The 142,408-nt window shown below is 44.1% G+C and overlaps 8 protein-coding genes across 15 annotated transcripts in view; 2 read left to right on the top strand and 6 right to left on the bottom strand.

Annotated features, from left to right (window-relative positions):
- Window positions 1-9,264, bottom strand: part of LOC149321198 (tektin-like protein 1) — a 16,463-nt gene extending 7,199 nt beyond the window's left edge. The window contains exons 1-4 of one of the 2 annotated variants that reach the window (XM_089492658.1): window positions 9,052-9,264; window positions 4,988-5,890; window positions 3,953-4,057; window positions 1,818-2,016 (exon numbers count right to left, since the gene is read on the bottom strand). In XM_089492658.1, the coding sequence (XP_089348784.1) occupies window positions 1,818-2,016; window positions 3,953-4,057; window positions 4,988-5,542 (859 nt within the window). In that variant the 5' untranslated portion in view covers window positions 5,543-5,890; window positions 9,052-9,264. The remainder of the gene's footprint in view (window positions 1-1,817; window positions 2,017-3,952; window positions 4,058-4,987; window positions 5,891-9,051) is intronic. The other variant, XM_089492733.1, reaches the window with a different exon arrangement.
- Window positions 9,265-12,156: 2,892 nt separating this feature from the next.
- Window positions 12,157-31,337, bottom strand: LOC149321197 (1-acyl-sn-glycerol-3-phosphate acyltransferase alpha-like). The gene is made up of 6 exons (XM_089517238.1): window positions 31,153-31,337; window positions 26,952-27,085; window positions 24,623-24,798; window positions 16,547-16,642; window positions 13,675-13,747; window positions 12,157-12,482 (listed from the first exon to the last, which is right to left on the bottom strand). Exons 1-6 carry the CDS (start codon window positions 31,335-31,337, stop codon window positions 12,292-12,294), a joined length of 855 nt encoding a protein of 284 aa, XP_089373364.1. The 3' UTR covers window positions 12,157-12,291.
- Window positions 31,338-34,007: 2,670 nt separating this feature from the next.
- LOC149321196 (uncharacterized) lies at window positions 34,008-51,098 on the bottom strand. Of its 3 annotated transcripts, none has more exons than XM_089516645.1 (5): window positions 49,525-51,098; window positions 45,544-45,775; window positions 44,511-44,585; window positions 42,638-42,871; window positions 34,008-40,251 (listed from the first exon to the last, which is right to left on the bottom strand). In XM_089516645.1, exons 2-5 carry the CDS (start codon window positions 45,575-45,577, stop codon window positions 38,345-38,347), a joined length of 2,250 nt encoding a protein of 749 aa, XP_089372771.1. In that variant the 5' UTR covers window positions 45,578-45,775; window positions 49,525-51,098; the 3' UTR covers window positions 34,008-38,344. The 3 variants fall into 3 exon arrangements, with proteins under 3 accessions (XP_089372771.1, XP_089372779.1, XP_089372788.1); XM_089516653.1 differs by having other exon boundaries at window positions 45,544-45,769; XM_089516662.1 differs by lacking the exons at window positions 44,511-44,585; window positions 45,544-45,775; window positions 49,525-51,098 and having other exon boundaries at window positions 42,595-42,728.
- A 4,582-nt stretch (window positions 51,099-55,680) lies between these two features.
- On the bottom strand, window positions 55,681-68,493 carry LOC149321195 (uncharacterized). Of its 4 annotated transcripts, none has more exons than XM_089516796.1 (5): window positions 68,187-68,206; window positions 65,303-65,362; window positions 64,428-64,557; window positions 62,272-62,379; window positions 55,681-61,438 (listed from the first exon to the last, which is right to left on the bottom strand). In XM_089516796.1, exons 3-5 carry the CDS (start codon window positions 64,516-64,518, stop codon window positions 59,907-59,909), a joined length of 1,731 nt encoding a protein of 576 aa, XP_089372922.1. In that variant the 5' UTR covers window positions 64,519-64,557; window positions 65,303-65,362; window positions 68,187-68,206; the 3' UTR covers window positions 55,681-59,906. The 4 variants fall into 4 exon arrangements, with proteins under 4 accessions (XP_089372922.1, XP_089372951.1, XP_089372940.1 ...); XM_089516825.1 differs by having other exon boundaries at window positions 55,681-61,435; XM_089516814.1 differs by having other exon boundaries at window positions 62,272-62,376.
- A 159-nt stretch (window positions 68,494-68,652) lies between these two features.
- On the top strand, window positions 68,653-83,160 carry LOC149321194 (uncharacterized). The gene is made up of 4 exons (XM_089516631.1): window positions 68,653-68,897; window positions 73,363-73,439; window positions 74,868-74,942; window positions 79,932-83,160. The coding sequence occupies exons 2-4, from the start codon at window positions 73,406-73,408 to the stop codon at window positions 82,214-82,216; spliced, it is 2,394 nt and encodes a 797-aa protein (XP_089372757.1). The 5' UTR covers window positions 68,653-68,897; window positions 73,363-73,405; the 3' UTR covers window positions 82,217-83,160.
- Window positions 83,161-87,094: 3,934 nt separating this feature from the next.
- On the bottom strand, window positions 87,095-111,498 carry LOC149321193 (SH3 domain-binding protein 5-like). Its single transcript, XM_089517066.1, has 7 exons — window positions 111,441-111,498; window positions 104,268-104,907; window positions 102,046-102,108; window positions 101,065-101,193; window positions 99,122-99,283; window positions 98,543-98,716; window positions 87,095-94,185 (listed from the first exon to the last, which is right to left on the bottom strand). Exons 2-7 carry the CDS (start codon window positions 104,472-104,474, stop codon window positions 93,784-93,786), a joined length of 1,137 nt encoding a protein of 378 aa, XP_089373192.1. The 5' UTR covers window positions 104,475-104,907; window positions 111,441-111,498; the 3' UTR covers window positions 87,095-93,783.
- A 5,298-nt stretch (window positions 111,499-116,796) lies between these two features.
- On the bottom strand, window positions 116,797-124,784 carry LOC149321192 (uncharacterized). Of its 2 annotated transcripts, none has more exons than XM_089517176.1 (2): window positions 124,574-124,784; window positions 116,797-119,454 (listed from the first exon to the last, which is right to left on the bottom strand). In XM_089517176.1, exon 2 carries the CDS (start codon window positions 119,445-119,447, stop codon window positions 118,428-118,430), a length of 1,020 nt encoding a protein of 339 aa, XP_089373302.1. In that variant the 5' UTR covers window positions 119,448-119,454; window positions 124,574-124,784; the 3' UTR covers window positions 116,797-118,427. The 2 variants fall into 2 exon arrangements, with proteins under 2 accessions (XP_089373302.1, XP_089373294.1); XM_089517168.1 differs by having other exon boundaries at window positions 116,798-119,457.
- Window positions 124,785-135,452: 10,668 nt separating this feature from the next.
- On the top strand, window positions 135,453-139,035 carry LOC149321191 (uncharacterized). The gene is made up of 2 exons (XM_089517191.1): window positions 135,453-136,472; window positions 139,005-139,035. The coding sequence occupies exon 1, from the start codon at window positions 135,453-135,455 to the stop codon at window positions 136,416-136,418; it is 966 nt and encodes a 321-aa protein (XP_089373317.1). The 3' UTR covers window positions 136,419-136,472; window positions 139,005-139,035.
- Window positions 139,036-142,408: the final 3,373 nt, after the last annotated feature.

The following is a 142,408-nucleotide window of genomic DNA, read 5'->3' as shown; positions in this document are numbered from 1 at the left end:
ATTTGACCAAACAAAATGCATAAAATACATGCTGTAAGCTTTCAAAGCTCAACTGACTTCTTAATCAGGCAAAGGTGTTTCTTATTATGTTACTAATGGACTTTAAACTACACCAGTTTGTAGTAGTGATTTGAGTGGTGTAGTGGTTTCAGTGTTGGACTACAACCCTTGAGATCAGAGTTTAATTCCCAGCTCAGCCATGAAACCCACTGGGTGACCTTGGGCAAGTCATATACTCTCAACCTCAGAGGATGGCAATGGCAAAACTCCTCTGAACAAACCTTGCCAAGACAACCCCATTATAGGGTTGTGTTAGGGTTGTCATTACGTTGGAAACAATTTGAAGGCACATAACAACAATGGACTTTAAGTGTTACTTCCTAGAGTTTATTCTTTAGAGCCTGCATGGCCAAGGAGGAGGAATGACCTTTGCCTACAGTACCATCCCTCCGTACCATCTTAACAGAGAACAAATATAACAGGATCTTGAAAAAAAATGCAGGCATATGATTGCAATATCATCCTTTTATTCTTTCTCCTGTTTAATTGTTAGCACCTTTGCCTGGTGATGAGCTTTGAAAACTTGCATCATGTATTTTGTGTTTTTTGGTTGGCCAATAAAGGTATCATTCTTTTGTGGATTTGGGGTGTTATTGTTCTTTGCTGTATGGCCAACATGGTTACCCCTGGATATGCAGTACTTTCAAAAAGTCTTGTGGCACTTAAGATTTGGTGCAAGCGTTTCTGCTTTCCAGCTCTCTTGAAATGCTACGTAAGTTTCCCCACAGGAATAAACAGAAAGAAGAGATAGCAAAAGACATAGAAAATGCTGAGGCCTTGCCTTGTGGAAAAATGTATTCACACAGAAGCACATCAAGCTGCTTGGTGCATTAGGCTGGGATACCTATTTGCTATCATTACTGCTTGCTGGTATGTATACTGTGGACCCTTGATATCTGCTGGGGTTTGGTTCCAGGAATACCAAAAAGGGCTGATTTTACTAGCTGACTGTTTGAAGAAGATAGTTTAGAGAGGCAATGATATTTGTAATTTCTAAATAGGAAGTAAGGGCCCTTTCACATTATGTAGTAATAGCACTATGATTCCACTTTAACTTTCAAGTTCCATGATGACATTCTATGAAATCCTGGGGTTTATAATTTGATGAGGTGCTAGAAATCTCTGACGGAGAATTTTAAATACCCCTTCCTAAACTATTTTGGATGTATCATGAAGAACACATGACCCATTAGAAAATATAATATAAATGATAAGGTGGAGAGCAGTAGGAAAAGAAGAAGACTGCATTACAGTTGGATCTATTCTGCCTAGGAGCCCACAGCCTTGGGTTTGCAAGACCTTAGCAGAGCTGTTAATAACAGGGTGACTTAGAGGTCTCTTGTAAAACTGTCAAAAGTAAAAGTCAACCTGCAGTTAATAAAAACTGCAGATCACAGGATTCCATAGGATGGAACAAATTATGGGAAAGTAGAATCAATTGACTATAACTGTGTATTATTAAAGGGCCCTTCTCACCTTTGCCTTGCATAACAGGGCTAAGAAATCTCTGGCCCTCTAGCTATTCCAGCATGGGCCATGGCAAGGAGATTATGGAAACTGTACTGAAAAATATCAAGAAAGCCTAAGGTTCCTTGCTTCTGCTATACTGGATGTTTCACCACCAATTGGGTTTCAGTTTCTGATGAAATAATCAGATGCGGCATTTCTTAAATTCTTATGGATTTGCTGTTTCCAGTGTGCTTCTTTTCTATTGTGATAAGGCTCATAGAGATGTGGGCAAGATGTTATTTTCTTACCCGGAGTGAAGGGTCCAACAGGATCAGGAATGGGTGTCTCGTTTCGCTCCACCCAAGGGGAGGAAGGTCGGCTCAGTGAAAGCCAGGAATCTCGCCCTGCCCCTAAGATGACCATGCGCAAAGGCTGTGGAATGAGGTCCAGCACACGACCACGTTCACTACACAGGGTGTTCAGGGTTTGCCTGCATGTGCCCAGTGCCTGCAGCAAGGAGGACAGTTATGAGGGAGAAGCCAACACAGACAGAAATTTGTTTTCACCTTCCACATTCTGTCTCCCTTGGACCTTATCACATGGGAGGGAAGTGCCCAAATCCCTTGGATAAATGGGATTTAAATGTGGGAATATCCCACAAAAGCAGGATTGTTTTCAGATGACGTCGAGCTAATTTCAGATTTTCCAGAAAGTAAAAAGCAGCCCATATTGCCCACTTTCTGCACAGGTGAATGTCAAGTTAATGCTCAATTAGTCCAATGTGTCTGAAAACAATCCTGCTTTTGTGGGATATTCCTGGGATCTAAACCCCATTTATCCACAGGATTTGGGCACTTTGCCTCCTGTGATAAGGTCGCTACTAGTAAATATAAGCCTTGGATCTGAAACAATCCACTAGGCTGCACCAGAAGGAGATTGGAGACAGAGAGGTTCCCTTCGTTGGATCAGCCAATTCTCCAACTACCATTTGGTTCCTCTCTCTGCTCCTAGAGTGGCCTCCTGCACTAGTGACCATGGCCTTCTCATAGTCATTATCAGGTTTTTGTTCATTCCCACATTACCTAGCTATACTCAGCTTCTCACTCCTTCCCTAGTCCCCCTACCTCTTGCCCTCTTTGTCCTCCTCATCATTCCTAATTCTTAATTATCCTGACTCTATCTGCCTTATCCTTCCTTCCTCATCCCTTTAATTATCTGCCATCCTCTTCTTCATGCTTGTCTTCTTCATAATCTCAGTTCTGCTTGTCTCTTTGCCTCACAGAAATGGGTTATCCTGAGCAGGATAACCCATTTGTATGAGCGCATGGATAACCACTCAAAGAACTACATTTACAGGCTTGCAACCTGTCCTTATGTATAAACTCATTCTTTCTCCTTTACCCATCTCCAAAGAAAACCTTGAAACTGTGGAGATTATCGCACCCGGAAATTAGGCTGGGATAGACAGGGGATTGAAAAGTCAAAACCGGGTGTTATCTCACGCAGCTGCAGCCGGGAGAGTGCAACCCGTATGCACCCTGGACCCCAGCCACACTTATCCAGATGCTTTTCAAAAACGGGAGCTTGCCATTTTTAAAAAGCTGCTGGATAAGCACAGTTGGGGTCTGGCTGTATATGGTTGCACTCACCTGGTCGCGGTTCCATGCAATAACACCCGGGTTTGACTTTTCACGCCTGCATCTATCCTGGTGGGATTTCTGGGTGCAATAATCTTCTATCACTCAAATGTTAGATTCTTAGCATTTGAAAGGTCCTCATACATTGTCCTCCAATATTTTGCAATAGATACATTATTATGTCTGTAACTATAATTGCTTTTGGGATCAGGGAAGATTCCATAATATTTTTTAAAAAAAACATGCAGGCAAAGGTGGGCAATAGTGGGAGTAACTTGTTAAAAACAGAATTTGGGAAACTTCATTTTACTCTGGAAAATGTTTATTTGATTTGTGTTAAAACCAGTGCTTGCAAAAAATCTGAAAACTGGGCTAGGAAATGTTTCATTTTTTTTATTTCAGTGCATAGCTTGGAAAACTTAAGTTCTAATCAAATTTTTTTCATTAGTTAAAAAGACTTATGTGAATGGTATTCTCTGAGCATGAGAGATTTGAGCATGAGTTAATGAAGCATGAGATATCCTGATTATTATATCAGTAAGCCCCATCCCTAGTGACATAATCAGGGGACCATCCCTACCTCTTACGTTTGGACCCTGAAATTTCAGGGCCTAGGATTATCCAGATATAGCAACCCTACTCAGTCTAGCTTTGTCACTTGAGGCCCAGGTGGTCTCTGTGGCCCATTCGGCCTTTTACCAGATTGTATAGTTTCATGTGATGATGGATGGATGTGGTGATGATGGCCTGTATGGATGCTGGGGAGGGGTTTTATCCATGTCTTCAACCTCTGCCTTATTTCCTACCTTAAGATGATCTCCCAACATTGCCATCGTTCCTTCCAGCTTGGCTTTCAATTTCCGGAACTCCACCTTCTCCCATTTCATCAAGCCATCCACCTTGTCAAGTATCTACACAATGGGAAAGGGAGCAAATGTTGAGTGGAGCTTATGTAAGCAAAACTGTTGCTGTCTGATTTCTAGATGTTGGAATAGTTGAAGGAAATAGGAGAGCATATACCTCTAATAATTTACATACAAATCCTTATACATATGTCTATGCTTCCAGTATGATTTCTATCTTTTCCACCAGATTTACTTCTGAAAAAGTCAGGTACATCCCTCCTCCCCTGGAAACATCCTGTTCTAAAAATGGGACGCAAGCCCCACAGTTTTATCCTACAACTGTTCCCATTCTCTGGACAGATAAGGGATTATTATGGTTTGAAGGCTTTTTGTGTCTGGCCTATGGAATTTGTTATGTTAGCAAATCATATTGAGAAGGGACCAAGCTTGTTTTCTGCTGCTCCAGAGAACAGGACCCAAAACAATGGATGCAAGCTCCAGGAAAAAAGATTCCACCTCAACATTAGGAAGAACTTCCTGACAGTAAGGGCTGTTCAACAGTGGAACACACTCCCTCAGAGTGTGGTGCAGTCTCTCTCCTTGGAGGTCTTTAACCAGAGGCTGGATTGTCATCACACTTTTTCAACCGCTTTTAAAATGTCCCATTTTCTCTTTCATCTTCCACTTTCCCCCTTTATCCTCACCGTATTTCAACTACTGCAAACTGAGTTCAAAGTGCAAAAGTAGTTTGCATCCAACTAAGGAAATGGAAACAGAAAAGGAAAGGAAAGGAGGGACAGAATCTTGCCCTTCCCAGTAGGCTCAAGCAAAAGCTAACTGCTGCAGCCTCTCCTAACTTGTGTGTTCTTCCCTATTAATAACTTTTACTAGATTGACCACATTCTGAAGCATACTTAGCCACATGTGTCCCAACTCATACCTGAGGGTATGACTGGCTTGTTAGCAAAGAGTGAAATGGGATGAAGCAGGACTCACCTTCTCTGGTTCCGGCCGGTGTTCCCGGATTGCTTGGCTTTGTTTGTTGGTGACAAGGCTCTGACGAACTTTATCCAGCATTTGGTCAAGCTGCTCTCTTAGACGCACCAGCGCTTTGAATTGCTCATTGATCTCAATGAGGGCCTGACGCAGACGGCTCACCACCAGCCGTGTGTCCCTGACATATTGGGCCACAAATTCATTGTTCTTCATGGTGCTGAAGTCTCGGCAGCAGGGCAAGGCTATTTTGGAGATCCAAGGGGGAGGTTTAGTTTTGCTTTTCCACAGGGTCACTCCTGGCCCTTCAGGGGGCTTCGTCTTCACCTCTCCAGTTGCCAGGACATCTAACTTGAACTTCCAGGCATCTTTCCTAACCTTGCGTTCATATGGTGTCTCTTCAGCCTGGCCGGGAGGTGGGATTGGACACCAAAGTTCGAGTGCTTCCTTCCCGCAGCGCTTCGTCAGATTGTTTGTCTCTCGCACTGTTGTGAGAGTGTTCTTGTGCCATTTCTCAGCACCTACCTTACCCACCAGCAGGTGAGCAGGAGGACTCATGGCTTTGACTGGGCTGCTGCTACAGGAGGAGAGCAAATATCACACCACAGCCCTGCTGTTAGTTTATGGTACTGAATTCCTCTACAGTGCAAGAAGGTGACTGAAGCAGGGCAAGCAAATGGTGAATTCCAAGCTGGGCAGGAATTGGAGGGAAACTGTGATAAAGGACAGAGAGACTTGAGAGGGGAGGCTAGGAAGACTGTGCTCCTTAGATATGCTGAAACAGACCCTTTGACTTGTTAAAATGCAGTGCCCCCATGGTTGGAATTTCAGTATGAGCTACAAATTTCTGTTCTAGGTCAATGCTCCTCGAAGTGGTGGCTCATGGACCGATGTCAGCCTGTGAGCCTTCAGTTGCCAATCCACAGTAAGATTCCAAGAAAAAAAGAAAAAGCAGTTGGCTAAATGGGCAGAAATATAGTGCTGGGGCCAGGTACATTAGAAAGAAAAATTGCCAGTGTTGATATCAGCACTGTTCTAGAACACCTAACACTTGTCAGTCTCTGTAAGCGACTTCAGTTGAAGAAATGCTTAACTGTGCCAAATATCAACATTTGCAAAAGCTAATGTGAGATTTGAGTCTTTGGCTTTCTTGTGAGCATGTGAATATGAGCCAAGAATTGCATTTCAATTTTTTTGGTATCAAAATCAGTTAAAGCAAAATTCAGTGGCTGTAGAAACATCAGCTTTGCAGATACTGAACTTCAGACTTAAACATGTCACATGTTGAAGAAGAAATGTTTGCATTCTGAATTTTGGCAGACTGCAGTCCAAAGTTTACCACCTTGTGCATCCCATGAAAATTGCCAAGGACCTTCCATCACTGCCCCTGCCTGCCATGCACTCATACCCTCCAACTGTCCCAATTTGGCAGGGATAATCCAGATTAATCCTCTGTTGTCTCACTTTTTAAGCTTCTTTAAAATGTCTCAATTTTTCTCTCCTCCTCCCATTACTCCCTTTGTCTTTAGCTTTCATCACTTGATGCAGATTAATGCGGACAAAGATGGTGGAATAACAACAACAACAACAACAAAAGCAGGTTATTTAGTTTACAGCTCTTATTGCCAGTAATTAAACCATAGACATTTAAATTTTTAGAATGTGAAAAACCACTAAGCAAAGTTTGGAAACCAGCAAATGATGGTGATGTGGAGAAAGGAGTGTGGTTTCCAGGGCTGCCCAAAATGACATACAGTGGACCCTTGTTATATGCTGGGGTTTGGTTCCAAGATCCCCCGTGGATAACAAAATCCGTGTATGCTCAAGTCTCATTAAATATAACGACATAGCAAAATGGTCTCCCTTATAAAAAATGGAAAATCAAGGTTTGATATTTGAAATTTATACTTTTTTTAAACCATTTTCAAACTGTGGATGCTTGAATCCGTGTATAAAAAAATCCGTGTATAAGAAGGGCCGACTGTATTTGGCCCCAAAGTGAAGTTCCTACAAAGGTTGCTAAATTGAAAACTGGAGAGGGCTCCTGTAGTTTTAATGGTTGTGTGAAAAAGGAGAATTCAGCAGGTGTTACCTGTCACACCAGATAAGAAGCAACAATACTGAAATTTCTTTCCTTGCACAACCATAAAAGATATAGGAGCCCTCCCCAGTTTTCATTCCGTCACACTTACTTCCCATGCATATCTTAGCCCAACTATCTTGCAGGATTGTTGTCAGGATGAGATGGAGAGGGAAATACTATATGTTGCACTGAGCTCCTTGGAAGAAGGAGGAGAAGGAGACAGGCAAGGCTAGCAACACCAGACTGTGGTCAAGGTGGCAAAAGTTATTAGTGAGGAAAAACACACAAGCTAGGAAAGACTGCAGCAGTTAGCTTTTGCTTGAGCCTACTGGGAAAGGAAAGATTTTGATTCTCCTTTCCTTTCCCAGCTGCTGAGTTGAGTGCAAACTACTTTTTGCACTTAGAACTCAGTTTGCAGGAGCTGAAGTGAGCGAAGGACAAAAGGGGAAAGTGGGAGGAGGAGAGAGAAACTGGGACATTTTAAAATTAGCTGAAAAAGTAGGACGGCAGATTAATAGGAACTGTCCCTTCCAAATAGGATGTTGGAAGGTATGATAACCAGTAACAATAAAAATCCCCAAATACACAAAGGCCTGCAGCATATATGCTTTCTAAGAGAGAATATGCAAAATGTTCTGTTAGACTGGACCACAGAGTCTCTCTGGTTTTGACATAAGGCTTCATGGTGGAGCAACCCAGGTTCAAAACACACTGCAGAGATAATCCAGTTTGAAACTGCTTTAACTGCCCTGGCTCAGTGCTAGGGAGTCCTGGGGATTGTAGTTTATTGTGGCACCAGAGCTCTCTGACAGAGAAGGTTAAATATCTCACAAAACTAGAGTTCTCAGAATTCCCTAGCATTGAGCCAGCACTCTTAAAATGGTCTGAAAGTGGATTATTTCTGCAGTGTGTTTTGGACCCCAGTCTCCTCTGTGGCCTAGGAGGAGGAATTCCAGAATAAGTAAAGAGTTAATGGAGATTTCTAAACAAAAGTGAAGAAGGAACCCGATGGATGGGGCTGCTGCTTAGGCTGGACCCACACACTGAAGAAGGTTTGACACCATTTTAACCACCATGGCTCAATGCTGTGGAATTCTGGGAATTGTAGTTTTGTGAGACATTTAGCCTCCTCTCTCAGATCCCCAGAATTCTGTAGCATTGAGCCATGGTGGTTAAAGTGGTGTCAAACAGGATTATTTCAGTAGTGCAGATCCAGCCTCAGACAGGGGGGCACTGCTGAAGATATGATGCAGTATCCTTTCGTCTGATCCTGAAGGAGGTCAATGGAATAAAAGGGCAAGGGGTGGAGGAGACAGTGGAGGCGGAGGAATAAGGGCGTTATTCAGACTTTTTTAGCACAACAATGAGAATAATCATTGCATTCAAGTTTTGTTGTTCACACTATATATATTTTTTTATCAGAACCCCATCTCGGCAAGTTCTATGGCTCACACATGTCAGCAATGCATAGAGTCGATGATACAGATGTACTCGAAACAGGTTCAAAGCCTGCAGAGTTTTATCCTTGTTTATCCTGGGTCTATTCGCATTGATTGTTCACAAATGATGTGAATCACTTAGGAAAACTCCAGGGAGGAAATTGAAATCGATTATCCTGAGTTAAGTGGGTTTTTTGGAACTTAACTGGATGTTTTCAAAATGCATGCAAACAACAAAGTGCCCAAACACACTGCAGAAATAATCCAGTCTGAGGCTGCTTTTAACTGTCTTGGCTCAATGCTGGGAACAGTGGGAACTGTAGTTTTGTGAGACATTTAGCTTTTTCTGTCAGAGATCTCCAGTGCCACAAGAAACTACAATTTTCACAATCCCTAGCACTGAGTCAGGGTAGTTAAGGCGGTGTCAAACTAGATTATTTCTGCAGTGCGGAATGGATCAAAGGTTCAACCCAGATTTCTAGCAGGATTATATTCACCGTCTGAATATGGCCAAGGTTAGACAGGCCTGCCAGAGCCACGCTTACCTGGGTCCAACAAGGCTGAGATCTCTAGGTCCAGGTTAAGGGCACCAGCCTCAGGGGTCCAGGCCTCCGGGGAGGGTGTGCGAGGCAGGTGTCTCTGGCCTCACCGTCGGGTCATGGGTTCCCTCTCCAAAGTGGACCGCTTTCCAGCACAGACAGGCCAAGCCGCCCCTGGTCGCTTCAGCAGTGTCTGTTGCCGCAGCAACAGATGCTTGCCTCACAATGCTGCCTTCCCAAGATGCTGCTCCCACAAGGCCAAGAAATGGCTGCAGGCCTTGCTCCAGCCCTGAACAAAGGCAAATAAGCGGCATTTCCAAGAAAGAAGCTCTTTAGGGCACACTTGTTTAAGAAGTTCATTTGTTTTATTACATTTTACATCCTGCCATTCTTTTTTTATGAATGACTTAGCATCATCATCATATCGCATCCGATCAAATAATATTTTACTATATTTATACATCCTTAACCCCCCACCTCCAAATAACAATCCATATACAGTGGACCCTTGTTATCCGCTGGGGTTTGTTTCCAGAACCCCCGTGAATAATGAAATCCGTGGATGCTCAAGTCCCATTAAATACAAAGATATAGCAAAATGGTGTCCCTTATATAAAATGACAAAATCAAGGTTTTATACTTGGAATTTATACTTGAATCCATGGATAAAAAAAATCTGTGGATAAAGAGGCCTGGCTGTAATACATTCTTGCTGGCATCCTCTCCAAAAATGTAGCTAAATTATAACTGTTTCTTCTGTCTTGAAATGTTTTGCACCACATTCCCCCTCTTCGAAGTAACGTTAGTTCCTCTCTTCCACGAAACTGACCATGTGACATTACAGTCAGCCCTTCTTATACACGGATTTTTTATACACGGATTCAAGCTTACACGGTTTGAAAATGTTCAAAAAAAGTATAAATTTCAAATATCAAACCTTGATTTTCCATTTTTTATAAGGGACACCATTTTGCTATGTCATTATATTTAATGGGACTTGAGCATACACGGATTTTGTTATACACCGGGGATCTCGTAACAAAACCTCAGTGTATAACAAGGGTCCACTGTATTTTACTTCCGTTCTTTACTTCAAGGAGTGTGGGACAGGGGCACAATTTCTCACTGGATTCAGAGACTGCTATTTCTGTGAAGAAGTGAAACCGGGGAGAAACTTTGCTCTGCAGTTTGAACAACCTGGGCCCCTTTCACATTTGACAATTATAATGCTTGTTGTTGTGTGCTTTGAAGTCATTTCTGATTTATGGTGACCCTACAATGGGGTTTTCTTGACAAGATTTGTTCAGAAGGGGGTTTGAGGCTGAGACAGTGTGACTTGCCTAAGGTCACCCACTGTGTTTCCATGACTGAGCCGGGATTCAAACGCTGATCTGTGTGAACATCCCTAAATTGCAAATAGATGAAATATAGCATCATAACTGGAAAGCTAGCATGGTGTAATGTTGAAATATGACTCTGATTTCAACATTACACCATGCTGTCTCTCCAGTTATAATGCTATATTACATCTATTTGCTATGGCAATATCCTTTGGAATCCTGGGATTACAATTTAGGGATTTTCATACAGAATACTCCTGCAGAGAGTTCTAGGGCTTCACCAAACTACAAATCCTGGGATTCAAGACCCAACTGAATGAGGCACAGAAACCACAAAGAAGATGAATAATGCTTTGTAGAATAGTGTTGTGTAGTGTGAGGGCTCCTGTACTAGCTCCTCTCTGTGGAGTTTATCAGACAAGGGAAATTGGAAGTATAATCCAATGGCAATCCATATGCAATCATGGGGTTTAACGTTATAGCGTGACAGACTACCACATGCAATTTTGGGCAATGGGAAGTCCGAACACAATCATGGGGTTTCATGTTATTGCGTAAGAGGTGATCACACACAATTTTGGGCAATGGCAAGCTATTTTCGGGCAAAGGGAAATTAGTTCGAACGCAATTCAAAGTCACATAAATTTGCTGAACTAGCAAATTCACGTGAATGCGTTCTGGCCCCACTTTCTTTTCATTCAAAATTAAGAGAAATTCCTCCCATGTGATAAACTCCTGTGTAACCATAAAGTGTGGGTGTCCCTCAGCCTTCTACCACTGGGCAAAGTGAAGCAGCCAGATCAGGCAACATTTTGACATTTTCAGCGTCAAGAATGGGTAGCAAACTGATTTCATCTACCAGCAAAGAATGCCTGTTTGATATTTTGTTTGTTTGTTTTATGTGCCCAAATATTTTGACTGGCCTTCTGTATGAAGGAGCTTGTACTGGATGTATGGTGAGTGCCAGTTGCTGTTGTGTCATCACAATTTTAGGCCCCTGATCTCAGAGACAGCTTTTCTTATCTGGCAGCCTAAGAGCTTATTATACCAGAACAGAAAGCCAAAACTGAGCCAGACAGCAAATTTCTCTATGCCTTACCGAATGAAATTGTAGTGCTTCAGTTCTCTTTCTGCAGGAGATGGTTGTCAAAATGAGTCTTTTGTCTAGATGGAAAAAATTATTTGACAAAAGACACTCTTTAATTACTATCTCCTGTGAGAAGAGAACTGAAGCATGGCAAAAGACGCTACTCTCCAGGTCTGTTTTGGCTTTCCTTTTTAGTGCGATAAGACTCTGAGCTGTTAAAGGCAAGTAGATAAATTATGAAGTCACTGCAAGGCCCAATGTAGTGAAATTAAGGTCAGCTTTTTTATTTCATTTGCCAACCCATTTGCCAAATTAGAATTTCATTTGCAAAGTGAATTTTCTTTGCCATATTTTATTTATACTGTATTTGGTAACAGGCAACTGCTAGGTACTCTTTGGTTCTCCAGTTTTATCTAATTGTAAATGAAAGGAACATGGAAGGAGCAGGGGAAGCCACACACGCTTCTCTCAGACTCAGTTTCACGTGACCATTGAGCATCCTCCAACAAATTAGAGGATAGCTCTTTAAAAAGAATCTGTGGTGCAATTGCCAAATCAAGTGACTGGTTGCAAAAAAGAAAAAGAAAAAAAGCATCTCCTTCTCCACCCACTGAGGCTTGGTGGCCATAAAGTGCAACACACCACATACACACACACACACACACACACACACACACAGACTCCATAACTGTATAGTCGAATAACTGAAGGCTTGCAGAGCTTCTGAAGTGGAGGGATCCTTTTGAATATTGTGAGAAATACAGTCTTCTACACTATGCCCAGTAAGGGAAACACATTGTGCAGGAGGAGGACTATCTACTAAGAATCCTGGCCACTGGTGCCTTGGCAGGCATCTTCTTTGGTGCTGCAAGATTGCTTTCCAGGACTTCCTGGTAGCTCATGGAAGGTGGAAAGCATGGTCTCCCGTACACGCTCTGTTAGTTCAGGTACATCAGTTGGACTCAACCCTTCTGTCTTCACTGGCGGAAGAATCTTGATCGTCACTTCCCCTTGGAGGAAAGGGAAAAACAAATAAAGGAAATACTCTGAAGAGTCTAACCAATGAGCTATTGAACTTCATAGTTTAATAGCCAAAACATTTGGAAAAGAATTCATTTGCTTAACATATAGCCCCCTCCCACTGTCATTAGAAAGGGTTTGTCTATTCCACACACATCCTGCTACCAGGGTTACCTAATAGAGTTACTATTGATACTTGGTACTGGAGAGTTTGATCACTAGTTTTGGCAAAGAAATTGATGTTGCACTAACACATTAGTGACACAGAGCGGGGATTAACAAATAACACTTCAGAACAACATTATTTTATATTATTACTTTTAAAAGGATATTTTGAAGTATTGGCCATCCTTTTTTCCTGTTTTTTAGGTTTTTTAAAAGTTGAAAAAAGTAATTAAAATAAAACATAATGAATAAAATACTGACCATTGTGTTATAAATTTTCCAGTTAATGACTAACACTAATGCATTTGGATTTTTAAAAACAACATTCTGCACTCTGTTCCTGCCTCACTCACATGTTCAACTATCTTATCCCTCTGCTTTGGCTCTGCATTCTCCCCATCTTGGCTCTGATATCAAAAAGGAACCAACTCACAGTAGGTAAAAAAAAAAAAAAACCAGGAGGGGCAAGAATATGGACATTCCTTGTAGAAGCAACAACATGGTAAGCAAATGCAGGAAAGTGGTTTAAAATATATATATTCACTTCTGAATATCTAGTCCCAGACTCATACGGTAAGGCTACAGAAGTTCATAGCAGCTTCAAAACATGAGGAAAATTGAAGGAGCTGGGCTTGTTCAGCTTGGTAAAGAAAAGACTGAAGGATAACATGATCACACTCTTTAAATACCTCAAGGGCTGCCACAAAGAGGCAGCTGCAAGCCTGTATTCTCTGCTGCCCAGAGGATAGGACCAGGTCTTATTTTTTGAAGCTGCAGGAGAATAGATTTCAACTGAATATTTGAAGGGATCCCTTGACAGTAAGAGCAGTTTGGCAAAGAACCAATTGCCTGAAGAGGTGGTCATTTCCTCCTTTGGATATCTTAAAAAGGACAGCTGGACAGCTACCCACTGGGGATGCTTTTTCTGGAAATCCTGCAAAGATGGCCCATTGGTCCCTTCCAACTCTATGATTCTATGATTCCCATCCCATTCCTTTCCCACTCCAGTTAAGCTACCTGTTGAGAATTTTTTCAACTTTGTGTTGAAGAACGGCAAGTAGGAAGACATAACCACTGGAATTATTGGCACCTGCATGAAAATAACAATGACAACAAAATTACACTGGACAGCAACCAGGAGTGAATACATAACAATCACTAATATGTGTTAAGGAGAATTGTTATTGCAAGACCAGTGAGTGGGAAGGTTACTTTTTTGGACTATCATTCCCAGTCACCCAATTAGGTGTAGAGTGGGATGTGTAGTCCAAAAAATAACTTTGGCAAGATATGCTACAATCTCTTTCTTGGCTAAAGTACAACTAGGTAGTTATTCATATGAACCACCTAAATGGGAAAAGGCAGGTCAAATGGAACATGTAGCAACTCACCTTTAGAAAGACGCTGTTTCTAAGGTGTGTGAAAGAGATGTTGTTGTTATTGTTGATATGATATGCTGTCAAGTTGGCTAATGTTGACCTTATGGATGAGACACCTCAAAAAGACCCTGTTATTAACATCCCTGTTCAATCTTGAAACCTCAGGTTCATGGTTTCCTTATTGACTCAGTCCACCTATAGTGGATTGAATCAATCCTCTTTTCCTTCTACCTTCCACTTTACTGCACATTTTCCAATGAGTCACATCATCTCATGATATGTCTAAAATACACTAACCTAAGTTTCGTCATTTTGGCTTCTGGTGAAAATTCAGGCTCAATTTTTTCTTGGGGCTATTAATTTGTCATTTGTCCATGATGTTCATGAAACTTTCTTCCAGAACCACATTTCAGATGAGTCTATTTCCTTTCTGTCAGCTTTCCTAAGAGTTCATCTTATACTGTATATCCACAGAAATCAGAAATACAACGCCATGGTTGATCCTGACCTTGGTATTTAATTATATAGTTTTACACTTTGGAATCTTATCTAGTTCCTTCATAACAACCTTCAGTATCCTTGCTCTTAAAAATTTCCTTCTGATTTCTCAAATTTTCTGGAAGTCTCTTGTTCTTCCTTTTTTATTGTCTTCATTTGCTTCGTAATGAGTATTATAACAACACTCTTTGCCCCTATGTACAAGCTGCTGAACAGTTGCATTCAGGATTCTGACCCTATTCCTGTCACCTTTTACTTTTGCTTCTCATACGCCTATAACTCTATGAAGAATTTCACCAGTCATCCATTGAGACTTTTATTTCCTTTTGGCTAAAAATAGAATATTTTTGCCTTCTTCCTTGATCATGGTCAGATCTACACTAGTAAAATAAGTCATCCTCACCTTGTTTCTTGTGTTGTTGGAACACATGACGTTCTTCCATTTTCAAGGCAAAAGCACTTCTTTTAGATGTTAATGTGATTAAAACCACTCCTCTATACTCTACAGTTTTAGGGGGAAATTTTATACTTGTGTGATGCATGAATCAGGATTGGGGTGGAATGGAGAGGTGAGGTGGAGGGCATGATGGGTGGGAAGTTACCTAGCACTGAAAATGGTGTAGTGTTAACAATTTTTTAAAAAACTTCAGTGTATGTATTCAAAACTCAGATATTCAAAAGGATCCCTTCATTTCAAAAGCCCTGCAAACATTCAGTTATTCAAATATGCAGTTATGGAGGGTGTGTGTGTATGTGTGTGACATTTTATGGCCACAAAGGCTCAATGGGTGGAGGAGACGCTCACCTCATTTGGTGACAATGACTGCTAACAAGCGTCTCCTTTCTCAAACCACTGAGCTGCACTTGGCCCCATGTCTTTGATGTTTGGGAACAGTAGTAGAACTCCAATTGGGATGTCACCCAGTGTGGTCTGCACCTCCTTTGTGACAACCCTGGATCCGACCCATGTATCTTTTTTCCAGTTCACAGTTCTTTTGATCCATGGTTGATTAGGTTAATAGTGCAATTTTTCCAGCAAAAAAAGGGGGGGGGCTTTCTGGAAAGAAAATCCTTTAAAAGACAAGTTGTCGGCGCTAAACAACAACAAACCCCATTTTGTGCACAGAGTTCCAGCATATGCATGCAAGATTTCCTTCTCCACTACCCCAGCTTTGATGTGTTATACTTCTAAATAAACATTTGGGTTCTCACAAGCCTTCTGTGTATGGAAGATACCCTTTTTAGGATTTCATCTCTCCCAATCCCCTAAAAACTGATTCAGTCTTTGAATTCAGCCCTACTCTTAAAAATGGGCTTGGCTGGAGTAAAAACACCCTTCAGAGATTTATTTTGTTTTGTGGTATTTGGGGAGAGATGAACTTTTAAAGAGGGTATCTTTTGAGAGGCTAAGGAATGCTTTTCAATACAAGTTGATGAGAAATATCTAAGGAGAGAGGAGAAAAAATTGCTAGTGATGTTTCAGCTGGTGATTGAGCTACCCAGGTCCAATGGGTGTGTGTTTCAGATGGCATAATTGTTCTCATGGGCATTCTGCTAAGGAAACTGGAACGCAGCCACTGGACTGCTGTGCAGGGGCAGCAGCAACACTCCCACCCCCCAGTTACACAGATCATAGTGCAAAGTCCTTAGAATGTTATCTCTAAACATCACTGACTATTCCTCACATTATCATGTTTTGTGAGGTCCAACCTTTGAAAAGTTACTTTGGGGACTATATGTCCTTGAAGCACCTACTTGTCCAGTGGGTTCTTGGAGCTGTAATCTGAAAGGTAACTTTTTTAATTGGTCTGTGGGATGAATGGTACCATAGAAGATGGGTAAGGCAGAGAAATGTTTGGCTCAACATCTCTAAACTATGCCTGCCTCTTGGGTATGGATAGTACTGTTTTGGTTATACAAGGACAGGTGCTTGGAGAATGTGATGGCTATCTATGTACCTACTTACACAAACAAATGAAAGGTATGGAAATTTGAAAATCGAATGTTCTTACCTGGGTTTTCACAGCGAGATGGAAGGCCCCACTTTTGAAGGGCAGTATGGTGGAACTGTAACTTCTAGTCCCTTCAGGGAATATCCAGATTCGCAGCTGGATGGGAGAGGAAAGAGACAAAATGGAACAATGTTTGCACATTGCATCTGAAGAAGTAGACCTAAGTCTAGGAAAGTTCATGCTGCCAATTTTTTTTCTTTCAGTTAGTCTCAAAGGTGCTACCAGATCTCTCCACATACTGATTCTACAGAATAACACGGCTATATCTTTGAATGTTTGCATATTACTTTCTTATTTCTTCAGCTGGAAGCAGAATACAAAAAAAGTTTTGTCCTCTAGCTGCTCCCTGACACGATTTCTCCCAGTTTGTTTTCACCAGTTCTGAGAAAACCAGTGCTTCCCCCACTCTGTAGTTGTATACCTGCATTTATGAATGTTTACAGAGTTAAAGGACAATAAGGGACTACTCCAGACAAGGCCTATGTGCTAGGAGGTTGCAGTATTTATTGCTGTCCTTCAGGACAGCAGCGGGGGGGGGGGGCGGGGGGGGCGGTTAAAAATAAAACATTCAAATGCTGTTTCTGTTGACCTATTTTGTTCAGGAACACAGCCAGATCTTCTGAACCATCTGAACAACATCCACCCTAACATCCAATTCACTAAGGAAAAAGGAAAGGAAGGAACACTGCCATTCTTGGATGGCCTAGTCATCCGCAAACCGAACCAACTTTTGGGTCACACAGTATACAGAAAATCTACACATACAAACCAATACCTGCACAAGAACTCCAACCATCACCCAGAACAAAAAAGAAGCACAATCAAAAAACTGGTAGATCGGGCAAAACACATCTGCGAACCCCATTTATTGGAAGATGAATTGAAACACCTGGACCGGGCTCTACAGGCAAATGGTTATTCCAGCTCAGACATCAGAAGAGCTGCTAGACCCAGAAAAACCCAGAGGAGTGAAGACAACCACCCAAAAGGAAGGCATTTCTACCATACATCAAAGGAGTCACAGACAGAATAGGCAAAGTGGTGATGAAGCACAACTTCCAAATGGATTACAAACCGACCAAGAAAATCCAGCAAATGCTGTGCTCAGCGAAGGACAGGAGAGACCCTCTCACAGCCGCAAGAATTTACCGTATACCATGCAGCTGCGGACAAGTCTACATGGGGACCAACAAATGCAGTGTCCACACATGAATCAAGGAACATGAGAAACTGCAGACTGGGTCAGCCAGAAAAATCAGCAGTAGCAGAACACATTATAAACCATCCTGGGCACAAAATGTTGTTTGAAAACACTGAAATTCTGGACCATGCCAACAACTATCAGGTCAGAATGGGAAGCCATTGGAATCCACAAACACTTGGACTTCAACAGGAAAGAGGAAACCCTTAAAGTAAATAAAGGTGCGGTACAGACTGCCATAAAGCGGTGTACTCGCGCCAATACTAGGGTTAGGGAGTGTGCACGAACTGCACGCTCCCTAACCCTAATATGTTTGGACGGTGCCACCATTATGCAGCACCATCCACATGGGGCACGTGACGACAACACACCCGTGCTGCATCCAAATGGAGCGGCATGTGTGTGATGTCTCCGCGCTGCCCCAGACCGCTTACGGTGACCTGGCTGCGGTGCAGGAAGGAGCTCCTTTTCATTGTGTGCATCGTTCCCGTGGCAACCAAATGGCCGTGGGAACAATGCCGAGGAGAAAGGGGCAAGGCAGCCCCTTTCTCCCATGGCTGTGGCTCCTGGGGTGTCCAGGGGCATGAAGCGCCAAGGACACCCCTTTTCCGGACCACAGAGAAGCAGCGGATTGGGGCTGTGGGGTTGCATGTGAGGCTGCCCCAGCCCCAACCTGGAGCGAAAAGGGGTGGGTTCAGGCCACCCCTTTGAGGTGGTCTGTACCACACCAAAGTTTGGCTAACAGTCCTAAAGAACACCAAAACCAGGTCTTAACAAATGCAGATGAGAAACCACTCAGGGTAGGGGGGGGGGGCTTTCCCAGCAGACAATGATCACCAATTAGCAGACACTAATCCTCTTTTGCATATCCTCCTACCCAGAGGTCAGCCATCAACAACAGAACAATACCCAGAACCCCCCCCCCCCCCCAAAAAAAATGACTCACAAGAGTTGGAAGAGACCACAAGGACCATCCAGTCCAACCCCCTGCTATGCAGGAATGCACAAAGCACTCCTGACAGATGGCCATCCAGCCTCTTTTTTAAAAGCAACCTCCAAGGCGACATCTCCTGTATGTTCTTCAATCAGGACAGTCTTCTCTGCAATATCCAAGAAATCCTCATGCTCCCTAACATGCTGCAGAGTGGATAAATGGGCCTTCTCTTCCAACAGAAAAAATACAAAACAGAAAAAAATGGAATAGCTATAAAATGTCTTTTAATTTTGAACAGCAGGAACCTTCTTGTTGAAAGCACCCTCTGTCTCTGTGAGGCAAGCCATATTTCCTTGGCATTGGCCGCTAACCAGATATCTATGTTCAGCTGGAAAGAAGTGCAATCAAATTCCAATAAGGCTGAAACACCTTCCCTAGAACAGGCAGTGCCCCACTTCACTGTGAGATTATTCCTCTTATTTTGTTAGGTTAATCAGACAGCAAATGTATGCCTTCCTATCAGATGCTGAAGGCAAGCCATCTGCTAACTCAACAACCTTTACCTTTGAGGTTATTTGCTCAACTTGTTAGACAGGTTGGTTTGCTCTCTTTCTTTCGATAAATGTAAGGGTGTAACCTCAGCCCCTTCCAAAAATATATAAAAGTTGTGATGGTTCTGTTGGCCACAAACATCCTCAGATTGGTGCAAGATCTGAAAGGTTCCCAACTAGGGTTGCTAGGTCAGGATTACCTCCGACCTGAAGATTTCTGGGCCAAAAACTAGGGATGGTTCCTTGGTGATGTCATTAAGCATTACGCAGCAACCATTGTTTCTCACAGCTTATCATTAAAATACAACCATACACATTCACAACTAGTGTAGCCAGGTTTTCAAAACTGCAATCAGGAACAGTTGGAATTCATGCAGGTTGACCATCAGGAAGCAGTTATTCACAAGTGACATACCTAAATACCAAATGAATGTATTCTTTTAAGTTACCTTAGCCATGTGTTTCTCTGTAGAATTAACATATTATCTAACTTCATAAATGACATGATGCACACATTTCTGTCTTCCTGGGCCCATACCCCGAAACACAGAAATTTTGCAATCCCATTCAGTCTGCATAAAATGGAATCTTCCAACACTCATTATAAAAGACACCTGTCATGCCTTATTAGGGACAAGCTTTCCAACCCTCAATTAAGGGATATCTTTTATAATAAAGATCACTGGCACAATTAAGCAGGGCATATTTTCCTGTTTGGAAGTTCTGGCTAAAGTTATTGTTCCCAGTCCCAGATCAAGATGATTATTCTATCTCGCTTGCATTGGGAGTCTAGATAAGGAACATTTATTTAATAATAAATAGAAGAGAAATGACATACAAATTATGCTAAATCAAGACTGACATTTAGAAAGTGCAATCAAGGAACATTTGCAAATTGCAGAGAGCCAAATTGCTCAGATGGAGCAAAGAGATTAAAAAACAACATCAGAGCACAGTAGGAAAGATAGATAGACAGACAAACATAGGAGTTTATCAGACGCGAGTTTTTGGCGATTTTTCCTGCCTATCGCGCAATGTTAGTGTCACCAACGTTGCGCAATAACGTGAAAGTGCAATGTTCTTCCAGACGCCATTCATTTCTATGGGAACCCGTTGCGCAACGCTCTGGTAGTTTAAGCATCATTCCTCCCCTTTTTGGGCATTGCAGGCAAAAGTGGAAGCCAGGCCATGGTCTCCCGTTATCTTGCGAAATGTGTTGCAAAATGGTTTGGTGTAGTAGGCAGCAGCGCAACGCAACGCTAAAGTTACTGATTGCAAAGTTCCCATGATGCTGGGCTGCTTTTTGACCCCATTCCCTTCCAGTGGCCTTCCTTTTTCAGGACAACCCCTTGGAGGGGGGGTTGCCTTGTCTTGCATGTAAGGAAACCCTTGGGGTCATCCATCCCTGCCCCATTCCTCTGTCCTGCATGGACACCTGGGGGGCTGCACATGCAAGGGGCCCCTAGGGGTCATCCATCCCTGCCCCATTCCTCGGTCCTGCATGGACACCTAGGAGGCTGCAAATGAAAGGGGCCCCTAAGGGTCATCCATCCCAGCCCCATTCCTCAGTCCTGCATGGACACATAGGAGGCTGTAAATGAAAGGGGCCACTAGGGGTCATCCATCCCAGCCCCATTCCTTGGTCCTGCATGGACACCTAGGAGGCGGCAAATGAAAGGCTCCCCTAGGGGTCATCCATCCCAGCCCCATTCCTCCATCCTGCATGGACACCAAGTAGGCTGTAAATGAAAGGTGCCCCTAGGGGTCATCCATCCCAGCCCCATTCCTCCATCCTGCAAGGACACCTAGGAGGCGGCAAATGAAAGGGGCCCCTAGGGGTCATCTATCCCAGCCCCATTCCTCCGTCCTGCATAGACACCTGGGGGGTTGCAAATGAAAGGCTCCCCTAGAGGTCATCCATCCCAGCCCCATTCTTCTGTCCTGCATGAACACCTAGGAGGCGGCAAATGAAAGGTGCCCCTAGGGGTCATCCATCCCAGCCCCATTCCTCGGTCCTGCATGGACACCTAGGAGGCTGTAAATGAAAGGGGCCCCTAGGGGTCATCCATTCCAGCCCCATTCCACTACCCTGCATGAACACCTAGGAGGCTGCAAATGTCAGGGACCCCAAAGGGTCATCCATTCCAGCCCCATTCCTCTGCCCTGCATGAACACTTGGGAGGCTGCAAATGTAAGGGGCCCCTAAGGGTCATCCATTCCAGCCCCATTCCTCTGCCCTGCATTAACACCTAGGAGGCTGCAAATGTAAGGGGCCCCTAAGGGTCAGCCATTCCAGCCCCATTCCACTACCCTGCATGAACACCTAGGAGGCTGCAAATGTCAGGGACCCCAAAGGGTCATCCAAAGAGCGGCAGCGCTGAGAGAAAAAGGGAACCTCCAAGCTGCAAGGTTATTTATTTGAAAAAATAACTAAAAATCAAGACAGGGGTGTATATATTTAATAATAAAAATAATGAAAAAATAACTAAAAATCAAGACAGAGGTGTATATATTTAATAATAAAAATAATGCATCCTGTATCCCCCACTCATTGCCACCCCAGAATGCCTCTTGCACATATAATAATAATAATAATAATAATAATAATAAATTCATCACCGTAAATGCCAGAAAAGGATGCGATTGTCATGCATTCTTTTATGACTTTTAAAAGCAATTCAGAGCTGTTCATTAATTCCTTGCAAAAGCATGTATCGTTTTGCCAATTGCCTAATTGACAAAAGCAACAAATGTAACATTCGATTGTAACATTCGCATTTGAGCATGGATTCTCCAATGAAAAAAGTGCCCTTTTATTGTTCCCTTTCACTTTTATTTGCTGACTTCCAGCAAAGGGATACTGTTGCAAAGGGCAAATACACACACACACACACACACACACATTCCTCAGGAAAAAACAAAACAAAACATGCGCTCATTTTGCCAAAAATAGTTTATTTAGAAAGGGAGGAAAGTGCCTGATGGGAGCTCTGTTCATGCCCTGCCTTTGACCTGACCTGAACTGCCCCCTTTCCTCCTGCTTACACTTTGCCATTGCCTTCCACTGAGGCTGAGACAGAGTGACCTGTCAGTTCCAACTGACCCATGGAATCAGTTGGGAATAAAATGGAAATGCAGCGCAGGCATTCTGATTGTAGCACCCGCATATAACACAAACAATAATAATAATAACAATAACAATAATAATGGTGCTTACGTTCCAGGAGTAAGAAGAAAGCAAGCACTCCAAAAATCATGTGCATAAATTGTCAAAAGAGGCTGCTCCTGCTGCATCCATTTCCCTACATCCCCAGCTTCTCTCCACAGCCCTATTTCCCTGGGCAATCCTTCTCCTCCTCTTCCTTTCTTCCGACCCTCACCTCCCTCTGAGCTGCCCAGGGTCCTTCATCCTCCTCCTCCTGCTCCATTATAGGATGCCCTCCGTGGCTCCCTTCTTCCCACGGCTCCTTCCTCCTCCTCCTCCTCCTCCTCCTCCATCACTTTTTCCACTCCCCCCCCCCCCCCACCAAAAGCCACCCTGGTTTCCCCTTTTGCCTTCTGTCACCCTTTGCATCCAGATTCCCCTTTTTCCTTCGGCTCTTTCCTTCTCCCCCTCCCCTCCGCTAAATAGGACCCTAAAGATGGGGGGGGACCCCCTCGCTCCCCCGGAAGCACAAAGGTCATGATGCCACCAAAGCCTCCAAAGGGCATGAGCAAGGATTTTGATGCGAAATGCTCGACAGAAATGGAAGGCGCTGGTGTAGTAGACAGTTCCGCTAAGCATGGTTTCGCATCACGCAAATCACAACTTTCGCGCAATTGTAGCTCTAACATAACGTTACGGGGGAATGACGGAAAAGCAAGCAATGTGGTAAGACATCGCGCAAAACAGTCATTTCGCAACGTTCTTTACACTTCCTTACCGCAATTGCAGGGTCCAAAACTTGAGTCTGATAAACTCCATAGACACATGGCTGGGAGAAAGCTCTCCTGGCTAGAGGTTTTCACATCGCCCTTATCTGTCACCTGAAGTTGGCCACACAAAAACTGGAGAATTTTAGCCCTGGCCTCTTAAGCTGCCCTGAAGATTCAGGGCAAGTTTCTGAAATCTGGCAACCTATGGCTTCATTCACACTACATAATAAACAGATTTTTGCATTGGATTGTTTCGAATCGATGGAGTGATTTGACACCAAATAGATGTTCAGACTGTGGTTTTTATCACTGAACCTGCTCGTTTCAGTTTAACCCACTTCATGTTTACATTAATAATAATAATAATTTGTTTTATTTATATACCGCTATTCCAAAGATCATAGCGGTGAACAGCAAGTAAGCTAATTAGCAAGTAAGCTAATTAACAACTGGACTGATACAAAATGGATTCTCTATGTGCCACTTTACAGGGATGATCACATCACAAGGGACCGAATCCAATTGACAATGTGTTCGCACTTGCATGGAACCAAATCATTTTTTAAAATGCGGCAAATGCCTCAGATTCAAAAGAACCAGTTTAATTGGGTTTAGCGCTGGTCCCCTTGCAAATTGCATCAGAGAAATTCGGCGCTAGTGTGCACAAGGGCACTTTAGAGCAGTTTAAACCAGTTTATTATGTACTGTGAATGAGGCCTATATTACAGCTGGATGTGAACACATGCATACAGCCAGTACCCAATGTCAGAGCTGAGTTTTAGGCAATTGGAAGAAATAAATCAATGCCAAGAAACAAACCAGTTAGGGAGACCTTGTTGGTTAGGCAAGGCCCTGTCTGGTGAGCAGGGTTTGATTATTTGCAGTTTTGGTTAATATATTCTCTCTAGGAATCTCTTAAGTCTTCCAGCACAATTCTGCCAGAAGTTGACCATAGAGTTGTGGTGGAGAACCTAGAAGTTCTTAGAGAAAACACTTCTCTAAGTCATTTGTAAGTCCTCCAACATGATTCTATGATCAACTTCTGGCAGATGTTGACCACAGAGTTGCACTGGAGGACTTGGAGATTCCTAGAGAGTTGTTCCCTTGGGTAAAAAGAATAGTGGTTTTTTATTTTGTGGTTTTTCCACATTCACAGGGGTCCTCCACCTCTAACCCCAGTGAATGTGGAGGGACCACTGTACATCACAAAGCTACAAATCTCATAATTCCATAGGATGGAGGCATGGCAGTTAAAGTGGAATCACAGTAGAATCTGGTGTCTCACAGTACCTAATTACAACACTTCTATACTATTCAGTGACACAGTTATAGTGATACCATTATAGTACTATTTAATCCACTTTCAATCTGCTATATTATCAGATCAAGGTTAAACCTAAATGCAGCAAGACAGAAAGCCCAATTGATATTGGTGTTTTCATGATAGGTACATGCTGTTTCATCTGCTTACTCACATTGTCCCGAACGATGCTGTCCGCGGCTGCTGACATGACCTTGATGGTTGCATCTTTCTTTTTGCGGTCAATGAAAATAAAGCCACTTAGCCAGGAGACAATGCCAACAGTGAAATAGTATAAGATCTCCTTCTTGACAAGTAAGGTGCACCGGTCTGGCAAGATCTGAAACATCCCTGGAACAGATAGAAGGGAGATGGTCAAAACCAAGCTTAATTGCACCCTTCTCTCACCCTTCCCTACAGGCCCTTGAGAAACATGCAATTACTGATGGTAGTTAGATTTGGGTGGGAGACCTGGATTCAAATCCTTGCTTAGCTGCATGAAGCTACCGGGGTAATTCTGGACCAGTCACACACATAAACTCAGCTAGAATTATGGTAAAGATACAATGTCTTGAGATTCATAGAAGAATAGGGTGAGAAAGATAGACAAATAGACACACATATCTTTTTGGAATAAAACTCCTAGAATCAGGTCAGACCATACTGGTTATGGAGCTCAAGACAGTAACTATTCTGAGCTCTACATATTTATGTAAGTCTCATTTTTCTCACAACTAGTTGTCTTCATATGCATTGTGTTGTGTGGTTCAGTTTTGCAAGTAACCTCCCAAGATGTAAAGATTTTAAAGAACCGTTGCAGGACCAGCCGTAGACATTCATGACCTTGTAGCCCCATGGCTCTTTTAAACCACAGCTACTTAGCAACACCACCACCACTCATCATTGGTCTTGGTCTTTCCTTTCACTTTTTGGTTCCAATTTTTGCAAAGGATTTCTTAGCAGAAACAGAGTGCCTTTCCACAGCTCCTCTTCACTCAGCCAGCTAGGTTCCCTATATCATTATGGAAGAGGAACGCAGAGCAAGGCAGATAGATGAGTCGTGCTCCTCAGTACCTACACCTCTATAAAAGTAAAATCCAGCACTACATTTGGCCTTTCATATGCATGGGATTTTTTTATCCACAGATTCAAGCATCCAAGGATTGAAAATATTCCAAAAAAAATAAATTTCATAAAGCAAATCTTGATTTTGCCATTTTATCTAAGAGATACCATTTTACTATCCCATTGTATTGAATGGGACTTGAACATGCATAGATTTTGGTATCCATGGGAGGTACTGGAACCAAGCCCTAGCATATGCCAAGAGCCCACTGTACTTGGTTATTACCAGTGGCATCCTGGGGGGGGGGGGGGGTGGAATGCACTGAGTGACACCCAGCTGGGCCCTACTCCAACCTTCTCCACCACAATGGCTCTCTCAGACAAGGAAGCCAAGACACTGGAGAAGAAGGGGCAAGGGAATGCCCATGTGCCTCTCCTGCCTTCTCCATTACCATAGCTCTTGCATGCCCTTTCTGAGTCCTCCCACTGTTTGACTTGCGTAGCTGCCCACCCAGCCCCCAGCTAGATTTTTCAATTATAAATTATTTTGTAAATAATTCAAATAAGGACATAGGCAGATAGGCCCCAGATAACTGTAGCTAAAACCTGTGCCTGCTTTTTTGGGCGTACATGCAAATGATTATAGACTGGATGCATATGGAGGTTACAAATGCCCTGCCAAAGTTTATTGCTATTGTTTTTAATGGGTTTTTCGGGCTATGTGGCCATGTTCTAGAAGAGTTTCTTCCTGACATTTCGCCAGCATCTGGCTGTCATCTTCAGAGATGCTATTGCTATTGTTCATGAACTGCATATTGTTTACTGTTTGGTACTTGTGCATTTAAATTGTGATATTTGGTAGTGCCTTTGGACACAACAAAATAAATTATTGATCTAAAAACTGTAACCCCTTAAAAAAACATAACTGTACTCTTTTGCTACTATTAAACATTATGCCAGGGGAAAGGGAAGGGGAAAGAGGGGAAACAAAAGATAAATTTAAAGGAGAATCATGAATCCTTGTTTTTATGTATTCTTTTTTTCTTCAATGTATACTGTATATATAATAATAAAGATTAATTTCAATATAAAAAACCCATTATGCCAGTAGTACATGTTTGACCTTAGCCACCCACCAGTGGTAATCTCAAGTTGTTCTTTTTGTAAGCTGATTTGTTCACAGCAATTTTGATTTCATTAACGTATCCCATGCTCAAATGAAAGTGTAGTTAGAGCTTTTCAAAAATTCATTTTTGGACTAAAGTTCTCAAAATCCCTCAGCCACACCAGATTGACCACTGCCATGCTCGGGACTCTGGGAAATATAATTGAAACAACAACTTTTTCAAGCTTTTGGCTTGGTCCTAGCACAACCCCCTTCTGGACCCTTCCAGTTTATCAATGAAAAAGATCAAAGCTTGATCATTTAGCCAACATACCAAGGAAGTCCACATTGCTCTGATGATTGGCAACGATGACATAGGGCCCTTTCAGGTTTAAGTATGTAGCATCCTGCACATTGATCTTAATGCCAATGATGTATTTCAAAGGCAGCATGGCGAAGCGAACAATTCTGAAAAAGGGAGTGAGGACAATGTGAAGTTTTCTTTTTAAAAAAGGGAGTCCATAGGTGCATTTTTATCAAGATCAAGAAGCTGCAGATCAGAAGGAAAGATTTCTATGGGAATCTCTACATAGGGCTACTTTTTAAAACATGTTGAGGAACTTCAGCTGACCCAGTATACTGTGGTAGAGGTTCAGGTCTCAGGACATAGGGCCTGCTAGATCAAGGTTCATGGAATGGCTACATTTCTTTGGGTTTCCAGCCAAGGAAATAAATCTATTGGCATATGACACTGAATGTGTCTTGATTTGATATTTTTTCCCATAAAATGTGCCTAGGTGTCTGGGTACCCATCTCTGCCCAACTGATGCTAGAGTGCACTGGTTTAGAGCAAATAAGTTTCTATGTCAGCTGAATTTCCCATGGAGGGGATTTAGAAGGATGCTGGTGGGCGCATGCACTTTGACATCTCCTGTCAGTTACAGCAAGGCAGTGACCCAGTGTTGCAATGTAAAACCTCCCCTTTGGCAGGTTGGATGTCTCCCTGGCCCAAGATTACCCAGTAATTATAGTTTTTTGTATGTTTTTCAGGCTATTAGGCCGTGTTCTAGAAGAGTTTATTCCTGATGTTTTGCAAGTAGCTGTGGCTGGCATCTTCAGAGAATGCTAGCATGGAAGAGAGTGGAGTATATATACTGTTGGTTGAGAGGAAATGATTTGCATGTTAATATGTGTATTATTCTGTTGTTGAATGGCAAGGCCTCAGCGTGTCTATTTACTTGATGATCCATTGTCTGCTGGGAACCCCTGCCCCCCCTCACCCTGGATGGCTTCCATTTGCACTTGCTGGGTCTTGGTTTTGGTGTTTTTCAGAACTGGTAGCTAAACTTGGGCGGGTTACAGACCACCTCTTTGGGGCGGGCTGCACCTGTCCCTTTCCCCGCTGTATCGGGGCCTCAGTGTTCAGAGCGGCAGCCGCTGAGGCCCCGATCCGCCGCTTTTCGGGCTGCGGGGAAGCAGCAAAAGGCCCCTTCCCCGCAGCCTGAAAAGGGGTGTCCCTGGGGCTTCAAGCCCCAAGGACACCCCGCGGCGGCGGGGAGGAGGAGAAAGGGGCTGCTTGGCCCCTTTCTCCTTTGGTCTGCTGGGCGCAGCCGTGTGAAGGCTGCGCCCAGCAGACCAAACCAGGAAGGAGCTCCGAAACGGAGCTCCTTCCTGCTCCGCGGAAAGGGCGCATTATGCGCCCTGGCGCGGAGCAAGGACATCACGTCCACGCCGCCCCGTATAGAGGCGGCACCGTCATGACGTCCTCATGGCAGCGGCCGTGCGGAACGGCTGCTGCCATTTTGTGTGCGCAGAGCGCGCACTAGGGTTAGGGGATTCAGAAACACCGCCCCTTTCTAACCCTAGTACGCGCTCTGCGCGTACTTTCGTGCCCGTCTGTAACGGGCCTTTGTTTACTTTAAGGGTTTTGGTTTTCCTGTTGAAGTTGTCCAGGTGTTTATGGATTTCAATGGCTTCCCTGTGCATTCTGACCTGATAGTTGTTGGCATGGTCCAGAATTTAAGTGTTTTTAAACAGCATTTTATGCTTGGGATGGTTTATAACATGTTCTGCTCCTGCTGATTTTTTTGGCTTACCCAGTCTGCAGCGTCTCTCATGTTCCTTGATTTGTGTTTGAACACTATGTTTTCTGGTCCCTGTGACGACTTCTCTGCAGCTGCACAGTAGGTGGTAAACTCCTATGGCCGTGAATGGGTCTCTCCCACCCTTCACTGAGTGCAGCATTTGTTGGATTTTCTTGTTTGATTCTCTTCCATGCCAGTGTTCTCTGAAGATGCCAACCACAGCTGCTGGCAAAATGTCAGAAATAAACTCCTCTAGAACATGGCCTCATAGCCCGAAAAACCCACCAAAAACTATGGATGCCGGTCATGAAAGCCTTCGGCTTCACATTATCTGGTTACTTTCATAATTCTTCCCAAATCCTGGAGGCATCCCATGGTCTGAACAGAAGGGCTCATCCTGAAATGGCAGGTTAAGTCCTTCTCCTGCTGACACCATAAACCATTGTGACCATCTAGGAGTATAACCTGTTGTTGTATGCCTTCAAGTTGTTTCCAACTTATGGCAGCCCTAAGGAGATGTTATCACAGGGTTCTCTTGGCAAGATTTGTTCAGTTTGTCTTTGCCTTCCTCTGAGGCTAAGAAAGTGTGATTTGCCCAAGGTAACCTAGTGAGTTTCCATGGCTGAGCTGAAATTCAAAATGTGGTCTTTGTGGTCATAGTCCAATGCTCAAACCTCAACACCATGTCGGCTCTCATTCATCAGCCCTACCATTAGGTAAAATGAAGCAAACACCTCAAGTGGCTGATGCCAAAGGGAGGAAGCAAAAGAAAGACATCAGAAGCCAAAGCTATGTCTGTCAAATGTTCTGTCATGTACCCCTTTACTAGTTTACTACTCTCAGGGGAAGGGAAGGCCATATTTTCCTATGTCTCCAGGTGTTAGAATCCTGAAGTATTCTACCAGATGTATTAATGCTGTGGATGCTGGGGGATGGGTTGCGCTTAGCATAGCTTGTAGAGATGGTGATATGTAGTGCTAGGCTGGACCAGGTGTGAGTTATCTAGTGTCCTTGAGAAGCTGGCTTGCAGAGACTTGGAATGTAGTTTCGTTTCTGTGGGAAGAGCAGCTCAGGGAAAAGGGATGGAGGATGGGAACTAGTGATAGGAAGGAGGGGTCCTGCTGCGCGGGCTTTTGCTGGGGGTGTAGTACTTTGGCTTAGGGGGAATTTATGCACTGCTTTGGTTGGGAGGGGTCAGTCTCAGTTTAGAAGCTGAGTGATGAGGAATGGCTGATTCTGGAACCTTCAATAAAGTTCTGTTGTTTCATTAAACAAGCTGACTGGTTGATTGTCCAGGATTCTGGTCCCACACTCTGACACCAGGATAGCTCCTGTTGTTAACCACCATTGAGTTGACTTTGACTCATGGCAACCCCATGCAAGAAGACACCTCCAAACCCACCCACCCACCCTTCCCACACCAGCCATCTTATACTGCTCTGTTAGGTCCAATAGGCTCTTGGCCATGGCATCTTTGACTGAGTCTATCTCTCTCATATGTGATCTTCCTTTCTTTCTACTGCCCTCCACCTTTCCTGGTATTATTGTCTTTTCTAGTGAGTCATGCCTTCTCATGATGTTTCCCAACTAAGACAGTCTCACTTTAGTCACCCTGACTTGCAGGGAGAGTTCAGGCTTGATCAGCTCTGGGACCCATTTGTTTGTCTCTTTGGTTGTCAGTGGTATCCTCAGCACTTTTCTCCAGCATCACTTCTTAAATGACTTGATTCTCCATCTGTCAGCCTTCTTCAGTGCCTAGCTCTCACATTCTTACATAGTGATGGGAAATACAATGGCTTGGATGATCCTAACTTTAGTTTTCAGTTTTATGTCTTTGCACTTTAGAAACTTGTCTAGTTTTTTTTCATAGCTGCCTTCCCCATTCTTAGTCTTCTTCTGATTTCTTGACTGCAGTCTGTTCTGATCAGTATGTAGAGATCTTTTGAGACTCACTGAAAGAAAGAAGTTGGCAGTATGAGCTTTTGTAGACTTAAGTCTACTTCCTCAAATGCATTTCCCCAAATTCTGTAGACTTCAGTCTACGAAAACTCCTGCTGCCAACTTCTTTCTTTCAAGTGAGTCTCAAAGGTGCTACAAGATCTCTCTACATACAGATTCTGCAGACTAACACGGCTATGTCTTTGAATTGTGTTCTGATCAATGATTGATTCAAGGTACTGGAACTCTTTAACTATTTTGATTTCTTCTTCACCTAGACTGAATTTAGGTAAATTTTCTGTGGTCATTATTTATGTTTTCTTAATGTTTTAAGCCTGCCTTAGCACTTTCCTCTTTGACTTTCTTTAGTAATTGTTCAACTGTAAATCTATTTGACTTTTGAACATGCATTGTGGGCATAATCTCTTACTTTGCCTCAGGCAGCAAAAATTGTTTTTTCTATAGTATCTAGCACCATCATTAAAAACAGTTTAGTGCTAATACTTTACTTACCTCATGTTTGCCACGTTTCGTCCCCGGAGCGCTAGAACAGGAACCAGGACAATAGACCAGAGAAACATCCAACCATTTATATAATGAATCCTGAAGTAATATCTGAAGATGTTGCTGTAACGATAGAGGAGGAAGGCAGCAAAGAAGAAAAGGATAAAGTTAATTAGGACTAGAGATTGAGCCATGATCCTTCCTGAAGACGGGTTGCTAGTTCACACACAGCCTGCTTCTGCTTGGCTCTAAAGCTTCCTTCTGCTTTGCTTGAACATGAAGACTGCAGTAATGTGGGTGTGAAATGTACAGCATAGACTGGGAAAAAATACATGGCCAGGCAAGTATATCCTGACATGGGAGAATGCTAATTGGTTTTAATTGCCAGCCTGCTGGGGATGGGTGTGGAAGACATTGGGAAGAGTGTGGATACGAAGCAGAAGCACTGCGTTGAGTAAGAAGCTCATGAAAATGTTGCCCATAGCCATTTTACTGATTTATGGCTTCATCTGCTTTACAGAAATAATCCAGGTTGACACCACTTTAACTGCCATGGCTCATTACTGTGGAATTCCAGGAATTTTAGTTTGCTCTGGCATTAGAGCTCTCCAACAGAGAAGGCTAAATGTCTCACAAAACTACCTTTCCCAGAATTCCATAGCATTGAGACATGGCAGTTAAAGCGATGTCAAACTGGATTATTTCTGCAGTGTGGATACAGCCCATGTCTTGTACTTCTCTTCCATGTTTCCCTTGTGAAGGAGTTTGAGGGACTCGGCACTAGACCTTGGACACGTGAGTTTTCTGGAAGACAGCTCCCAGAATCCCTGGCCAGGGAATTTGTGGAGCTGTGCGCATTTTGTAAAATTACACATCTAAGTTATTCTCAACACAAAAGGACCTAAGTCTTCCTTTGCAGGTAACAGAGCAGACCCAGATTTGCTTAGCTTCATCAAGTTTCTTCATTGGATGAGGTCCTACATGGCAAAGTGTAGCCTAAAGTTTCCAAAAGTCCACCTTATGCCTGTATATGTCTTTTTTTGTTGTTGCTAATATTCTCTTCCACCCTCACAAAATCCAAAGCACCCCCCCCCCGGACTCTATTAGAGGGGGATGGTTGTTGAGAGATTATTATTGGCAAGAAAGGCCTGCTAGAGCCTTCATTCCAGTCACAGCAGAAGTGCCCATTTTAGGATGAGGAGTTTAAAAGATCCGACAGGAAGAGAGCAAAAGGTTCAGCCTGGACCGTTTCTTTTCCCTTTACAGTAGAAGGGGAAAACATCAATATGGAGATGCAATATCACTTCCTTCCCTTCTATCATAGGATCTAGCCTTGGTATGTAAGATGCAATGTTCAGGATGTCACATGGACTTGCCCACACTCTGAGGTCATTGCAGGAGGATCTGATTCGTGTTCTGCCTTGAAGAAACTGGGGCACAGCACACAAGTGCCTTGTCACTGACACCCACATTGTGAAACTCCTTGCCCTCTGAGATTTAAAGCTTCTTTGAGCAAATTTTGTTTGATCAAGACGGAGAATAGCAGATCACATGCAGTTCACCACAGCCATTTTTGAAAACCCCTTCAGGTCCCCCATGTAGAAATTTTGTTTGTTTTTGTTCACCATCTTCTAGGAGGAAGGCATTTTTTTAGTTTGTAAAAAATAAACATCCTGAAGGTGGGGAACATAGTCCTCCAAGATCCTGCAGGGGACCAATGTTGCGCCTTTCCAACCCCAGGTCAGATGACAATTTATCTGATGCTCTCTGAACTGATTAGACTTACAGGCCATGCTTTCGAGCTTCCAAGCATGGCATGTCCAACCATAAGCAGACAGAAGTACTTGCCTCAGGCAGTAAATGTTACAAAGTGGCCACAATGTGTTGCAGGAAAGAACTGCCCCCCACATGGTCTCTGTGGCCTCTAATCTACCTTGTTGCCTTCAGATGCAATGCAGAGTGCTTGTCCCATCACCTGTGTTGAAGAAGGTTGAAGAAACGTCAGGAATAAACTCTTCTAGAACATGGCCACATAGCCTGAAAAACCCACAAAAAACTATGGATGCCGGCCATGAAAGCCTTCAACTTCACAAAGTTTCAACTGTCTATCATACATGGGAGAGGGTGCCCTTTTGTTATTTGACTCAGGCAGCAAAATGTCTTGGTCCAGCCCCTGCTCCCAAAAGTATTTGACTGACCACTCTGAGAAATGGGATGCTGGACTAAATGTCATTTGATTTCATCCAGCAGGGACATCCAGTAAAACAGACATCACAGTCACTAAGATCAGTTCTGACAAATCTGATGGTGACATCTTGTGCTTTCTATCGACCAGCTCCATGGCTTACTTGACAATTAGTTAAGTTGGTAGCAGGGCACACCTGAATACATGTACACAATATATATACATAACTGCATGGGAGTCATGTCATGGTCACTTATATTTATATGGTGGTCATTCTTTTTCATGCTCCAAGAAATGATACAAGTCTTCTCACTCCATATGACAAACATAGAGGAAAAAATCCTGCAGTTAACTTGCTGAGATACAGATGATAGTTTGACTAGGAAGTGGAGGTAAGGAAAAGTGAAGAGAAAGGACTTTTTATCCAGCTATGCGTTTCTCTGCAAATCACAGAATATGGCCGCTCTCAAAAATGACTGAGAAGCTAGGATTTTTAAAAAAAATACATTTTTAGTCTGCACATATTCCAGCATTTGCACAGAGTTTAATGTGAATGAGGTAGTAGGGGAATTAATTGTGTTTTTTTTATCATCCTAACAACAAACATGTTTAAAAAAAGAGAACGAGGAAAGACAACAAAGGGAAATGGTTTAATTCCCCCTCCTTTTGTCCTTTGACATCAACATTTAAGCATGCTATAATGCATTTTCCATTTCCTAAAAGTTATTTTCAAGATTCTTCCTCTTTTCTTTTTATTTTCACAGTTAAGAAATTTCACTCCCCTCAGTCGCTCAATAATAATAATAATAATAATGCCAGCTTTACACTTGGTAAAAAAACCTCCAACAATACAATGACAAGAAGAAATTTTTAAAAGGCTACCGTGTGCGTATATGTGAAAAGCTCATCAACATTTTGGTTATCTGAAATGAATACATATGTATGATTATCATGATGAACTCTTTCAAAGTTTGAACTTGGAAGCCTTTCCCACCGAAAATCTTAACACATGATTCCACTCAAAACACAAGATATAACTTCAAAATACATCTTCTCGAGGAAGTAAAGGGCAGAGGTGCTTCAAAACAAGGCACAAATTGCTAGCTGCACACACATCACAAGACATTTGTCTCTGGCTCTCAGCAGTAGCCAGCCAAAACCCATCCATTTTCTTCTCAGTTTCTCCACATATGACATTCAGAGGTTTCCCAAGAAACATCTAGACCATTTTCCTCTCTGCAAATGCACTATAATAAAAGAGCACCAAGATAATGATGATGGTGGTAGTGGTGGCAACAGCAGCAAACTGGGACTGGGGGTGGGGGGGACACAAACAGCCTCAGCCAGTAATTTTATTTTTGTTGTGTGCCTCAAGTCATTTTCAGCTTACAACAACCCTAAGGTGACCCAATCATAGAGTTTTCTTGGCAAGTTTTTTCAGAGGGAGTTTGTCATTGCCATCCTCTAAGGCTGAGAGAGCGTGACTTGCCCACCCAGTGAGTTTCCATGGTCGAGCCAGGATTCGAACCCTGGTCTTCCAGTGACCTAGTCCAGCGCTCAAACCATTACACTACACTGGCCCTCAAAAGCTACAAATTAGAAGATGCAAAGTCCATCTAAGAGGAAGCCTGACTGGTGTTACATAACCCCCGACAGATCACAGATGGAAAATGGGACACATGTGGTTGTGTGGTATCAGTGTGGTCGACATGGCGAAAGGTATTAATGAGGAAGAACAGAGAAGCTAGGAAGGCTATAGCAGATGGCTTTCGCTTGAACCTACTGGGAAGGATAGGATTCTTCCTTTTCTCTCCCTCTGACTGTGTTGCGTGGAATCCAGTTTTTTGAAATCAGTTTGTACCAAAGGAAGTAAGCTGAGGAGAAAGGGGGGAGGTGGGAGGAGGAGAGAGACACTGGGACATATTAAAGACAATTTTAAAAGTAAGATGACAGAATTAATTGGAACAGCTGGGGAGGTATAGTATTGGAATACTAATTAATACAGTCATCCCACCATATCCACGGATTCAACTATCCATGGCTTGAAAATATTTTTCATATAATCATAGAATCGTAGAGTTGGAAGAGACTGCAAGGGCCATCCAGTCCAACCCCATTCTGCCATGCAGGAACTCTCAATCAAAGCATTTCCAACAGCCAAAACATTTCCTTATTCTAACTCTGGCCTAAAACTGGTTGCACAGATAGAGAAGTTTAAAATATACAGTCATCTCTTCACATTTTCGGTTTTGATTTTTGCAGATTTGATTGTTTGCGGTTTTGATTAATATGTTTTCTCTAGGAATTTCTAGGTCCTCCAGTGTAACTCTGCCAGAAGTTGACCCTAGAACTGTGCCAGAAAACCTAGAGGTTCCTAGGCATTTGTAGGTCCTCCAGCATGATTCTATGATCAATCTCTGGCAGATGTTGGGCACAGAGTTGCACTGGAGCACCTGGGGATTCCTAGAGAGGTGTTCTCTTAGGTAAAAAGAACAGTATTTTTTTTTTTTTGCAGTTTTTCCACATTCACAGGGGTCCTTTACCCCTAACCCCAGCAAATGTGGAGGGACCACTGTACAGCATTTTTGTGGAAAGTTTAGCGGTTGTGTGCTATTATTTGGACTGGTATGAATGAAGCACTCTTTTCTGCCATTGATCTCTCTCCATCATAAAGCTTTTAGCCTGTAACTGTGCCCCTACAGAAAATCTCAAGAGCTCAGAAAAATTACATTTTGGACTATATCCCAAAAGCAGTCCAAAAAGAGTTGTGCTTCTAGTTCAAAAAGTGATCTTCCCAAGTTCTGTTGCATATTGTGTTAGTTTCATGGATACAATGCCAAGGCCCATAGGAAAGATCAACTGGCCCTGACATGGTGGCACAGGTGGCAGCACAATGGGACACACACACCCCCCCCAAAAAAAAATTCTATTAACTTCTGACTGTAGATATTCTCTAACCAAAGAAGCACTAGAAGGTAGGAGGGACATTAGAGTGGAAATGTCACAAAGATTATGAAAGATTATGAAAGAAAGAGTTGCTTGACGTTTCGATCCTATGAATGTTTACTTAGAAGTCAAACCCATTAACCTCATGTGGGCTTTGTATCTAAGTAAATATGCTTAAATCAGGCTGGGTGAATTTTAAAAAAGAAGAGAGATGAAGAGATGGAGGGAGCAAATGGAAGGAGTTAAGGTTGGAACAGAGTAAATAGGAGAACAAAGTTGTCAGGATGGAAGCATCACTTCTTTAACCAGTTTCAAAACTGAGTTGAAGACCATCCTGATCAGAGAAGTGTTCCCAGGCATTGCGTGACTATTATTTGTTATTTGATGTTTTTAATTTGTTGCCTGCTTTACTTTCATGTACTGTATTGTTATGTATTATTTATATGTATTATGCTATTATTTCTTAGATTGTATGCCATGGGCAGGTTTACTCTTATCTATTTTATTGTTTGTATGTACAGCTCTGTGTAAATCTACAGAGCTATATAAATAAAGCATAATAATAATAATAAGCAAGTACATTCTCATCCTTTGACTGTTGTCCTGTAATGCCAGAAGGTGCTTGATAGATCCCATCCTCTTATTCCAGATTAAGAGTCATCTGGAAGAATCATCTCAGGTGAAGCCTGTTAGAATCACCACTTTGGACTGAGAGGTATAACTTGAATACACATCGGCTGCTTTTTAACATGTTTCTATGCAACACTCCCCTTTTTGGGTCAGAACACCTCACAAAAAAGTTTACGGTCACCTTGACCACAAATGAGGGATGAAAATAACTGTGGGTAGCTCATCTAGAAGCCAATCTTGGAAATGAGAGGACTGAGACAATCAAGATAAGAGTTTGGTGACAAAAGAACAGGACTGAAGGATCTGAATCCCTCCAGATGTTACACTGCAAATGCAATCAGCATAGCTAGTGGGGAGGGATCATGGGAGGTGCAGCACTTCAATAACTTTCCGAGGGACCTACAGTCCATCATTTCACTGAGACCTCCTTGCACATACAGGTAATGCCCTCCAGATGTGTCAGATTGCAATGTTCATAATCCTAACACATCCATGTTGACTAGGGACCAAGGATGTTGCAATCTAACACATCTTGAGGGCTACAGGCTAGGGAAGGCTAATGTAACTCAACCCTCAGGTTCCAATTACAGACCTTGCCCCCATGTGGCTGTCTGTGGTATCAAGGTGATTCTATATAGGGTTGCCATATTCCAGTCCCTCCTATCTGGACATTTAATCTGCATATAATGCAAATTATTAGAATTATGCATATTATTAATTTGCATTCTGATTATGCAAATTCAGTACATTAATCACTGCACTTTTTCTACAATTGCGTTTCAAACTTAGTACCAATACCTTTTATCTCCCTAGCTGGTGTGAAGAGAGGGAGGATTCAAAGTAGCTCCAGAGAGTAAAGAGAATCCCATTACTTACTCAAAGCTGCTTGGAAGTGAAATTCCACCATGCTGCTTAGCCCTAGGCTCAACTCACTGACACAATCACCACACAAGGCCATCTCTGTCAGGGGAAGCAGGGAGGGAATGGAGGAATAAGATGGCAATGCTATGCCTGTGGAGTAGCAACCAGAGCCTGCAGAGCAGGATGAGGATCCCACCAGTGCCAGTCTTCTTGCACAGTTTCCTGCTTCATCACCACTGCTATATTTTAACCTACCCATTGGCCTGGGACATTATTTTAGTCCCTTCAATGTGGGATTTTTTAGGTTTTCTGGGACACATGGCAACCCTAATTTCTACCACATGTGAAGTAGCCATCAACAAGAAGGAAGCATGCTTGGTGCTCACCAAATTAATGTTTCACATAAATTCTGCATAAGTGGCTGAGGCAAATCACAACCAAGGACACAGAGGAAGCACATGGTGGGGCACATTTTCTAGGAAACTAGAATGACAAAGGGAAATCAAAATGAATTTAGGGAGGGCAGTGAAATTAAAATAAAAAAGGGGCACCAGACAGGACATAGAGAGTAGAAAGACACTAGTTTATTAGAGAAGAAGCCTGGACCCCACTTGGAGCAGAAGGGAAAACTGGATGGGAAAAGCCACGTGATGAAAATGGCAGGGACCAGGGAAGGTCCAAAGAAGGGATGGGTAGGGGAGATGGAGAGGAGGGGAAAGAAGGCAAAGCTGGGAGAGGACTGGGTGAGGTAAAAGAGGCTGAGAAGGCAGAGGCAGGCAGGGAGGTGGCAAGTTTGGCAGTGTGGGTGGCAAGCAATGTGGCAGGGGCTGCCCCAGAGCCAACAGAGGCCTTGTCATTGCCATGGGTGCGCTGGTGGCGGTTGAGGTGGGAGCTGCGGCTGAAGCACTTGCCACAGATACTGCACTTATAGGGCTTCTCCCCTGTGTGAGTACGCTGGTGGATGGTGAGCTCTGAGCGTTGGATGAAGGCCTTGCCACACTCCCCACAGGCATAGGGTTTCTCACCCAAGTGAGTGCGCTGGTGGGTCAGAAGGTTGGAGCTGACACTAAAGCACTTCCCACAGGTGTCACAGCGATAGGGCTTCTCCCCAGTGTGCATGCGCCGGTGGATTGTCAAGTCTGACTTCTGGATGAAGGCCTTACCACAGTCTGAGCAGGAAAAAGGCTTCTCCCCGGTGTGGATGCGCTGGTGCTTTACCAGGGCCGAGCGCTGGGCAAAAGCCTTCCCACAATTGTCACACTTGAAGGACTTCTCTGCCGGTGGCACTGGAGGCTGAGAGGGGATTTTACCTAGATTCTTGCCACAGTCCAAGCAGTGACCACTACGCATAAGGCGTCCCTTGCCACTGTACAGCTGGTGCTTAAGAACCTGCTTACCTCCCACGCTGAGGAGAAATCCTTTAACGTGTTCAGGGCAACGGTGGGCAGCAGCTGCTGCAGCCTGGGCTTGGTGGACTCTCTGGTGCCGGTCAAGGTGGGAACTGACTGAGAAGCCCCGGCCACACTGTGCACAGGTGTAGGGGCGCTCACCCGTGTGGACCCGCTGATGCCGCTCCAGGTCAGAACGTTGGATGAACCGCTTCCCACAGTCACTGCAAGGGAAGGGTCGCTCCCCGGTGTGAATGCGCTGGTGCTGAGCGAGGTTGGAGCTTCGGCTGAAACGTTTGCCACAAGCATTGCATGGGTAAGGGCGCTCCCCAGAGTGGGTCTTACGGTGTTTTGAGAGTGCAGACCGTTGTCCAAAACACTTCCCACAATCGGGACAGCGGTGAGCAACCACTGGAGCTACATTGGCTGCTGGGGGCTCCTCTGGGTAATTGTGTTGGTGGGTGCGTCTATGGCGGTCAAGGTGGGAGCTGACTGAGAAGCACTTGCCACAGTCCTGGCAGGCATAGGGGCGCTCACCCGTGTGCACCCGCTGGTGCCGTTCCAGGTCAGACTTCTGGGTGAAGGCCTTGCCACAGGCTGAACATGGGAAGGGGCGCTCCCCTGTGTGCACCCGCTGATGCTGTGCCAGGTTTGAGCTTCGGTTGAACCGCTTCCCACAAGCCATGCACAGGTAGGGCTTCTCCCCTGTGTGGATCTTTTCATGCTTGGCCAGGATGGAGCGTTGCCGGAAGCAGCGTCCGCACTCGGTGCACTGGTGTGGCCTTTCCAGTGTGGGTATACTGTGGCCTCGCCCAGGACCACTCCCAGTCTTCTTCCCACACTCGACACATACACTAGGCCTTTCCACCACTGCCTGGCCTACACACCTTTCTTTTAATTTCTTAGGCATCTTGCCTTCCCTCTGGCATGTAGTTGGGCCTTGTGGTGGTTGGTCCTCCTGTAAACTAGGCTGGCACTTGCTGGCACTGGCTTCCCCCTCATCTGGGCTCTCTGATCTTCCTGATGGAGAGTCCAGCTGCTCTGCCTTCTCAGACCCATCCTCTTCAGAATGCAGCTCCTCTTCATTCTTCTTAGCAGCTGAAATTCAATTGAGAAGAAGACAGACATCACAACCATTTCAGCACTAGAGCTGTCCTTCCCTTGCTCAGCTGATACCACCTATCACCCATTTCTCTCTTCCCTCAACTTCCCCTCCTTTCTCATTTTTTCCAAGAAAAGAATGGGAAAGCCCAGGTACCACAATGGTACTGTTAAGGAGGGTATTTTCAAGGCATTGGTGGACCTGCACAATGTGCGCACAATGTGCTACTTTAAATCTGGTTGGAGAACATGAAAAATTCACAGTGCACATTTGATCAAATATCTCCCTCTGGAGAAACTCCAGGCATGAAATAACAACAACAATAAAAAGTATTGTGGCAACTGAAAGACTAGCAAGAGCTAATTGACATAAACAGTTTATTTGGAAGAACAAGTTTTATTTGGTATAAGAGAATACAGACCACAAAATCAGATCCGTGGATATCCACCCCAGGTCAAGCTTCATGATTTTTATGGAAGCAACACAAGGCTTTTATTCCCTCACAGCCTATGGTGAAGTTATGCAGACTTTCTCCACCTGGAAATCAGCTGGATACATTTCAAAATGAATACCAATGAGGCTTAGCCTAAGGGCCAGACATTTGCTGTTGTTGCGTGTCTTCAATTCATTTCCGACTTATGGCAAACCTAAGGTGAACCTATCATGGGGTTTTCTTGGCAGGTTTCTTCAGAAGGAGTTTGCCATTATCATCCTCTGAGGCTGAGAGAGTGTGACTTGCTCAAGGTCACCCAGTGGGTTTATATGGCTGAGCAGGGATTCAAACCCTGGTCTACAGAGTTGTAGTCCAGCACTCAAATCATTGCCCTACACTGTCTAGGGCCAGACATAGCTGTATATATTTGGCAATGTCCTCTGCTCCATTCTACAGCAAGTGCAAAATTCAATATTCTGTGCATCTTAGCATTTTTATGGGGGGAAAATACATTTCTCTTTCTTAAGGCTGTAAATATAGCTAAGGTATGGGCAATGCTGTGCACTGTTTTAGCAGGTTTAGCAGTAACCTGGAAGAGAGAGCAATGGCATTATTTCTGCCAATTCTGCAATTGAGAATTCTGCCCTCTTTTTTAAAAAAGTGCATTGGGTATAAGTGTAAAATGGCAGTACAAATAAAAAATAGGTAGTGATGGCAGTGACTGTAAACTGCTACTTTTGGCGCAACCTGAAGACCTAGCAATGGCTGGGACCAATTAATTCCATTTTCTCTCTGTTTCTACTTCTTCCAGTCTTTCATTTGTTTCTTCCCATTCGTGCATTTTCCACTGTGTATCTCCTAATAAACATCTTTGTATGCAGTTTTGCCCAACTCATGCATTCTTCAATGACACACAGATTTTTGTGCCCACTGCCACTTTTGCATTCTAGTTTTGACTGAAGAACTGCTTCTTAAGAATCAGACAAGTACATTAATTTAGGAAGTGAAAATTTAGTCACAATTTAGCTCACAATTTAACAGGCAAATAAGATGGATTTCAGTGCTGAGAAGACAACATCTGGCAAGCCACAGGTTTCTCACCCTGTTCAAAAAGCAAAAATAGGGACAAATGTCCTGTTCTACCAGAGATTAGAAGCAGAAGGGTAAGTTTAAGGTACACAGTAGGTTGTAGACAGCTAGATGCTTAACTACAACCCCCTACAATCCCCAAGCACAAATCATACAGGCTTGGCCATATGGGAGCTATATTCCACAACCTCTGGACAGCACTAAGTTTGCCTAAGCCTGTATGCAGCAAGAGCAAACTGTAACTATTTTCCATTGCTTAGACACACAGCAGATACAGGAGGCGTAGGTCACAACCCTTCAAGATTCAAAGTAGTGTAGTTCTGCCTGTAGAAGAACACTACAGATTGCCATTCACTGACCTCTGGACTTTACTGTAGAGCTGCGGTAGTATCTACTGTATATGGCAATTCCTATGCCAGGTGAAGGGTGGACTAAGGAAGCATCTGACTATGTCCCACTAGCCAAATGGGAAATGATTACATCATTTGAGCGGTCCACCACAGTCCTTCATCAATCACAGTGGCCAATGTAATTATTTTGTATCTGGCTACATGGCCAGGCTGTTCTGTAATTTCTCTCCCCAAGTTCTCCATCAGGCATGAAAGACTAGTGGGGGTTGAGTTCAGCAGCTCAACAGTAGGTCTGGCTTTGGTTGCTACAGAAGAAGGAAGAGAATTCCAACCTCTGCAGTGACCAAAAACATACACAAGCATAATATTAATATACACCAGTGCATGACACTAACAGGATGGTTTGTGGAAATTCCAGCAGCCTTATGGAAGATTTCACTGTCATTTCATACAAATGTCACACACACCCTTTTTACTGCCACCGCAGCTCATGCGATGAGACCTGCCCACCTTCATCCTTGGGGCTCTTGGGCACTTCCTTCTTCTGGATTTTGCGCTTCCCTTCCTGGCTCTGCTCCTTCACCAGCTCCCGCAACATCTTCTCCACCTGGCTCCGGCCAGCAGTCTGTAGAATGAGCCCTAACTGCCGGCGGAGGTCAGCATTCATCCCACCTTCACTTGAGCCAGCTGCCGTAGTGTCTTGTGTTTGGACCTGTTCTGCTCGGCTGTGTTCTGGCTCCATATCTACACCACAAAGAAACATGAGTGAAGCTAAGAGGAATAAAGGATTGCCAACTTTCCAAGTCAAGCTGCCAATTTACTGGGGGGGTGGGGGTGGGGTAAACAACACCTTGGGTTGTTCATCTTCCTTTATAATAATTTGACTTACAGTATTTACTTATTTTACTTCATCCATTTAATTTATATCTCACTTTTGTCCCAATAATTGGATCCATAGCAGCAGCACTCATCAAGGGAAGCTTTTCCAGCACAGAGATGAACATTATTACTGACTGAGTGTTAGGACATGTCTACATAGGCCAATTAAACTGGTTTTCCTCCACTCTCACTGAAACCTGTCTACATGACACAGGGCCAAATCCCCAATTGAAGTGTGGACTATCTTTACAAGAGAAGGCCAGTTCCACCATTAGTCTGCCCTATCCCTGCCTATGGCCCGTTACAAACAGGCACCCTAGGACGGACTGAGTCCATGCTAGAGTTAGAAAGGGGAGTCTCTTCCAGACACCCCTAACCCTAGCACGGACTGAGTCCGTAACAAATGGCGGCGGCCGTTCCACACGGCCGCCACCATCTTGACGTAACGGACGCTCTGCGTCTGCACGTCGCGCCCCGGAAGTGATGCCGTGAGTGCGCGACTAGTGCCTCGCGGCGTCTTTTCCGGGGCCCAGGAAGGAGCGCAATTTCCACGCTCCTTCCTCAGAGCGTCCGGGAGCCACGCGGTTTAAAGGCTGCGGTTCCCGGACACTGCAAGTGGAGGCAGAGCCAGACTGCCACTTCTCAGCGGTATGTAACCCGCCTATGTCAGTTTAAATAAAGCTTACCTTTTGCTCCAGATTTTCCTGCAAAATCACCGCTGCTGCTGGTACAAGTCACTCTCTCTGCAATCACAAGGCAGCCAGCCATGTGATTGATGATGGGCACCTTGTTTCTGACCTCAGTGGGAGTGACTTGCACCCATAGCAGCAGATGGGACAGCGGGACACCCTGCATTATTATAGATTGCAGGGGTAATCTGGGGCAGCTCTGGAGCCAGAACTCTCCGTAAGCAGCCTGGAGTAGTCTGGGTGGTGTAGACGAGCCCTTAGACAATAAGCTGCTTTAGGGCATAGGTACAGAGAGCAGGGAAAAATCAGCAAACGTGGTCCCAAATGCCAGTCTGAAGCAAGACTAACAATGTAAGGCAGTGTGTGTATCTTGTTCTGATGTTAAGCAGCCAAACTCCTACAGCAGTCAACAGGAGTGAATTTTATTTAAAATTATTTATATCCTGCATTTCTACTGCATATATCAAATAACTTATAAAATTAGAAGACAAAATAAAAGAGTAAAAATAAAAGAATAGTAAAAGCAACTAAAACCAAGTGGCTAAACCATAATGGAGGGAAGATTTGATTTTTGAAAGATGTGCTTGGTGTGCAAATCAATAAAGAATTCTTTACAATCTACTAAGATAAATCTAAGGAATTTAACCATTTTAAACTTTTTCCCCAGTTCCCCATTTTTTCTAAAAACATGGAGAAGGGGTTCTTACAGCCACAAAAGTCACATTGGGACTGCATACAGCTCACAAGGTACATGACTCCCACCCATATTTTAGAACAGGGGTGGATCTCTTAGACCTTCCTCTATGTTGACTTACCAGACCCCAGTCCTCTCCTTCTGTGAGACTCAGCAAAAGCAGTTATTCGGGGCCAACTGATTGCTATCTCCTCCGCTGTAAGTGGGAGAAGCAGAGGTTGCAAGTCAGAAGAGGTTGTGGCATGCCATCAAGATAGAAGCAGTGCATAAATTTTAGAGAATCACTTTGGAGGAAGAAAGCCCAGTACAACGATAGGGTGCATGTGCTGCTTACATAAAGATGCCCAGTTCAACACCTGACACCTCCAGTTACAAGGACTGCATAGCTGGAAAGGGCAAAGAGACCCAGAGCTTAGAAAAATTCTGCCCACGAGGCAAGAAAATGTTCACGTTTGGACTACAACTCTCTAAATCCCTCATCTGAACTTCACAGTATATAACACTGGGCTAGATGGACAGAGTCTGACCTGAACCTAAAGCCAGTTGTTAGTGCCAATCATTGATTGCGCCTGCACTGCAGAATTAACAGTTTGATATTGCTTTTAACTGCCATAACTCAATGCTATGGAAGTCTGGGATTTGAGTTCTGTGAGACGTTTAGCCTTCTCTGTCAGAGAGCTCTGGTGCCACAACAAACTACAAATCCCAGGATTCCATAGCACTGAGCCATGGCAGTTAAAGTAGTGTCTGGAATGTTGCCCCTGGACTCTTTCTGCTGAGTTTCTGTTAGCAGAAAGCACAGTCTGGGCTTGGTAAATTGTTCATGGGACAGTAGCCAATTTTTGTGTCCCCAATCCCACTCCCTGTGGGCCACACGCATGTGTTCATACCCACTAGAAGTAGCTTTACTACCAATTGCTTTATAATTTTTTGCAGCCAATAAACAGTTTTCTTGTTGGGGGAGGAGGGCAAATTGCCATATTTGTGTGCAGTTTCAAGTATTTTGGAGTGGTTTTCAATAATCATATCTAGGAGCAATAATACATTTGCAGGGCTCCGAACCACAAAAGTGAGGTTCAAGGACTGGAGGCAGCCCATGTTTTATGACAACATCCTGCTATTTAACTTAAAGGCATGCAAAAATAAGCATTTACCCAATGAAATCACATTCTCATAGTTTTCCTGCATGTTGTCGATCACCGAGTGTTGCAGTGAAGGTTGCCAACCTCTGAAACAACAAACATCTTCCACATTGTACCATCAGGCAGGAATCACTAATACTTCTCTTCTGGGGCAGCATTCCCCAACACGGCATCTGACGTCAGTGCCATGGTGGCCACTGAAACATGCCTACACACCTGGATGCTTCCTTGCTGTTCTCTGCACCTTCAAAAGAAAAGAAAACACTGTAAAATCCCAGCTGTTGGGAATGCTATCTTGAAAAATCTACAATGGTGACTGGCTGTTGTGAACTTAAGACAAGGAAAAGCAGGCTCGCTTTCTCCTGCAATAGTTTAAGAAGAACAGGGTGGCTGACTGGATGGATACTCATCTCTCTGCCTGCATTTACACTACAGAATTAATAGAGTTTGACACACTTTAACTCATGACTCAATGTCGTGGAACTCTGGAATTTGTCGTTTGGTGAGATATTTAGCCTTTTCTGTCAGAGCATCCCAGTGCCACCACAAGCTACAAATCCCAGAATTCCATGACAGTTAAAGCAGTGTCAAATGGCATTCATTCTGCAGTGTGGCAGCAGCCTCACCTGTGGCTTGGGGCTTTAAATGAATTCCCGTTCTGAACAGGGTCAGTTGGTGTATGACTTGTCTGAATAAGAAGAATTATTAGCTTTTCCTTTTCCAGTGTAGACAAAGCAGAGCAGCTTTGAATGTAAGAGTTTATTCCTAATTATGGGCATTTTTGAGAACCACAACAAAAATAGCAAACAGTTATCAGTTATAAAAATAGTTATCAAGGGATTTTCCTTTTCCCTATACAGATTTTGTGCTGCATAATAAGGCCTTATACATCTCAGACAAGAGTAATAGTTTTTCCATATGGAATAATTTTGAGCATCTATAAAATCATAGAATCATAGAATTGTAGAGTTGGAAGAGACCACAAGGGCCATCCAGTCCAACCCCCTGCCATGCAGGAAATCACAATCAAAGCATCCCCGACAGATGGCCAGCCAACCTCTGTTTGAAGACCTCTAAGGAAGGAGACTCCACTACACTTTGAGGGAGTTTGTTCCACTGTCGAACAGCCCTTACTGTCAGGAAGTTCCTCCTAATGTTGAGGTGGAATCTCTTTTCCTGCAGCTTGCATCCATTGCTCCGGGTCCTAGTCTCTGGAGCAGCAGAAAACAAGCTTGCTCCCTCCCCAATATGACATCCCTTCAAATATTTAAACAGGGCTATCATATCACCTCTTAACCTTCTCTTCTCCAGGCTAAACATCCCCAGTTCCCTAAGTCTTTCCTCATAGGGCATGGTTTCCAGCCCTTTCACCATTTTAGTTGCTCTCCTTTGGACACGCTCCAGTTTCTCAATGTCCTTTTTGAATTGTGGTGTCCAGAACTGGACACAGTATTCCAGGTGGGGCCTGACCAGAGCAGAATAGAGTGGCACTCTTACTTCCATGGATCTAGACACTATACTTCTATTGATGCAGCCTAAAATCGCATTGGCCTTGTTAGCTGCCACATCACACTGTTGACTCATGTTCAACTTGTGGTCTACTTGGACTCCTAGATCCCTTTCACACGTAGTTTCATTCAGCCAGTTGTCCCCCATCCTATATCTGTGCTCTTCATTTTTCCGCCCTAAGTGCAGTACATTACATTTCTCCGTGTTGAATTTCATTTTGTTAGCTTTGGCCCAGTTTTCTAGTCTGTTCAGGTCATTTTGAATCTTGATCCTGTCCTCTGGAGTATTAGCTACTCCTCCTAATTTGGTGTCATCTGCAAATTTGATAAGTATTCCCCCAATTTTGTCCTCCAAGTCATTGATAAAGATGTTGAATAGAACTGGCCCGAGGACAGAGCCTTGTGGGACCCCACAGGTTGAGTCTCCCTTATCCAAAAATGATCAGATAGGTGGCTGAAATAGCAACACTTTTGCTTTCTTATGGTTCAGTATCCACAAATTTTGTTTCATACACAACATTATTAAAAATATTGTGCATAAAATTACCTTCAGGCTATGCCTCTAAGATATATACAAAACATAAATGAATTTCATGGACTTGGGTTCCATCTCTAAGAAGTTTAGGCAAATACTCCATCATTTGAAAAAATCCAAAATCTAAAACAATACTTGTCCCAAGCATTTCAGATAAGGGAGACGCAGCAAGTATAATCTTGGTCTATCTATAAATTATCTGGAGCCAGTCATCTCCACTACTATTCTAGTAGAAATACCTTTAGAATAACAGTACCCAAACAGCCCTGGGGAAAGGCAAACCTTGGGAATGTCACATTTGGGAACATTACTCCCGGAATTCCCCTGCCAACCTCATAAGAGGCCAGACTGCTGGAAGGATTCTGCAAATCCTAAATTTTGTGGAGAAACTATCTTCCGGGAAAGCCCTGATACATTCAGGAAACTTTAGTTGCAAAGTTTGGTCTCTTTCACAATATGCAATTTTTGTAATATGATTCTATTTTAACATCCTATGGTATCCTGGGATTTGTAGTTTCATGAGGTATTAAGAATTATCAGGCAGAGAGCTCTAGTGCCTTATGTGTGCGCAGACAAGTGTGTGTATGTTCCATCAAGTTAATTTAGGGGAACCCATGAATAGGACTGAAGGACTACTCAGAGATGATTTGCCATTGCCTTCCTTTGAAATAGAACCTACAGGACCTGGTGTTTGTTGGCAGTCTCTCATCCAAGTCTAATTCAGGCCTGTCCCTGCTTAGCTTCCAATCAGACTGGATCTAGTGCTTGCAAGGTTTCTAGCGCCTCAGCAAACTGCACATCCCAGGATTCCACAGACTGCAACCACAGCAGTTAAAGTGGAATCAAACTGCTATAATTGTGTGGTGTGAAAGAGACACGTATCGCTTGGACTTAACACATAAACAACATTATGGTACTTTTGAGGGCGAAAAAGCTACCTGAAGCCTTCAAAACAGCAAAGTAAGTCCTTTGTGAGCTTGAGGTGCAGCTGAAGAGTGGAAGCTGGCTTGATGTTCAAATATCCAAACATCTCACAAAACTACAACTCCCTGGCTTCCATTGCATTGAGCCATGGCAGTTAAAGTGCTATCAAACTGCAGTGTAGCTGCAGCCTAAAGTATCATAATTGTGCAGTGTAGATACACCGCTAGGTCTTGCTGTCACTGAAAGACATCCATTTGTGTGCTGTAGTTCACAAGACCTCCTTCCACCCACCCATCTCGATCCATGCGGAAATATGGGAAATAAATAAATAATATTACTGATATGCTTGGACTATGACTCTAGAGACTAAGGCTCGATTCCCAGCTCAGACATGAAACCCACTGGGTGACCTTGGTCAAGTCACACTCTCTCAGCCTCAGAGGATGGCAATGACAAACCCCCTCTGAACAAATCTTGCCAAGAAAACTCCATGATAGGTTCACCTTAGGGTCACCATAAGTTGGAAATGACTTTAAGGCACACAACAACAACGTAAGAGCTAACATGGCATAGTGGATTTGAGTTTTGGACTATGACTTGAAACCAGGGTTCAATTCCCAGCTTGGCTATGAATCCCACTGGGTGACCTTGGGTAAGGCACATTCTCTCAGCCTCAGAGGATGGCAATGGCAAACCCCCTCTGAACAAATCTTGCCAAGAAAACCCTATGATAGGGTCGCTTTAGGGTCACCATAAGTTGGAATCAACCTGAAGGCACACAACAACAAATTATTATTATCATCATCATCATCATCATCATCATCATCATCATCATCATCATCCTGTGATCTTGACAGGCAAAGAGAAACCCCCTTTAATAGAGTGCAAGCCAAACCTTTTCCCACTTTCCAAGCCTAAATGCCAGTGAAATTCAGGTACCTAAGTTCATGAAACCCAGTAAAGTATGGAGGCAACAGATTCAGATACAAAAAAGAAGAAAAAGAAAGCACTTCACAACTAACTTACGGTATTCACATCCACAAGAGCTTGTAATGATGTCCACTGGTTCAGATGGCTTGGAAAGGGAGCTGAAAAGCAACCTCATGGAGGAATATGTCTCTCCTCAGCTGTCAAGATGCCTAGGTAGAGCCTCCCCATCCAGGAGCAGTCTAGCTCAGGATAACCAACTTCTGGGCAGACACTGCAGGGAAAGGCTTCTTAGTTTTTTGTGGGTTTTTTGGGCTATGTGGCCATAACTATGGATGCCAGCCATGAAAGCCTTCGGCTTCACGCTTCTCACCTTCTTGCTCTGCTTGGGAACTTCCCAGAAACATGTGGATGGACCCTGCGGATGTTCTCCAACAAAAGTTTTCCAAACCCACTGGGTGAATTTTGGGCAAGTCACACTCTCTCGGCCTCAAAGGATGGCCATGGCAAAAACCCTTCTGAAGAAACTTGCCAAGAAAACCCTACAATAGTTTCACCTTTAGAGTCACCATCAGTCGCCTTGAAAGCACCCGACAACTTTTATTTATAAATGTTAATTTTATACTGTTTTACCTGGATTATTTTAATGGGCTTTTCTTGTAAATTGTAAATTGTTGTTACATAAATATATAATCACAGCAAGGTGTCTTTTCTATAGAGCGTACATGTTAGGGATGTTTTTAATTTTTGTATGTCTTTATTATCATTATTATTGTTTAATTATTTCTCCAAAGATGCCAGATGCCACAGATGCAGGCGAAACGTCAGGAACAAATTCTTCCAGAACACGGCCACATAGCCCGAAAAACCCACCAAAAACTATTTATTTATTATTTAATATTTTGATTTTTCTTAATGCATTTATGCATTAGTTTTATACTATTTTAACTAGGTGCTTTTAATCATCTTTAAAAAAAAATTATTGTAAAGTTTTTAAAGTGTCTTTATCTTGTCGTGAGCCGCCTTGGGTCCCTTTCTGGGAGAAAGGCGGCATTACAAAAAATGAAATATTTTTTAGATTTTAAAGATTTAAAGATGTTGTTATTATGTTAGTTGTGTAATATGTATGTTTATAGGTTGGGTTGGATAAGATAAGAGGGTTAATTTTATGTTATTGGTTATTTTATGAATATTATGTGTTTTATGCATGCAAGCCTCCTCGATCCATTGGGAGAAGCGGGGTATAAATAATAATAATAATAATAATTATTATTATTATTATTATTATATAAATAAAATATTCTGCATCTGAATTCAGTGGGAATTTTGGGCTCATTTAAAGTGAAAGAAGAAGAATTGCAGCCTGGGTCCCTGCATCCCTCTTGCTCAATTGCTGAATGGAGATGATTATATTGATTGTATTGATTATATTGATTGTATTGGTTGATTGACTGCACTCTTATTTCCCCTTCCCTTCCACAGCCCTGGAGAGTCCAGCTGTTCCAAAATTAATGGCTGGAGGAGCCCAGGTTGCCTTCTCCTCCCTCCTCCTCCTCCTCCTCCTCCTCCAGGGAAGGATGCTTGCAAGCTGGATCTGGTCCCTGGGTGGGCAAAGCAGGGATCCCCCCTGGATCAATAGGGATCTATCGGTAGCAGCACCAGCAGCAACCTCCTTATCATTCTTCTTCTGACTCAGGAAGCTCAACCCCGGATATGGCTGCCATCAAGGAGAGAAAAAGACAGCAGCCCCCTTAGATTGGAGACAAGCAGCAGCCAGAGCCCTCTGCTGGCTCCTGGGCCATTCTTGCTTCAGCCTCATGATTGCACAAAACACCTCCCAGGCTGCATCCACACCGCAGAAATAACCCAGTTTGACACCACTTTAACTGCCATGGCTCAGTGCTGTGGGATTCTGGGGACTGTAGCTTAATGATGTGGCACCAGGGCTCCCTGGCAGAGAAGGCTCAATGGCTCACTAAGTCCCAGAATTCCATAGCAGTCAGCCTGGCCCATGGCTCACTGTCAAGCTGGGCTATTTCAGCTGCAGTGCAGGCCCAGCCCCCAGTAATATAAATCAGGATTTGATTTATAAGTATACTGCATTTTACTTGCATAATTTGTTTATAATTACAGTATTCTATAGTGGGTTTAATGTTTTGATCTGAATTTTCTGTAAAGGGCCATGTAAAGTTAGAGCCCTATAGAAATAAACAATGATAATAATAATAATAGTAGTAATAATAATAATAATAATAAGTAACTACTGAGGGAGGAAGAAGAGAAGGGGGAAATAGTAATAATAAGAGAATTATAATGGAGAGAATGAATCCTTTTCCTTCTCTTTTTCTTTTCGAGGAGTTATACTAGGATATATATATAAAACTACAAGATAGAGGAACGGGTGGGATAAGGGTATTAATATTATATATGAGAATTTAGAAAAAGAGAAAAAGAAAATAGAAAGAATATATATATATATATATATATATATATATATATGAATATGAGAGAGAGAGAGAGAGAGCATATACAGTAATGTATATGTTCTGTGTGTGTGTGTGTGTGTGTATTCTTTCTATTTTCTTTTGCTTTCTCTCTCTTTAAATTCTCTTTTATAATGTAATAATTTGCTATTCTATTATTATTTATAATCATTATATGTATGTCTGAATGTATGTATGTCTTGGGTATATTGTCTTCTGTGTATCTACATGACCAGACACATCCTCCTTTTTCTGGGATATGTCCTCCACTTCAGCCTTCTGTCCAGGAGGAATTCTCCAATTCTCCCAAATGGTCTCCATTTTGAGGTCATGACTTAAGAAGCAATAATTTATATTTCTATAAGTGTTTTTAACAACAACAACATTTATAATGCCCATTCCACCAAAAGGTCGTACATCAGAACACATACAATAAAAAATGAACAATAAAACACCATGCTATAAAATGCTTAAATACTAAAATAATATTTGTTGTTTGTTGCTGCTAGCTCCTTTCAAGTCGACTTCGACTCATGGTAACCTGGTGAATGAGACATCTCCAAGCCCCCTGTCCTCAACCTCTCTGCTCAGGTCCTGCAGGCTCAGGCCCATGGTCTCCCTGATCAAGACTAACCATCTGGCATAAGGTCTTCCTCTCTTTCTACTGCCCTCCACCTTTCCTAGCATGATTGTCTTTTCTACAGAGTCATGCCTTCTCATGATGTGGCCAAAGTATGACAGCCTCAATTGAATCATCTTGGCCTCCAGGGAGAGTTCAGCTTTGATTTGTTTTAGAACCCAATTGTTTGTCTTTTCCATGGTATCCTCAACACTCTTCCCTGGCACTCCATGTCAAATGAATTAATTTTCTTCCTATCTGCTTTCTTCACTGTCCAGCTCTCACATCCATACATGCTGATAGGGAATACAATGGCTTGGACGAGTCTAACTTTACTGTTCAACTCTTTAGACTTTAGGATTTTGTCTAATTCTTTCATAGCTGCCTTCCCATTTCAAGTCTTTCTCTGATTCCTTGACTGCAGTTTCTGTTCTGTTCAATGTTTAATCCAAGGTATGGGAACTCTTTAACTCTTTATATTTCTTCATTGTCTAGGTTGAATTTATACTCAATATTTTTGTTTTTTTCATGTTCAGTAGTGGTAGAATTCAAAGATATAGCTGTGTTAGTCTGTAGAATCAGTATGTAGAGAGATTTTATAGCACCTTTGAGACTAAGGGGCATAACAGACAGGCACAATACGCCTTCTTCGGTTCATTTAGATGATCATAATTAATATACATATTATGCCTTCTGTATCCCCGTAACCCTTATCCAGCAGATATCAAGGGCCCACGCACTTTCCCATCAGAATACGGGCAGGGAACATGTGGTCCTCCAAATGCTGTTGGCCTGTACCTACCATCATCCCTTGCTCTTGCCTGTGTGGGGTAATGCTGATGGAAGTTGCAGTCCAACAATGTCTGGATTGCTACAGATTGACCCTAATGAACGGACATACAAAAAGGGGCAGGGATGTGTCTATCTGTGTCTTCCCACTCCCAATACAAAAAGAACTCAAATGTGTTGTCAAGTAAAGAAAGAAGGATGTAACGTACCTGTGTGAAGGTTTGATTACTCCCCTTGCACCCTAACCAAATTATCTGTTCTTGCAGAAGAGACATGTGAAGATGTTGTTGTTGTTTGTTGTTCTGTGGCTTCGGGTTGTTACTGACTTGTGGTTTTCTTGGTAGGTTTCTTCAGAGGGGGTTTGCCATTGCTATCCTCTGAGGCTGAGAGAGTGTGACTTGCTGCCCAATGATAGGTCACCCAGTGGGTTTATATTGCTGAGCTGGGATCTGAACCCTGGTCTCTAGTCATAGTCCAGTACACTTGTCCCTCCATATTGACTAGGGTTAGAGGCACAAGACCCCCGTGAATATGGGAAAACCGCAAATAACAAAAACACTGTTTTTACCTGAGAGGACACCTCTCTAGGAATCTCTAGGTCCTGCAATGCAACTCTGTGGTCAACATCCGAAATACATTGACCACAGAACTGCACTGGAGGAGCTACAAAGGCCTAGTAGAGTACAGTTGGCCCTTGTTTTACACAGGGATCTGTCCTGGACCCCCCCCCCCCCCCCACGTAAAGCAAAAAACGCGTAAGCTTGAGTCTTATTATATCCCCATGTCTCCCAGAAATAGGAATCATACGGCCCTCCAAATGTGAAGTCAAAGGCTTTCACAGCCAACATCCATAGTTTTTTGTGAGTTATTTGGGCTATGTGGCCATGTTCTAGAAGAGTTTATTCCTGAGCTTATTTACTCCAAATGTTATTTAACTGTGGTTCCCTGCAACCTTAGTTAGCATAGCCAATGCTGTAGAATGTAGGGAGTTGCAGCCCAACAAAATCTAAAGTTGCTCTGCCATTTGAGGAAGAAAACAGAAGCCAGGCACAGCACTATCATGCCTTCATTTCAGCAGCTGGTGAAAAGGTCTTTCCTCCATCCCAAGTGCTACTGGCTGTAGCCTTTGAGAGAGAGAGGAGAAGCCAGCATCTGTGGGACTAAATCATCTCCCCTACTGCCATTTTCCTTTGTGTTTCATATCTTTTTACATTGTAAGGCTGAGAGCAGAGAAATATCAAATTAACAATTCGTAAGCTGCTCTCGGAGCTTTTTTGGCTGAAGAGCAGGGTATAAATGCAATAAATAAATGGACCCCATTTTGGAATAAAGCAGAATGTAAGGTCAACAAAAAATAAAATAAAACAATAAAATAAATCTGGATGGCTGCATAATTCCCACTAAGCTGCTAGAATCTAACAACTGGATAACCAACTAATGAATTAACCCTCAAATAAAAATTCTGTCCCTGCTCCAAATTTTTAGCATTGCAGTAACTCAGCACTTCAGTTAAGCATTCAGAAATCGAGTGGTCCCTCCACATTCGCTGGGGTTATGGGAATAGGACCTCTGTGAAAGTGGAAAAGATGCAAATTTAAAAAAAAAACATTTTTTAAAACCTGAGAGTACACTTCTCTAGGAATTTCTAGGTCTTCTAGTGCAACTCTATGATCAAGATTTGCTAGACATTGACCAGAGGAATTGCACTGGAGGGCCTGCAAATGTCTAGAGGAGTGTTCTCTCTAGGTCTTCCAGCATAACATTTGGTGGATGTTGACCATAGAGTCACCCTGGAGGACCTAGAGATTCCTAGAGAGAATCTACTAATCAAGTCCATGAACAATCAAATCTGCAAAAATCAAAGTTGCAAATGTGGAGGGCCCACTGTATAGTTTAAGCACCAAACGAAAAGGGACTGGGAAATTCAAAGGCTTTCATGGCCGGCATCCATCATTTTTTGTGGGTTTTGTGGGCCGTGAAGAAAGCTAATATGAGTTGTAGATATGAATGATTTTCATTGTCTTATTCACTGTAATACTGGAAATGGCAGGAAAGTTTCACTGTAAGTGGAATTCTTATTTTCAGAGTGCAACTCCCTGATTTTGCTTTCTGTACACAAGTGCCTTTCCCCTATTAGCAACTCCATCTGTGTGTGGCAGATCACAGCCTAGGTGAAATGTTAACCTTAGATGGATGCCAAGAGATTGTTCTATGACTCCCAGCACTTTACATCTATATTATTTGCGTTATTCTGTTATAAAAGAGAGCTTTAAATACAAGATTACCCATTGGTAGAAAAACGGAAAAGGAGGAAAAATCACACAACACAGAACACGATTTACTGGTTTTAATCTTTTTTTTTTTTTTTTTTAATTCCCTAGTCTATTTCATTCACAACACATACAAATTCCTGTTCACTTTCGGCACGGCTGGATCAGAAAGGCAGGAATCATTCAGGACCACCCACCATCAAATTCTTAGTAAACCACCAAACATTTTATTTTAAGGATCAGCTGGTTCTCTGACAGTGGCTGCAGCTGATGTGCTATTCTTCTGTGTTTGTGTGTCTTCAAGTTGCTTGTCAACTTACGGCATACCCATGAATTTTATAGAATTTTCTTAGGCAGGGAGTACTTAAGAGGTGGTCTTGCCAGTTCCTTCCTCTGAAATATGGCCCACAGCACCTAGTATTCCTTGGTGGCCTCCCATCCAAGTACTAATCAGGGCTCACCCTTCTTAGTTTCCAAGATCTGATGGGATCTGGTACCTTTTGAATACTTAGGCCTTACATGGGTGATAGATCTTTCTTCAGGTAAGCTGTTAATATCTAATGTAAAATTGATATGCTGGTCCAGCTCCAAGCTGAAGACATTGAATATCTATCCAGCTGTGCTTTTGGAAGAAGCTGTAAATTAAGCTATAAGGTGACCTGCAATCTCACCTCACATCTGTGGCAATCATATTATTTATTTCATGGGTGCGGGGGATGTACATTCAAAAGATGCTCCTGAACCACTTCTTGGTCAGTTTGTAATGATATGTTTTAATCTTACGGTTATTAAGCAACTGCAAAGTGTTTCCCTCCCTTTTTGCATTTAAACAAAGTTGCATGGTATGTTGCCCAGAAAGAAAACATGATACAGAGCAGTGAAGAACATTTTAAAGAGTGAATCCAGGGATACTCATGGAATAGAAGATGTGCAGGGAGGAGGAGCATTGCCCCTCCAAATAAGAATTCTCCCTCCTCCAAAAAGAAATTTTCCTTCAGTCTCCAAATTTCTAGCATTAGAGTAAGACACTGAAAACTGTTCACACCTAGAACTCTTATATTTGCAATGTTTACATTCCCTTGGTCAATTTCCTTCACTCTTTTTTTTATATGCCTAAACTGTATTTCTGAATGTTTAAGTGAAGTTTTAAGTTAGAAATTTGAGGAACTGAAGGAAAAATTCATAGAAGGGCAGAATTCTTATGAGGGGACATTGCTCTCATTTTGTCCACCTCTGTAGCTACACTCCTGCAGATGTGTTAGGTTTAGGTTAACACAGGATTGCTCCTCAGAAACAAAGAAGTGGACATTTCTTTTAAACTGAAATATTATCTGCAGTGATTAATGATCTGCAGGTAATAAAGCTGAACTCCACAGGTGATTTTCAATCACATCTGTGAAAGGCAGAGATTAAATTTGTTCTGACCAGTTGACAACCTTAATAGTGAAATCAATGCTAGATATTTGAATCTGGCTTTTGGCTTCCTTATCTTGGTACCAAAATACTCAAGAACTATCCAAACAATTTCAACAAGCCTTCAGCAGACTCCATGGGCTTTGGTTCCTTACCCTGGGATATACTCCTGACGACTGTAATTCAAAGTGATGTGATGAGTTTGGCACATATTTGTAGTAGTAACAATACCATTAAAAATTGTGAGAACAGAAGCATGAAGTGCTACAGAAAAGAAACAGGAAGGGTGCACATATTATTTGGGAGCAGAATCAGGTTCTAAAAGGAATGATGTGAAATAGATAGCATGTCTCACAGGATCAGAGCACCAGGGCTTTCTGAAAAGTGGGGAGGATGAAACTGCCAACACCTCAGTTCTCCCTGTTCCCTGTATGTGTAATTCCAGACATCAGAGAAGTCAGACTGAGATGGAGGGAGCACATCAACAATATATTAGTGTGAGCAACTCCTATTGCAATACAAAATATTTGAAAGTGGCTTGGTCTCAAAGAGGCAATCAAAACCCATTGGCTTTACCAAAGACCTGCTTTCAGTAGAAACAAAAAAAATGCTACAACTGGATCAACAGAGCTGCCTGCCTTTTGGGTTCTCTTTAGGGATGTGGCTGCTATGAGAAGCACACACACTTCCATATTTATCACTCTACCACTGTTTGGGCAGGTGTACCAATTAAAAGCAGGTCAAAGTCTCATAATGGAGCAGCTTTTTAATATACAGAAAATGACCAAGGGGGTTTTGCAGTCAGACCTCCCCTGCCTTATTCCAGCAAATTAGCTCCAGTTCCTGAGCATTACAGTTCCCGGGCGCTGAGATGTTAACGTAATACCTAAGTGCTTTTAATGTGATGGATTCCTCTTTAGAAGAGGGTAGGAAAGGATGCTGTTTCACTTGTTTCACAAGGATTGCGTGTGTGGGATGCGAGTAAAGATCCCAAGCCTTCAAGTGCAGGAACCATCCACCTCCACATATCACCCAGCCCCTTCATTCTAAACCACTCTGCTCTACTCCACTATCTAGTCTACCCACGTAATCTATTACATCCCCTGTAGCCCAATCCAAAGTCCACTTAAAGGCAGTTTTCAACTCATATTACACTGAAATCAAAGCTTGGCAAAGTTTAGTTCTAGACCAGAGGGCATACTTCAATCTGAGCTTGGAAGTGTTACTTTTCTTGGACTGCAACACCCAGAACCCAAGCAGCCAACATGGCACTGACATTTGGTCTAGAACTACAGTTCATTGGCAAAACATAGATGTCCTTCTATTTAGAAGACTTCAAAATCAATCCCATTTTTCCTATTCAAAGGGCCAATAGGTAGTTTAGAAAGCCCCCTTAAGTGCTGGAGAATAAATAATGTTGTACAACATGGATGCTTGATCTGACTCAGTGAAAGCAAGCGTGGTGCAGTGATTTGACTATGATTCTGGAGACCAGGGTTTGATTTCCAGCTCAGCCATAAAACCCACTGGGTGTCCTTGTGCAAGTCACATGCTCTTAGCCTCAGGGGAAAGCAATGGCAAACCTCCTGGGAACAGGTCTTGCCAAGAAACCTTCAGAATACAGTCACCTTTGGCTCACCCTAAGTCAGCAAAGATTTATACATATATTTAGTTTATACCATCCTTTTAAACATCTGCCCCAATATGGCCAGAAGAATGTTAGGCTAACACACTGAGCAAAATCAAGGGGTAATTCTTGTCCAGTGATAAAATGATAAATCTGGTCCAGTTATTTTGAGCTGTAGTGGGAAGATCTCCTAGGATGTATCTACACTGTAGAAATAATGCAATTTGACACCACTTTTAGTGCTGCAGATCAATCCTAAGGAATCTTGGGACTTGTAGTTTTACAAGGACTTTGGCCTCTCTGCCAGAACTACAAATCCCAGGGTCCTGTAAGATGGAGTCATGACAATTAAATTGCTATCAAACTGTATTATTTCTACAGTGTAGATGCCCCCTGGGAATCGAACCCTGGTATCCAGAGGCACAGTACAACCACTATGCCATGCTGGCTGTCAATCGGAGCCATAGCCCAACAATATTCTGAGGACCACCTATTTCCCAATCCTGCTGTATGCCATGTATCACAGAAGAGACTGTTATCTTATATAGGTTCCTGTGTTTCCCTCTTTCACGTGGTAGCTACTGCTACTCAACATTCCTTCCTCCAGCCAGGCATTCCCCAGCTCATCCTAATCTTTGCCACAAGCATATTGAATTATCTAAAGAATACCCATACATCACCATTATGAATTGGTTATGTAAATTAACCCTCTTTAAGTGAGCTTTCTTTTTTTTTTAGCACAGAATGTGGGTGTTGTCAGCTACCTGGCAGTTTCCTTAGTCCCTGTGTGTGGACACACTTCTAACTCTGTTTGGCAGCCCTCTGCATTTTTACAAGACTGCCCGGTTTGGCATAGCACAAGCTATGGGGAGAAGGACCCTCAAAATATTCCATCTCCCCTCTGGAATGGCGAGGAACATAGCAGCCATCCTGGATCCCAAAGCAGGGGAAATGATGTACCAGGCCAGGCAGATTGCAGTTGCAAGAAAGCTTTTGTGTTTGACCAAACATTGTCTCAAACAGAATGTACCTGATAAAAAAGTTAAGGTGAAACTTGACATTTCACCTACCATTATGCTAATCTGAATTAGTCAACATAGTTTTACACCCTTGGCACCTCAATGACTAAAGAACCTTTTTTTTTACAGCACAGCCCACAATGAACTTTGGATTGGGCCCTTATATATCTGGGGAATTTCTGTCAGGACCACTGACTGCTTGTCAACCAAAGACATAACTCCTCGCACCCCCTTTCTCTCTAGGGTAGATGAGTTGTCTCCTTAGCATGGTTCTATTTCCTTACACTGTGGGGAAGCTGGTATTAGAACAGCCTCCCCTGCCTGGTGAGCATGGCCACGGAGATGCTGGTAAAGGTGGGAGGTCCCACGGAAGCGCCGCCCACACTGGGGACAGGGATACAGCCTCTCTCCCTCACTCACACACTGGTGTTTGAGAAGAGCCGAGGAGTCGGCAAAAGGAATGCCACAGTCCCTACAAGTGTGGGCAGGGAGAGAGCCATTCTCTGGGTCATGATGGTGGTTGCGCTGGTGCCGTTGGAAATGCAAGGTGCTATTGAAGCTCTTGCCACAGTCTTGACAGACATGAGGTTGGCCCCCGGCATGGGTGCGCTGGTGCCGGTAAAGGTGGGAGGTGTGCCCAAAGCGTTTGCCACAGTCCCCACAGGAGTAGGGCCTTTCACCTGTGTGAATGCGCCGATGCTGCTCCCAGTGGGAGCTCCAGGTAAAACTGAGCCCACACTCCCCGCAGTGGTAGGGCTTCTCAGAGGAGATGTGAAGCTGCTGGTGCTGAGCCAGTTGGCCCCGCGTGCCAAAGCTCTGCCCGCACTGCCCGCAGCTGTAGGGCTTGTCAGCCGTGCCATGGAGACGGCGGTGACGGGACAGCTGCAACCGGCCCCCAAAGCTTTGCCCGCAATCAGAACATTGGTGACTCTGATCCCCTCCTATCAAATGTGAGCGCTGGTGTTTCACCAAAGCCAGCCCATCGGCAAAAGCTTTGCCACACAGGGTGCACTTGTAGGGTTTGCGTCCCCGGTGAGTGCGCTGATGCTGGTCAAAATGCAGAGTGGTGCTGAAGCTGCGTCCACAGTAGGTGCAGATGTAGGCACGGGTGACATTAGCTGCAGTGTTGGTCCCATGGGTACGCTGGTGTCGGTAGAGGTGAGAGCTGCGACTAAAGCGCTTGCCACATTCGTTGCACGGGTAGGGCTTCTCTCCAGTATGGATCCGCAGGTGCCGGGCAAAGTGCGAACTCCATGAGAAGCTCTTGCCGCAGTCACCACACTGGAAGGGCAGGCGGCCAGTGTGAAGCCGCTGGTGGGTCACCAGCTCTGTGTTGCGGCGGAAACACTGGCCACATTCAACACACTGATAGGGCAAGCCACGGTTGGGCAAGATGGTCGGGGCAGGTGTTACAGGTGTGGTGCCAGCATTGGCATGTGCCCGCTGGTGCCTGTAAAGGTTGGAGCTGACATTAAAGCTCTTGCCACAGTCTCCACAGTGGAAAGGTCGCTCCCCAGTGTGCGTGCGTCGATGCTTATTGTAGTGCGAGCTGCAGCTGAACACCTTCCCACAGTCCTCACACTCGTAGCCCTTCTGCAGAAGCATGATGGGTGGCCCATCCCTTGCCAGAACCTTCTTACCACCTCCTACCTGCTGAACCACTCTCCAGCGCAGACTCTTACAATTCCCTGGGACCATGCTGGCATCCAACTCCACCACCTCAGTATTATTTTGCTGCTGGACGTCTTCCTCCTCACTTTCCTCCTCCTCCTCACTACCCAATCCTTCACCTGCTGAAAGAGATACAGAGGACAATAATGCTTCTCACGGACAATCTGCCTATTCAATGGATTGCCATTGGTGATTCCTAACACTTCCCCACAGGGCTTGTATTAATGTGAGCCTCAGGCGACCCTAAGACAACCCTATCACAGGTTTTTTTTTTTTTGGGGGGGGATGAGATTTGTTCACAGGGCTTTGTCATTGCCTTCCTCCAAGGATGAGAGCGTGACTTGCCCAAAGTCACCCAGTAGGTTTACATGGCTAAGGTGACATTTGAACTTTGGTCTCCCAGAGCCACAGTCCAACACTCAAAGCTATACACCATTCTTCCCTCACACATACAAAAGTACACAAATACACACACACATATTTGCAATGAACACTGGGTAGCATCTAGATTAATGTGTGTGCAACTGTCAGGCCCCCTCACCTCCAGAACCTCACCCACATGCATGCCACATGCAACACAGAATGAGGGGATTCTGTGAAATGGGAGAGGCTGCTGTGAATAAGGCAGCATTTTCATCCTGGTTTTGGAAATTCTTCAGCAGTCCAGCCTGCCCCATTCAGAGGGGTAGAAGTCCCAATTCTACCACTATTACACCTGATTAAATCTGGATCTCATGAATGTGGGAGGGAGGTGGAAATTGGATCCTGATCAGAGCTTGGAAAATTTCTGGACAACTAATTCTGGGAAAAACCACATCAGACTATAAACTCTGCAGAAAACACAGCGAGGAACACAACCTAGGAATGAGAGCCATGTCTTCTTTGGGCAAGACCAGCCAAGGACATATGAAAAGAACCCAGGCTTATGCAATGAAAGAAAAGATGCTCTCCTCACCTAAATTGCCTCTTCTTGTGTTTTCCCTCTTCCCAGGTTCTGGGATGCAAGGCTCCTCTTCCTCTTCCACCAAGAAAATCTCATTGTGTTGGGAACTTGGAGGTCCTGCTTAAAGAAGAAAAGCAATAATGTAAGATTTCACTTTTTCCTGAGTCCCTTTAGCCAGAGTTCTGAAAAATTGCTTTTTTAGACTACATCGCTGAGAATCCACCCCCAGGCAGCCTAGGCATTGGACATGCTGGCTGTGTGACAGTGGAAATAATAATCCAAACAAGTAAATTTTCCAAGCTATGTGTTCCCAGTGTGCTTCTTGAATATACTTTCTTAGTTGAGGCTTCTGGCGCCATATTAGAAGCTACATAAAGTTTAAGCTTTTCCTCAATGAATGAGCAATTGTAACTGCTGCTATAGAAATAATGGCAAAGCTGTGGGAATTTGACCATAGACTCATGCTGGAGGACCTACAAATGCCTAGAGAAATGTTCTCTCTAGGAATTTCTATGTCCTCCAATGAGACTCTGTGGTAAAATTCCAGAAGAGTCACCCTGGAGGACTTAGAAATTCCTAGAGAGAACACAGTAATGAAATCCGTGAATAATCAAAGCTGCAAAATCAAAGCTGCAAAATCAAAGCTGCAAATGTGGAGGGCCAACTGTACATTCTTCTTTTACTGCAGCTCACATGTGAGAATCAGCCATCACGGCTCTATATAGCTCCACTGGCCCTGGCAGGGAGTTGGACTAGTTGATCCTTGGTCTCATCCAATGCTACCTGACAATTCCTGAATGCAACAGGAGACAGCCAGAGCAATTAAAGTGGAATAGCAGCACTATAAGAGTGTAGTGCAGTAATCTGGTTAGTCTTCCTTTCTCAAAGTTAAACATAGCCACCTCCCTAAGCTGTTCCTCAAAAGGCTAGCTTTCCAGACCTTTGATGATCTCAGTCATGCTCTTGTGAACATGGTCCAGTTTATGTTGTCATTTTAAATTGGTTTTAAAACCTTTTGTAAACATTTTTAATTTGTTATGGAAGCCATCTTGTGTCCCATCTTGGGGAAAAGGTGCCATATAAATAAAGTAAATAAATAAATAAAGTAAATAAATAAACTGTGGTGTCCAGAACTGCTGAGATCTGACCAAAGCAGAATAAGACAGCAAACTCTACGATTCTATGATTCTACTATTTCCCTTGATCTGGACACTATGGTCCAAAACACATTGCAGAATTATCCAGTTTGAGTCCACTATAACTGCCCTAGCTCAATGCTAAATAATTCTGGAAACTGTAGTTTTGTGAGACATTTAGCCTTCTCTGTCAGAGAGCTCTTGTGCCACAATAAGCTACAATTCCCAGGATTCCTTAGCACTGAGCCAGGGTAGTTAAAGTGGTCTCAAACTGTATTATTTCTGCAGTGTGTTTGGACCTATATTCCTGCTGATGCAGCCTAGAATTGACTGGACTTTTTTGAGTGCCACTTCACACTGTTGACTAATTTTAGCTATTAGTCTACTAAGACCTTGAGGCCCTTTTCACTTGTACTGCTTTCAAGCCAGATGCCACCTGTTCTGTATTTGTGCATTTCATTTTCCCTACCTAGATGCAGTAGGGCTAAATTCTGGTGGGCAGTCAAACAGTGTTGTTCTGCATGGCCTCTGGCCCTTGAAACTATTGTGGCTGTTTTAACTTTCTAGTTTTAAATTATTTTTGAAGCGTATTTTTAAAAGTTTGCATTGTAGTTTCAAATGTTTTTATTTGTTGTACATTGCCTTGGGAATTCTGGTTGTATGAGAGGCAATATTTAAATATTTCAAATAAAATAAAATAAACAAACTGATTCCATATCTCTGCACCTGCCATTATTTCCAGTAGATTGAGTTCACATATTGACTACCACTATACACATTGTTAATGGAAACAGAGAAAGAGACAGCAACGATTCTGGTAATACAATAGCAATGAAATAAAGGGCAGGATGTATCCACCAGTGGGTTATAGAGGAACCAACAAGATCAACCAGCCATCAGAAGTTACTAACACCTGTGCTCTTTAGAAATCACCCAAAGAGGGCAAACTTATTTTCTAGGATCAACAACTCAACTTCTTTTTGGCCTGGGAGGTCCAGTTGTTATAGGGTGAAGTGAGGATGGAATACTTACTCAGTGCCACCAGACTTTCACAGTTCTCCTGGTGAGTTTCCTTGTAAACAGATTTCTGATCAGGATCTACAACCAGCCACTCATCCTCCATGTTTTGATCCCAAGACAGCTTCTAGCAGGTCACTGGCTCCTGAAAGAAAAGTGTTCACTTACATCACAAACATCTATTTACCTGCCCTCCTGTCATCATCCTACTCAGGTGAGAGCAGTAAAATGAAACATACTGGCAGAAAGGAACCAACTCTTGTGTGTGTGCATGTGCCTTCAAGTCACCTGTCAACTTATGGCAACCCCATGAATTTGATAGGGTTTTCTTAAATTAAGCAAGGAATACTCAGAGGTAGTTTGGTCAGTTCCTTCCTCTGAAACATAGCCTACAGCGCCTGTTATTTATTGGCAGTTTCCCATCCAAGTACTAATCAGGGCTGACCTTGCTTAGCTTCCAAAATCAGAGGCGATCTGCAGCCTATAGGGCATTTAAGCCTTTCCAATCAAATAGTACCCATCTAATTTTGATGTCAGTTTGTAACTTCTTATTTTTTTACAGAGAATATTGATCTATTGGCCAATAGTTATTAGCCTTGAGGGACTTGTGGACAGAATGTTACAATTATTTGGAGCTACAATGTCAGAAGCGAGTCAGTGTGTTGCACTGGTTTGAGCACTGGATTATGACGCTAAAGCCAGGATTTGAGTCCTCACTTGGCCATGGAAACCCATTGGGTGATCTTGGGTGAGTCACATGCTCTCAGCCCCAGAAACTTCCATGAAAGGTTCATCTTAGGGTTGCCAAAATCAGATCAGAACACTGGTCTAAAATATAAATCGTCACCCTATCCATAATCATTAATGTGAAATTATACATCTCACTTTACCTAGAAATACACTGGAAGTGTAGAGCAGAATCCTCCTTTTCTTAACCATCCTAACTGCAACTATGGAAAAGAAACCAAAGACTTTAAGGGTCCCTAATCCATGGTGATGGGCCAACTGCTGAGATTTTTGGAGACAGGTCACACATAGAAAACAATCACTGAATGACTGCAGCCAGCCATCAAGGACAACAAAAATGTCTTGTTGGCACCCTGAACAACTAACTAGCTTTATTGTATATTGTCCATTTCGGTTGGCCAGTAAAGGTATCACTGATGGATTTTTGTTTATATTTGTTAAATGGCCAATACCCTGCATGTTTTCTACTTTTATTGTTGATAACTTTCATAGCCTTCAGCTCTCTTTCTCAGCTGGATCTGATGAACTGGCCTGGGGGCCTGAGAAGTTATGCCCAATACAACTTGCTAATCTTTAATGTGCCACAAGAAGCTTTGTTGTTTTTGCTGTAACAGACTTTAATAGCTATTGTTTTTGATAGCCATCAAGTGACAACTTATGTGAATAGGCCAACATGAATAGAATTTCCATATCCTTTCACATAACCTCAAATATAGTTTGTACATTTGGTTGGAAATTAGTACAGTAGTGCATGTATGAATAGTAATTGATAATATATGAATGAATGCATAGTCTGTCTGTATGAATCAATCCTTAAATCTTACTACAACTGGAAACTCACGACACTGCCTTTTGATGATTGAGTATCATGATCTGCAAACAAAAAGGAACACAGAGATAATGAATACCAGATCAAGTTGGCCATTTTGTCTGAAGTTGAATGTTGTAGCATACTTAGCATAATGGTTAATCCAGCCCCATTTCTTGGCATTTTAAAGGCATGAGATAATTGCCATTAAATGCTGCTTTAACTAGAACATACAGTTGCATACTCTTTAGCATCTGTACTGTTGTAAGTGAACCGATTAAAAAATTAATCTTGGGGAAGAAGGAACTCTATTTTTCATCCAAGCACATGCATACACTGAGATGGAATAGTCCCAGACAACCTGTGGTCCACTGAACTAAAAGCAGTCCACAACCTCTGTGTTGCAACCTTCCAAATAGTCAATAACTCTTTTTTGTGATTTCCAGTTTCTAGATATAGTTGCAAAAGCTGGATAGTAAAGAACGCTCCAAGCAAGTACCAAAACTAGAATAATTACAGAACAGTGGGCCTTGACTCAGTTGCCAGGTAGACTTTCCTACCTTGTTACCTGTCCTAGATTAGCCTCATCCTGGACTGTGAAAGAGATGCAATGCTTGAGGCTTTAAGTTACAATTACTGACACGGACAATGCTTTTCATGACAATCCTAAGAAAAGCTTGATTTGCTGTTGGGACAAGATGGAATTCAGTCTAAAAACTGTCCTTCAATCACACACACAAATCCATATTAAGAGTCCTTATCTGTCTGCATGATCATGGACAGGTAACTAGATTTCCCTTCCAGCTTAATAAGAACTGTGACTTCCAATTTCTATGTATAGTTGTAAAAGATGGATAGTGAAGCAAGCTGACAAGAAGATGATAAACTCATTCAAAATGTGATGCTGAAGGAGAGTTCCGCAGATACCACAAACTGATAAAAAGACAAATGAATGGGTCTTAGAGCAAATCAGGCCTGAATTCTCACTAGAAGCAAAGATGACTATATTGAGGCTATTGTACTTTGGACATATCATGAGACAATGCAACATATTTGAAAAGACGATAGTGCTTGGTAAAGGGAAGGCAGTAGGGAACTGTGCTAGAAGTGGATTGATTCAATCAAGGAAGTCATGGTGCTCAATTTCCAGGATCTGAGCAGGACATTGATGACCTGGGATTTTGGAGATCTCTCACTTATTGGGTTACTGTATGTCAAGCATGACATAGTGGTTTGGACTATGACTCTGGGGACCAGGCTTCAATTCCCAGCTCTACCATGAAACCTTTGGCAAGTCACACACTCTCAGCCTCAGGGGAAGGCAATGGCAAACCTCCTCTGAACAAATCTTGCCAAGAAAAGCCCAGGATAGGGTTGCCATAAGTCAGAAACCACTTGAAGGCACACAATAAGAAGTCCAAGTCAACTTGAGAGCAAACAACAAGACAAAGAACGGTGAGGTAGACCACTCTTATGCCCATTTTGCAGCAGGGGGGGAAACAGAGGCTAAAGGATAGAGGGATGGATAGCCAGCTAAGACAAATGCTTGTAAATATGAGTTCAAACCTTAACACTGCAGAATACCATTTTCTTCTAATATAATTTCAAAAGCTGGGCTTTGAGGATTAACAAAAGACCTCATGCCGGATCTGAACCTTGAGGAATTTTCCCCAAACCTACCTTTTCTACAGATCAAGGCATGAAGTGCGCATGGAGCAGCAAGGCTGGAAATTGGACAAAGGAGCTTCAGAAGGACTGGCCTTCAGGGCAAGGTATGCTCTCGCTCTCTCTCTCTCTCTCTCTCTCTCTCTCTCTCTCTCTGGTTTCTTTTTTAAATTTTTTCTGGCAGCTTTTTGGCTTGTTTGTTTCTTTAAAATCTGGCAAGGTACCTGGGAAACTTTTCCAAGGCAAGAGCAGTGTCCTCTCTAGGGTTGGCTGGACCATTGTTCAGTTATAAGCCTGGGCGAAGCAAGGAGTTTAACAAAGATGGTGTGTGGATGATGATGATGATGATGATGATGATGATGATGATGATGATGATGATTTAAAGCAACATTTCAGAGGTCACCCACCCACCCACCTTTTCCTTCACCTCTGGCCTCCTCCTCCAACCCTCCCCCATTTCCCTCTACTATGGGAAACTGGGAGCTGTGGGGCTGAAGGGCCCTGCCCCCCCTTCCCTGCCCCTTCCCCCTTCTCCTCCCCATTCCTCCATTTACCTGATTTCTCTAGACACAGGAGCAAAACCAAAAAACTAGGAGCCAGCTCTGTGGATTCCAAGGGAGGGAAATCTCTGCCTCCAGAGGCTCCAGGATTCTGATCCCCCAAACAATGAGGAAGTCTCTTGCCTGGCTGGAGGTGGGTTTTGTTTCTTCTTACCAATGCATGCCAAGGCCCCCTGGGGGCAAAGAGGGAAGACCTCTATCCTCCTTTTGTGCTGATGGGATGGAGGACCCTGGGGGCAAGTGGATCCCTCTGGCAAGGGGGAAAAGGCAAGGAGGCAAGCCCGATCCCAGCCTCCCCATGGCTGATCCCCCCCTTTCCTTTCGGATCCTCCTCCCCCTCCCCTCCGCCTGCCCCCTCCTCCCCTCCTCCTCCTCCTCCAGCCCCTTCCTGTGTCCTTCCAATTGCAAACCGGTCTGCAACCAAAAGCACTTGCTCTTCTTGCAAGGATCGCCCTGGAGCCTGCAAGCCATCCATCCATCCAAGGATGAAGGGACCAGGCAATTCCCAGAGGCTGCCAGGAGAAGCAGGCATACTGAATCCCTCCCATTGAAAGGAAGGGAGGATTCAGACCCAAGGGCTGCAGGGATCATGGGAAGCAAAGACCCTCCAGGTTTGGGCCCCAGAGCTTGACCCTGATCTTGGCAGGCCAGAAAGGAGCAGCATCACCCTTGGCCCTAGGCAACCCTCCAGGCATCTCCCTCAAGGTAAGGAGGGAAGGTCTGGCAGGGATGGAGGAGGACACCCAGGGAAGGAGGCTGGGGACAACAAGGGGAATTAGCCTAGGCTGCTTTTAACCTGTGTTGTTTATTTCATTGCTTCTGATTTAATATATGTATTAATCTCCATTGTTCTTCACAGAGGGTATGCCACTGGCAGGTCTTTCTTTTATTGTATTGCATTTTATTTTAATTGATCGCTGTGTAGTAATAATAATAATAAAATTTATTTATACCCCAGCTGTCCAATGAGATCGAGGCGGCTTACGATAGTATTAAAAAGCATTAAAATACAATCAACTACAATACCCCATAAACCCACCCACCATAACCAATAAATCGCAACAATAAACCATAACAATAAAACAATACAGTTGAGATTGTCAAAACGGACAAGACAGGTGTGTAAACCTATAGCGCTTGATATATAAATCTTAATAATAATAATAATAATAGAAAGAAATGAAGGAGGAAGGATTTTGAGTGGGCTGGGTGGCCCTGCTCCTGAACAGGGAGCATCCAGTTTGAGACCGCTTGGACCTGCCCTGGCTCAATGCTAGGGATTCCTGGGAATTGGGAGACATTTGGCCTTCTCTGTCAGAGAGCTCTGGGGCACTACAGTTCCCCAAATTCCCTAGCACTGAGCCAGGGCAGTGCAAGCGACTTCAACCTGGATTATTTCTGCAGTGGGTTTTGGACCCATCTGTCACAGGGGATGCTTGGATGGTGTCTCCCTGCCTGGCAGGATTGGGTTGCAATGGATGGGCCTTTGAGGTCTCTCTTCTGGCTCTATGAGTCCCTAAGCTCCCACTTCTCTGCCTTTCAATGGCCTGTGGCCATTTATCCTGTGAGTTGGCCTTGCATGCATATACACAGAGAGGGGGGACTTTAAAAATAAAATCAGCTTTGTGAGGTAGGCAAGGGGAAGGATTATGGGATGTTGTCAATGAGATTGCCATCTGAATTTCCTCAAAAGCCCTCTTAGAAACCTAAAGTTGGAAAAGACCCCAATGGCCATCCATTCCAAACCCTCTTTCTGATGCTGGTACCCCTGACAGATGACAATCCAACCTCTGTTTAAAAACCTCCAACAAAAGAATAATAGAATCTGCCATGCAGGAACACACAATCATAGCACCCTTGACAGATGGCCTTCCAACCTCTGTTTAAAGACCTCCAAAGAAGGAGACTCTACCACTCTGAGGCAGCATATTGACACTTCCTAAATCAGCAGTGGGCAAATTGTGGCCTTGAGGTTGCATTTGGGCCTCAAAGCTGCATTTTGGGACTCTGATCACCCATCATTTCCCTGAACTACTTTTCCATAGCAATGTCCAACAGTAGAAATTCATCTGCTTGTTGTTGTGTACCTTCAAGTCATTTCAGACTTATGGCAATCCTAAGGCAAACCTATCATGAGGGTTTTCTTGGCAAGATTTGTTCAGAGGAGGTTTGCCAATGCATTTCCCTGAGGCTGAAAGCATGTAACTTGTCCAAGGTCATCCAGTGGGTTTTGTGGTCAAGCTGGGAACCAAACCCTGGTCTCCAGAGTCATAGCCCAATGCTGAAATCACTGCGTCATACTGGCTGTCACAACTCACCTGCAGTTTTGAATATTTTTAAATGCATCCACTGTTTGTTAAAACCAGAAGTAGATTCCCTTCTATTTCTGTGCCCCCTATTTTGACATTTTAAAAAATAATCTCTGTAGGCCTCATAAGATTTCAGGGATGCACGATTGGCTCCCAAGCCTACTGTAGTTATTCATGCCTGTTCTAAACACATCAGGTCACAGTCTTAGCCCTACAGTTAATTCCCTGGAGTTCATGCAAAGTGTCCAAGGGAACCCCTAGGACAGCCTTCCCAAACCAGGGGCCCTCCAATACCTGGCAGCTGTTGGCTCCCAAGACTGTGGGGTGGTGAATCCACTCCGGGTTTTATGATGAGTATCCAAAGGTGCTGAATTTGTGGATAGAACATAGGGTTTCACACTTTAACTAGCCCCTTTAACACTTGGGTCAAACTCCTGAGTGAATTTACAGCCCCACTGCCATGGAAGCCACAAGTTGAGGTGTCTGGGTCTCATGGCAGCATGAGCTAGGGATTAGACTACATTCAGAGGTACCTTACTGGTAATTTATTAGTTGCTTTTGTATCCCACCTTTTGACCAAATAATCCTGATACTAGGTAGAGTGAGTAACGTTGCCATTCAGATGCAGTGATCTCCAGTTTCCATGATGTCTGGAGCTTATGTGAATTGTGGTCCAAAACATCTGGAGAGCAATAGGATGTCTAAACCTCCATTGCTGTAGTTCTCAAAACCAAGTGTCCCAATCTTGTTGGACCTCAGCTCCCAGAAGCCCCAGCCAGCATGACCAATGATAAGGGATACTGGATGTTGATTCTGGCAGATTCACTCTGTGAATCTGAGACTGGCAACCTCTACTCTATTCAGTCTGGCAGTGGGTCTCTAGGGTTTCAGCCAGAGAGCTTTCACATCCCCTGCTACCTAATGATTTTAACTGGAGACCTCAAGGACTGGATGTGGATTCTTTTGCATGCAGATTTTGTGTTCTGCTGCTCAGTTGTGCAGCCATGCCCCACACTGGTTGGTTAAGTGAATTGCCTATGCACAACCTAATTAACATTTACACTTATCTCCTTGAAGATGTGATGATAGCTACTACTTAGAAGGTTGTCAAAGACAGAACAAGAAAGAAATAGAAGATGCATATTTGTGTCAGTTGTTCAAATTGCAAAAATCTTGCATATCTTCCTGATGAATTTGTTGAGGGGTGTCTGTTCATTTGTAGCACAAAACAAGTCATCATCATCAATCTTAATTCTTACCCACCTCACCATGCCCTATGAGGAACGACTTAGGGAGCTGGGGATGTTTAGCCTGGAGAAGAGAAGGTTAAGAGGTGATATGATAGCCCTGTTTAAATACTTGAAGGGATGTCATATTGAGGAGGGAGCTAGCTTGTTTTCTGCTGCTCCAAAGACTGTCTGACCCGGAGCAATGGATACAATCTACAGGAAAAGGGATTCCACCTCAACATTAGGAGGAACTGTCTGACAGTAAGGGCTGTTTGACAGTGGAACACACTCTTCCCTTGGAGTGTAGTGGAGTCTCCTTCCTTAGAGGTCTTTAAACAGAAGCTGGATGGCCATCTGTTGGGGATGCTTTGATTGAGAGTTCCTGCATGGCAGGGAGTTGGACTGGATGGCCCTTGTGGTCTCTTCCAATTCTACGATTCTATGACTCTTCCCAAGGCTCAAGGTGGTGTACAACATAGATTAAAATATAGCATATACTATATAAGAAAATTGAGAAGTCAAAGGAATGAAAAAAATAAGGTATACAGCCAAACCCTCTCAAAAGGGAGACATCAGCACTCTGCACAGTGCTTCCAGGAACTACAGCACCACTGTTTTTTCATCCCTCATCCTCCTTGCTGAAGCCACTGATGGTACACTGGTTCCCCATGTGAAATCTCCACAGAGAACTGAATGCTTTCACAAAACCACCAGTCTAGAACATTATAGCACTTATATTCTTACCAGATAGGGTTTTATTCTCAACAAGCAACAACCTTGACATGCAGGGTACCCAAAATGAAAACTCTCTTCATCCAGAATGAGCTCTGTCTTCTATCAAGACTCAGTGGTTCTCTGGAAGGAACACAGCATTTCTTTCCCAAGCATGTTCTACAGGTCTCTGAAACTAATCCTTCAGGCACTGATCCATACCACTGCAGAACAAGGAATGGTACATCGTACAGTTAAGCTGGGTGGCCAAACTATGTACAAAGGACATCAGAAGGCTTGCTTACTGTATATACCTGAATATAAGTCAACCTCATGTACAAGTCGAGGGCAAGTTTTGGGGCCAAAATTATTGATTTTGCTATGACACATGGATAAGTTGAAGGTAAAACTTAGGAGTATGTAGCAAAGGATCTAAAGGACAAAACAAAACAATGTCAAAGAACTTACAAAATTCCAACAGACATAACTCTTTGTCCTTACTCTTAAGGCTGGATGGATGAGAGAGTAGAGGGGGGTCAAATTATCTAGACAAAAAAATTAAATATATCAATTTAAAATTCATAGTTTAAAATAGCTAGGCAGACCGGAAGAAACAGGTATTTAATACTGTTTTAAATTCAGACAGTGTGTCTCCCAGCAGGTCATTCTACAATCTAGGGGCGGCCAATGAAAAAGTCCTCTGGGTGACAGTTGCCACTATGTTACGTAGTGGAGTTCTCATGGTGGGTTTAATGTTTCTTTTTCTAGATTGGCTAGTTATGACATCTTGGCATGGTTGTTATCAGTCTGATTGGGAAAGAAGGGTGATGGATAGGGAGGGACACGGAGAGGCAGGGACACTGTTATTGCAAGAGTTAATGTGACCAGCAAAGAAGTGGTTGATAGTGTATCTTTCTCCAGGTGAAGCACATTGGAAGCTTATCCTGAGTTGCAGAGTGACGTCATGCAGGAGAATTATGAGAATGTGATCTCTCTGGGTAAGAGTTCCTTTTCTCTCCTGTTGAGATAGATATTGCAAAGGAACCATTGTATCAAAACAGTGAAGCAAACCACTCTTAGAGAAGTTGTTTTGTCTAATGTCTGGTTTAGAGGTCTTTCAGTATACTTACACATGTAAGACAGGTTTAACCAGAGCTATTAGCCATGGAGTGAACTGTCATGCTCAGAAATAATTTACCATTGAATATTAAGTACTGTATTGCATCACATGTAGAAAGTTATTGCCTGCAGGTCTCACTTGTTGGCTTCTCAACTACTGTTAAAAAAGAATCGTGGATTCTGGCCTAGTCCAGCAGAGCTTTTCTCTTGTTCTTGTACAACAGAAGCAAGGAAACTTTGGTCTTCTGGGTGTTTTGGACTTCAGCTCCCATAATACCTTACCATTGGTTATGCTAGGTGGGACTGATGACAGCTGTAGACACAAATATCTTATTTTGTGTAAACCTTTAATTAAAAAAATCAGTCCATATATGTCTATTTATTTATCTATCTGTGCGGAACACAGAAAGTTTCATGAGTTGAAGAGTACATCTTTTAGATACTCTACTAACTCAAATTGATTTAATTTTTGAATGATCAAATTAACAATTTGTAAGCCATTATGAGGACCTTTTGGGTTGAAGAGGAGGATATAAATGTTCTAAATAAATAATTAAACTTTGCATATTTCTTTATTTATTTTTACAATTCCCTGTTTCTGTGATACCACGTAGTATTTAACACTTGAGAATACTCTAATCACTTTAACAGATCATCTTTATATAATCTATATCTGTGTAAGGCTAGGCCAGCATTATTTTCTATCCTGTTTTTGAGAATGGGTGAGGAAAGTGCTGAGCTAAGAAACAACTGACGGAAAGTGAAATATTCAAGTCCATGGTCTTCCCTCTGTCGTCCTGCAAAACTATGGCAGCAGTGGCTGAATTTGATGCAAGATTGAGCAAACTCTGATCATATTTACATATTTAAAACAAAACAAAAAACAGACATCCCAAGCAAAACAAAAAATGTTCCCACCCCTCATAATTGTCAAAACTGGTTACACAGTACAGTAATGTCATACATTTAAAGCACTTTGCATACCATATTTAGTAATCCTTACAAGAGTCTTGTAGCATGGAGGGAAATCCTACCTGAAACTCTTAGAAAAGATGGCCCATCATGAACAATCTAAAGTGGTCCAATGTACTCACTTTTGCTAGATATGTAGAATAGGCCTTATACTTGAGTAACTGTAACTGTGTTTCAGGTAGGTGCAGTTGCACAAAATACATAGTGTTTTGAAGTTAGGAATGTTTATCCAAACTAAATCAGGAAGATTTGGGGGTAGAAATCAAGACACTACATGTAATATCTTTCTAAATTATATCTTCCCTTCCCTCCTCATGTTCTCCCTAACCCCACAGCAGAGGAAATTGCAATCAGCTGGCCCCGGATAACTGCTTTTGCTGAATCACACAGGAGGAGAGGCTTGGCACCAGGTAAGTAAGCATGCTGGGAAATAGGATGGAGGACTCAAAGGCTGCAAAACATTTGTTGTTCTTGCTCTTGAGCATCCCTCTCCAGCTGACGGCCTTGCATGCATGCACAGAGTCAGTGGGATGGTGATCTATTCTGGATTTTAGTCTGATGTTTAAAGGAGATATTCCAGCTGTCAAACACTATTCCCAAAATAGGGTCACCAATTTTAAAATTTGGATGAAAACCTGGAGCAGATTCACCATGTCCCACTCACCCCCAATATGAGAGCCACCAGCTGCCACTGTGTAGGGTATTGTTAAGAGATTGGTTATTCCGGTTAAGGTGAGATGGGGAACTTTGCACATCTCATCCAAGGTGAGATTCAGATGCATTTGGAGTTATGACTGGCGTCCTATTAGGGACATATACATGAGTAAGTATCTCTTACACACATGCAGACACACACCGTTTTTTAGGTGCTGCCAGGGTATGTAATACCTTCTTCCCTCTACAGTGCCCAAAGCCCACTCCTCTGACTTACTAAGCAGCTTCTTAAGTGCCTTGCATGGCCTTTCACCGCTTCATGGGAAGTGGACAGGATCAGAGAAGCATCTCCCTGTAGCCAGATGCAAAAATATGAGATGAGCACTAAGATCTGCCGGGGTCCTTTGGCAGTTCCAACACTTCTATCATTATTTCAAGTCTGACTATGGTGATACATCTAGATGCTTCTGTGATGCTGCCTACTCTCTGTGAAACAGGGGTATGTCTCTATCTGGATACCAGATAAACTCCAAATGCTTGTGAATCTCACTTTGGAAGAGATGAGCAAAGTTCCCTGTGTGCGGGGGGCTTCAGAGTTTGCTCAATAAATCAGGGGAAGGATATATGGCTTAGCTGAGCCATAATGTATTGCAGAGTGGGGAAGAAGGAATAGGATTTGCCTGCGTGGTGAGGGTGACCAGATGTGAGAACTGCTAAGGAGGACAAAGCACTCCAAAATGTAGAACATGCAAGAAAAATATAGGACATTACAAAATAAAAACTAAAAACACTCATATTAATATAAATGAATGCTTCTTGGTCATATTAAAAATGGAGGACATTTTGGATTTCTTCCTAGACAGAAGGCTTAAATGGAGCACATGTTTTGGAAAAGGAGTACATCTGATCACCCTCTGTGTGGTTAGGGTTGCCATATCTCACCTGGGGGCGGGACTTTCCCGGTTTGGGGCAGGTCCGCACGGTCCCGCCCCGGTTTGGCCACACCCCCGGGATTCCCCCCCCCAGCGAGGCACTGGAGGTGGCTCTGCGATTGCGGAGTCCACCAAGGCCTGGCTGGGGCTTGGGAGACTGTCTCCCAGGCCCCAGCCAGGCCCTGGAAGCGGCTCCGCAATCGCGGAGTCCTCCAAGGCCTGGCCGGGGCTTGGGAGACGCTGTCTCCCAGGCCCCAGCCAGGCCTTGGACAAGGTTTAAAAATGTAGGACCTTTTTTTTTTTTTAATTTCCTGGCCAGGAAATTATGTTTCATATACACTTTATGCACATAGCTGAAGCTGAAGGTAATTTTATACACAGTATTTTTTAAGAATTTTATGCATGAAACAAAATCTGTGTGCATTGAAACATCAGAAAGCAAAGGTGTCACTGTCTCAGTCATCCAATCTTGGATTTCAGGATATTTCAGATTTTGGAATTCTGGCTAAGGGAGACTCAACATGTATTGACAGCTGGATCAGTAAGGAAATGTTTTGCTGAAGATAGGAACTTTCTGTGTGGGTGAAACCCCATCAGGCTGGTCAAAGGAGGAATAGTGTCTCAGGCACAATTTCTGTTTCCTCAGAAGCCCATTTTCCAGTAGCCAAATCTGGAAAGGAGTTAGGTTAAGCAGCAAAACGCTTAGGGATCCAAAGAAAATGAAGTGAGTTGGAGCGGCAAAAAAGGAAGCAGGTTGGGGGAAGGAGAAAGGAAATTAGATACAGATTTGATGGTTGCTAGGTGATCACCCTTTCTTTGCAGTTCCTTTTTAATTGTTTGCAGATGAGAAGCCAGATCTGCCAGGTTGCTTTGGGAATACCAGCCCCTCTGCTATGTAGATTTAAATAGCATTACCTTTGTGACTCCCTACTCTCTCTGCAAAAATATCCAAGTTTGTCCCTGTGCTTCTGTGGGCAGATTGAACTAGTCTGCACTACACTGTAGATATAATGCAGTTTGACACCATTTTAACTGGCACAGCTTCATCCAACAGAATCCTAGGATTTGTAATAATAATAATAATAATAATAATAATAATAATAATACGTTTTATTTATAGACCGCTATTCCGCAATGATCATAGCGGTGTACAGTAAAAATTGCAATACAATACAAGGTGACAGTTAAAGGAGGGAGAAGTCTCGTCCTTCAGGCAGTCCCTGATGTTGCTGGGTCTGCCTGATTGCTCCCTCTGAGGCCGAGATGACAGTTGGGAGGGAGGGGCCGCTTCCTTCAGGCAGTCCCTGATGTTGCTGGGTCTGCCTGATCGCTCCCTCTGAGGCCGAGATGACAGTTGGGAGGGAGGGGCCGCTTCCTTCAGGCAGTCCCTGATGTTCCTGGGTCTGCCTGATCGCTCCCTCTGAGGCCGAGATGACAGTTGGGAGGGAGGGGCCGCTTCCTTCAGGCAGTCCCTAATGTTGCTGGGTCTGCCTGATCGCTCCCTCTGAGGCCGAGATGACAGTTGAGGAGGGAGGGGCCTCTTCCTTCAGGCAGTCCCTGATGTTGCTGGGTCTGCCTGATCGCTCCCTCTGAGGCCGAGATGACAGTTGGGAGGGAGGGGCCCCTTCCTTCAGGCAGTCCCTGATGTTCCTGGGTCTGCCTGATCGCTCCCTCTGAGGCCGAGATGACAGTTGAGGAGGGAGGGGCCTCTTCCTTCAGGCAGTCCCTGATGTTGCTGGGTCTGCCTGATCGCTCCCTCTGAGGCCGAAAAGACAGTTGAGGAGGGAGGGGCCTCTTCCTTCAGGCAGTCCCTGATGTTGCTGGGTCTGCCTGATCGCTCCCTCTGAGGCCGAGATGACAGTTGAGGAGGGAGGGGCCTCTTCCTTCAGGCAGTCCCCGACGTTGCTGGGTCCGCCTGATAGCTCCCTCTGAGGCCGAGATGACAGTTGAGGAGGGAGGGGCCTCTTCCTTCAGGCAGTCTCCGACGTTGCTGGGTCCGCCTGATCGCTCCCTCTGAGGCCGAGATGACAGTTGAGGAGGGAGGGGCCTCTTCCTTCAGGCAGTCCCCGACGTTGCTGGGTCTGCCTGATCGCTCCCTCTGAGGCCGAGATGACAGTTGAGGAGGGAGGGGCCTCTTCCTTCAGGCAGTCTCCGACATTGCTGGGTCTGCCTGATCGCTCCCTCTGAGGCCGAGATGACAGTTGAGGAGGGAGGGGCCTCTTCCTTCAGGCAGTCCCTGTAGTTTTGTGAGGCCCACCAGTACTCTTTGGCGGAGAAGGCTAAAGACCTTAGGCTACAGCATTTAAAGTGGTGTCAATCTCTTATTATTTCTGCACTGTAGATGCACCTTAACATGTGCTAACTGCTTAAAAAATAAAACATATCTTGCATTGGTTTACACTGTTTTACAGTGATGAAACTGAATCTGAGGGAAGGGGACTTTGTTAAGAATTTTCATTCCTTTGGGTCTTTCAAAGGAGAAAAAAAGTAGTGTGTTCCCAAGCACTGGCTCAGAGCTTGTAAATATTATTTTTAGCCGCATATTCCAGGAGCCCCCAGCCATCAGGTGCATGGCTGTACTAGCTAGACGGATTTTGGTAGCTGTTGTCCCAAAAAGTAACTTTTCCAAGCTCTCTGCAGGATGGCACAGCAAGATTTGATAGGAATGTAATCAGGATGGCTGCATGGAACTGCTATCATATTTAGAGCTTTAATGCAATTGAGTAGCCCCTGCTGAGCACAACTGTGGGAATCACTATTGCAGGACTGGGAGGAATATCTGTACCGGTAGATTTTTCAGTCACTTCTCAGGAATCAGCAAAAGTTTCTGAAAATCAGTGTTTAAAACATCAGCATTCCTATCCTGAGCCCCAATTATATTGTCAGAAATGAGGAAAGATCAGGATAACCAGGAGCCCACTTTTGTGTATGCAACCAATATTAGTTGCTTTTTTGTTCCAGTACTCAGCAACAACAAAACTTTTGAATCTTTTCATTCTCAACCTCATTTGCTGTGCTTGGTGAATCTTAAATTACATCTAGTAAGTTACAGCCACTGTGGTATAGTGGTTTAAGTGAGATTCAAGGAGACCATGATTTGAATCCCCATTCAACCATGGAAATGTATTGGATAACCTTGGGCAAGTCTCACTCTCCCAGCCTTAACAGAGGGCCATGGCATGCCTCCTTTGAATAAATCTTGCCAAGAAAGCCTTATGATAGGATTGCCATAAGTCAATTTGAAGGCACATAACAACAAGAGTGTATCAAGGTGCAGTGGGAGGGAGGGAGGGAGAGGGAGAGAGAGAGAGAGAGAGAGAGAGAGAGAGAGAGAGAGAGGCCTGTTACAGACAGCCAAAATAAAGCTGCTTCGAGTCACAGTGGAGGTATGGTGTTTCAATGATGCATGCGTCCTAAAAGTCCAGAAGTCGCACCAAAGCCATGCTCCAGCCCTAAGGATTGGAGCATGGCTTTGGTGTGGCTTCTGGACTCTTAGGACGCATGCATCATTGAAACACCATACCTCCACTGTGACTCGAAGCAGCTTTATTTTGGCTGTCTGTAACAGGCCAGAGAGAAAGTCAGCCAGCCAGCCAGCTTTCATGGAGTCTGTGAACCCAAAGGCATTTGGTTGGCCTCTATGGGAAATGGAGTGGAGTATTTAGGTGGGCCTTTGCCTCCTCCAGCTATGCTCTTGGGAAAAGGTAGAGTTGAGGAGAATCAACAGGGAATTTTGACAGTCAGGGAGAAAAAAGAATTGTGATATCAGGTCTATAAACCCATGACAGCCTTTTCAATTTCCCTTTTCCCAAGTTTCTTTTCCCAGACCTCAGGAGTTACTGGATTCTCTCGTTGTTCCAGCAGATGATGGGATGGTGAGTGACAATGAGAATGGGAATGAGGAAGAAGGAGGGGAAGAAGATGAGGTAACACAACAGGATGGAGAAAAGGGAGGAGGAGATGGTGGTGGAAGTGACACCACAGTTGAGAAGATGGATGCTCAGCAGAATTCAGTACCAGAGAAGTCCAAAGAGACCACCAGGTTTGAGCAGAAAGCCAGCAATGACATCTTGGATCAACCCTGCTCAGATGAGCAGCTGAAAAAATCCTTGGGGAAGAAGCCATGTAAATCAATCACACATCGTGGCTTCAAGAAATTCTCCCCGCGTGGCCACCATGGATTGCTAGGCCACACCAGCCGATGCCATGATTGTGCCAAAGGGTTCAGCTTCAGCAAGCGTTCACGGTTGTACACCAGCACTGGCATGGAGAAACCCTACAAGTGCAATGAATGCGGCAAGTACTTCCGGCTCAACTCCACTCTGGTCACCCACCAACGACGGCACGCTAGCACCAAACCCTACCGTTGTGCTGAATGTGGCAAGAGCTTCAGCGTTGGCTCAGCCTTCATCCAGCACCAACGTACCCACAAGGGCAAGAAAGGTACCACAAGCCTGGCCCGCTGTTGTGAGTGCAATGTGTGTGGCAAGAGTTTTGGCCTTCCAGCTCACCTTATCAAACACCAAAAGCAGCACCTGGAGGAGAAACCCTACAAGTGTAGTGAATGCGGCAAGGGCTTCAACTGGAACTCACACCTGGAGCGCCACCAGCGCATCCACACAGGGGAGAAGCCTTACGTCTGTGAGGATTGTGGACGGGCTTTTGCTTGGAGCTCCCACCTGGACCGACACCGGCGGACACATTTGGGCAATACCCAGATCACCATCCCTTGCAGGTGCTGTTTAGCCAAAACAGACAATCCAGTGAGCAAGGCCACTGCCAAACCTTACCAGTGTGCCGACTGCGGAAAAGGATTTGGCAAGAATGCTGCACTTTCCAAGCACCGACGGGCTCACCATGCAGCCGAGAAGCCCTACGTCTGCAAAGACTGTGGCAAGAGCTTTGGGCTGAATGGGGCCCTGCTGCAGCACCGCCGGACGCGCCACCCAGATCACTCCACCAAGCCTTATGCATGTAAGGACTGTGGCAAGAGCTTTGCATGGAGCTCCCACTTGGACCGGCACCAGCGCATCCATGCTGGCGACAAGCCCTACCAGTGTGAGGACTGTGGCAAGGGCTTCTCTCAGAGCTCCCACCTCGGGCGGCACCAGCGCATCCACCGGAGTCCTGAGCACCCTCCCTGCCACTGCATGGATTGTGGCCTGGGAGGGACCAGGCGGAAGCGCCAGCGGGGGACCTTGCTGCCCTGCAAGTGCAGTGACTGTGGGAAGAGCTTCCTCTGGAGGCGCCCAGCCTGCAGTGAGTGCGGGAGGGGTGGGGGGGAAGGCGTGCGCCACCAAGGCACACAGACTGGAGAAAAACCCTACTCCTGCCTAGACTGTGGCAAGTGCTTTGCCCAGAACTCAGCACTGGCCAAACATCGCCGCATGCACACTGGGGAAAAGCCCTATAAGTGCAACGAGTGTGGCAAGAGCTTCAGTGTGCGCTCCAACCTCCTGAAGCACCAGCGCACCCATCTGGGTGAGAAGCCCTACAAGTGTGATGATTGTGGCAAGGGCTTCATCCAGAAATCGGACCTCACCAAGCACCAGCGCATGCACACTGGGGAGAAGCCCTATCACTGTGACGTCTGCGGGAAGTGCTTCAGTGTCAGCTCCAACCTCATCAAGCACCAGCGCATCCACTTGGGCGAGAAGCCCTATGCCTGCGGGGAGTGTGGCAAGGCCTTCATCCAACGCTCAGAGCTCACCATCCACCAGCGTACCCACACCGGGGAGAAGCCCTATAAGTGCAGCATCTGTGGCAAGTGTTTTAGCCGCAGCTCCCACCTCAACCGCCACCAGCGCACCCATGGAAATGACAAAGCCTCTGCTGGCTCTGGGGCAGCCCCTGTCACATTCCTTGCCACCCACACTGCGAAACCTGCATCTCCCCTGCCTGCCTCTGCCTTCTCAGCCTCCTTTGCTTCACCTGGTCCCCTCCCTATGCTACCGTCCTTCCCTTCCTCCCCATCCCCCCTGTCCATTCCCTCTTTGGACCTGCCCTGGGCTCTCTCTTTCCCATCGCGAGGCTTCCCACACCCATCCTTCCCTTCTCTTGCCTCTTCTGGTACCCAGGCCTCTTCTTTGATAAACTAGCCCCTTTCATTTCCCTCCCTGTCCTCTCCTTTCTTGATAACAAACACTTCCCTTCTGCAGAACCCACGTTACCTAGTATGAGTGACCAGTGGGCCAGTGAATCAGGATTTTAGTCAGAAATTTAAAGAAGCTTTCCAAAGCATTAACCTCTATCCCTTGAGTAGATTCACTGCCTGTACTGAGATGAGAGACACCAGCCATCACTGCCTAGTATGTATGCCCTCTGAGTTTCCCTTATTATCTGTTCCCTCAGATTTGACTCTGCTGCTTCCTCCTTTCTGTTTCCATGAGGGGCTTCCTAGAAAAACTAGGCTAGCATCTGTGGAAATCAGAATATCAGGGGCATGTCTAAGGGTTGCAGGGTGCAGACCACAATGAGTGACACAGTAGAGGGTGTCTGCCTTCCAGTGTGCTATGTACTGCCATGCCTCTCCATGGGTAGATCGGGTCTCCTGGAGACTGAAGGCATTTGCCCAAAGGTAACAAGGAGGTCAGCCAGGACACTGTTGGCATGCCACAGCAAACTCCTGGAGACCTCTTCCATCACTGAATGGCACCTGGACCCCTTTGGAATTGGTGAATAAGATGAGTAGACCAGAACAACCCAGGATGTGGACAGTCCCTTTGGGTGCCCCGATCCACCAGTCAACGGCAAATAGATTGGAGCTTTTTTCTTCCATAGCAGCCTGGTCTATTCCTGAGAGACCATTGGCCTGGTAGCTCTGAGCCTGGGGATGATAGCATGAATAATCACACTGGGGTGACACCAACCCTCATGACAACACTGAGACCTATGATCTGATCCAGGTCTTCTTACAGTCTTATATTCCTCATTGTTCCTCCAGCATTTAGTGTTTAGCTCAGCAATCAGCCGTCTTCTATTATTTCATTGTCCCCCTGACCTTAACCTCTAACTCTTCTAACCTTTCTTGCTGTATGACCCAGGGCTTAGTAATGCTTTGACAGTAGACTCATGAACAACTGTTGGACTTGAGTCAGTCATGACTAATTTAAGTCCCATGGATTTCACTGGACCTTCTCTAAGTATAACACAAGAGAGAATCCTATATGACAGTTAAGAAGGTGTAACCTAGAGTACAGACTTCTGGCAAAAATCTCTTCCATACTACACAGTTATCGCACTATGATTCCACTTTAACTGCTGTGACTGTATCCTGTGGAATCCTGGGATTTGCAGTTTGCAAAGGCACTAGCCCTCTCTGGCAGAGAATACCTCATAAAACTAAAAATCCCAGGATTCCATATGATGGCACCATGATAATTAAACTGTTATAACTGTGTAGTATAACTATTATAACTGTGTTATAACTGTGTAGTGTGAAAGAGTGCAAAGTCTGGCATCAAATCATGGCTTCTCATGTTCCTCGTTCACTAAATAAAAGCTAGCTCCCTTATGTTTTTACTACTTCAAAGTCATGACTTTTACTTTTCTGTTTTCCTTCCTGTATTCTTCACACTCAGAGCATTCAAGTGAATCTTAATTCAACAAAAACAACAAAACAGTATCCACATAGCTTCCAACTATTCTGATTTTTTCAGAAACAGCCCCATTTAATTTTCTGTCATCCCCATTTGGCAGCTCCTTCTAAAATGTCCTAGTTTCTCTCTCATTCTGTTACTTCATTGCTGACAAAGTGAGTTAAAAATGCAAAAATAGTTTGCACTCATTTAACTCAGGAGGACAGAAAGGAGAAGAGGGGACAGCCTTGCCTTTCCCAGAAGGTTCAGTCAAAAGCAAACTGCTGCAGCCTCTCCTAGCTTATGCATTCTTATTCTTTAATAACTTTTGCCATCTTGGCCACACTCTGGTGTTGCTTAGCCACATGTGCCCCAGTTTTCATCTGTGAAATGTTGGAGGGTATATGTCCCCCTTTTCTCTGGATTCTGTTCTACCTGCTGTCTTTGTTTCCTAGCCTGTAACCTCCTTGGAGCCAAGATCAAATCATCTTCTAGATCAAGATGTGCAGCCTTCAGCCTGTATGGCACTTATAACTCCCAAATATTTTCCATGCAGTTGTCTGTGCTTTTGCACCAATGTGAAAATACTGCCGTTCTGGCATTGCCATTAACATGTGATTATGTGCTCTTAGATTATACCAGGAGTAGAATCATAGAGTTGGAAGAGATCACAAGGGCTCTCCAGTTCAACCCCATTCTGCCATGCAGGAACTCTCAATCAAAGCATCCCAGACAGATGGCCATCCAGCCTCTGCTTAAAGTCTTCCAAGGAAGGAGACTCCACTACATTCCTAAGAATTGCAGAGTCCTTCAGATGTTGCTGAAGTGCTACTCCTGCATTTCTCCTCATTGATTATGCTTACTAGGGCTGCTGATATTTGCAGTTCAGCGTTTTCTGGAGAGCTCACAATGCCCCTCCCCAGATTATGTGATATACAAGCACTTTATATTTGGGGGAGAAACTCTTAATAGAAATATATGTGCATTGCACGGGAAAGCTTGCAGCTGGTTTAGTCCCAGACATTTCCATTTACAAAAGGATGTACAGGATTCTGGCAAAAAAAATCTTTTCCACACTGCAACAAGGGATGCTAAAATCCTCTACCTAGTCAGATTAGACAGTTCTGGTATGGCCTAATCAGTATAAACCAGCTCCCTACTCCCTGTCTCTTCCTGACAAATGTCCATAAATAACCAATTAAAAAGAGTGTTCAGTAAAGAGCTACCTGGGAGAATGATAGAAAATGGAGGGTTTGTGCAGGTTCTGATTCATTTCATAAGTCATTATGCAACAGTCAAAAGTTAGAAAAGTTATATTTTAGGACTACAGCTACCAAAAGTCCCCAATTAGCATACCCAGTTTTGGGACACAGAACAAATTCTGGCTGGAGGAGCTCCCACTGATTATCAATTGATTAAATTTAATAAACTTTAAATATCACTCACCATGGGCCTTTTCACACCACACAATTATAGCGCTACAGCTAGGGCTCCTTCTGGCAGAGTGGGACAACAATGCTGGGTTAGGGAGCCAATTTTCTGGCCATGGGCCCCTCCAAAAGACCACACAGATTATCAGTATGCTCCCTGGCAAACTTTTTTTTAAAAAATAAACATTGTTTTGACATTCAGCAATCCCTCCCCCACCCCTGGCCATCCATTTAAGAGTTGAATTGCTGTTCCTGGAGCCTTTCACACTACATAGCTATAGCACTATGATTCCACTTTAACTGTCATGGCTGCATGGCTGTCATAGGGTTTCCAGTTTGTACCTCCTCTGAACAAGTCTTGCCAAGATAGATAGATTTTGCCTTATGCTCAACACAAGTCGGCAACTACTTGGAGGCACGCAACACACAACAAGGCCCTAGAGCCCTCTGGCTGAGAACTAAGTACTGCTCTGTCCTATACACCAGTCAGCAAATGCTGTTAGAGTGCAAGAGCTATTGGGTAGCTAGTTGAGTCCAGGTCAGTCACAGGTTATCTGAGCAAGATGAAGGGAGAAGCACAAGGGTAGTCATCAGCCGGTCCAGAAGTCATTGGAGCAAGTCAGTAGTCCAGATACAGAAAGCCAACAAAGAGTAAACAGAGTGGTCAAAGCATGACCAGTCCAAAGTCATGAACACAGGAGAGTACTGTCAACCAATAGGATAAGATGGTTGGCAGCACCAAAGCTGAGAGGGAGCTGCTGGGATATTTATGGGCAGCTTTTTGAAGGCCACAGGTAGCTACTGTATATACCCATGTATACGTCTAGAAATTTAGGCCAAAACATTGACCCAAAAAACCTGAGTGGACTTATTCATGGGTCAATGTAAGTACCGTACTTTAACTCTTATTTTTTAAAAAGGAACCATCCCCTGATGAAAGGCAAGAGTGTATTCTGTCCTGGAAGCACTGGCCCTGCTCTACTCTCTCATCCATCCAGCCTTTAGTATGAGCACAAACAGTTATGCCTCCTGGAATTTTGTTCTTTGGCATTGTTTTCCTTTGCTTCATTATTTTCATCCTTTGTTACATGTCCTTAAGTTTTACCCTCAACTTATCTATGGGTCATATTATTATTATTATTATTATTACTATATCAAAATCCATCATTTTGGCCCCAAAATCTGCCCTTGACTTATACACGAGGTCGACTTACAGTTGAATATATACAGTAATAGAGTTGACATCTACTATTAACAGTAGTTGGGATCAGCATTTCTCTCTTTGTCACTCAACAAAGAATGGGGGCATGTTGTCTTCAGCCTCTTTGGCCTCTGCCATCTCCTACCAGGGAGTGGTTCCCCCACTGCCTGAGTCCCCAGCACCCTAGATTCAGAGAGAGCTCCATTATCAGGACCAGCAGGGTCCTGGCAGTCTGCCTCCTCTTCATCTGAGTTGTCCAAGGGATGAGTTATAACACCTTCCCAAAATTGCCAATCCCATGCTTTCTTAGAATGTAATTGTGGTGGTTGAAGTGGAATCATAGTGCTATAAGTATATAGTATGGAAGTGGTCTGTGATAGCATCTCTAACCAGTAGAGTAATCAGTTGTGGGTTTTGATGTTGGGAGATACAACAATAATTGATACTGATGGTTGAAAGGCTTGATTTCTTTTTGCTCCTTGTAGATTTCACTGTGTCTCCGAAGACTAGCACAGATGTATGCCATCCAGGCAAAAAATTTGCAGGACACTCTGGGGCTATGGCCTCTTTTTGTGGTCTCTTGAGGGTACTTTGTGTAAGAAACACACTTCTCTCCTTATTCTCCCTACAATAAACTTTTTTGCTTCTTTTAAAAAAAAATGCAGCTCCCCATAGCGGCTGTTCCATTCACACTTGTTCTAGATTTTTCTATATCCTGGGTAAAAAAAATCCAGTAGAGAGGACCAGTGAGGTGAGGAGAGTGATCAATGGTTTTGTAAATGCTTTATTGTTTGCACTGATTATACATATTTACACTGTATGACTTTACAGTGCTTTTAAAAAATGCTTTAAAAGTAAAAAAAGAATGACAGGGTGAGAGAGAGGTCATTTCTCATTGCATGACGGGAAGAACATTTTCAGAATGATTGTATTTAAAAGAAACATTTATTTATTAAGGAAACTGAGGTGGAGGGACTACATCTCCCTACTCCATCTGTGAAAGCAGGCAGATGAATCAGAGCTCACTAAAGTGGCATGTTAAGAAATAGCTATGGAATGGCAGAGCATTGGTATGTCAGCATGTGCACATGCATTTCTCTCTCTCTCTCTCTCATGGGAATGGCCTCTCTACCTGGGTTGTTGCATAGTTGGGGGGACTAAGTATTTGTGTGAGTGTCTGCGTTGTAAATATTGATATGATTACCTTGTTCCAACCCGGAGGAAACTGCCAAGCCCAAAGGAACATTTGCCTCACATGTCAAGTGATGTGTATAAATTCGCTAAGGGAAAGAAGGGGAAAAGGGCAATTGAACAATTTTGCATCTTCTCCCCCCACTTTTGCCCGCTTCCAGACTTTGTGTGGGGTGAGGCCAATTGCTTTATTCACAGGACATTATGTTACCTGAAGACAAGGCCCCAGACTGGACTGAAACATCCTAACACTTGCCTTGAAAGCTAAACTTATCCAGATCCCATTGGAGTCCAGAAAGTACTGATATCCACCTACACGAATCAGGGATATCCTAGTGGCTGCAGCTGGAATTATGGACCTGTCAATGTCTGTGGAAGTTGCTGTATTGCAGCGGAGGTGTTCTGTATTAGAAGATAGTAATAAAGTTGCTACACCAACGTGGTGTAGTGGTTTGAGCATTCGACTACAGTTCTGGAGACCAGGGTTCATATCCGCACTGGGCCAGGGAAACCTATGAACTTGGTCAAGTCACACTCTCAGCCACAGAGAAGGGTAAAGGCAAACTACCTCTAAACAAATTCTGCCAAGAAACCCCCATGTTTGCTTAGAGTCACCATAAGTCAGAAATTACTTGAAGGCAGACAACAGCAACAACAGTAACAGTTATATTGAGATTTCTATATTTCCTTGTATATCCTTCTTCGCTTTTGTAACTATCTCTCTCTTCATCTGTACTGGACTAATTTGGAAAGGCCATTCTCTTTCTTTGTTGAGCATGGCACATCCCAGTCTTGAAATGCAATGGATTGAAATTTTGTGCATTTAATTATTTTTATTTTCCCTGGAATAATATTGGAAGGACATTACACCACCCATAATGATTTAGACTCTTTTCTGAGCATAACAGGAGGTAAAACCCTCAATCTCATCTGACTAAGTGCACGCAGCCATGCTTACTTGATTTTGAATGCTATGCAAGGTCAAACCTTACAAGTATTTGGATAAGAGACCACCAGGAAGTACTAGAGATCTCTGCATAGGGCTAGGGAAGAATCCTATCAGAGTTGATACTTCCCTAGAGTGGACCACTCAGTATAAGGCAGCTTCTAGTGTTTTTCTGTTAAAGGAATTAGATGGAACCACTGTAAACAAATGCATGTGCATAGAAATGTAGCTTGTGAAACAAAACCCAACGGTTGAGCTGTACAGTTATATGTTCCTGTTTGTCATTCCCACACAGAATGTTTATATTTATGTGCATTAGCTCAATGCAAGGCTAGATGAGAATACCTTTATCAGAAACACTGTAATCTTACCGAAACGGGAGAGGCGTGGCAGAATGCAAGATGGTGAGGTGTATTCCAATAATCTATGAGATTGCATACCATGTTTGAAGAAGCAGAGTTTCAAGCATTTCACAACTTATAAAGACCGTTCACTAATGCTACAATGAAAATTGAGTGGGGAGGAGACAAACATTTTCACCTAATAGTTTCCTTGGCAGATTTTCTACTCCCTGATGCTGCTTACACAGCCAGTTTCGCGTGCTTTTCTGCAGCATTCTTCCTCAGCCTCATGGTTGCTCCCATTCTTCTCACAGAGATAAGCTAAAGGAATCTTCTAAATAACGGAGAGCATCTTCCTCACATAATGAAAATGCATTCCACAAATGTCTTTAACAGATTTTCCATGGTAGGAAAAAAGGAAGGAACAAAGGAGAAATAAAGGAGGGCTGCAAACTGAAAAGAGTATTATATCAGTATTCGAAGTGGTGCTCCCAAGTTTCTAGGAAAGAAAATGATGGATGAGATTATCACACGAGGCTTTAATACCACTGTTAAAACTAGAAAATAGCACCTTTGACAATACTTATCGCACAACATCATCTCCATCTTGTTGCTGCTTTGCTATGAGGCACTGATAGAGCGTCCTTTTTCATTGACAGGGGAAAACCTTCAGTGTTCCCAATCACACTGCATTAGTCCTCAGTGTGAAACACTGCTTCTGCAGCAGTTTCAATATTGGGCAGCCATGTGTCAGTGTCTTCTCCTTCTCCTCTGTCCCCCTCCCCTTCCTATTCCCAAACAGGCTGATTTCCTCCCCCACTTTTTTTTTCAAATTTAAATCTTATTAGCATAGCTCCAGAATTGTGTTTAAAAAGTTAAAATAAGCATGAAGGGTATGCTAGGTAGGGTATAGGGCAGGAAGACGGGGTTAAGGAGAGTGCATAAAAGAGCACAAGAGACCATTGATGGCAGAAACAGCCCCAGTTGCACTACTGATAAGACTTTTGATACTGGATGTTCCCAATCTGGTATGCTTGTTTTCTTTCACTAATACGATTGTGGCGAGAATGAGGCTCATCTGATAATGTCCAGAGAGAGATTGAGTGAGAGTTTATATAGAGGTCAATAGGTACTAGTCGCTGGCACACTGGGAAAAATACTTACTATTCCCTCACATCCAATAGCCTGAGAAGCATGGGTCAAGATGATCAGCAAACATGAGTGAACAGGGCATCCCAAGGCCATAATAACCAACAGAACCAATGGTGAGGAATTTCAGGAATTCCATTTTGACCATCCTTGCTAAAGATGGATTGCTAGAGGGAAGAACACAATGTATATTAGGTTTTATGTGGACCCACACTTTTGAATTCTCTTCAAACTGATTGTGGAGAACCAGTGTCTCAGTAGCACTATGGGAAGCCTGCGTAGAAGCAGCTTTTCACTGTGTGCAACCCAGATGAATTCTGAAGACCCAATGCCCAGGATAGTGTGATAGATACCTAGGGAAGATACCTGAGAAAAATTATACATATACTCCAGACTCGTGGTTTCCATCCCCATTGACAGTTATGTATGTGGCCCTCCATGGCATTGGCCCCACATCTTTGAGGAAGCACCTATCTTTACATTGTCTCTCATACATATCCAGATAGTCTTCTCAAGACCTGTTATGAATACCAACTTCATATGAAGAGTCATAGCAAAATGTCAGGGCTTAGGCCCCCAAAATCTGTGAAGGGGTTCCCCATTCCTCTTAGTCTTCCGAAAGGGTTGCAAGACACAACTCCTCCACTTGACCATTAGTTGAATTGGTTGGTCAGTTTGCTGCTACTGCTGCGTCTTATAGTACCTTAGTTAAACATACTGAAATGCTGTTATTCTTCTGGTATGCTGCCTGGGTGTTGGAAAAATGACTAATACTTGAAATAAAACAAGCTCAGCAGAACTGCATTTCTGCCTACCCACTGCTTTTACCTCCCCCACTTTCTCCTTTGGATTATCTCTTCCAAGGCCTATATTTAAAGCGATATGAGGCTGAGGGCCTTCCATTTCACAAAGGAAGATGTCACCTATTAAACCTGGGAAATAAACAAAACACCTGCATGGTTGATAAGTAAGACCTAAACTCACTTTGTAACACTTTAGTGATTATAAGAAAAGGTAAATCCCAGCTCTGGTTTTTGATTAAGTCAAGGAAATTCCACATGAAAAACCTGTATTTTGCCACTGTTTTACAGCAGGGCATTAGAAGAATTTGGGCTTTTGGGACCTACCAAGCTGCTTTGTTTTCCCAGAAACTCAAAATCTAACAACTGGAGCCTGGTGAATAAGCCAGATGGTTAAAATTAAAGACCTCTGATTCCAGGCACTTCAGCACCAGAGCTGAATATTGCTCAGTCCTTCTGTATAATCGTCCACTGAGTGCAAACATACATATACTTGCTCAACATTCTACCCAGGTTTTAATTTTTGCAGAAATCCTTATGCAACCCCCTTCCAAAAGGTCTACCAACAGATTGCAATTTATTTTCAGCTCACTTGAGCCACATCCCTAATATGCATCTGGGTTTAGTTAAATGTGTTACCAATTTGGGGTGGGGGGGTGGGAGGCATCAGAGATACTAGCTCTCAGTTGACAGCTTTTGACAAGTCTACTGAGTCACTTCCTATACCATATGTGACTATTACAAGGTGAGTCTCCGTTATCTGAAATGTTTAGGCCCAGAAGTGTTTTGGATTTTTACTCTTTTCAGATTTTAGAATATTTGCACATACAAAATGAGATATCTTGGGCTGCATATACACTGCAGAAATAATGCAGTCTGACACTGCTTTAACTGCCATGGCTCATTGCTATGGAATCTTCTGAATTGTAGTTTGTTATGGTACCAGGCCTCTCTGACACAGAGAAGACAAAATGTCTCACAAAACTACAGTTCCCAGACCACGGCACTGAGCCATGGCACATAAAGTAGTGTTAAATTGGATTATATTTGCTGTGTGGATGCAGCCACAGAGATGAGACCCAAGTCTAAACATGAAATTAATTTATGTTTGGTATACATCTTATATAATATAGCCTGGAGGTAATTCTACACATAACATGAACCAAAGTTTGTGTACACTGAAACATCAGAAAGGAAAGGTGTCACTGTTTCAGCCACCCATTTGGCCAATGTTGGAATATATTGGATTTTGGAATTCCGGATAAGGGAAACCCAACCTATAGTCATTTATGGATATTTATTAGCATGCATACATGCAAGCTATTGGGAAGCAAACGGAGAAAAGTACTACTGTTGGGCTCCCCACTGGGGCATTTGATTGTGCACTATGAGAAACAAATGTTAGCCTTAATAGCCCCTTGAGCTGATCAGCAGAATTCTTACGCTTCTAACACAAACACTCCTTCATATATAGATGTCAAGGTGATGAACTAGAAAGCTCCACAGAGTAATATAAGTCATCCAGAAAAATATCAAATGAGGGGAATAGAAGACTCTGGCTGAAACAAACTGCATTTTCTAGTCATACAATCAGGTCCATTTTATTGAGGGTAGCACTCAATCCCATTGGCATTCTGCCAAAAAAGAGAGAGCTGGCCCAACTCTCCAGCTTGTGATCTATGCGCTAAACATTAGCCATACTTCCTCATCCAAACTGGTCACCCAAAGAAACTCTTCTGAACCACAACTTGAGAGAGGGGAAAGAGAGAGAGAAGCAGATACTTGAGAGAAAAGCACAGACTTGACAAGCAAGATTCAATAGGGCGTAAATTTTACTTTAAATAAAATACACAGCAGAAGCCAGTCATACAAATACATACACACACACACACACACACACACTTGCTATCAAGCTGCCTCAAACCGGTAACCGGTTCTCATCACAGCCAGTATCCAGCAAACCTGTTTAGATTGCCACCCCATTCAAAAGGCTAGGAGAGACAAGGGCTGTGGAGATTGCTGGGAGCAAAGAGAGAGGAAGAAAGACTTCCCAGCTCCATTTGCCACCTCTTAGTGCAAATATCCCAAGAAGCACAGGTGTAAACCTGGGATGGGCTGAGAGGTTAACCCATGGTGGGTGGAGTTGTCATCCCAACAAAACAAGCTTCTTGCTGTGCATCTTTCTCTTCTGGTAGTGTTATAAAGGCACCTCCAAGATGCCAGACTCTTCACAGCTTTTTGCACTGAGACAAGAGACCATGTCTTCAGCCTGAAGAAGCTATAAAGAAACAGGCAGCTGCCATCATATATAGAGAATCTGTTGCTAGGGAGGGACAAAGGACATGCCTCTCAGAATATGGTAGTAGTGTGTCAAAATAGCCCGGTAGGGGCGTCAGAGTTCCATTTAAAAAGACTATATTGTATAGCCTGGATTAGCAATTCAATGAAAGCAGAGTAGGAAGGGTCTCTCGAATGCAGTGACAGGAGCAGAGGAAAGTCTGTATGTTAGCTCCTCTGCACCCAACCTCTTTTTTCTCGCCATTGAAGCCCACCACTACAAAACAATCATGTAAAATCAGCCCTTCACCTTTCTTTGGCCCTCTACAGCTCTGCAAAATCTGAAGATGATAATCCAACAGGCTTAAAGAAATGGGCAGGGCTGCAGAATGGCTTCCAGCATGTAACGTTCCCAGGAAACAGGTGCATGCTGGAGGGAAAGGAGAGAATGGTCACCTGACAGACCAAGAACAACAGGACAAAAATTGCCAAAGTCTTCAAGCAATGGGGGAATCGGGTGAGCCCCATTGTGCTTGTAGGGCAGGGAGTCAGGGGCTACACACAGAGGAAACCCATCCATTTGCAGGCTACATTTCAGACGGGCAAGGCCCAATGTTGCTACATAACCCATGCACTCCACAAACTGCCTCCCCCTTGTAACTACTACTTGGGCCTCTGATCCCAATAACCTAACCCTCCTCCAGAAGGACAGGAGTTAAAGAGAATGTGGGAGTAGGCAGGGGGAGATGGATGTCAGAGGCTGATGCTGCGGTGGTGTTTGAAGGGGTGTGGCTGGGCACTGCGACGCTGCTCCCTCTCCTCCAGCTCGTCACTGTTGAGGCTGGCAGCATCTGACAGCCCCAGTAGGTGCTCAACTGAATCGAATTTCTGCAGGTCAGAGGCAATGGTCTGGAAGCTGAGCACTGAGAGGGTGTCAGAAGAGGAGGCTGGCTCGGGAGGGAGTGCCATGCTGCCATACAGCAGGGCCGGGCTGGCCTCTGCACCCACTGGGGAAGCCCGTCGACCAACGAGGCGCTGGAGCCGCCGGGCATGGATCTGCTCACTGATCTGCTCCAGGTTCCTCAAAGCCACAGAGTAGCGCATCTTGGCCTGAGCAACCTGCTGCTCCAGGGATGTCACTCGGGCCTTGTGCTCCTAAACAGCAGAGAAAGATGCAAGAAAGACCATTACGACTATTGGCAATATAGCAGGCATGGGCAAAATCTCTTAAGAGTTTTTTATTTTTTAACAATACAGGCAGGCAACTGTCAAAGATTGAGGGGATGCATTGGCTGCCACCCATTTCACACACACCCAAGTTTTACATTTTGTTAAAGACTACAACCCCCTCCCCCCAAAAAAATTCACCAGGGGTCCACTTTGCCATGTTTTGGGAGCCCCTTTTCAACCAGGAAGTAAACTAGAAATCAACTTTTATTTGAGGGGTGCTGGGGAGTCCTGAACACAGAAAAGCAAATTTTGGGAGCCACACACAGCCTTTAAGCTGTACTATTCCCTCTCCTGTTTTACTAGACTGCTAAGATCTACCATCCAGGCAGAGCCAAATGCCAAATGAAAAGCAGATTATTAAGTGAGTGACAGAGTCAGTTACTTAGTTCTGACCATCAAGCTCACTCTTAAATATCTACAGATCTATACACAATTGTGGTTTCTTAACGTGCAATAAGTGGCCCTCGCATAACCAATAAACATTCCTGTTTTACAGGTAACTCTGGAGGTGAGAGATTAGTCGATTAGCACAGTGCTGGATAAACTCTAGTTCTCCAGATGCTGTTGGAAGGCAGCCTCCATCTGTCCTAGCCAACATAATGGTGAGGGAAGAAGCAAAATGCAGTTCAGCAACATTTGGCTGACCAGAAATTGGTCCTCCTTGAGTTGCTTCAAGGCTAGCTATGCCAGAAGTTTGTTGTTGTTGTTATGTCATCCCCTAGTTACCATTAAACTCTTAAACCCTTGGTGATCTACTGTAGTAGAAGCTGATCTAAATCCTGTACACCTCTGCAATGTAACCCATCAATAGGCATGATGGTTGAAGGTAGGGGTGGAAAACTGTATAAAGACCAATTTTTCACTCCCTGACTATCCCAGGTGCACCAAGCTCATATACCAAGAGTACAAAATACTTTTGTTTTCCTTCTATTCTCTACAATAACATGAAGTCCTGTTGCATCTCTTCCTGTCACTGTATCAGAGGAAGGGGCAAGGTAAAAGGGGCCGTTTGGAGGAGCTGAGGAGGGATTTTTATTGTATGGTTGCACATATTTCCAGGTGCTTCAGTTTGACTTTTAGGGGGGTTTCATCCCAAATTTGCATGGGTTTGGGGGACTATAGGGGGGGTTATCAAAGACTGCAAAACTGAGGTCCAAGGAGTGCATGTGTTATGCAGGATGCACTCTCCCAATCACCTGCTTTAGAGAGAACAATAGGGCATGTTCCTCAGGAGTTGAAGTGATTTCAAACTGGATTATTTCTGCAGTGTATTTTGGACCAACAAAAACTATTGTTCTTCTTTGGCTCTTTAAATTAGGCGTGTCTATTCTGGCTGTTTTTTAAATTGTTTGCCTGGTTTCTTACAGAGGAGCTTGGACTGCACTTAACTGTTTTTAATTATTTATTTAATGTTTTTAGATTGTTTTTATCCATTGTGCATTGCCCGGTGGTCCTGATGGGTTGAAAAATGATAAAGAAATGCCTAAAACAAACTTCTGCAGGACCCAGGGACATATCTCCAGTTGGCTGACTGCTCAAAGACTGCACATCCAAAAGGGATAAGTTTGATAAAAGTGGTTACAAATCAGGAAAAAGTATATTCGAATAGGAAAATATATGTGTGTTTTATTACAAACATCTAAAACATTTTATTTTTATTATAATAAATCATTTAATATTAAGCAATAAAACCAACTAAGTAATTATTGTCACTTCAAAAGATTAACATATTTTAACATATTAAATATCATTGTATTAATTCTAATTCATCTAAAATTTAAATTAATTATAAAATAAATTAAATTCATTATGGGGTGATTTTAATTCATTACAGAATAATCAGCTCAGGAAACCATAATGTAAATTGACTTACTATAGTAACATAGGCAGCAGCAGCAGAAGATGCAAGCTAAAGGCCTCTATTCCAGCTGACTGAGGCCATGCTTTGAAATTCTTGCAAAACCAAGGTTTCTGCTTGACTAGTAATTAACAAAGCAATTGACTGTGTTAGTTAATTGCATCATGTTAATGTATTTAACAATTTACATTTTGACTAGTAACTGACAAGGTCATTAACTATGGTCTAATCGGCACCGCAGAAATAATGCAGTTTGACACCATTTTAACTGCCATGGCCCAATGCTATGGAATTCTGGGATTTGTGGTTTGGGAAATATTTGCCTTTGTCAGAGAGCTCTGGTGCCACAGAATGGAGCTATGGGTGTTAAAGCGGTATCAACCTGCATTATTTCTGCAGTGCAGATTAGACCTATGTTAGTCAATTGCAGTGTTAGTGCATTTGCCAAAAATTTTCAGTGGCAAATTGTACCACCAATGTGGAGTTGAAGGCTTTCATGGCCAGCATCCATCATTTTTTGTGGGTTTTTCGGGCTATGTGGCCATGTTCTAGAAGAGTTTCTTCCTGACGTTTCGCCAACATCTGTGGCTGGCATCTTCAGAGAATTCTGGCATCTTCAGAGCATTACCTGATGATGCCAGCCACAGATGCTTGGTGAAACATCAGGAAGAAACTCTTCTAGAAAATGGCCACATAGCCCGAAAAACCCACAAAAAACTGTACCACCAATTTCCAGTGGCAGATCAGGATTTTGAGGCTGCTCTTTCCAATTGTGTTGAGGGTTGGGGGAAAGGGGCCAAGGCCAATCATAGAATCGTACAGTTGGAAGAGACCACAAATGCCATCCAGTCCAACCCCCTGCCATGCAGGAACTCTCAATCAAAGCATTCCTGCAGATGGTCATCCAGCCTCTGTTTAAAGACCTCCAAGAAAGGAGACTCGACTACATCCTAAGGGAGTGTGTTCCACTGTTGAACAGCCCTTACTGTCAGGAAGTTCCAGGCAATGTTCTGTAACTTTAATTCTGTATTAGAGTATTCAAATTACATATTTAAATGTTGACAACTGGGAGAGTATGGAATCGTTACATTTTGAAGTACAACACCTAAGTTCTTCCAACCAGCATGGGTGATTTTGACGGGGGATTTTGGTAGCTGTAGCTCCAAAAGATAACACTTCCAAGCTCTGGCATGGGAGGTTGTTATTGCTGTTATTTACTCATTTATATCTCACCTTTTCTCCATTCTGGGGCTCAAGGCAGCTTACAAAAGTTAAAACGAACACAACTAAACCACTGATAAAGTCATAAATGAAAACATTTTAGTGATATGCTGTAAGTAAGTTGCCTTATGCATGTAAATCAAATTATTCATCACAGCACAACAGACATGTTTTGTTTACAGCAGCAGAAGCAAAGTTGTACACTCCAGTTACGTATTGTGAATCAGCCCCCAGTCACTGAAAAATTGGGCAGCGTTGCTATTCTGCATGGCAGGGCACGTAGTGCTGGCATAGCCTATTGCCACATGTGGGGTGTCAGATTGCAGCCTTTGCTTGTGTGTGTTGTTGTGACTCCGTCTACTCTCTCCATGGGAGCAGCACATCATAGGCTTTTGACTCCATCAATTCTCAAGGAGCTGCCATGTTAAAAGATCAAGTAAAGTGGTTTTATTTGCACCATTACTTAACAATAAACATAAACTACTCCAGCAGCAGCACCCAAGGTTAGGGCTGCCACAGTTCCTCAGAGTTGGACTCCCAAAGCACTTGGTTAGACCAATAAGCTTTAGGTTGTTTGAGGCCATATTGGTGGCTACAGGGTAAACTGGTTCATCTTTCCTGGGTCTTTTCTCCCTTTGCCTTAGCAAGACTGTACACCCCAAGGGGATGGTGAGTTGTTCCTCCTACCCCTTCCTGGGCCTTCTTCCAGGACTGTCCTCTTCCCCAAAGGTAAGTTCAGCACCCCTTCAACAGGCTGGCTGCTTCTGATTCCTAACATATCCCCTGGCTACAGTACTACTTTTTATAGTTTAGTTGCCCCATCCCCTTGTCTGTTGAGCATCTACTGTCTCCCTGGTGCTTGTTGATTGTTTTTCAGAGCAGCCATCTGCCTTCTCTAGATTACTGGTCAGCTGTGCAATTGGGAGTTTCCTCAGTTTAGGAGTACCAGCAGAGGTAGGTAAGGTGGCAGGGTAGAGATACCCTCTCACAATTATGTATCCCATTTGGAGAAAAACAGTTATCATTCCAAGTCATGCTAGTGCTTCCTCCATATCAGGGACAAATGGGAAATGAACACAGAGCCACTGTGGAAATATGAGATTGCCTTCCACACAGATTAAGTTCTGAGAAAATCATCCAGGCCCACTCCTCACTAGAAGAGGGATGAGTGCATAGGAATCAGGACAGGGCCAGAGGTCTCACCTCAAGGATTTGGTTGAACTGAGCTTTCAGCTCAAAGTAAGGCTTGCTCTTCACAATTACACGCTTCAGGGACTTCTGCAGTGACTGCACCTTGGCCTCAGCTTGTTGGCAGAGCTGGGTGACGCGCTGATGTTCCCGTTCGCTGCGCAAACGCTCCTCCTCGGCTTCATTCACCTAGAGGACAGGGAAGAGAGGACAGGTCATGGCCAGGATGCCCTCTGTCCTCTTACCCCAAGCCCACACTGGGCATTACTTCTGTTTCTTCCAAGCTTATAATCATTCCTCTCCTTTTGATTATAACACCCACAATCCACAACCCATATGACCAAATATCACACTGGTAGGAGGATTCTGGGAGTTATAGTTCCAATGAGCCATTCTTCTGAGCTCTCCCCTGATCTTCCCTCTACAGTCACCACTTTCAACAGCAACCAAAACTAAGAGTTCCTGAAAGGTGCATAAGCCACTCTAGCACAGGGTCAATCTATACTGAATATGTCAATGTGTTATGAGAGATGGTAGCACACCGAAGAGTGGTGGAGAGGATGATACAGGTCCTTTCCTAGAGGGCAATTTCACCTTGCACGTTGCATGGTTGAGCATCTCCTGCCATGTGGGATCCAGCCGGTTCTTGTCTGCCATGACTCCCTGCTCTGCCACAAAAACCATCTCACGTGCTGCGTTGTGCATGCTAACTGCCCGTTCGTACCGAAGTGCAGCTTTTTGTGTCTCCTGCTGGGCCTGCAGGGATGGGTGAAGATGATGGAACAGTTAACACAACAAAGAGATTTAACATTCCCTGCAGGCAGCTGAGGGGAAAAAAAACCTAGGAGCCTTGGTTTTCCACCATTCTCTCCCGCTCCCCTTGCTCTAACCAGAGCTTGGAAACATTACTTTTTGGGACTTTACCTCCTAGAATCCTGCTCTAGCTGGAGTCTTCTGGGAGCTGTAGTCCAAATACAACAACAACAACAACAACAACAACAACAGAATATTTCCAAACTCTGCCTCTAAACCATAGGTTGGAAACTTGGTAAATTTAGATACTAACTTCCTCCATCCAGAACCTCCACTTACCTCCACTACTTTCACAGCAAAGCTATTCAACAGCAAACTGGAAAAAACTGTTTACATCAACCTGGAAATTGTAGCTTTACAGTAGAAGGCAGTAGTTTAATATCAAACTTCAGCAATAAAGTTTTGAAGGGTCATAAAAATGCCATAGGGAGGCACATATTGCCCACCCCTAGTCTATGACTCCTCACATCTTTCTCATACACACCTTAACTAAACAAGTACTGGCAAACTTTACCCCCCATAGAGGCTATTTTGTTGTTTTACTAGAACCCTGAAGGCCATTAATCGGATGAAAAAAGTACAGGCTAGATCCAGATTCAGACTGCTCCAAGGGGACTGGAGGAAATAAGACTTTCCTGCCTCTTATCTCCCCATGGCAATACCACTCACCCCCCTGAAAGCACAACACAGAGGGTTGGGGAGCTCAGGTGAATGAGAAGACCTTATGGTTTGAGGGGAAAGGAAATCTATGGACTATTAGATGCAGACATCTTCTGTCAAGAGAGACCTTCTGTTTAGGGAAGGGAGATCTAGGATCCATCCCTGACAGAGCAGGGAGGTGAATGAACTATCACACCCCAGTGATGGAGCAGAGGATGACATGAGGAGAAATGAATCAACATTCTCTGAAAAAAGTTAATGGCTCTCCTTCATCCTAGCATAAGAGGATCTTGCTGGATCCCTTTTTTAACATCATCATCATTATTATTACTACAGTGTGCCCGCGCCATACACAGAAAGCTGCATGCTAGAAGAGGAAATGTTTTTAATGGGGCTCCACCATACACGGTATTTCCCTTACGCGGGGGAGGGGGGGTCTGGAACGGATCCACACATAAGGGAAGGGTGCACTGTACTACTACTACTACTTTTATCTGTCTTTCTCCCAATAAACAGACTCAAAGTGGCTTATTGGGTTTTGAGTTGTTTTTAAAAAATAAATATGCAACTTTTTAATTTTTTAAGCCACCACAGAGGTCCCTAAAGCAATGGTTTTCAACCATTAGCCTTCCTGAGATTTTAGACTTCACCCAGAATCCCTGATCACTGAGATAAGACTTCTAGATGCTGGTCCAAAACATCTAGAGGGCCAAGGGTTTAGGACCAAAGAACCAGGGTATTAATTAAACACACATGCACACACAAAAACAGAACTTCCATTATTTTCCTTACAGGACAGAGTTCTGGAGACAGGACATTGATCTGTAAATAAGAAGGGAGAATTAAAACTACCCAGAATTCCTTGAGTATCCAAAGAGTAGCTGTTGCTTCTGAACAGTCACTTCTGAATCCTCATAGCTGCTTTTGAGTCTCTTATACAAAATGAGTGCAGAATAATCATGAAGTTTAGCTCTAATCTTTTAATGTTTCTTGCTCTAAAACAAGCCAGAGACAGTAAGAGTTTCAGGCACTGCAACACAACAAAGGCAATGACACATTATTACCTCCTTGGCCAAGCGCCTAGCCTCATAATAAGGCCGGGCTTTCTCAATGCAGTTCCCCAGCTGGGAGCCCTGAGCATTAAGCTTCCTGGCAGATTCTGACAAGATCCTCCGATAGGTGGTACGGGCTTCCTGTTGAAACCAAAGGCATAAAACCCATGAGCATCAGGAGAACAGTCAAAGACACAAACAACACCATACTCCTTATTTCCCCATTCCCTTCACAGATGGAAGCCCATAAAAAACTTCTGTTTGAAAAACTATATTCTCTCTTACAAACCTGTCCATGTTGAAATCTTCTGGGAAGGCCCTTCTCTCTGTGTCTCATTCCCCTCATAGGTGGGAATGTAGGAAAAGGACTTGTCAGTGGCTGCCACCAGGGTATGGAACTCCCGTCCCAGAGGCTAGACTGGCACCCTCCTTACTATCTTTCCAAAGCAGGTGAAGACCATTTTGTTCAGGCAGGCCTTTGAGAAGTGATTTTTTTAAGGGAAATAGGCCTTATATAATGTGTTGGACTTTTATTTGTTTTCATTTGTTCATGGGTTTTGTTGGTTTGAATTTCTTGATCATTTAATTGCTTTTTCTGTATGCTGAGATGTTTTAATTATGTTTGCTTTAATAGTTGTAAGATGACTTGAGTCCCAAACCGGGGGAAAGGCAAGATATACAGTATGACCCCCCCCCCCCCCAAATTCTCTTCAGGGGATCTGTTCCCATGATTACCACAATCCTTCCTCTCCTTTTGTCCAGCATGCTTTTACTACATGGAAATTAATGAATGACACTGTAAATAAAGCAGCTGTGGTTTACTTGTCCACACACACTTGATTGCAGCTTCTCTATATATATCTTTCTCTCTCACCCACCCTCCCCCCCTAAGAAAAAGATGGATGGCCTTTGTTAGCAAGGAGAAAGAAGGCAGAGCACTTTCAGTAGTGGAAGGGATGTGTCAAGAGTTTTGAGCACTGTCATCCTACTCACATCCAGCTGTAGCTCCACACGATTTATCTCCTCGTTGGCCTGATTGAGATGCTCCAACTCCTCCTGTGGTCAGAAGGACAGAAGAGTAGTACTCAAGGACAGACACCAACTAGTGTTCATCCAAAAGGGCTGGGTTGTATTGGATGGTGTGTATGTTGATTTCTGCAACCTCTTCCCAGCCCACTCACAAACAAGTAAAGTTATTATATGAATCAAAGAGAAAGGCAATTACCTTTTTGGACCTAATTTCCCAGAATTTGCCTGCCAGCACAGCCAGATGCTGTCCAAAAGACTTTTCTGTAGTCATGGTATGAATATATGGAGATAAAGAAAACAAGAGAACCCTGCCTTTTTTTTTTCAAACTGGGAGACTGATGGGAAATTACAAACAGCTGCCTGATAGACAGCTTTCAGCCTGTTTAACAGATGCAGTTTTTAAAAGAATTTCTATTTCATGTTTCACTTTTTGACAAGAACATGGGATGAATAAAAATGAAGAAGAAGAATGAAGAGAAGGAAGGATAAGGAAGCTATACAGCCGGGCTCTCATTGGCACACTTTGAACAGTAATAATGGAAAATCACAAGAGGCTTCTAAAATAAAAGAGGCTTGTGATTTTCCATCACCCGTATTCAAGGTGGGGCTGGTTTCAGTCTAAATGTAAAAACGTTGGCACCTCGTTTCCCTCCCCAAGGCCCCACCCTCTACCAGTGCCATCTGCTATTATGTTTTTAGCTTTATTTTATCTATTGGTGACACTTCTATTACACTCTTCTTCCAAGAAGCTGAAGGCATCACACGTGGCCTTCTTCCCTATTTTATCCTCATAACCACCCCATGAGGCAGGTCAAGGAGAAAAGTTCACACAACGAGCTTTACAATCAACTGGGAATTTGAAAGTCATTTGCAGTCATAGTGCAACATTCTTAACTATGACACTACACTCTTGAAAGCTTTTCATGGGGCCATTTCAGTGTGGGTTCAACTAGATAGAAAAGGGTATTAGATGATGCTTCATAGTCTTGTTTGGAAGAGCCCATACCAAGAGGGGGGGGGAGGCTAATGCATGTCCCTGTTTTAATAATTTTGGGGGAGTTTAAAAAAGGACTGTATTGTGCCCTTAGGGAGGAGCATTTTTCTAGTGATTACTCAACTTTGGGTTGCTCAGGAAGACTGGCCCAAACTTGCATATACCCAAATAAAACTAATGCTGTTTATGTTTGCTCAGAGACATTGTGTGTTTGTGTAAAAATTACTGAGAACAGATCCCAAAACAAAGAAGAACAAGCATCACCACCCAAACTGGCCCTTTCAGTTCCTAGTTGGTTGAAAACTCTAAGACGTCCTCTGGTGAGAAGATAGCAGTTCAGCTAGTTTATGCTTTCACTTGGTGAATGCCTTTAGAATGAATTTGATTAAGAATTTATATGGTGCTAACAGTGAAACACAAAATGACCTACAGTCCTGCTTCTCAGATGCACGATAAAAGGGGGGAAAAGAGTCTAGCACAGGAGTGGGGAATCTCTGAGCCCAAATCTGGTCCTCCTGCAGACCTTTAGGGTTTGCCAGACAGCCATGCTACATTCTTATATAACTATCATATGATAATCTCCCAGCGATTGTATGGTATTTCCCTAGGCTAAAAGGTTTAATGTCTCTCCTAAAACTTGGTATTTTCAATTCTTATATATGGATCTGAAAACATGACAGTAAAGGAGGCTGAGGGGGGGTGGGAAATCAACTCATTTGAAATGTGATGCAGGAGAAAAGTTCTGTGGGGTGCCAAAAAGACAAATAAATAAATCTAAGAACAACTGAAGCCTGAATTCTCCCAATATGACTAAAGTGAGGCAATTGTACATTGGACACATCATGAGCTGGCATGCCAAATTAGAAAATATGAGAATGTCTGCTAAATTAGGAAGCAGTAGGAAAAAGAGGAAGATTGTGCTACAGATGGATTGAGTAGCCAAGACCGAGTTTGCAAGACCTGAGCAGAGCTGTTGATAACAGGGTCTCTTTGAGGTCTCTCACTCACAGGTTTGCCATTACAGTGCATAACAACAAAAATAAAACTTAGTTCTTGGCAGTAAGTATTTTTAAGTTAAAATGTGTTGGAATGTTTGCCTTTGGCCTCACCCACCACCCCAAGAACCTCTGTAAAATTGTATGTAGCATTTGGGCTGAACGAGATTCCCTAGACACAAATGAATGTATCTCACCTGGATGCGGGGGTCAAGTTCTTCCTCCTCTTCCTCCTCTTTCCTTTGGGGGCTCTTGGCATCCCCACCACCATCACAGATGGCTTCAGGCACAGGGGTCCTCTGCTCTTCCCCCTCTTCTGTGGGTGTCCGTAATTCCCCGGGAGGCGTCTGCCGCCCATCTCCCATGTTCATGCCCAGCACCAAACGCTGGCTAGAGCCTTCCATGTCAGGCCTCTGCTGTTCCTCTGCAGCCTCTGGTCTTCCTGTCTGGGCAGGCTGGCTTTTTCACAGAAACTCAGGTCCCATTTTAAAGGCAGGGCCATCCGTAGAGAGTTGGCACAGGGCTTCTTGTTTCACCAAGATGCATTTGGCACACGCAGAAAGGGAAGGAGGCAGAAATTAAGAGCTCCAGTTGGGTGAGCAAAGAAGCACCTCTAGGAACATCAGACTAGTCGGATGTCTTTAGAAAATAGCAGTACTCTCAGTCCTATATATTTCCTAACTGATGGAGGCACACACACCAGCTTACTCACGGCATGGAGGGGGTGGAGACCATTCCCTCCCAGGCATATCCTCCACCCCCTCAGCTGCTGACCACTCCTAAGGCACCTCTTCCAATGTGGTGTCCAGCACCAGGGATTGGTGAACTGAAGCACAGCTGGAGGGAAAACACAAAAACAGAAGAGAAGTTAAATGAAGCACCTTGGGGTTTTTTAACTGATATTTTAAAAAAATGATATAACAATATGAACATTATGCAATGATGACATTTAATTTTTGCATTCATCTCTGAGCTGAAATACAGAGATAAACCTGGCTCTGACTGATGTAATGTTTCCATTTTTAATAGAGTACATCCTTCCGAATGTTGACCTGCATACCGAATCATAGAGTTAAATAATAATAATAAATAAACGTTTTATTTGTATACCGCCCTTCCATAAGATCAGGGCGGTTTACAGCAGTTAAAAATACACAAAATTCAAGTTAAAACCATATCAAAATTACATAAATCACACTACAAAATAAAACAAAGAACAAAAACAAAAACAAAAACAAAAGCCCCCGGGTTAGCCAAACCATTGCCTGTACGGCCTGTGCGGCGGGGGGGCCTATAGGGACTTAATCGGGGAATGCTATTTGAAACAGGTAGGTCTTCAAATCCCGTTTGAATTGGGCCAGGGAGGTAACTGAGCGGAGCTCTATGGGCAGCGTATTCCAAAGGGCCGGGGCGGCGATGGAAAAGGACCTCCTAGAGGTGGAGGATAACCTCGCCCCGGGAACCCTAAGGAGTTGCTGCCCAGATGTTCTGAGGGTGCGAGGCGGAATGTACGGGGAGAGGCGGTCCTTCAGGTATCCTGGGCCCAAGCCATTTAGGACTTTATAGGTCATCACCAGCACCTTATATTGCGCCCGGAAGCGAGTTGGAAGAGATGAGGACGTGAAGTCCACATTATGGTTAATATGGCTAATAAAGATATACCATCTGGTGCAAAACTTTGTCTTAGTCTGTTCATATCTTGTGTCTTCTATGTTAGAGGTTAATTTATCCTTCAATGCTAAGTTCCACACTTGTTTCATTTTATTATGTAATTGTGGAATATAACCTATATCTACACATAGTATTTGAATAATTTTGTGCATGAAACCAACAGAAAGGAAAGGTGTCACTATCTCAGCTGACAATTTTGGATTTTGGAGTATTTCAAATTTCAGAATTCTAGATAAAGGACACTCAACCTGTATAAAATGAGAAAGGAATCTTTACAACTAACCGATTTGTTTCAACATAAGTTTTAATGGACTGCAGCTCATTTCTTTAGATACATTTCAAAACAAAAGACTGATCAAAGGTGCTACAAGTCTCCTCCCTCTTTTTAGTTCAAAAAAGCAGCTTCCAAACTCTGCACAGGACTGGAAAACTCCAAGTGCATGGCTGTCTCACAACCTGGCAATCTGAATAGCTTGAGCTACTGGACGGTACAGAAGAGTAAGAAATAAAAAAAGGCATACCATTTTGAAAACCATCACACCAGCCTAAACACACTGATATCTGCATTTGGAAGCTTAGCTAAGCAAGGCTGGGTTGGATTAATACTTGGATAGGAAACCACCAGGGAGTATCAAATATCTCCAGATATGGCAATGAAAAAATTCTGCCTCAAACCGTGGAAAGCAACTACCAAACTGAGCTGCCAAGGACAGGTTGATCTAAATCAGTGTTTCCCCAGCTTTGGTCTTCCAGGTGTTTGGGACTTCAACTCCCAGAGGCCCCAGCTAGTCTAGCCAACAGCCAGGAATTCTGGGAGCTGAAATCCAAAACACCTGGAGGACCAAAATTTGGGAAACATTGATCTAAATGGACCAACTCTATATACCTCGGGAATTCCGAATTGAAAAAAAGAGATGCAAATCTACAAAATCAGAAACTTTCCACCAGGTCTACTCCTCGCTAATCTTGCCATGGTATTTAATGTTACAAAAGGAATTTCTCTGGCAAATAGTTTTAGGCTGTATCTGCAGTGTAGAAATACCATTGACACCATTTTAACTGCTATGGCTATAGAATTCTGGAAAATGTAGTTTTGTGAGACATTTAGCTTTCTCTGTCAAAGAGTTCCACAACAAACTGCAATTCCCAAAATTCTATAGCATTGAGCCATAGCAGTTAAACTGGTGTCAAACTGGATTTTTTCTGCAATGTGGATGCAGCCTTAGGTACGAACCACTTGCCACAGCTATAAGAGGTGAGAACATAAAGTCTTGCCAGAACTGCTCCAAACAGAAACAGGCTGCTGGAATGGTCTGGAAGAGAATTACACCCAACTTAGTCCTGCTTTTATTACTCCTTATAAACAGCACACAATGTCCCCATATTGATTCAACTCTTTGTTTATGTACACATATGCCACTCACACAACCTGCTATCTTAAACTATCAGAAAATAAACCAAATTAATTCCTTGCAACTATTGCTGCACAATTTGCTTCTTTCTTTGTGCATTGGGAGGAGGAGATAAACTTCAGCATTGGTTGGGTCCCCATATATATACATATATACAGATACACACACACACACACACACACACATATGTTTATGTATATATATATATGGGGGACCCAATCAATGCTGAAGTTTAACTCCTCCTCCCAATGCACATAGAAAGAAGCAAATTGTAGATATTCATGTATAAGTCTAGAAATTTTAGTTAAAAAATAGACCCCCAAAACCTGGGTCAATATAAATACTATACTTTAACTCTTTTTTAAAAAGGGAAGCATCCCCTGGTGAAAGGCAAGTGTGCAATCTATCCTGGAAGCATTGACCTCCCTCTGCTCTCTCTTCTGTCCAGACTTGGGTCCCATTTTGCCGCCTTGGGTCTCATTTTGGGAGAAAGGTGGGATAAAAATAAAATAAAATAAATAAAGGGTGAGCACAAAGAGTTATGCCTGCCATAATTTTGTAGGTTCTTTGGCATTGTTTTCCTTTGCTTCATCATTTAGAGTCTCTGTTGCATGTCCCTAAGTTTTACCCTTGACTTATCCAAGGGTCATATCAAAATCCATAATGATGCCCCCAAAACTTGCCCTCGACTTATACATGAGGTCGACTTATAGCCGAGTATATATATAGTGTGTGTGTATATACACACACACACAAACATACACATACATATATAAACATACATACACATACACAGTTAGTAAGACAAGGGGCCAACTTTGCCCTCTGTGGCTAGAACTCTCGCTCTGAACTTATTCATAACACTACATTATCCAGAGTCTATTTGAACTACAATTTCCAGAACCCCCCATTCAGCATGACCAGTCACCATGTTGACAATAGGATTGTGCAAGTTGTAGACCAAACAATAGTGTTTCCAAGTTCTGACATTCCTTCCCTTTCTTCAAAATCTTCCTCAAGGTCCACTTTTTGTACCAAGTCTTTGCCATAATCCCAGGTCCTTCATGAGGTACTAAAACGACAGCCAAAATAAAGCTGCTTCGAGTCACAGTGAAGGTATGGTGTTTCAATGATGCATGCGTCCTAAGAGTCCAGAAGTCGCACCAAAGCCATGCTCCAGCCGTAAGAACTGGAGCGTGGCTTTGGTGTGGCTTCTGGACTCTTAGGACGCATGCATCATTGAAACACCATACCTCCTCTGTGACTCGAAGCAGCATTATTTTGGCTGTCTGTAACAGGCCAATGCCTAAATCTGTGTAACTAAGCAGAGACATACACTTCCCTTCTTCATTGTTACCTCCATCTCCCTTTCCAAGTCTTCCTCCATTTTTCCTATGCTTGATCAAATGTGTAATTGCAACTTCTTCAGGACAGGGATCTGTCATTTTTAACTCCTTCTTGCTCTGTAAACAACCATTCATGGTGGTGATAACAGTTCTTATTTTATTTCACCACTAGATGTGCCCTACATTAATTTTTAATTAGCATTAATAATTTACAGAGTCCATGAAGTGCTTTTTTACCCTAAGGATTGAGCTAGCACTACAAGCATGCAAGCACAGATATCACTCACAAATAAAAGAGCTCCAAAGCCCCTCAAAGACAAACAAAAATATTATGTTGTGAGCCTGGGGTGGAGGAATGGGGAAGGGGGCTCTACAGATGTTTTTGGAGAGCCAGTGTGATACAGTGGTTTGAGTGTTGGACTCTAGGAGCCTGGGGTTCAAATCCCTGCTCAGGTATAGAAATCTTCTGGGTGACCTTGGGCAAGCTAGAGTCAGAGGAAGGCAATGGTAAACCCCCCCTCTTAATAAATGTTGCCAAGAAAACTCTGTGATAAGTTCACCATAGGATTGTCATAAGACAGAAACAACTTGAAGTCACACAAGAACAGATTTTTTTAAAACTACATTTCCCAATAGCTCTAGCAAGTATAGCCAAGGGATAAACAATAAGGGGAGTTTCAGTCCAATGAGTTCCTCACATTCCCCACTGCCAGGATAAGCTTTTGTGGACTACTTTCCACTTCACCAGATGGCATGAGGTGCAATGCTCATTTGCAGATAGATAATATCTGTCTCTATTTCTGCAGAGGACTCACTATGGGCCTGAACAGACAGGCCAAAATAAAGCTGCTTCAGGGCACTTTGGAGGTATGATGCTTAAATGACACAATCATCTTAAGAGGCCGGAGGCTGACCCAAAGCTGCGCTCTAGTCCTTACGACTGGAGCATGGCTTTGGCGTGGCTTCCAGCCTCTTAGGATGCTTGCATCATTTAAACAGCACACTTCCAAAGTGACCCGAAGCAGCTTTATTTTGGCCTGTCTGTTCAGGCCCTACGGTCATTTTGCATCCACTCCAACTCACGCTAAAGAGCCAGCATTTGGTGGAGTAGTTTGAGTACTGGACTGAGGCTCTGGAGACCAGGGTTCAATTCCCTGCCAGGCCAAGAATCCCACTGCATGACTTTGAGCAAGTCATATGCTCTCAGCCTCAGGGAAAGACAATGGAAAAATCCCCTCTGAACAAACCTTGCCAAGAAAACCCCATGATAGGGTCACTTTAGGATTGCCATTAGTTGGAAATGAACTGAAGGAACACAACAGCAACAACAACCAATTCTGATTACATTACCACTGTTGATATTTCTAGTGGACCAGTGGTTTGAGTGTTGGACTATGACTCTGGAGAGCAGAGTTTGAATCCCTGCTCAGCCATGAAACCCACTGGGTAACCTTGGGTGAGTGACACATCCTCAGCCCCAGAAAACCATATGATAGGGTCCTATTAGGGTTGCCATAAGTTGGAAATGACTTGAAGGCACACAACAACAACAAATATTTCTTTCAAAAGCCAATGCGGTACAGTGGTTTGATTATCGGACTCAATACTGGGAGACCAGCGTTCAAGCTCCTACTTGGCCATGAAAACCCACTGGGTGACAGGTTTTTGTGGGTTTTTTGGGCTATGAGGCCGTGTTCTAGGGCTATGGGTGTCTCTTGGGCATGTCACACACTCTTGGGCATGTCACACATGAGGCCACTGGGTGAACTTGGGCAAGTCACACACTCTCAGCCTTAGAAGAAGGCAAAGGCAAACCCCCTCTGAACAAAACATAGAAAACCCCATGATAGGTTAACCATAACTCAGAAATGACTTCAGGGCAAACAACAACAACAGTTCTTGCCCTTGCAGTATTTCTTACCTAGAGAGGGCTGCATCTGAAGAATCGTAGAGTTGGAAGAGACCTCAAGGGCCATCCAGTCCAACCCCATTCTGCCATGCAGGAACTCTCACTCAAAGCATCCTAGACAGATGGCCATCCAGCCTCTGTTTAAAGGCCTCCAAGGAAGGAGACTCCACCACAATCCAAGGGAAGAATGTGTTCCACTGCTTGCATCCATTGTTCCGCGTTCTAGTCTCTGGAGCAGCAGAAAACAAGCTTGCTCCCTCCCCAATATGACATCCCTTCGAATGTTTAAACAGGGCTATCATGTCACCTCCTAACCCATCTCTTCTCCAGGCTAAACATCCCCAGCTCCCTGAGTCTTTCCTCATAAGGCAGCGGTTCTCACCCTATGGTCCTCCAGATACTTTGGTCTTCAGCTCCCAGAGCCCCTTACCATTGGTCATGCTGGCTGCAGCTTCTGGGAGCTAAAGCCCAAAACATCTGGAGGACCAGAGGTTGAGAACCACTCTATAAAGGCATGGTTTCCAGGCCTTGGTTGCATCCATGTCCAAAACTGGGGTAGCCTTGCAGGTCTTGTAGCCCCTTCTCTCTCTCTGAAGGGTGTCAATGATAAACAATGCTTGCCAGTTCAAGGAAGACACTGGAGGTGTGTGGAGAGGTGAACCCCAGTCCAGGTATTGTCCATGATTCACAAACTGTTCTGCCAGGTGCCCCAAGAGGCTGTGATTTTGGCTGCCACACAAACAAACTCTCAGGGAGAACAACTTCCAGGGAAGAAACCACAAGTGAAAGAGAAGAGGCTGCAAGTGAGTTTCCAGTTTGGGGCATGGACTGAACCAGAGAGCAGCCCAGGCTTTAAGCCCCAGCCCACTCTCTAGGCTGGGCCCCACTCTGCCTCCATTCCCCTCCATGGCCTTTTGGAGCCATTTGAAGGGGATCCCCACCTTTCCTCCCTTCCTTCCCTCACTCTGCATTCAAAGCCACTGAGCCCCAGCCAAACCCAGGCAGACAAGCAAGGAAGAATGCTGTATTTACCTTCAGCTTCAGTTGTTGCGGCCCCTTCCACCCAAGCCCAGCCGGAAGCGGAAGTGGGGAGCCCCTGATGGAAGCCACCCTGCCCTTGTCCGTACAAGATGGCGGCGCCCATGGCAAGGGCATAGTGGCTGCTTTGAAGAAAGCACGAGCCTTTTACCGCCCCCGGTCGGGGTGGGCTATAGCCCTTCTTGGGGTCGATAGATTGGGTCGCCCCAGGGGTTGGGGAATAAGAGAGAAAGGGGGGAAATGTGGGTCTGCGGACGTTGAGGGCGAGAGGGGGCGCCATTTTGGGTCAGGAAGAGGCGGGAGGAGGCGGCCAGGCAGGGACCCCCACAAGATGGCGTCGCTCCTTGGGGAAAGCCTCAGGGAGAGACAGGCCAACGAGGCTGGGACAATACATAGACACTATTAATTATTGTTATGAGTTATTCTTATTACTTTATAAGGATGAAAATAAATAATACATAAATACTATAAATTATTATTATGAATTATTATTATTATTATTATTATTTTATCATGAATACCCTCTGAGTGGCTCTGGGCAAGTCACACTCTCAGCCACAGGGGAAGGCAATGGCAAATCTTCCTTGAATACGTTTTGGAAAGCAAGACCCACAATAGGTTTGCCTTGAAGTTACCACAAGAACCTTCTCTTCTCCAGGCTAAACATCCCCAGCTCCCTGAGTCGTTCCTCATAGGGCATGGTTTCCGGACCCTTCACCATTTTAGTCACCCTCCTTTGGACATGCTCCAGTTTCTCAATGTCCTTTTTGAATTGTGGTGCCCAGAACTGGACACAATATGCTGGGAGCTGCAGTTCAGCAACCTTTGGAGGGTTACACCTTTGAAGCAAGATGAATCTAACAGAGTGCTGGCCATCAGAAATGAAATTCTCTCTTAGTCATGATGCATTCAACTCACCCCTGTGTTTCAGCCCCGCTTCACTGAATTGTCAGAATAAAGCAGAGCAATCCCAGTGGGCAAAAGGGAGCTGGCAGAGGTCCATAAAAACCAAAACTATTATTATTATTATTATTATTATTATTATTATTATTATTTACCTGCCTCTCCCTATGGATTGAGGCATTGAGGCAGGAAACAACATGGTAGACTGGGCCCATGGGTTAGAAGGGAAGCAGGCCTGCTCACTGACATGGAGCAGGAATTAACTAGGTGCTCTCTAGCCTATAAGAGCCATCATGGTGTGGTGAACTAGCACTTCAGAGACCAGGGTTTGCATCTCTACTCAGCCATGAAAGCCCACTGGGTGACTGTGGGCAAGTCACATTCTCTTACTTGGCCTAACAAGGAGGCAAGGCCACACTTCCATGGAAGAAATATAGCCAAGGAAACCCCATAAGAGTTTCCTTGAAGGCACATAACAACAGATCTAAGCTGTGATCAAGATTCAGTCTAGCAGTTAAGGGGCAGTGGGTGGTGCAGGAAACCGATAGGCAGAATACAAGCTGGCTCAGTAGATCTAACAGGTGCAGCTCAGTTGTTCATGGAATCCATGACAGCCATGAGCCTGTCCCAGTTGGTCTCGGGTCCAACACATTGTGTAGGTAATACGCTCGATGTGGTTTTCAGTATGGACCGGGAAAATCTGTGGGTGGAAATAAATGATATTTCCCCCTTGTCATGGACAGACCATTACCTGGTCAAAGTAGGACTGAAGGCCACGATCCATAAACCACTCGGGGGTGGAGGACCTATTATAAGGGTCCGCCCTCGAAGGCCGATGGAACCCAAAAGGTTCCAAGAAGACTTAGAGGGTATTATGTTTGGGAATGATGGCGATTCTGTTGACACCTTGGTTGATACTTGGAATACGAACCTCACCGGAGTAATAAACAGTATCGCTCCCGAGCGTCCTTACCAGCCCGCTCCAAATAAAAGATCCTGGTATACTAAAGATCTTCGCCAGATGAAGCAGGCTGTGCAACGACTAGAGCGCCACAGGCGGAAACATCGGAACCTATCTGACAAGACACTCCATGAGAGCATGTTATGTTCCTATGGAGTGGCAATCGATGCAGCAAGGAACTCGTTCTGTGCTGCACGGATTGCATCGGCAGAGTCTCGTCCAGCAGAGCTGTTCAGGGTGGTTAGGGAATTAACTCAACCCCCGGCCACCCTGAACCCCCTATTAGAGCCAACCATAGCCTGCTGTGATGCTTTTAATGACTTTTTTGCCGATAAAATCTCTCAGTTAAGAGCCAATCTAGATGCCAGTTTTCTGACAGAACCAATAGCAGAGGCTTCCAGTGTCTCTAGAAACAAGGTTATTCTGGATCGTTTTGAGTTTGTCAATACCGAGGACGTGGACAAGCTCCTTGGTCAGGTGAAAAGAACAACTTGTCCTCTCGATCCCTGCCCTTCGTAAAAGAGAGCTGACATCTGGCGTCCCTCAGGGCGCCATTCTATCCCCCACGCTATTCAACATTTACATGAAGCCGCCGGGAGAGATTATCTGGAAGCATGGAGCATGGTGTTATCAGTACGCTGATGACACCCAGATCTATCTCTCCATGTCTCCGACTGATACAGTGAATAAGGATGGCACTTCCCCTCTGGATGCCTGTCTGGGGTCAGTAATGGGCTGGATGAGGGAAAACAGACTCAAGCTGAATCCAGAGAAAACAGAGGTACTCATGATAGTTACCCCTAGTCCAGACAGGGAAATTTGCCATCCTATCCTTGATGGGATTAAGCTTCCCTTAAAGGATAAAGTTCACAGTTTGGGAGTACTCCTGGACTCATCTCTACAATTATTATCTCAAGTAGATGCGATGGCCAGGAGTGCTTGGTACCAGCTTCAGCTGATACGCCAACTGCGCCTGTCTGGACAGAAAGGACCTTGAAACAGTAGTACATGCACTGGTAACCTCTCGCTTGGATTTCTGCAATGCGCTCTACATGGGGCTACCTTTGTACCAGGTTCGGAAGCTACAACTAATTCAGAATGCTGCAGCCAGACTGGTTACAGGTACCCCAAGATCGGACCATATAACACCTATATTAAAATCTCTTCACTGGCTGCCTATTAGCTTCCGGGTGCAATACAAAGTGTTGGTTGTTACCTATAAAGCCCTATATGGCTTGGGCCCAAGTTACTTGAGGGAGCGCCTCTCCCTACATAATCCGCCCCACACCCTCAAAACGACGTTGAAATTTTTACTTGATTACCCCAGGGTAAAATTAGTTACAACTCACCGGAGGGCTTATACAACAGCCCCTACCCTCTGGATCTCTTTCCCAGAAAAGATCCGACTCTGTCCCACATTAGAAGCCTTTAAGAAGGCATTAAAAACTCACCTTTTTCAAGTAGCATACCCTCCCGATTCTGTTTAGATTAGGAACTTCCCCCATAACTGTTGGTTTTAATGATTATATGGTTTTGATTTTATGAAACTGTGAATTTGTAACTAGTGAGGTATTTTACTGTTCTGTACTGTGACATGTGCCACATACCCACTATATTGTAAACCACTTTGATCTATAGGAAAGGTGGTATATAAAGTTTTTATTTATTATTTTTATTAAAAATGAAGACTCCTGGAATGGCGGTGCCATCCCATACAGGGTTTTCAGGACCCTGGACAGATCACCATGACCACAGATTTGACGGTATTTCATAGCAAACCAGCCCTTATAAGCCTCCTGGTTTACCCCACCTGGGCACTATTTCCTTTGCTGAGGAGTGGAGAGACTTAAAGGGGTAACCCTAGAGGATGGATTGAAAAACTCTTTAACAGATGTGATGACACCTCCTTTCTGGGAATCTTCATTTTGGCTTGGATTCTGCCTGTATGTTTCCTGTACCACCCACTGCCCTTAAGTGCTGAGAAGAGATCTGTTGTTGCTATGTGCCCCAAGTCATCGCCTATAATGAGGTTTTCTTGGCCAGATTTCTTCCAAGGAAGTTTACCTTCCTATGTGTTGCCTACACCTGTGAGTAAGCAAAGCTGATGGGAAGAGAATAGTAACCCTCCTCCCCAAGAGTCTGGCTCAGGCAACACTTGTCTCTGGGGCTCCCAATGCACAAGGTTTCAGGGATCCCAGATATCAGAGGTGCTGTTTGGCTCTAGATCCAACAGCTCCACAGATGCTATCCGGACATGGTTGGCTCTTCCAACAGTGTATGGGCATTCTCACAGTGCTTGCTAGAGGCTGGTGTCCTGACAAATAGTTTTATAGCTTAGATTAGTATTTTTAATGACACATCCTAAAATCCCCTCTCCAGCTGGCATATCCATTGAGTGGGAGATTCTGGGAGTTGTAATTCAACCCATCATCCTTCTTCTTCTTTAAAGTATGTCTAGCCTAAATTTTACTTCTCTCGAGACTAAGGTCTAGTCGGTATTGCAGAAAGAATGCAGTTTGATATCACTATAACTGCCATAGCACCATCCTATGGAATCTTGGGATTTGTAGTTCATTGTAGCACTAAAGTTCTCTGAGTGAAGAGGCTAAATATCTCACAAAACTGCAGATGCCAGAAATCCATATAATTGAGCAATGGCGATTAAAGCAGTTTCAAACTGTATTATTCTGTAGGGTAGATTAGACTTCAGAAGGTGTAGGGGTTGAAATTAGGTAGCTTTGTTAATGCTGTTCTGTGCCTTTTAGACTTCAACTTTTGGCAACTTGATTGTAGGGTTTTCTTTGCAAGCTTTCTTTGCCATTGTTATCTTCTTAAGGCAAAGAGTGTGCTTTCCATGGCTGAGCAAAGATTTCAACCCTGTTCGCCCACAATCCCAGCCCAGCACTAAAACTACTGTACCATACTGGCTCTCTTAGGTAAATTTAGATTGGAAAAATGCAGCCTTATGGATGTTGTTGAGAATGAAACTCCTAGCTTCCTTCAGCTGTACTGGTTTGGGGGTTGCAGTCTAGCAACATCTGGAGGATTCAGTTTTGTCCCCACTGTTGCTTTAAATCAGATTTCCAAACGTTGGTACTCTGGGTGTTTTGTACTATGATGTCAGAATCTTCCAATAAACATGATGGCTGTAGGATTCTGGGAACTGTAGTCCAGTTATTTTTACACAAGTGATCTAGCATGAGAACAAATTTAAAGGCATAGCACAGTGTTCCTGCTTGTAATTGGTCAGCACTTTGTAAATTTGAGCTACATTTTCTGTTAGATCTGATCATGCAAATCAAGTCAGGCTGTAAAATGGTGCATTTGCTTTTATTGAATGGTCACAGTTAATGGGATTTTTTGTTGTTGTTGTTAACATTGCTTATGACATAAGGCTCATGGCTAATATGGTTTTTTGAAGCCCTGTTTTTCTTAAACTGTTAAGAAGATCAACAAACTTTATAATCTCCCTGTAAATGAACCAAAGCATAAAAACAGATTTAAAAAAAAACAACCTCCACTTGAAACTGATTAAATTCTTTAATAGTGTGAATGGGAACCTTCATGTTAAGAGAACAAGCATGTGCACATTTATGTTTTAAGTTTTGTTATTCATCTTGAAAGTAGTGCTGTATTCTTAATTTTCTTTGAAAATAAACTATGCAAAGGATATACTACGTGCCATTAATTGGTGCCTCATAGGAACAGAAACAGTAAATGTTTTTGTATTGTTACTAAACTAGGGTTAGCTGGTGTAGGATAATATTTTTTTTAGACATGGGTGGCAGAAATTCAATAGATGCTGCTTCTGTAAGATGTCTGTCTGTGACACACTTGTTAAAGGCACTACAAAAATATATTAAGAATATTACTGACCCACTGCCTCTCTATTTCTAGCTTTAATTATTCACTGAAATGGAAACCACTCTCCTCTCCAGCTAAAATGTACTGTGGCAACATCATCTCTATTATCACCCCCTTCTTTTTTAGACCATTAGACCAGCATTCTACACCATTATCTATGCTGGGTAAAGCTGCTGCAATTGCAGTCTAATATTTAGAAGGCAGCTTGATTCCCATCCCTGCCTTAGTGATGGAGGGCCCGTACAGACAGGCCAAAATAAAGCTACTTTGGGTCACTTTGGAGGTATGCTCTTTAAATGATACATGCATCTTAAGAGGCCAAAAACTGCACCAAAGCTGCGCTCCAATCCTTAGGACTGGAGCATGGCTTTGGTATGGTTTCTGGCCTATTAGGACGCATGCATCATTTTTGGCATGTCTGTACAGGGTCTGAGTTAGGAATTACAGTTCAAACAAGGTGACATTCAAGATGATGAAAGGTTACAAACTAGTATTTTATCCTGAAAACCTGTGTCTTATTGCCTTTGCTATAAACGCATGATGTGTCAACTTTGGTATTCTCCCCTTTCAAATAAGGGACTGACAAATAACAGGGGGGAATTTTTATACAGAGGGAAGGGTATAGCTGAGAATCCCTCATTTGTATGTGAAGCAATACAGTCTGTAAAGAATTATGCAGCCTATGGTTTCTGCACATTAGAACTTAAGGCAGATAAAAGAAAACTAAAGGTTTTTTTATCATAAGAACATCCACGCTCAGTTCTACCTCTGCGGGAGGAGATACAGCCAATTCGAGGGGTTACTTGAAAGACCATTAGGGATGTCTCATAGGTTTAGTCTTCAATAAAGTCTCTGGCACTCTAGATGTTTTGGACTCCCATCTCCTAAAACCCCCAGCCAACATGACCAGCGATAAGAGATTCAGGGAGCTGAAGCCAAAAACATCTTGTGCACCAAAAGCTGTGCAATAGTGCTTAAAGGGGACATTTGCATGTGAAAAACTGGGATGGACCTTGAGAAACACCTGTTGAATCCATTATTCAGAAATCAGGAACTCTGCATAGATGAACATCTCCAATACAACAGTGTAACAATACAGGAGTGGAACCCATTCCCGATAAATCTTTGAATCTTTTAGGTACATCTGTGTTGCAAGGCAGTAGTTACAAAGGTTACAATGACAGATGACAAGAGTGACCACTCCACTGTATGGCAATGGCAAAAGTGAATCTCATTTTCAAACAGAGAGCTATTTATTTGACAAGTGTCTGACTGGTATTTCTTTCTCCTGTGTGGATTTTCTGGTGCCGAGTAAGATGTGAATTCCGATTGAAGCTCTTCCCACATGTGTGGCACTCGTACGGCTTCTCTCCTGTATGGATTCTCTGGTGTTTGGTAAGACAGGAGCTTTGGCGGAAGCTTTTCCCACACTCCAAACAGGTGTATGGTTTCTCACCTGTGTGAATTCTCTCGTGCAATATGAAATCTGAGATCCCACGATAGTTCTTCCCACATACAGCACACAAATAAGGTTTCTCCCCAGTGTGGATTCTCTTATGGACAACCAGGTGAGAACTCTGGGTGAAGCACTCACCACACTCCCGACAAATATATGGTTTCTCAGATGTATGGATTCTCTGGTGCCTGACAAGGTGGGAGCTGACCAGAAAACTTTTCTCACAGACAGAACATTCATAAGGTTTCTCTCCTGTATGAATCCTTCGATGAGCTACAAGGTTTGAGCTGACACTGAAGTTCTTCCCACAGACAGAGCATTTATAGGGCTTTTCTCCAGTGTGAGTTCTCTGATGGGCAATAAGGGTCGAACTCTGAGAGAAACTCTTCCCACATTCAGGGCAGCTGTAAGGTTTCTCCCCTGCATGGATTCTCCGGTGTTTCACGAGGGCAGAACCATCACTGAAGCATTTCAAACACACTCGGCAGACATAGGGCTTCTCTCCTGTATGGGTTCGTCTGTGTCTTATGAGGGGTGAGCAGCGCTTGAAACACTTCCCACAATCAGGACACTTGTACGTTTTTCTTGTTTTAAGGATGGGCTTTTGCATGGCTGTCTTACTGAGGTCAATGGCAGTTTCTTCACGTTGGGAGGTTTTACGCTGCCTCTTTTGTGGCTGCATTTCAAGCTCACATTGATTCAAACAGTCTTCTTCCTGATCCAGATTCTGGGAAAAATTTGTGTCACATCTTTCTGATAACAACTCCTCTTTGGGACATTCCTGAAGAATTGTCTCCTCCTCACTCTCACTCAGCATCTTCCACCTGCTTGAAAAAGAACAAAACCACATAAGATTATAATGTTGCAGACCAATCACATCTTCATCTGTCCTGGGCCCACTGCTATTCAACATCTTTATCAATGACTTGGATGATGGAACAGAGGGCATGCTTATCAAATTTGCACATTACACCAAATTATGAGGGCTAGCCAATATCCCAGAGGACAGGATCAGAATTCAAAATGACCTCAGAAGATGAGAGAGTTGGATCAAAACTAACAAAATTAATTTCAATAGGGAGAAATGTGAGGCAGGAAAAAAATATGAAAGGCTCAGATACAGGATGGGTGATACCAGGCTTGGTAACAATACATGTGAAAGGGATCTGGAGGTCTTAGCAGACCACAGGCCGAACATGAGTCAACAGTGTGTTGCGGCAGCTAAAAGAACCCAATATAATCCTAGGCTGCATCAATAGAAGTATAGTGTCTAGATGTAGGGAAGTAATAGTACCACTCTATTCTGCTTTGGCAGACTTCACCTGGAATACTGTGTCCAGTTCTGGGCACCACAATTCAAAAAGGACATTGAGAAACTGGAGCGTGTCCAAAGGAGGGCAACTAAAATGGTGAAGGGTCTGGAAACCATGTCCTATGAGGAACGACTTAGGGAGCTGGGGATGTTTAGCCTGGAGAAGAGAAGGTTAAGAGGTGATATGATAGCCCTGTTTAAATATTTGAAGGGATGTCATATTGAGGAGGGAACAAACTTGTTTTCTGCTGCTCCAGAGAACAGGACCCAGAGCAATGGAAGCAAACTGCAGGAAGAGAGATTCCACCTTAACATTAGGAGGAACTTCCTGACAGTAAGGGCTGTTCGACAGTGGAACACACTCTTTCCTCGGAGAGTGGTGGAGTCTCCCTCCTTGGAGGTCTTTAAGCAGAGGCTGGATGGCCATCTGTTAGGGATGCTTTGATTGAGAGTTCTTGCATGGCAGAATGGGGTTGGACTGGATGGCCCTTGTGGTCTCTTCCAACTCTACAATTCTATGATTCTAATTTTCAAGAGGGATATTGACAAGCTGGACTGCGTCTACAGGAGGGCAAGCAAAATGGTGAAAGGTCTAGAAACCATGCCCTATGAGGAGCAGTTTAGGGAGCTGTTTGGCAGTGGAAAACACTCCCTCCAACCTTATTTGAAGGTTTTTAAACAGAGGTTGGATGGCCATCTGTCAGAGGCGCCTTGATTGTGTATTCCTGCATGGCAGGGGGTTGGATTGGATGGCCCTTGCGGTCTCTTCCAACTCTATGATTCTACTGTTCATAAATGCCAGACCTAAGAATTAAATAATATTTGGAAAATGTTACTTTTTCTAACTGGCTATGGTGACTGGGGGAATCTGGGAGTTGTAGCCCATAAATATAATGTTCTTAACTCTAGTCAAAGGCTTCGGGGGTACCTGGATTAGAAAGAAAGATTTTAAAGAAATAAGGGTGATAGCACCTGAGAGGCCTCATAAGATGCAATGACAGGCTGAAGTGGGCAGCAATAGAAAATGTAGAGTTGTTTGAAAGAGGAGGAATCCTTAAGCATGGTGGAGCTGGAGAAGCAAGATGGAATTGGTAACCCTAGTGCAACCACAGGAGAAATTGGACAGGGCTCCTGAGCCTTTAATCACTGGGTGGAAGAAACTATTTCAGCAGGTGTCGCTTGTACTGCAAGCTTAGCTTCCCCTTAGATTAAGAAAGAGCCCCACCCTGTTTCTCACCCTACTTTTAACTGAAACATCTCTTTCACATGATCAAAGTATTTTGATACTACTTGTGGGATTTTTCATTCTGGAAGATATATAGAATTCTCGGCAACACTACAACTATGTAGTGGAAAGAACCCTAGATCTTGTGGTGGTATTGTTTTATACACAGCCCTATTCCCAGAGCATGACAGTTTTACGATGGCATGGGGCTGGGCTCCTTCCTTATGCTTGCATGCAAGCTCCAGTCTGCAGTATCTGCTCTTTGAGTTCAGCTGTCTAAGCCAAATTCTCCACCTATGAAATGGCTCCTGTTGCATGCATTTCTTGCAGTTCAGGACAATGCCTGCATCTGATACAGTACACACTACTTGACAGAAGTTTTATGCCATCGTAAATGGTTTAGGCCTGAATCCTATTCATTAATTTAAATGAGAGCAGACTCCTTGAATCAATTGTTGCATGGTGAGACAATATCTAATGGGTGAAGCAGATGACTGGCCAATCTAGCCAGAAATGGGCTGAGACTGCAGTGACCAGACAGCCCATTCCCAAAGCAGGTCACTGCCACAGGTCTCAAACCAAGATGTCAGTAGTTGGTTTAAATTGACTCTTTCTTGCGGAAGCCTTGGACTCCTCCAGCAGCACTGGAGCAGCTTCAGGCCACATTGGAGGCATGCATTGTCTATATATCATGCCCTGCAAATGGCCAGAAGCTGCAACTTTTGGCCTGGATGTTTCAGGCATGAGTCTACGGAAGTTTATGCACCAACTTCTTTCACTCAGTTAGTTTCAGAGGTACTACAAGCTCCCATGGCATTCTTAAATCTAAGTGATCCAATGGGTCCCCTCTAGTGATACAGTAGGCCTTTGGTATCTGATGGGGTTTGGTTCCAAGATCCCTCCATGTATACCAAAATCTGTGGATGCTCAAGTCCCATTAACTAGAGTGGCACAGTAAAATGGTGTCCCTTATATAAAATGGCAAAAATCAAGGTTTGCTTTTTGGAATTTATAACTTATTTACAATTTGGGATTTATTTAATAAACAGCCACATTTTGACTTAGTGCTGGAATGACAGCAATGTTGTACCTCTGGAGGGAAGAAAGTACTCCATAACCTGGATGCCACAACAGACATGCCCCTCTCCCATGTTATTGCCCCCACAGCTGGGACGAAGGAGGACCCCTGCAACAAATCCCAGTTCTCAGGCAGGCATATATGTGTACCTATGTATGTGCCTTCAACTGGCCTGTCAACTTATGGCAACCCCATGAATTTGATAGCATCTTCTTAGGCAAGAAATACTCAAGAGATAGTTTTTCTCAGTTCCTTCCTTTGAAATATAACTACAACACCTGGTATTAATTGTGGTCTCCCATCCAAGTATTAACCAGAGCTGACCGTACTTAGCTTCCATGATCAGACAAAATCTGGTGCCTTTAAGGGATTTAGGCGGATCAGGAATGCATGTGTGTGTGTATGGAGAGGCACTCCCTCAAATCTGGAGGTCCCAAGCTATTTACGGCTATAAATGTTATCACCAGCACTACCCCTCAACCAGTGGCCATACTACTTGGGGGATTCTGGAAGTTGTAGTGCCAAAAAACAATTTCCCCAAACTCTTCTTTCAAGGCAAGGAAACTGATCACTAGTAGTATCTGATAAAGTGGTGGAGGGAAGGGGACCAAACCCACTATCTATTGGGTCATCTAGGTGCAAAACACCCTGCAGAAATAATCCAGTTTGAGGCCGCTTTAACTGCTCTGGCTCAGTGTTAGGGAGTCCTGGGAATTGTAGTTTATTGTGATGCCAGAGCTCTCTGATAAAGTGAAATGTCTCACAAAACTACATTCCCAGAATTCCCTAGCACTGAGCCAGGGTCTCAAACTGGATTATTTCTGCAGTGTCTTTTGGACCTTAGTCATCCTTCTTCCACCCATTCCCTGTGTTTAGCTTTCCTTCCAGTTTAGTTCCCCTCTTGCTCCTCCTTTCCTCAACACCTGTGCTGAGGTTGAGCACACCTGATGCTGCACCATTGCCTTTATTTTTTCTAAAAATGACACCATGATTTGGCTCATTATTTGGAGGAGAGACCCTTGACAAGTGTGACAATACAAAGATATAGCCGTGTTAGTCTGTAGAATCAGTATGTAGTGAGATCTTGTAGCACCTTTGAGACTAACTGAAAGAAATACATTGACAACATGAGCTTTCGTAGATTTCAGTCTATGTCCTCAGATGCATCCTCAATGCATCTGAGGAAGTAGACAGAAGTCTATGAAAGCCCACAATGCCAAGTGTGACAATAATTTTGTTTTTTTTTAATACTCCCTCTGTCCTAAATTTCTCCTTCTCCTCTCCCTGGTCCTTTATAGCCTGGTGATAATCTCTATTCCTGAGATAGCTACCAGTTGCCACTCATCCTCCTCTTCTTCCGAAAGCCCTGAGGCCTATCAGTTATTCCCAGCTCTGTGAATCAATGAATCGATGCTGCATCCCCACTGCAGAAATAATGTAGTTTGACCCCACTTTAAGTGCCATGGCACAATGCTATGGAATTCTGGGAATGGAAACAAAACTCTACCATTCCCAGAATCCCATAGCCTTGGACCATGGCAGTTGAAGTAGTGCCAAACCAGATTATTTCTGCAGTTTTAAGCAAACTCCACAGATTCAATGGGTCTAGCAGGGACTAACCCAGTTAGCCTAGCAGGGACTAACCCAGACACTCCAAACCAAGGACAGCAAATCCTTGGCCTCCTTTACGACTCTTTTTTTTAAAACAGAGACTGGATAGCCATCTGTCAGGAGTACTTTGATTGTGTGTTCCTGCATGGCAGAATGGGGCTGGACTGGATGACCCTTGAGGTCTCTTCCATCTCTTTCTTGTTGTTGTGTGCTTTTAAGTCTTTCTGACTTATGGCGACTCTATCATGGGGTTTCCTTGGCAAGATTTGTTCAGAGGAGGTTTGCCCTTGCCTGGGTTTCATGGCCAAGCTGGGAATCAAACCCTGTCATAGTCCAACACTCAAACCACTAGTCCACACTGGCTAGATGACAGATTATAGTTGAGTGATTCCCCAACTCTGGCTTTCCAGGTGTTTTGGACTTTAGATTCCAGAATTCCAGACCATTGGTCAGGATGGTTGAGGCTACTGGGAGGTAAAGTCCCAAATACATTGAGGACCAGAGTTTGGGAATCACTAGAAAAACTATGGCTCACACTAAAAGAAGTGAGTGTCCTGCATTTGAGTGTCCCAATGCACAACCTGTACCTAGGACCAAAGGGCAGGATATGGAGAATGGGATTGTCTCTTCCTGGCTGGCAAAAGGAGGGGGTGGATTGGATGGCCCCTGGGGGTCTCTCCCAACCTCTAGGACGCTAGGGTTCCATTTCAGCTTTACCTGGGGTCTCTTGCTCCAGGTGCTCAAGAAGAGGAGAGAAAAAGGCTGGTGCCAACCCCAAGGCACTTGGGCGACTCCCTGGCAGCTGGCACAGGCTCTGAGAAGGAAAGAGGAAGGCGAGGAAGACAGGAATGCCAGCTGGAGGCTCTGGAAGGTGGATGGAGCTGGAGTCTCAGTGCAAGGAGCAGTGCAAGGATGGCTCTGGAATCTCAGTACAAGAAGCCATGCAAGGATGTCTCCGGAGTCTCAGTGCAAGGAGCCTCGCCTGCTGCTGCCTCCCCAGGCCCCCTCCCTCCCTCCCCAAAGGATGCCCCAGGGGGATCGCTTGCCTTTCCGACCCCCTGGTCACTCTCTGCCCCAAGGATGGCCAGCTCCTGCCACCGGCCAGCTCCTCCCTTTCCTGAGCTGCTCCTCCAGCCCCTTCCTGCGCCTCCTCCTCTTGCTCCAGCTCTCCCTCTTCCAGCACACAGACAGGGAAACAGGCAGCAGCAGCCTTTTGTCTCGCAAAGGGACCCAATCTCCCAGGAAAAAGAACCAGGGCTAGCCCTGCTGGCCATAGAGCAAGTCCAAAACCCATCAGTCATACCTTTATGGGGCCAACCCAAATGCACAATGCCATGGGGCAAGCTTTCGAAGCAACACACACACACACACACACACACACACACATGCAGTGGGCACCAACATCTGTGGATGCTCAAGTCCCATTAATTACAATAGAATAATAAAATGGTGTCCCTTATATAAAATGGCAAAATCAAGGTTTGGTTTTTGGAATTTATATCTTTTTGGAATATTTTCAAGCTGTGGATGATTGAATCTGTGCGTAAAGAATCTGTGGATATGGATGGCTGACAGTATGTGTGTGTGCATTTTTGAGATAAGAGTGCTTTGATGAAATATCTCTCATTGACATATATACATGGGGGGGGTGTGGGTAGGTGGGAGAGATGTTTCTCCAAAGCACACTTATCTCAAATACCAGACACTGAATCCTTCTAACTTTGATTCTCTGCTCACTTACACACACAGACATACACAAGAGTGTACAGAACTGCCGGTAGAATGCAGTAGAAATAATGCCATGTGAGACCACTTTAACTGCCATGGCTCCATCCGACAGAATCAAGGGATTTGTAGTTTTGTGTGGCACCAGCGCTCGGTGACAGAAAAGGCTTGTAAAAACTATAGAACTACAAAACTACAGGATTCCATAGGATGTTCCTATGGCACCTAAAGTGGTGTCAAACTGTGCCATTCCCACAGTGTAGATGCACTGTGGGACTTTGGAGATCCAGGTTCTTGACTCCATGGAGCTGTGAAAGTCACAGGGTGATCCTGGGACGCTCATTCTGGCCTACCTCATGGGGCTGTTGTTGTGAGGACAAAGTGTAGAGTTGGTACCTGCATTTTGCTGGTTTTGTTCTCAGTTCAGATGGTATTAAATAATATTTCTTGCAGGCTGCCGGCATCTCTTCCTTCTAGCCTTGTGGCTACTAGGAGATTCTGAAAGTCCAGGAAATTTAACATCATTTGCAACACAAAAAGATACTTCCTTTACAATCCAGCATGTCTCCATCCTTTGTTAGACAGAGGACAATGAATTTCTCAAAATGCCTTTATGCTTTTGCATCAGGAAACCTTCAGGTGGTGTTGAGGTAAAATATGCCAATGCAATCCCAATTTTAGGGGGAGAAGTTATAATAATAATAATAATAAATGGTTTATTTATATACCGCCCTTCCGAAGATCAGGGCGGTTCACAACAGATTAAAAATTACATAAAAAGTTTCAATATACAATATTAAAATACAAACAACACTGAAGAAAACAACAACAAATGCCCCCGGGTTAGAACCCATTGCCTGTGCGGCCTTATGGCGGGGGGGGCCTATAAGGACTAATCGGGGAATGCGATGCCAAACAGGTGGGTCTTCAACTCCCGTTTGAATTGGGCCAGGGAGGTGACTGAGCGGAGCTCTATGGGCAGCGTGTTCCAAAGGGCCGGGGCGGCGATGGAGAAAGACCTCCTGGAAGTGGAGGATAACCTCGCCCCGGGAACCCTAAGGAGTTGCTGCCCAGATGTTCTGAGGGTGCGAGGCGGGATGTATGGGGAGAGGCGGTCCTTCAGGTAGCCTGGGCCCAAGCCATTTAGGACTTTATAGGTCATTACCAGCACCTTGTATTGCGCCCGGAAGCAAATGGGCAGCCAATGGAGGTTTTTTAGAACCGGTGTTATATGGCTGGCCCTGGACGTGCCAGTGACCAGCCTTGCAGCCATGTTCTGCACCAATTGAAGCTTCCGGGTTAGGTACAAGGGCTGTCCCATGTAGAGTCCATTGCAGGAATCCAATCTCGAGGTTACCAGGGCATGTACCACGGTTTCAAGGTCCCTCTGGGTCAGGTATGGGCGCAGCTGGCGAAGAAGCCGAAGCTGATAACAGGTGCTCTTGACCGTCGCATTCACCTGAGCAGTCAGGTGAAGGGACGAGTCAAGAAGCACCCCCAGACTGCGCACGGAGTCCTTCACAGGGAGCGTGACCCCGTTCAGGACAGGTGGAACCACCGCCATTCCTGGACCAGGGGAACCTATCACGAGTACCTCCGTTTTCTCTGGATTCAGCTTTAGTTGGTTTTCCCTCATCCAGCCCATTACTGACTCCAAACAGGCCACGAGAGGAGAGACGCCATCCTCGGTCACTGCATCAGTCGGAGACATAGAGAAAATAATCTGGGTGTCATCAGCGTACTGATAACCCCGCGCCCCATGTCTCCGGATGATCTCTCCCAGCGGTTTCATGTAAATGTTAAATAGCATGGGAGACAGAATGGCCCCTTGAGGGACCCCAGTTTTAAGGGGTCTCTCATCGGAGCACACGTCTCCCAGCTGCACCATCTGGGACCTCCCGGAGAGGTAGGACCGGAACCACTGGAGCGCAGTGCCCCCGATCCCCACCTCTGCCAGGCGTCCCAGAAGGATACCATGGTCTATGGTATCGAAAGCCGCTGAGATGTCCAAGAGCACCAACAGGGACACGCTTCCCCTGTCGATGCCCAGACGGAGATCATCGACCAAGGCGACCATGGCCGTCTCAACCCCATAACCTGCCCGAAAGCCAGTTTGAAATGGGTCCAGATAATCCGTTTCATCCAAGACCCCCTGAAGCTGGATTGCAACCGCCCTCTCGATCACCTTCCCTAAAAATGGCAGCAGTGAAACAGGCCGATAATTATTATACACCAGGGGGTCGAGGGAGGGCTTTTTTAACAGAGGTTTTACCACGGCCAATTTGAGAACAGATGGAAATTGCCCTTCCCTCAAAGATGTATTAATTATCCGGTGCAACAATGAGGTTACAACCGGTCCCCCCTGGGCTGCTAACCACGAAGGACAGGGATCGAGAGAGCAGGTTGTCTTCCGAACGCTTCCGAGGATCTTGTCCACATCCTCGGTACTAACCAACTCGAACTGATCCAGCTTAACTAAGTCCACGGAGGCCCTGGACGCCTCTACGTTAGGTTCTGCCTGAATGTCGGCGTTAAGACCTTCGCTTATACGAGAAGTTTTATCCACGAAGAAGTCATTAAATAAGTCACAGCAGGCCTTAGAAGGTTCCAGGATCTGGTTCAGGGCAGGAGGGAGCTGAGTTAGCTCCCTGACTACCCTGAACAACTCTGCTGGACGCGACTCCGCGGACGCGATACGAGCACCATAGAACGAATTCTTTGCTGCTCGTATCGCCTCTCCGTAGTCCTCTAACCGTTGGGCTAGGAGAGTCTTGTCGTGTGAGCGAAGGTGTTTCCGCCAACGGTACTCTAGCCGTCGCAGCTCCCGCTTCCTTGCCCGGAGATCTTCCGTATACCAGGGCTTACATTTGGAAGCGGGTCTGAGAGGGCGCTTGGGAGCGATGCTGTGTATAGCCCTGGAGAGACCGGTATTCCAGATACCAGTCAGGGCATCAACAGAATCGCCGTCGCTTCCAACCATGTATCCCTCTAGGGCTTCCTGGAACCGACCAGGTTCCATCAGCCTTCGAGGGTGGACCATCCTAATAGGTCCACCACCCCCGGGAGGGATCTGGGTGGAGGCCTTGATTTTCACCTCAACCAGGAAGTGATCCGTCCATGGCAAGGGGGAAATATCAGATATTTCCACCCACGGATTTTCCACATCAGAACAGAAGACCAAATCGAGGGTATTACCCGCACAATGCGTAGGACCCTGGATTAGCTGGGACAGGCCCATGGCAGCCATGGTATCCATGAATTCGCGAGCCGCACCGGGTGGAACATAGCTGGCCGTGAGGGAGATGTTGAAATCGCCCAGGACAAGTAGCCTGGGCGTCTCCAACATCAGCTCAGCGACCAGCTGTGTCAGCTCGTTAAGGGAGTCCGTTAGCGCACGGGGTGGCCGATACACCAACAGAATCCCTAAACTGTCCCTAGCTTTAAGGGTCAGGTAAATACACTCGATATAAGACGTCTGTCTAATGTGGTTCCTCGTGAGGGACACGGTGTTCCTGTGTATCAAGGCCACACACCCCCCCCGCCCACCTAACCTGGGCTGGTCCTTCACCGAGAACCCGGCAGGCAGGGCCTGAGCCCACACTGCATCCCCTTCAGGCCCCAGCCAGGTCTCGGTAATGCAAGCCAGATCGCAATTTCGGTCCTCCAACAAGTCGTGGAGGATGTGGGTCTTGTTGTTGATTGATCTGGCGTTGCACAGGAGCAGCGACAGGGTTTGTGGCACGGTTGGAGCGACCCTCAGGTCCCTTAGGTTGGGAGGGGGACCGGAAGGAGAGATGGATATGAGGCATCTATCTCGCCTTCCCCTGGAACGCAAGTCCCTCCTCCCACCGCCATACCTCCCCCTGCCCCACACTACCTCAATAGGAGCTCCGCTCAGAATGATGTCGTCCCCTTCCTCCCCAGCCCACGCATCCCCCCTGTCCATGACCTCCCCCCACCCACCCTACACAAACAAATAAAGGGCAGAGGTAGGACACTGCAGACATCCTCTGCCCAATCTAACCACAGCTTCCCTAGCCCCGTAAAAGCTCCGCAGCTGCGCAGCTGCGCAGTTTCGGAGTCCTGCTGGTGCTCCGCAGTCCGTGGGTGGCACTCCCGGGGCGGTGCGCAGATGCGCACCTCCGACACCCCGGGAGGAGGCCACCCGGCTGTAGCGCGGCTTGGCCGCGGTCTCCGGCGAGGAAAGCAAAGGGGGCGTGGCGGGGAGGTCCGACGCACGGCTTAAGAGCTCGCCGCTCTCACCTGGCGAGCTCCACTCCCAGCCTTCCCCCCAGAGTCTTAAAGCGCCCCTCTCCGGCTGCCGCCCAAGGGCCAAAGCTGCCTGTGGCAAAGGAGTCCTGCTGGTGCTCCGCAGTCCGTGGGTGGCACTCCCGGGGCGGTGCGCAGATGCGCACCTCCGACACCCCGGGAGGAGGCCACCCGGCTGTAGCGCGGCTTGGCCGCGGGCTCCGGCGAGGAAAGCAAAGGGGGCGTGGCGGGGAGGTCCGACGCACGGCTTAAGAGCTCGCCGCTCTCACCTGGCGAGCTCCACTCCCAGCCTTCCCCCCAGAGTCTTAAAGCGCCCCTCTCCGGCTGCCGCCCAAGGGCCAAAGCTGCCTGTGGCAAAGGAGTCCTGCTGGTGCTCCGCAGTCCGTGGGTGGCACTCCCGGGGCGGTGCGCAGATGCGCACCTCCGACACCCCGGGAGGAGGCCACCCGGCTGTAGCGCGGCTTGGCCGCGGGCTCCGGCGAGGAAAGCAAAGGGGGCGTGGCGGGGAGGTCCGACGCACGGCTTAAGAGCTCGCCGCTCTCACCTGGCGAGCTCCACTCCCAGCCTTCCCCCCAGAGTCTTAAAGCGCCCCTCTCCGGCTGCCGCCCAAGGGCCAAAGCTGCCTGTGGCAAAGGAGTCCTGCTGGTGCTCCGCAGTCCGTGGGTGGCACTCCCGGGGCGGTGCGCAGATGCGCACCTCCGACACCCCGGGAGGAGGCCACCCGGCTGTAGCGCGGCTTGGCCGCGGGCTCCGGCGAGGAAAGCAAAGGGGACCATAAAATGCATACCTTTGTCGTAGGTAGAAACCTCCAATAATACCGTCCTAGTCCACTGGCTCTCTCTTTAGGATTCCCCTGTTACTGCTATAATGCGGTATCTTGAAATCCAGAAAACATCCAGGGGTAGCTGCGTTGGCCATATAGCAAATCCAATAACTGCAGAAAACCACCAAACAGCAATAGCTTTATCAGACCAACCAAAATGCACAAAATACATGTTGCAAGCTTTCGAAGCTCCACAGGCTTCTTCGTCAGGCACCATAAAATGCATACGGGGGGAAATGTTGAAGAAGTTAGGCCTCCATTTTGCTGTTTCTGTTCTCAGTTCAGAACTGATGGTATTTTTTTCAACTTTTGCCTGCCGAAGAAGCCAGTGGAGCTTCAAAAGTTTGCAACATATATTTTGTGCATTTGGGTATCACTAAAGGTATCACTGTTTGGTGGGGTTTAGTTAGTTTGTTTGTTTATTTTACTGGATTTGCTATATGGTCAACACGGCTACCCTGGATGTTTTATTTTCTAGCATGCTTTTAATTACAGTAATATTTAATTCCTTTTTAAATTTTGTGTTTTAGATGTACCTTTTAAATTGTTGTAAGCAGCCTTGAATACCATTTGGGAGCAAGGCGGGATATAAATTCAATTTTTTAAAAAAGTACCTATTGCACTACACTCTCCTTTTTCTTGCCCCCCCCCCCCCAATACTTTACTTTTAAGGGATTTCTTTATGAATATTATTGCTGAAAGAGAAAGCTTTTCTGGATAACTCTTCAGCTTCATGACCCCACCCCAGTAGGAAGAGGTGTATATAAGTGATCTGGTCCCAATGGAGGCCCTCTTTCTGAAGAGCACCAGGTAGAAGCTGTAGGTAGAAGCCAGTAGTGACTGTAGAAACAAAGTTCAAATATTTTGAGAGGTGAGTGAAGTGTTAACATGCTGTTATATATGACCCTTTAAAATCCAGACCTGTTTTGTTTGCTTAATTTTTTAAACCTTTTTGTTACTAGCAAAATATTGCTGACTTAATATTTCTTCTGCATATTTTCCTTGATAAGTGCTTATATCAAAGTTTTTTTCCTCCTGTTTTTCTGTTTGCCACTTAGTTCCTTTTTGAATAATTGCAAGTTAGCCCTGCTACTCTCTAATAAGTTCCCTGCTCTCACAGACATTAAAATATTAATTGTTCTTTTAACATCTAATAGAAATATGACTGGTATGTCAATGCTTAGTCTTCCATCCTTGTGTCACTGCCAGATCCACTGCCTTGGATCCTATGCAGGGAGAAAGGAGGGGTATAACTAAAATACATAAAACAATAAAGTAAAATTATCCACAGCACGGAAGCCCTGATGGTAGGGAGAGCAGAGAGTGGTAACTTTAAACATATTATGATCTGGAGTCACACTATGGAAGTAGCTCAGTTTGTGAAATCCTTCATATAAAGTTGGCAGCTGAGTAAGCCCTTTCTGGTCTGTGTTCGTCTGTGCATGTGCAGAGTCATTGTTTCCAACAAAGTTAATTGGAGTATGCTTCTAAACTAAATGTCAGGCTGCTGGGAGTAGTTCTCTACCTAAATGGAGATGCCAGACTGCATTTGCTTGGAGAGAACCAGAGTGGTGTAGTGGTCTGCGTGTTGGACTCTGGAGACCAGGGTTCGATTCTCATGTCAGCCATGAAACCCATTGGGTTACTTTGGGCAAGTCACATATTCACAGCCTCAGGGGAAAGCAATGGCAAACTTCCTCTGAACAAATCTTGCTAACAAAACCCCAAGCCTTAGGGTCACCATAAGTCAGAAACGACTTGAAGGTAGACAACAAAAACAAAATTCTGCTTAAGGCAACCAGATAGAAGGAAAGGGCCCTAGGAGCTTAAATGTTTATATAGTAGAGGACAGTTCTGTAGGTGGTTCTCATATCTGCTAATACATCTACTAAAACAGGTGTAGCAGCCACCCGCAAATGGCTCCAGGGCCTTATTTGGGCCTGCTGATACCTTTCTCTGACAGTCCTGATGTTTTTTAAAATGTGTTGTTTCCACCCTTGAGAGGCTTCCACAGGCAATGGTTTGTGTGTGTGTGGAGACAATGCCTCTGCTTGAAGGGGAAAAAACAACAGAACCAGAAGTGGATCAAGAGTCACTTCTAGTCTGTATTTTCTTATATTGTATACACAAGTATAAAAGATGCAGGAACCTTTTGTAGTTCACCTTAGATAAAGAACCTTTGACCCGTTACAAATGGGCATAAAAGTACGTCCTGGGGACATACTCGGGTTAGAAAGGGTCATCACTTCCTGACGCCCCTAACTCTAGTACGGACCCAGTCCGTACAAAATGGCGGCACCCGTTCCACATGAGGGCCACTATTACGGCAACACGAACATGCTGGCTGCGCCAGCGACACAAAGGAGAAAGGGGCTGAGCAGCCCCTTTCTCCTCCTCCCCGCCACTGCTGGGTGTCCTTGGGGCTTGAAGCCCCAAGGACACCCCTTTCCAGGCCACGGGGAAGCGGCCTTTTGCCGCTTCCCCGCAGCCTGGAAAGTGGCAGATCGGGGCCTCGGAGGCTGCCGTTGTGGCAGCTGAGACCCCGATACAGCGGGGAAAGGGCCACTTACAGGCCGCCCCAAACGGGCGGTCTGTAACACACCTTTGACAGCAAAGTTTGACTCTAGCTATCTAACAGGGAGCTGTTTAGCAATTTCCCCATTATTTGATCTGTGAAAACCTCACCTGATAAACTTCAGCTCTTAAACCCCCCCCCCCCAGCAGAGTTCCCAAATTTGGGGTCTGGTCCTGAATTTCTATATTTTAATGATAAGTAAACATGAAAAAACAAGAACACACATAAGGACAGGCACCAAAACAAAATATAACAAACCTTCCACCCCACAAAAACAAAAAGATATATAACATCAAAGTACTTCCTTTCCTCTATGCTGTGTCTTTATTTTCTATTGTCTTCCCTCTTCTTTCTTCTCATTCTTACCATTTGTCCCCCACTGTGACTTTTTTCTGATATTCCCCTTTTATTGGGGACTCTGTTAGTTTAGCTGGTTTTTACTAAATTAATCTACCTTAATGTTCAGATATTCTATGTGACCATCCCTTTTCAAACCTTTCAGTAGATTTGTCCCTAAGTAAAATAGTTTCTCATTTTCCATGTTTTGTTTTGGTTTTTTTTGTAATTTCCATAATCATTCCTGACATTTCTGGAGGATTTTCTTCCTCCCACTTCTTTGCGTAAATCACCCTGGCAGCTGTAATCATATAAAGCAAGAGCTTGCTGCATTTTCTTTCGAGTTCTTCTTCTATAATTTCTAATAGAAATATTTTTGGTGCTTTATCTGTTTTAACTCTTGTGATTTCTGATATTAATTCATGTATCTGGGACCAAAGTTTTTTAGCTATAGGGCATGTCTACCCCAAGTGTATGAGCATGCCTTTTTTCTTTTGTACATTTCCAGAATTATTTTAAATATGATTCTATGATCCATACATTTTACACAACTTATCTGGTGTTAGATACCGTCTGAACATAATTTTATAAAAGTTTTCCATCGAGCCCATAAGAAACCTTTCCTTTATTTGATGGTATGAAAACCAGTACAGTTTATGTCCTTCCTCTGCCAGTTCTTCAGCAGTTTTTATTTCTGAATGCCTGCTCTGTCTTGGTTTAGTAAGTCCTTATATTTTAGCCATTTTTGCTTATCTGTTCTTTCTCCAAAGTAAAATGTTTCTTGTGTTGAAATCCAGTTCAGGACCTTCTTATTCTGACCCTGAATTTCAAGCCTGAGTTTACTCTTGTCTATGGAGCAAGAGGAACAACTCCCAGGGCAGGAATATTGCCTTGAAAAGTATGTATCTATTTCCCCTCATTTGTCAGATTGGGTATTATAATTTGAATGGCAAACTTTGTGCAATTGTGGGTGATGCTTAATGAGTCATGCTTAACTCTGTGCAGTGGTGCCACTAGGATTGGTGCCACCTGGTGCAGTAACTCATAGTGTCACCCTCCACCCCACTGACCTCCACCCATAAACCATACAGAATCCTTAGTAATGTTTTATACTAATGTTACTAATGTCAAGGCCACCTCCATCTTAGTCTTAACCCCATGTCCCCATCATGGTGGCCCCACCCTTTCCACATGTCCTGGGCTAGGGGTTCTAGTAGTTGTAATTCAACAACCTCTGGGCAGTGAGATCACAAGGATTGGTGCCACCTGTGCAGATAACTCATGGTGCCATTTCTCCTATCACTGACCTGATCCTATACCATACTGAATCCTTAATAATGTTTTTTATACTGAAATTACTCGTACATTTTAATTCCCATATATCGTTGAATGTAATGAAAATAGTTGTGACATAAACAGCTAGTGAAATTAAAATTATACCTTTAAATTACATTATCATAAATACAGCCTAAATGAATTAACATGTACATAGGACATTATCACACGGGGGGGAAATCAGGGGTTTAAAAGGCATTTTCCTGGGACGTTTGTGCGATCACAGGAAATGTTTTCCCACACATCATGATTAAAGAGGTCGTATCCCTATAAGAACCAGGAATGTTCCAGCAACAAATCATTCACAGGATTTCCATGTGAATGATTTGTTGCTGGAGCATTCCTGGTTCTTCCCGGGATATGTCTTCTTTAATTGCGATGTCGTGGGTAAATTTTTCCAGCACAGGTAAGGCCATCCACCAGGTTAAAAAGAAATATTCTTGGCTATGTCTTTCACGCCCTCCCTTTATTTATTTATTTATTTATTTATTTATTTGCATTGAATTGCATTTAAATTTCTTTTTCAGCCAACAATGGAGCCTCCTAGCAATGATGCAAGAGAGCAAGGAAACTGTGCTGCTGGGAGTGAATCAGGTATTCTTGCTGTAGTCCAGACAGTCCAGAAGAGCCACCAGTGCCTGGAATGTGGGAAAAGCTTCCAAAGGGCCCCAAGCCTGTTGACTCACCAGAGAATCCACACAGGTGAGAGGCCTTATCAGTGCCCAAAGTGCAGTAAGAGCTTTACTCAGCAGTCAAGCCTTACCATTCATCTGAGGATCCACACAGGGGAGACCCCATACCCCTGTCCTCAGTGTGGAAGATGCTTCCGACAGAGTTCAAACCTCCTTAAGCATAAGCAGCTCCATGCAGGGGTGAAGCCCCACCTGTGTGCCGAATGTGGGAAATGTTTTGCCCAGCGCTCAAATCTTCTCATTCATCAGAGAATTCACACAGGGGAGATGCCTTATCTGTGTTCCGAATGTGGGCAAACCTTCAGGCAGCACCGGAGTCTGATTGTCCACCAGAGATTCCATAAGGGAAATTTGTCTTCTGGTTACAACTGCCCTGAGTGTGGGAAAAGTTTCATGCAGACCTCAGATCTTGTGAAGCACCTGAGAGTTCACACAGGGGAGATGCCCTACAGCTGCCTACACTGTGGGAAAAACTTCCGGTACGTCTCCAATCTCAATAGACACAAAAGGACCCACACGGGGGAAAAGCCGCATGCTTGCCGGCAGTGTGGCGAATGCTTTAGCCACTTGTCCAGCCGAAACACCCACGAGAGGATCCACACGGGGGAGAGGCCATATGGTTGTGCAGAATGTGGAAAGATGTTCATTTCCAGCTCCAAACTGGCTCGGCATTTGAGGACCCACACAAAGCAAATGGCCTATATTTGCAATAAGTGTGGGAAAAGCTTTGGTCATCATCCAAACCTTGTTAGGCACCAGCGACTCCACAAGGCTTGGAACTCCCGCTCAAAGAGGAAGGGGAAGTGAAAGACAAAACAGGCTTTACTAAGTTGAGTTTTGTGGATCAACCTCTTCCACCAGGTAACAACAGAATGTATCTGCACTGCGGGCTTAGCGTCCTCCCAGAGCTTGGAAGTAACTACTGTACATTCATCCCTCCACATTTGCAGCTTTGCGGATTTGATTATTCATGGATTTGATTAATATGTTCTCTCTAGGAATATCTAGGTCCTCCAGTGCAACTCTGTGGTCAACTTTAACCAAAAGTTGCAATGAAAGACCTAGAGATTCCTAGAAAGAATGCCCCACTAGGGATTTGGAGTTCTTCCAATGCAATTCTATGGTCAAGGAGTCCCTAGGTCCTCCAGCACAACTTTGCCAGAAATTGACCATAGAGTTGTGTTGGAGAACCTAGAAGTTCCTAGAGAAAACACTTCTCTAGGCATATGTAGGTCCTCCAGCATGATTCTGTGATCAGCTTCTGGCAAATGTTGACCATAGAGTTGCACTGGAGGACCTAGAAGTTCCTAGAGAAAACACTTCTGTAGGCATTTGTAGATCTTCCAGCATGATTCTGCTATCAGTATCTGGCAGATGTTGACCACAGAGTTGCACTGGAGGACCTAGAGATTCCTAGAGAGGTGTTCTCTCAGGTAAAAACATTAGTGTTTTTGTTATATGCAGTTTTACACATTCACGGGTGTCTTGTGCCCTTAACTCCAGCGAATGTGGAGGGATGAGTGTAGTTACAAATATAAAGTTTCTAGAAAATGATTCCTCTTCCCAATAACAAAGATATAAATATGCTGCAGATAGCCAATGTGGAGTAGTAGTTTGAGCCCTGGACTAGGATTCTGAGAGACCAGGGATGAAATCCTTGCTTAGCCATGGAAACTCATGGGCTAACTTTGGGCACATCACACTCTCTCAGCCTCAGAGGAAGGCAATGACAAATCCTGTGATAGGTTCACCTTAGTATTGCCATAAGTCAAAAATGACTTGAAGACACACAACAATAACAACAAACAAGCTGCATTATTGCTGTAACTTGTAAGGAATAACCTTGAATAGGGTAACTATTATTTTTTGGTTCCTTTTATAGTCACAGAAGGGAGGAGGAATATCATACTGAGACATGGGGCGCGGGGTTATCAGTACGCTGATGACACCCAAATAGTTTTCTCTATGTCTCCGACTGATGCAGTGACTGGGGTTGGCGTCTCTCCTCTCGTGGACTGTCTGGAGTCGGTAATGGGATGGATGAGGGAAAACAGACTCAGCCTGAATCCGGAAAAGACGGAAGTACTCATGATAAGTTCTCCCGGTTCAGGGCTGGCGGTGGTTCCACCTGTCCTGAACGGAATCACGCTTTCCGTGAAGGACTCTGTACGCAGTCTGGGGGTGCTCCTAGACTCGTTGCTCCACCTTACATCTCAGGTGGATGCGACGGTCAGGAGCACATGTTATCAACTTCGGCTGATACGCCAGCTGCGACCCTACCTTAACCGGGGGGACCTTGAAACTGTAGTACATGCCCTGGTAACCTCTCGCTTGGATTTCTGCAATGCGCTCTACATGGGGCAACCCTTGTACCATACCCGGAAGCTGCAATTAGTGCAGAATATGGCAGCCCGACTGGTTACTGGTACTGCCAGGGCCAGTCATATAACACCGGTCCTTAAAGACCTACACTGGCTGCCTATTCGCTTCCGGGCGCAATACAAGGTGTTGGTTACTATCTATAAAGCCCTAAATGGCTTGGGCCCAGGGTATCTGGAGGACCGCCTCTCTCCGTACAATCCGTCCCGCACACTCAGATCATCTGGGCAGCAATTGCTAAGAGTTCCACAGGGGAGATATATCTCCACCTCTAGGAGAGCCTTTTCCATCTTGGCCCCCAACCTCTGGAACTCGCTGCCCATCGAGCTCCGCTCAGCCACCTCCCTAGCCCAATTTAAGAAGGGGCTGAAAACCTTTTTGTTCGAGCAGGCCTACCCCTGATCTTTGCCCCAGAATGCTTTCCTCCCCTCCCCCCCTTTTTTGGTCAGCACTGTTTTGCCGGCATGAATTTTATTATTTTTATTGAACTGTTTTAACTTATTTGTATAGCTGTATTATTATATTATTGTATTTTGCTGTGCACCGCCCTGATTTTAAGAAGGGCAGTATATAAATAAAAATTTTATTTATTTATTTATTATTTATATCCAATGCTGGCTTGTGCTGCTGTTTAAGATGATTATATATATATATATATTTAAAAATATGAAACAACAAAATAATTATTTTGAAATTATTATATTTTTAAAATTAGAAATAACAAAATTAATTACTTTAAAATTGCAATAACAAAGGTGCCTAATGACTTTATGTGAGGAATGGGATTTGGATCTATGACAACAACAAATTACTTTCTAAAAACAACTTCCCAAGCTCTGAGTGCTTCTAGATATTAGACTTTTAGCACTTTTATTTAAAAGGTATTCTGCAGCCCTTCATTTTTTTCCTCTTTAATTTATGCTTATGTGGAAAGAGAAGAGATAAGAAGAGGCAATGAGAAAACACTGGTGGGTTACAAGTGGAAAATGCTTTTCTCTCACTCTCTCTGAATAGGTTTGCCTGTAAAATCCTCACCTGATAAAAATCCTCACCTGGAAGCACCTGACTGTAATATCCTCCACTATGCTGAGAGCTGCAGTCCAACAACATGTGAAGACTCTCAGGATTCTTATTTTACTTATTTATTTAATGTTTGTGCTGCCTTTCCTCCAGGACAGGACTCAGGATGACCCGCAGGACTAAAGGCTAGATGAACGCTGACCCCTGGATGAGCTGAACTTGAAGGACCCCTCCATTGCTGAGGCATACATTTAAAAAATTACGTGAAGAATTCTTTTCCACAAAAAAGCAATTAGAGGGAGGTCTGGATCTCATCAGAACTTTGAAAAAGAGAAGTACTAGAGGGACCTTTTCCTAGAGGAGGTTATGGGGAAAAATAGTACATGCCCCTGAAAAAGGGAGAGGAAAAGAAGGCATAACTTGCATTTAGGTTTGTGTGTTGTGTTAGTTGCATTTGGTTTTATTTTGCTGTTGGTTTTCCTCTTGATGAGATTATTAATAGCCACTGATCCATCCCTGACTCTAAGGGGGAGTTTGGTTATTGATTTATCTAATAACCAAACAATACTAATATTTAGTCTAGGTGAAGTTTTGGTACAGCCTTTGAGCTCCACCAGAGAGGATGCTAAATATGTGTTTAGTGGCCAGGTGGTTCCAGTTATCATTGGGATGGCAGTACACAAGGAGGGCAGGTTAACATCTTTTTTATCCCCACAGCTCCAGTGAAAATGATTCCCTGGTCCCCCCCCCCTTTTCTTTTTTCTTTTTTACTTTCTATTAATCCTAGAAAGAAAGGTCTCATTGGTACCTAGAGGAATTTCCTTTCTAAAATGTGAAGCATTAGCAAAACGTGGGATTTTTTTTTTCTTTTTGGACTACGACTCCCAGAATCTCCAACCAGTTGCCATGGCAGCTGGCTGGCGGATTCTGGGAATTACAATCCAAAAAAGTAACCTTCCCAAGATCTCGGCAGGTTGCATGTCAGATTTTCATCTAGATTGTCACCAGGAATGAAAGGTGAAATTGCCTTCCCACAATATATGCGGCAGTCATTAATTCTTTTTTTGGGGGGGTACCCTGATATGATTGCAGATGTAACTTAGACATTAAGTGTGACCCTTGGTGTGTTTGTCAAGAAAATGACTTCCCTTATTTAAAACATGTTCATTTGCTGGTTATATGTATATCTCTCTCTGATGGCAATAAAGCTCAAATCCCTCAAACAGGTGTTTGCATTAAATGAGGTCCAAATCAAGGGAACATCAAATATATGTTCTGTGGTGGAGACTGGATTAAACAAAAGGGAGGAGGGGAAATTAATTTAAGACTATAATGACTTCCTTCCAGAAGATGGGGGGGGGGGGGACAATCAGCAAGTCTGGGGGCCCAATTTCTGTTCCTGGATCCTACAGAGGCCACATAAACTGACACACATACACTCTCTATGGCCAGAGGACTATATGATTCTCAGCCCTGTTTTAGTGCTACTCAGTGGTGATCCATTGGCTCTTGATCTACAGCATGTTTCCAGGACAGAAAGGGGGGGGGGGTCATTTAGCACAGATATAATGCTAGTTCCTGGTACACTGGGGGGGGGGGGGGGACCGTCAGTCCACCACATCAAATACATTAAGAAGTGGTGTTGTACGTAAACCACTGACAGGGCAGAGTGAGACTAGGCATTTCAGACTCCACTCTTGCAAATATTACCCACACAGAACTAAAGTAAAACAAATACCATACCGCCTGTGAATTGTTTTGTATCAGGTTGCTAATTACTGACAGCAAAACTAAACTCAACTAGTTTCCCTTTCCTTCATGTCTTAATCTTAGCCAATGGTCAACATTATAGCCTATTGCAGCTTTGCTGCATATTTATATACAACTGTGCAATGACCTTTGGTCAAAAGCAATAAAATTTGAATTTGAAATTTCTATACAATTGCTTACCCTGAATTCTGTCCAACAAAGTGCTTCTGAGCATCTGCAGAGTGCATCTTTATCTCCAAACAACAGCTGTAAACAACTGTGGTTTCCTTAGATGTTCAGATCCCAATCATCATTGCTTTAATGAATATTACTCTTGTGTTCTTCAAACCTTTGCCTCATTGGAGAAAATACCTTGGCAAAGGAGAGTTGATCCCTCTGGTTTAACTTTCTCAGGGCATTGTGAAAAACTACAACTTCTTTTCTGTACTTCTTCACTTCAGGGTTATCTACCTTCTTTTTCTAGTAGAGCTAGTGTGTTCCTTACGGTTGTCCAGTGGACAGGAATTCAACAGGTAAAGATCTGAGACACCAACTTGCAGCCCTCATGAGAAAGCTTTCAAAGAAGTAGCTGTATTAGTCTCTTGCAGCATAAAAAGAAACAGGGAAGAGAAAAAAGTAATGTAGCAGCTCCTTTAAGATTTTATTTTAACATGAGCTTTCATAGATATAAACCGATTTCTTCAGATGCAGTACAGAATGATAAAGCATATTTACACAGTTGTGGAAATGAAGTGGAATGGAATAGGACCCAGAATGGTGCAAATGATGACCTGCGCCTTACATTTCTGAAGGGCTGCATGAGGTGACACAGGTCTTTCAGGGCCAGTCAGTTAGTTTTATGTATGGAAGCAATAAAGTTGCTTACTAAAAATCAGTTTTGCTGGGTTCCAAACCTCTTCTGAGAAGATTCCTTTTGTTACATGTGCAGCAACAAGGACTCTGGTATTAATATATGCAGTGCACCAGGAGATATAAATAAATCAGTTCACTTGCTTCTCTTTCTGGTCTTCCTTTGTAATTTCCTTGTTCAGGTACTGCATCCTTTAAATCCTGTCCTTTATGTCCAGGGAGGTCAAAATGTTTTGCAACAGGATTACACACACACACTCTCTCTCCTCTCTCTCTCTCCACCATTCCTAATGTCAGGTTTATCCTCTTGCAAAGAAAATATCCTATCTGTCCAGTGCAGGTTGGAGAGAGGCACTCCTATATTGCCCTGTTGGCATAGAATGGCATATAGACATTAAACATTCTTTGCTCTGCTTTGTATAGTTTGTCACTGGGTTGCCTCCAGCACCTTTTTATTTTGTCCTGATTATATATTGCCGTTGATCATTAAGCATTCTTCCTATCAGTTTAAATTTCCCTTTCATCTCTCAGATCTTGTGGAATAGGTTTCCTGTTCTTTGTTGTCTTCTCCTGTTTCTCTGCATTGTTATAATAGTCTTGCCCTTACATTGCTGAACAGCAGCATTTAGGATTGTAACTGTATTTCTGTCTCCTTTTTATTTTTTTGTTTCTCAAGTCTTTCACCATTAGAAGACTTACATAACATCAGCCATTAGATAGGCTTTTATTTATTTTTTTCAGTACAGATGATGTCTTTTTGCATTTTACTCTAATAATGT

This window comes from Sceloporus occidentalis, unplaced genomic scaffold, assembly GCF_023333645.1.
Source record: "Sceloporus occidentalis isolate IW3139 unplaced genomic scaffold, rSceOcc1.0.p SCAF_1, whole genome shotgun sequence".
Lineage (NCBI taxonomy): Eukaryota > Metazoa > Chordata > Lepidosauria > Squamata > Phrynosomatidae > Sceloporus > Sceloporus occidentalis.
Note: the sequence above shows the minus strand (reverse complement) of the source record. Positions and strands in the feature narration are given on the sequence as shown.

Coding starts and splice junctions, on each gene's coding strand:
- LOC149321195 (XM_089516805.1), bottom strand. CDS start 64,518: ATGGAGGATGAGTGGCTGGTTGTAGATCCTGATCAGAAATCTGTTTAC. Junction 62,380..64,427: donor TGAAAGTCTGGTGGCACTGA/GTAAGTATTCCA, acceptor TTCTTCTTTAAG/CAGGACCTCCAAGTTCCCAA. Junction 61,439..62,271: donor CACAAGAAGAGGCAATTTAG/GTGAGGAGAGCA, acceptor TATCTCTTTCAG/CAGGTGAAGGATTGGGTAGT.
- LOC149321193 (XM_089517066.1), bottom strand. CDS start 104,474: ATGGAAGGCTCTAGCCAGCGTTTGGTGCTGGGCATGAACATGGGAGAT. Junction 102,109..104,267: donor AACTTGACCCCCGCATCCAG/GTGAGATACATT, acceptor TTCTGACCACAG/GAGGAGTTGGAGCATCTCAA. Junction 98,717..99,121: donor TCAACCATGCAACGTGCAAG/GTGAAATTGCCC, acceptor CCTGTCCTCTAG/GTGAATGAAGCCGAGGAGGA.
- LOC149321197 (XM_089517238.1), bottom strand. CDS start 31,337: ATGGCTCAATCTCTAGTCCTAATTAACTTTATCCTTTTCTTCTTTGCT. Junction 27,086..31,152: donor CGAAACGTGGCAAACATGAG/GTAAGTAAAGTA, acceptor TCCCTTTTTCAG/AATTGTTCGCTTCGCCATGC. Junction 12,483..13,674: donor GTTGAAAAAATTCTCAACAG/GTAGCTTAACTG, acceptor CTTTCCTCCAAG/GGGAAGTGACGATCAAGATT.
- LOC149321194 (XM_089516631.1), top strand. CDS start 73,406: ATGCAGGAGAATTATGAGAATGTGATCTCTCTGG. Junction 73,440..74,867: donor TGAGAATGTGATCTCTCTGG/GTAAGAGTTCCT, acceptor CTAACCCCACAG/CAGAGGAAATTGCAATCAGC. Junction 74,943..79,931: donor GAGGAGAGGCTTGGCACCAG/GTAAGTAAGCAT, acceptor CCTTTTCCCAAG/TTTCTTTTCCCAGACCTCAG.
- LOC149321196 (XM_089516645.1), bottom strand. CDS start 45,577: ATGCAGGAAAACTATGAGAATGTGATTTCATTGG. Junction 44,586..45,543: donor TGAGAATGTGATTTCATTGG/GTAAATGCTTAT, acceptor TCCCACTTACAG/CGGAGGAGATAGCAATCAGT. Junction 40,252..42,637: donor CAAGAGCCCCAAGGATGAAG/GTGGGCAGGTCT, acceptor ATTGAATTTCAG/CTGCTAAGAAGAATGAAGAG.
- LOC149321191 (XM_089517191.1), top strand. CDS start 135,453: ATGGAGCCTCCTAGCAATGATGCAAGAGAGCAAGGAAACTGTGCTGCT.
- LOC149321192 (XM_089517176.1), bottom strand. CDS start 119,447: ATGCTGAGTGAGAGTGAGGAGGAGACAATTCTTCAGGAATGTCCCAAA.